Source organism: Pristiophorus japonicus, chromosome 23 (genome assembly GCF_044704955.1).
Source record: "Pristiophorus japonicus isolate sPriJap1 chromosome 23, sPriJap1.hap1, whole genome shotgun sequence".
NCBI classification, from domain to species: domain Eukaryota; kingdom Metazoa; phylum Chordata; class Chondrichthyes; family Pristiophoridae; genus Pristiophorus; species Pristiophorus japonicus.
The window spans coordinates 55,376,476-55,515,629 of NC_091999.1; the positions used below are offsets into that span (position 1 = coordinate 55,376,476).

General features: G+C 44.4%; 53 non-coding genes across 53 annotated transcripts; all 53 read left to right on the plus strand.

The window, feature by feature from the left end:
* Positions 1 to 49,381: 49,381 nt before the first annotated feature.
* Positions 49,382 to 49,462, plus strand: trnas-aga (transfer RNA serine (anticodon AGA)). Its single transcript has one exon. It is a non-coding gene; the product is annotated as a tRNA-Ser (tRNA).
* A 1,875-nt stretch (positions 49,463 to 51,337) lies between these two features.
* On the plus strand, positions 51,338 to 51,418 carry trnas-aga (transfer RNA serine (anticodon AGA)). The gene has a single exon. It is a non-coding gene; the product is annotated as a tRNA-Ser (tRNA).
* A 1,584-nt stretch (positions 51,419 to 53,002) lies between these two features.
* On the plus strand, positions 53,003 to 53,074 carry trnad-guc (transfer RNA aspartic acid (anticodon GUC)). The gene has a single exon. It is a non-coding gene; the product is annotated as a tRNA-Asp (tRNA).
* A 219-nt stretch (positions 53,075 to 53,293) lies between these two features.
* trnas-aga (transfer RNA serine (anticodon AGA)) lies at positions 53,294 to 53,374 on the plus strand. Its single transcript has one exon. It is a non-coding gene; the product is annotated as a tRNA-Ser (tRNA).
* Positions 53,375 to 54,955: 1,581 nt separating this feature from the next.
* Positions 54,956 to 55,027, plus strand: trnad-guc (transfer RNA aspartic acid (anticodon GUC)). The gene has a single exon. It is a non-coding gene; the product is annotated as a tRNA-Asp (tRNA).
* Positions 55,028 to 55,246: 219 nt separating this feature from the next.
* trnas-aga (transfer RNA serine (anticodon AGA)) lies at positions 55,247 to 55,327 on the plus strand. The gene has a single exon. It is a non-coding gene; the product is annotated as a tRNA-Ser (tRNA).
* Positions 55,328 to 56,908: 1,581 nt separating this feature from the next.
* Positions 56,909 to 56,980, plus strand: trnad-guc (transfer RNA aspartic acid (anticodon GUC)). The gene has a single exon. It is a non-coding gene; the product is annotated as a tRNA-Asp (tRNA).
* A 219-nt stretch (positions 56,981 to 57,199) lies between these two features.
* trnas-aga (transfer RNA serine (anticodon AGA)) lies at positions 57,200 to 57,280 on the plus strand. Its single transcript has one exon. It is a non-coding gene; the product is annotated as a tRNA-Ser (tRNA).
* Positions 57,281 to 58,861: 1,581 nt separating this feature from the next.
* On the plus strand, positions 58,862 to 58,933 carry trnad-guc (transfer RNA aspartic acid (anticodon GUC)). Its single transcript has one exon. It is a non-coding gene; the product is annotated as a tRNA-Asp (tRNA).
* Positions 58,934 to 60,816: 1,883 nt separating this feature from the next.
* On the plus strand, positions 60,817 to 60,888 carry trnad-guc (transfer RNA aspartic acid (anticodon GUC)). Its single transcript has one exon. It is a non-coding gene; the product is annotated as a tRNA-Asp (tRNA).
* Positions 60,889 to 62,771: 1,883 nt separating this feature from the next.
* Positions 62,772 to 62,843, plus strand: trnad-guc (transfer RNA aspartic acid (anticodon GUC)). The gene has a single exon. It is a non-coding gene; the product is annotated as a tRNA-Asp (tRNA).
* A 219-nt stretch (positions 62,844 to 63,062) lies between these two features.
* Positions 63,063 to 63,143, plus strand: trnas-aga (transfer RNA serine (anticodon AGA)). The gene has a single exon. It is a non-coding gene; the product is annotated as a tRNA-Ser (tRNA).
* Positions 63,144 to 66,682: 3,539 nt separating this feature from the next.
* On the plus strand, positions 66,683 to 66,754 carry trnad-guc (transfer RNA aspartic acid (anticodon GUC)). Its single transcript has one exon. It is a non-coding gene; the product is annotated as a tRNA-Asp (tRNA).
* Positions 66,755 to 66,973: 219 nt separating this feature from the next.
* On the plus strand, positions 66,974 to 67,054 carry trnas-aga (transfer RNA serine (anticodon AGA)). Its single transcript has one exon. It is a non-coding gene; the product is annotated as a tRNA-Ser (tRNA).
* A 1,584-nt stretch (positions 67,055 to 68,638) lies between these two features.
* trnad-guc (transfer RNA aspartic acid (anticodon GUC)) lies at positions 68,639 to 68,710 on the plus strand. Its single transcript has one exon. It is a non-coding gene; the product is annotated as a tRNA-Asp (tRNA).
* A 219-nt stretch (positions 68,711 to 68,929) lies between these two features.
* On the plus strand, positions 68,930 to 69,010 carry trnas-aga (transfer RNA serine (anticodon AGA)). Its single transcript has one exon. It is a non-coding gene; the product is annotated as a tRNA-Ser (tRNA).
* Positions 69,011 to 70,919: 1,909 nt separating this feature from the next.
* On the plus strand, positions 70,920 to 71,000 carry trnas-aga (transfer RNA serine (anticodon AGA)). The gene has a single exon. It is a non-coding gene; the product is annotated as a tRNA-Ser (tRNA).
* A 1,584-nt stretch (positions 71,001 to 72,584) lies between these two features.
* trnad-guc (transfer RNA aspartic acid (anticodon GUC)) lies at positions 72,585 to 72,656 on the plus strand. Its single transcript has one exon. It is a non-coding gene; the product is annotated as a tRNA-Asp (tRNA).
* Positions 72,657 to 72,875: 219 nt separating this feature from the next.
* Positions 72,876 to 72,956, plus strand: trnas-aga (transfer RNA serine (anticodon AGA)). The gene has a single exon. It is a non-coding gene; the product is annotated as a tRNA-Ser (tRNA).
* A 1,584-nt stretch (positions 72,957 to 74,540) lies between these two features.
* On the plus strand, positions 74,541 to 74,612 carry trnad-guc (transfer RNA aspartic acid (anticodon GUC)). Its single transcript has one exon. It is a non-coding gene; the product is annotated as a tRNA-Asp (tRNA).
* Positions 74,613 to 74,831: 219 nt separating this feature from the next.
* trnas-aga (transfer RNA serine (anticodon AGA)) lies at positions 74,832 to 74,912 on the plus strand. Its single transcript has one exon. It is a non-coding gene; the product is annotated as a tRNA-Ser (tRNA).
* Positions 74,913 to 76,821: 1,909 nt separating this feature from the next.
* trnas-aga (transfer RNA serine (anticodon AGA)) lies at positions 76,822 to 76,902 on the plus strand. The gene has a single exon. It is a non-coding gene; the product is annotated as a tRNA-Ser (tRNA).
* Positions 76,903 to 78,486: 1,584 nt separating this feature from the next.
* On the plus strand, positions 78,487 to 78,558 carry trnad-guc (transfer RNA aspartic acid (anticodon GUC)). The gene has a single exon. It is a non-coding gene; the product is annotated as a tRNA-Asp (tRNA).
* A 219-nt stretch (positions 78,559 to 78,777) lies between these two features.
* Positions 78,778 to 78,858, plus strand: trnas-aga (transfer RNA serine (anticodon AGA)). The gene has a single exon. It is a non-coding gene; the product is annotated as a tRNA-Ser (tRNA).
* Positions 78,859 to 80,442: 1,584 nt separating this feature from the next.
* Positions 80,443 to 80,514, plus strand: trnad-guc (transfer RNA aspartic acid (anticodon GUC)). Its single transcript has one exon. It is a non-coding gene; the product is annotated as a tRNA-Asp (tRNA).
* Positions 80,515 to 80,733: 219 nt separating this feature from the next.
* trnas-aga (transfer RNA serine (anticodon AGA)) lies at positions 80,734 to 80,814 on the plus strand. Its single transcript has one exon. It is a non-coding gene; the product is annotated as a tRNA-Ser (tRNA).
* A 1,584-nt stretch (positions 80,815 to 82,398) lies between these two features.
* Positions 82,399 to 82,470, plus strand: trnad-guc (transfer RNA aspartic acid (anticodon GUC)). The gene has a single exon. It is a non-coding gene; the product is annotated as a tRNA-Asp (tRNA).
* Positions 82,471 to 82,689: 219 nt separating this feature from the next.
* On the plus strand, positions 82,690 to 82,770 carry trnas-aga (transfer RNA serine (anticodon AGA)). Its single transcript has one exon. It is a non-coding gene; the product is annotated as a tRNA-Ser (tRNA).
* Positions 82,771 to 84,679: 1,909 nt separating this feature from the next.
* On the plus strand, positions 84,680 to 84,760 carry trnas-aga (transfer RNA serine (anticodon AGA)). The gene has a single exon. It is a non-coding gene; the product is annotated as a tRNA-Ser (tRNA).
* Positions 84,761 to 86,344: 1,584 nt separating this feature from the next.
* On the plus strand, positions 86,345 to 86,416 carry trnad-guc (transfer RNA aspartic acid (anticodon GUC)). Its single transcript has one exon. It is a non-coding gene; the product is annotated as a tRNA-Asp (tRNA).
* A 219-nt stretch (positions 86,417 to 86,635) lies between these two features.
* trnas-aga (transfer RNA serine (anticodon AGA)) lies at positions 86,636 to 86,716 on the plus strand. The gene has a single exon. It is a non-coding gene; the product is annotated as a tRNA-Ser (tRNA).
* Positions 86,717 to 88,300: 1,584 nt separating this feature from the next.
* Positions 88,301 to 88,372, plus strand: trnad-guc (transfer RNA aspartic acid (anticodon GUC)). Its single transcript has one exon. It is a non-coding gene; the product is annotated as a tRNA-Asp (tRNA).
* A 219-nt stretch (positions 88,373 to 88,591) lies between these two features.
* trnas-aga (transfer RNA serine (anticodon AGA)) lies at positions 88,592 to 88,672 on the plus strand. The gene has a single exon. It is a non-coding gene; the product is annotated as a tRNA-Ser (tRNA).
* Positions 88,673 to 90,256: 1,584 nt separating this feature from the next.
* On the plus strand, positions 90,257 to 90,328 carry trnad-guc (transfer RNA aspartic acid (anticodon GUC)). The gene has a single exon. It is a non-coding gene; the product is annotated as a tRNA-Asp (tRNA).
* Positions 90,329 to 90,547: 219 nt separating this feature from the next.
* On the plus strand, positions 90,548 to 90,628 carry trnas-aga (transfer RNA serine (anticodon AGA)). Its single transcript has one exon. It is a non-coding gene; the product is annotated as a tRNA-Ser (tRNA).
* Positions 90,629 to 92,537: 1,909 nt separating this feature from the next.
* Positions 92,538 to 92,618, plus strand: trnas-aga (transfer RNA serine (anticodon AGA)). Its single transcript has one exon. It is a non-coding gene; the product is annotated as a tRNA-Ser (tRNA).
* A 1,875-nt stretch (positions 92,619 to 94,493) lies between these two features.
* trnas-aga (transfer RNA serine (anticodon AGA)) lies at positions 94,494 to 94,574 on the plus strand. Its single transcript has one exon. It is a non-coding gene; the product is annotated as a tRNA-Ser (tRNA).
* Positions 94,575 to 96,147: 1,573 nt separating this feature from the next.
* Positions 96,148 to 96,219, plus strand: trnad-guc (transfer RNA aspartic acid (anticodon GUC)). Its single transcript has one exon. It is a non-coding gene; the product is annotated as a tRNA-Asp (tRNA).
* A 253-nt stretch (positions 96,220 to 96,472) lies between these two features.
* trnas-aga (transfer RNA serine (anticodon AGA)) lies at positions 96,473 to 96,553 on the plus strand. Its single transcript has one exon. It is a non-coding gene; the product is annotated as a tRNA-Ser (tRNA).
* A 3,574-nt stretch (positions 96,554 to 100,127) lies between these two features.
* trnad-guc (transfer RNA aspartic acid (anticodon GUC)) lies at positions 100,128 to 100,199 on the plus strand. Its single transcript has one exon. It is a non-coding gene; the product is annotated as a tRNA-Asp (tRNA).
* A 219-nt stretch (positions 100,200 to 100,418) lies between these two features.
* trnas-aga (transfer RNA serine (anticodon AGA)) lies at positions 100,419 to 100,499 on the plus strand. Its single transcript has one exon. It is a non-coding gene; the product is annotated as a tRNA-Ser (tRNA).
* A 1,582-nt stretch (positions 100,500 to 102,081) lies between these two features.
* Positions 102,082 to 102,153, plus strand: trnad-guc (transfer RNA aspartic acid (anticodon GUC)). The gene has a single exon. It is a non-coding gene; the product is annotated as a tRNA-Asp (tRNA).
* A 219-nt stretch (positions 102,154 to 102,372) lies between these two features.
* Positions 102,373 to 102,453, plus strand: trnas-aga (transfer RNA serine (anticodon AGA)). Its single transcript has one exon. It is a non-coding gene; the product is annotated as a tRNA-Ser (tRNA).
* A 1,582-nt stretch (positions 102,454 to 104,035) lies between these two features.
* On the plus strand, positions 104,036 to 104,107 carry trnad-guc (transfer RNA aspartic acid (anticodon GUC)). The gene has a single exon. It is a non-coding gene; the product is annotated as a tRNA-Asp (tRNA).
* Positions 104,108 to 104,326: 219 nt separating this feature from the next.
* On the plus strand, positions 104,327 to 104,407 carry trnas-aga (transfer RNA serine (anticodon AGA)). The gene has a single exon. It is a non-coding gene; the product is annotated as a tRNA-Ser (tRNA).
* Positions 104,408 to 105,982: 1,575 nt separating this feature from the next.
* On the plus strand, positions 105,983 to 106,054 carry trnad-guc (transfer RNA aspartic acid (anticodon GUC)). Its single transcript has one exon. It is a non-coding gene; the product is annotated as a tRNA-Asp (tRNA).
* A 219-nt stretch (positions 106,055 to 106,273) lies between these two features.
* Positions 106,274 to 106,354, plus strand: trnas-aga (transfer RNA serine (anticodon AGA)). The gene has a single exon. It is a non-coding gene; the product is annotated as a tRNA-Ser (tRNA).
* Positions 106,355 to 108,229: 1,875 nt separating this feature from the next.
* On the plus strand, positions 108,230 to 108,310 carry trnas-aga (transfer RNA serine (anticodon AGA)). The gene has a single exon. It is a non-coding gene; the product is annotated as a tRNA-Ser (tRNA).
* Positions 108,311 to 109,885: 1,575 nt separating this feature from the next.
* trnad-guc (transfer RNA aspartic acid (anticodon GUC)) lies at positions 109,886 to 109,957 on the plus strand. The gene has a single exon. It is a non-coding gene; the product is annotated as a tRNA-Asp (tRNA).
* A 219-nt stretch (positions 109,958 to 110,176) lies between these two features.
* Positions 110,177 to 110,257, plus strand: trnas-aga (transfer RNA serine (anticodon AGA)). The gene has a single exon. It is a non-coding gene; the product is annotated as a tRNA-Ser (tRNA).
* Positions 110,258 to 111,841: 1,584 nt separating this feature from the next.
* Positions 111,842 to 111,913, plus strand: trnad-guc (transfer RNA aspartic acid (anticodon GUC)). The gene has a single exon. It is a non-coding gene; the product is annotated as a tRNA-Asp (tRNA).
* Positions 111,914 to 113,796: 1,883 nt separating this feature from the next.
* Positions 113,797 to 113,868, plus strand: trnad-guc (transfer RNA aspartic acid (anticodon GUC)). The gene has a single exon. It is a non-coding gene; the product is annotated as a tRNA-Asp (tRNA).
* A 2,209-nt stretch (positions 113,869 to 116,077) lies between these two features.
* On the plus strand, positions 116,078 to 116,158 carry trnas-aga (transfer RNA serine (anticodon AGA)). Its single transcript has one exon. It is a non-coding gene; the product is annotated as a tRNA-Ser (tRNA).
* The last annotated feature ends 22,996 nt before the right edge of the window (positions 116,159 to 139,154 follow it).

Consider the following 139,154-nt stretch of genomic DNA (forward strand, 5'->3'; position numbering starts at 1 on the left):
TGTCATTGTGGCTTTGTTCATATGTTCCTATGTTCTATCCAATTAGTCACACATTAGGGAGGTGTTGCTACAGTTGTACAGGGCCTTGGTGAGGCCACACCTAGAGTATTGTGTACAGTTTTGGTCTCCTAACTTGAGGAAGGGCGTTCTTGCTATTGACGGAGTGCAGCGAAGATTCACCAGACTGATTCCCGGGATGGTGGGACTGACCTATCAAGAAAGACTGGATCAACTGGGCTTGTATTCACTGGAGTTCAGAAGAGTGAGAGGGGACCTCATAGAAACGTTTAAAATTCTGACTGGTTTGGACAGGTTGGATGCAGGAAGAACGTTCCCAATGTTGGGGAAGTCCAGAACCAGGGGTCACAGTCTAAGGATAAGGGGTAAGCCATTTAGGGCCGAGATGAGGAGAAACTTCTTCACCCAGAGTGTGGTGAACCTGTGGAATTCTCTACCACAGAAAGTTGTTGAGGCCAATTCACTAAATATATTCAAAAGGGAGTTAGATGAAGTCCTTACTACTCGGGGGATCAAGGGGTATGGCGAGAAAGCAGGAAGGGGGTACTGAAGTTTCATTTTCAGCCATGAACTCATTGAATGGCGGTGCAGGCTAGAAGGGCTGAATGGCCTGCTCCTGCACCGATTTTCTATGTTTTTTCTATGTTACACCCGGGCTCTTTCCCCATAAGCCTGCAAATATTTCCCCTTCTGTATTTATCCAATTCCATTTGGAAAGTTACTATTGAATCTGTTACCGCCACACTTTCATGCAGTGCATTGCAGGTCATAAAAAATCTTTGTGTAAAGGAAACGTTCCTCACATCACCTCTGGCTCTTTGCCCAATCACCTTAAATCTGTGTCCTCTGGTTACAAAAACTTCTGCCAGAGGAAACCGTTTCTCCTTTTCTCCCCATCTATTAAATCTCCTCTAAACCGTCTCTTCTCTAAGGTGAACAACCCCAGCTTCTCCAGTCTCTCAACACAACAAATGTCCCTCGTCCCTCCTACCAATCTATTAAATCTGAATCCTCTCTACGGCCTTGACATCCTTCCAAATGTGTGACGCTCAGAATTGAATACAATTCTCTAGCTGAAACTTAACCAGTGTTTTATAAATATTTTCCGGACGTCAACACCAATGTTGTTCTTGCTGTGATGGGGTTAAGAAGGGCGAGGCTAATCCAGTCAGTTGGATGTGTGAATGAGACCGATGAGCTGAAAGAAGTGCAGTTGGAGTGGACAGACAGGAACATGCAGTTTAATCGGGTGCAAACACTCCTGCACAGCCCACACACCACCTGCTGCTCACTTGGAGCAAGAGGCAAATATTAATTGCAGCAGTTCATTTGATTTGATTTTAAATAGCTTATTTTATAAACTGTATCATATTTCTGTAACTGCAGTTCCCAGCTCAAATTCTTCCTCGGAGCATTTGGGACTCACCTGGTAGCGTAATGAGTGGTGATCGATTGTCCTAGGAACCAACAGGAATATTGGTCAGAGGTCGGAGGGCCAAGGGAGTAGCGTGTTCTGAAACCAATCGTGGTGCCTGATTGGCCATTCTGGTGAGTCAGTATTAACCCCTGTTAAACTATTTATCTTTTGAAAGTTAAATCGAGGTTTCTGTTGTCAAGGTAACTGTTTAGCATCTCTCATTCTTTCATTTGCCTGGAGTTCCTATTATGAGTTTCAGTCAGCTCAATGCCAAGTGGACCGGATGTTTAAAGGCCATACATTTTCCGATTTCCATGTCACTGTTATTTAAAGGTACAGAGGTTGATTTCCCCTCGTTATGCATCTGTTGTGATATTTAGAGGGACAATGTCTCAACATGCTGCACCTTTAGGAGATAAAGTAATGTCTTTCCTGTTAGTACTAAGTCAAATTCGGCACTGGGGAAGAGGGCTGGTGGCTTCAGCATTAAACATTCTCATCCTCTTGTTCAAATCGCTCCATGGCCTCGCTCGTATGTCTTTGACCTCCTCCAGCCCCACAACCCACCTTACTGAGGAGAAACAGTTTGCAGTGAGAAGAGTCGATAAGCAGAGGCCACAGATTGAAGGTAATTGGTGAAAGACCCAGAGGTGACATGAGGGCATAAATTACACAGCGAGATGTTAAGACATGCAAGGCAGTGCCTGGAAGGCCAATGCAACTAGATTCACTAGCAATTTTTAAATGGGAATTGGGTAAAAACTTAAATTGGAAAATAAATTGCAGGCGAGACATGCAAACATAGAAACATAGAAAATAGATGCAGGAGCAGGCCATTCGAATCTCCGAGTCTGCACCACCATTCAATAAGATCATGGTTGATCATTCACCTCAGTACCCCTCTCCTGCTTTCTCTTCATACCTCTTGATCCCTTTAGCCGGAAGGGCCTTATCTAACTCTCTCTTGAATGTATCCAATGAGCTGGCATCAACAACTTTCTGCGGTCGGGAATTCCACAGATTAACAACTCTGAGTGAAGAGGTTTCTCCTCATCTCAGTCCTAAATGGCTTACCCCTTATCCTTAGACAATGCCCCCTGGTTCTGGACTTCCCCGACATCGGGAAAATTCTTCCTGCATTTAACTTGTCCAGTCTCGTCAGAATTCTATATATATTTCAATGAGATCCCCTCTCATCCTTCTAAACTCCAGTGAGTATAGGCCCACCCGATCCAATCTCTCCTCATATGTCTGTCCTACCATCCTGGGAATCAATTTGGTGAACCTTCGCTGCACTCCATCAATAGCAAAAACGTCCTTCCTCAGATTAGGAGACCAAAACTGAACAAAATATTCCAGGTGATGCCTCACCAAGGCCCTGTACAACTGCAGTAAGACCTTCCTGCTCCTATTTTCAAATACCCCAGCTATGAAGGCCAACATATCATTTGCTTTCTTCACCGCCGACTGTATCTGCAGGCCAACTTTCAATGATTGATGTACCATGACACCCAGGTCTCTTTGTACCTCCAGTTTTCCTATTCTGCCCCCATTCAGATAATATTCGGCCTTCATGTTTTGGCCACCAAAATGGATAACGTCATATTTATCCACGTTATACTGCATCTGTCATGCACTCACCTAACCTGGCCAAGTCACCCTGCTACCTCAAAGCGTCCTCCTCATAGCTCACACCGCCAGCCAGCTTCGTGTCATCTGCAAAACTGGAGATATAACATTCAATTCCTTCATCTAAATAATTAATGTATATTGTAAATAGCTTGGGTGCCAGCACTGAGCCCTGAGGCATCTCACTAGTCACTGCCTGCCATTCTGAAAAGGATCCGTTTATCCCGAGTCTGCTTCCTGTCTGTCAACCAGTTCTCTATCCATGTCAGTACATTACACCCAATACCATGTGCTTTAATTTTGCAGACCAATCTCTTGTGTGGGACCTTGTCAAAAGCCTCTTGAAAGTCCAAAAACATCACATCCACTGGTTCTCCCTTGTCCACTCTACCAGTTACATCGTCAAAAAATTCTAGAAGCTTTGATAAGCATGATTTCCCTTTCATAAATCCATGCTGACTTGGACCGTTCCTGTCACTGCTTTCCAAATGCGCTGTTATTTCATCTTTAATAATTGATTCTAACATTTTCCCCTCTACTGATGGCAGGCTAACCGGTCTATAATTACCAATTTTCTCTCTTCCCTACTTTAAAAAAAAGTGTTGTTACATTAGCTAACCTTCAGTCCACAGGAACTGATCCAGAGTCGATAGACTGTTGGAAAATGATCACCAATATATCCACTATTTCTAGGGGCACTTCCTTAAGTATTTTGGGATGCAGACTTTCAGGCTCCGGGCATTTATCGGCCTTAAATCCCATCAATGTACCTAACACAATTTCCCAACATTAAGCATTTCCTTCAGTTCTTCCTTCTCACTAGACCCTCGCACCCCTAGTATTTCTGGAAGTTTATTTGTGTCTTCCTTCGTGAAGAGAGAACCAAGGTATTTGTTCAACTGGTCTGCGATTTCTTTGTTCCCCATTCACCTGAATCTGACTGCAAGCGACCTACATTTGTCTTCACTAATCTTTTTCTTTCACATATTTATAGAAGCTTTTGCAGTCATTTTTTATGTTCCCAGCAAGCTTCCTCTCATACTCTATTTCCCCCACCTAATTAAACCCTTTGTCCTGCTCTGCTGAATTATAAAATCCCCCCAGTCCTCAGGTTTTTGCTTTTTCTGGCCAATTTATATGCCTCTTCCTTGGATTTAACACTATCCTTAATTTCCCTTGTTAGCCACGGTTTAGCCACCTTCACCGTTTTATTTTTACTCCAGAGAGTGATGTATAATTGTTGAAGTTCATCCATGTGATCGTTAAATGTTTGCCATTGCCTATCCATCATCAAGCCTTTAAATATCTTTCGCCAGCCTATTCTAGCCAATTCACGTCTCATACCATCGAAGTTACATTTCCTTAAGTTCAGTACCCTAGTCTCTGAATTAACTGTGTCACTCTCCATCTTAGTAAAGAATTCTACCACATTATGATCACTGATCTCCAAGGGGCCTTGCACAACAACATTGCTAATTTACCCTTTCTCATTTCACATCACCCAGTCTGGGATGGCCAGCCCTCTAGTTGGTTCCTTGACATACTGGTCTACAAAACCATCCATAATACACTCCAGGAAATCCTCCTCCACCGCATTGCTACCAGTTTGGTTAGCCCAATCTGTACGTAGATTAAAGTCGCCCATGATAACTGCTGTAACTTCAGGGGAAAGCGCAGTTGTTTGGCACTGAATCGAAAAGGTCTTCAAAGAGCCAGCAAAGGTTCCGTGGGCTGAATAGTCTCCTTCTGTGCTGTGTTGTTGTATGGTTCTAACTGTGGCCTCTTGTGCAAACCCCATTTCCTTCTCTCCACCATTGGCGGCCGTGCCTTCAGTTTCTGATAACCTACAATGTTTGTCCAGGGTTTGGGTCACCTGTTCCAATGTCTTCTTCCGTGGGTCAGTTTAAATTTTTGAGAGATTGCTCTCTTGTGTTGCGCATTCGATAGCTTTACTATGGAGCGGTCCTATGTAAATTCTAGTTGCTATTGCTCTGCTTTGCCAGACAGATTCAGCCGGGGACGGAGGCAGTGCTGCTACCCCTGTTAGCCCTGGGAGGTAGTATCCCCTTGCTGGAGTGTTTGAACTCGAGGGCACAGTCTCAGGATAAGGGGTAAGCTATTTAAGACTGAGGTAAGGAGAATTTCAGCACTCGGAGGCTTGTAAATCTTTGGAATTCTCTACCTCAGAGGCTGTCGATGCTGAGTCTCTGAATATATTCACAGCTGAGACAGATACATTTTTGGCCTTCAGGGGAATTAAGGAATGGAGATCGGGTGGCAAAGTGGAGTTGTGGTCGATGATCAGCCAGGATATTATTGAATGTTGGAGCAGGCTCAAAGTAGCCAATGAGCTGAGACAGTACCAGTGTCAGGCAATGTTCCAGAGGTGACAATAGGCCGTCTTAATAACGGTGCAACCTTGTGGTCGGAATTTCATTTCAGGGTTAAATCAATCATACAATCATACATTCATAGAAATTTACAGAAGGAGGTCATTTCGGCCTATCGTGTCCATTATGGCTGACAATGGGTTATCCGGCCTAATCCCAATTTCCACCTCTTGGTCCGGAGTCTTGTTGGTTAAGCACTTCAAGTGTACATCCAAACACTTTTTAAATGTGGTGAGCGTTTTTGCCTCTACCACCCTTTCAGGCAGTGAGTTCAAGACCTCCACCAGCATCTAGGTGAAAACATTTCCCCTCAAATCACCTCTAGTTTCGATCGCCTGGATGAGTCGGAGAGGAATTTTCGCAGATTTTCTTTCTTAAATGGCCTGGGATTTTACCTTGTTCTTGCCTCTCCAAGGCTTATTATTTTAAATATATGCCCGTTGGTTGCTGACACCACGGCTGAGCGAAATAAGTGCTTCCTAGCCACTCTATTTATACCCTAATTATTTTACACGCCTCATTAACGTCTCTCCTCAGCATCCTCTTTTCCAAAGAAAACAAGGCCAGTCAATCCAATCTTTCCTCATCTAAAATTAATCCGTGCGTGCAACATCCTTGTAAGTCTCCTGTCGTGAAATCACATATTTCCTGTAATGTGGTGACCAGAAATGCACGCAGTACTCTACCTTTGGCCTAACTAGTATTTTATATATTTCAAGCATAACCTCCCTGCTCTTGTATTCTATTCCTCTGCCAATAAAGGCAAGTATTCCGTTTGCCTTCTTAACAACCTTATTTTCTTCACCTGCTATCGCCATTGATCTGTTGACATGCACACCAAGGTCTCTTTGTTCCTCTACACTTCTCAATGCCGTACCATTTAATATATATTTCCTTACCTTGTTAGCCCTCCCCAAATGCATTTCCTCACATTTCTCCTGATTGAATTCCATTTGCCTCTGTTCTGCCCACCTTTGATTAGTTTATTACATCTTCGTGCATTCTGCAGCGTTCTTCTTCATTTTGAACCACACAGCCAAATTTAGAATCATCTGCTAACATTTTAATCATAATATATAGCACAAAAAGCAAAGGATCTATTACTGAGCCCTGTTGGACCCCATTCTAAACAGCCTTCCATACGCAAAAGCACCCATCAAACATTGCAATTTGCTATCTGCATCTGAGCCAATTTTGGATCCAACTTGCCACAATGCCTTGGATCCCATGGGCCTATATTGTCCTGAACATTCGGCCTTGTGGGAATCAATCAAAATCAAATTTAACACTAAGATTGCGAACAGTCTGTTTCAGCCTGATATAGATGCTTAGTAATGTTGCAGTCAATTGTTTAATTGAATAAAACAAATACACAGAAAATGGAATGAGTTAATTGTTACGCTGATCATGATAATGAGCGCACAGGGGTAAAAGCTGCAGTTAATTTTAAATCTGGAAAAAGAACATAGGCACGGGGGAAAAATTTTCAGAAAATTGTTAAATTGGACATGGCAACTCATACACAAAGTTTGAATAACTCTACAGTTAAATGCTAAATTCGATATAACTAATACACAAGGTTTGATTAAATTTACAGATAATTGTTAAATTGGACATGATATCTCATGCACAAGAGTTGACTAATCTCACCTGTAATTGTTAAACTGGATATAACTAGAGGTACAGTTCATTGGTAAGCTGGATATAACTAATACACAAGGTATACATCCAGAGTTGATTGTTGATTGTTACACAAGGTATAAAAGTACAGTTATTTGTTTAACTGGAAATTAATAATACACAGGTTATCAAGTTGCAGTTAGTTGTTATAGAAAAATAGAAACATACAAAATAGGTGCAGGAGTAGGCCATTAGGCCCTTCAAGCCTGCACCGCCATTCAATAAGATCATGGCTGATCATTCCCTCATTACCCCTTTCCTGCCTTTTCTCCATACCTCTTGATCCATTCAGCCGTAAGGGCCATATCTAACTCCCTCTTGAATATATCTAATGAACTGGCATCAACAACTCTTTACGACAGAGAACTCCATAGGTTAACAACTCTCTGAGTGAAGAAGTTTCTCCTCATCGCAGTCCTAAAGGGCCTATCCCTTATCCTTAGACTATGTCCCCTTGTTCTGGACTTTCTAACATCGAGAACATTCTTCCTGCATTTAAACTGTCCAGTCCCGTCAGAATCTTATACGTCTCTAAGAGATCCCCTCTCATCCTTCTAAACTCCAGTGAATAAAGGCCCAGTTGATCCAGTCTCTCCTCATAAGAAAGTCCGGCCATCCCTGGAATCAGTTTGGTGAAACTTCGCTGCACTCCCTCAATAGCAAGAATGTCCTTCCTCAGATTAGGAGACCAAAACTGAACACAATGTTTCTGGTGAGGCCTTACTAAGGCCCTGCACAACTGCAGTAAGACCTCCCTGTTCCTGTACTCAAATCCCCTAGCAATGAAAGCCAACATACCATTTGCCTTCTTCACCGCCTGCTGTACCTGCATGCCCACTTTCAGTGACGCATGAACCATGACACCCAAGTCTCGTTGCACCTCCCCTTTTCCCAATCTTCAGATAATATTCTGCCTTCTAGTTTTTGCCCCCAAAATGGATAACCTCACATTTATTCACATTATACGGCATCTGCCATGCATTTGCACACTCACCTAACGTGTCCAAATCAACCTGCAGCCTCTTAGCGTCCTTTTCACAGCTCACACCGCCACCCAGTTTAGTGTCATCCGCAAACTTGGAGATATTGCACTCAATTCCTTCATAGAAACATAGAAACATAGAAAATAGGTGCAGGAGCAGGCCATTCAGCCCTTCTAGCCTGCACCGCCATTCAATGAGTTCATGGCTGAACATGAAACTTCAGTACCCCCTTCCTGCTTTCTCGCCATAACCCTTGATCCCCCGAGTAGTAAGGACTTCATCTAACTCCCTTTTGAATATATTTAGTGAATTGGCCTCAACTACTTTCTGTGGTAGAGAATTCCACAGGTTCACCACTCTCTGGGTGAAGAAGTTTCTCCTCATCTCGGTCCTAAATGGCTTAACCCTTATCCTCAGACTGTGACCCCTGGTTCTGGACTTCCCCAACATTGGGAACATTCTTTCTGCATCTAACCTGTCTAAACCCGTCAGAATTTTAAACGTTTCTATGAGGTCCCCTCTCATTCTTCTGAACTCCAGTGAATACAAGCCCAGTTGATCCAATCTTTCTTGATAGGTCAGTCCCGCCATCCCGGGAATCAGTCTGGTGAACCTTCGCTGCACTCCCTCAATAGCAAGAATGTCCTTCCTCAAGTTAGGAGACCAAAACTGTACACAATACTGCAGGTGTGGCCTCACCAAGGCCCTGTACAACTGTAGCAACACCTCCCTGCCCCTGTATTCAAATCCCCTCGCTATGAAGGCCAACATGCCATTTGCTTTCTTAACCGCCTGCTGTACCTGCATGCCAACCTTCAATGACTGATGTACCATGACACCCAGGTCTCGTTGCACCTTCCCTTTTCCTAATCTGTCACCATTCAGATAATAGTCTGTCTCTCTGTTTTTACCACCAAAGTGGATAACCTCACATTTATCCACATTATACTTCATCTGCCATGCATTTGCCCACTCACCTAACCTATCCAAGTCACTCTGCAGCCTAATAGCATCCTCCTCGCAGCTCACACTGCCACCCAACTTAGTATCATCCGCAAATCTGGAGATACTGCATTTAATCCCCTCGTCTAAATCATTAATGTACAATGTAAACAGCTGGGGCCCCAGCACAGAACCTTGCGGCACTCCACTAGTCACTGCCTGCCATTCTAAAAAGGACTCGTTTATCCTGACTCTCTGCTTCCTGTCTGCGAATCAGTTCTCTATCCACGTCAGTGCATTACCCCAATAACATGCGCTTTGATTATGCACACCAATCTCTTGTGCGGGGCCTTGTCAAAAGCTTTTTGAAAGTTGAAATACACCACATCCACCTGGTCCTCCCTTGTCCACTCTGCTAGTTACATCCTCAAAAAATTCCAGAAGATTCGTCAAGCATGATTTCCCTTTCATATTTCCATGCTGACTTTGTCCGATCCAGTCACTGCTTTCCAAATGCGTTGCTATTTCATCCTTAATGATTGATTCCAAATTTTCCCCACTACTGATGTCAGGCTAACGGGTCGATAATTATCCGTTTACTTTCTCCCTCCTTTTAAAAAAAGTGGTTTTACATTCAGTCCATAGGAACTGATCGAGGTCGATACAATGTTGGAAAATAATCACCAATGCACCCACTATTTCTAGGGGCACATCCTTAAGCACTCTGGGATGCAGATTATCAGACCCGGGGGATTTATCGGCCTTCAATCCCATCAATTTCCCTAACACAATTTCCCGCCTAATAAGGATATCCTTCAGTTCCTCTTTCTCACTAGACCCACTGTCCCCTAGTACATTCAGAAGATTATTTGTGTCTTCCTTTGTGAGGACAGACCCGAAGTATTTGTTCAATTGGTCTACCATTTCTTTGTTCCCCATTATAAATTCACCTGAATCCAACTGCAAGGGACCTACATTTGTCGTTACTAATCTTTTTCTCTTCACATATTTATAGAAGCTTTTGCAGTCAGTATTTATGTTCCCTGCAAGCTTCCTCTCATACTCTATTTCCCCCCTCTTAAGTAAAGCCTTCGTCCTCCTCTGTTGAATTCTAAATTTCTCCCAGTCCTCAGGTTTGTTGCTTTTTCTAGCCAATTTATATGCCTCTTCCTTGGCTTTAACATATCCTTAAGTTCCCTTGTAGCAATGGCTAAGCCACCTTCCCCGTTTTACTTTGACTCCCGACAGGGATGTACAATTGCTGAAGTTCATGAATGTCATCTTCAAATATTTGCAATTGCTAATCCACCGTCAACCCTTTAAGTATCCTCTGCCAGTCTATTCTAGCCAATTCACATCTCATACCGACGAAGTCACCTTTCCTTAAGTTAAGGAACCTAGTTTCCGAATTAGCTTTGTCACTCTCCATCTTAATAAAGAATTCTACCATATTGTGGTCACTCTTCCCCAAGGGGCCTCGCACAAGAAGATTTGCTAATTAGACCCTTCTCATTATACATCACCCAGTCTGGGATGGCCAGCTCTCTAGTTGGTTCCTCGACATATTGGTCTAGAAAACCATCCCTAATACACTCCAAGAAATCCTGCTCCACCGCTTTGCTACCAGTTTGGTTAGCCCAAACAATATATAGATTAAAGTCGCCCATGATAACTGCTGTACCTTTATTGTACACATCCCTTATTTCTTGTTTGATGCTGTCCCCAACCTCACTACTATTGTTTGGTGGTCTGTACACTAACGTTATCTGCCGTCTAAATCCCACTAACGTTATCTGCCGTTTGGAATTCCGTAGCTGCATCCATCACGATTCCAAATCATCCAGGCTAATGTCCCTCCTTACTCTTGCATTAATTTCCCCTTTAACCAGCAACGTCACTCTGCCTTCCTTTCCTCTCTCTCCTATCCTTCCTAAATGTTGAAAACCTCTGGATGTTGAGCTCCCAGCCTTGGTCACCCTGGAGCCATGTCGCTGTAATGCCAATTACATCATATCCATTAACTGCTGTCTGCGCAGTTAATTCGTCCACCTTTTCCGAACACTCCTCGCATTGAGGGACAGAGCCTTCAGGCCTGTCTTTTTAACATCCTTTGCCCATTTTTAATTTTTTTGTAATGTGGCCCTTTTGGTTTTTTGCATTGGGTTTCTTTGCCCTCCACGTTTACTATTCTCCTTTCTATCTTTTGCTTCTGCCTCCATTTTATTTCCCTCTGTCTCCCTGCATATGTTCCCATCCCCCTGCCATGTTAGTTTAACTCCTCCCCAAAAGAACTGGCAAAAACCTCCCCTAGGATATTGGTTCCAGTCCTGCCCAAGTGCAGACCATCCAGTTTGTACTTGTCCCATCTCTCCCAGAACCGGTTCCTGTGTCCCAGGAATTTGAACCCCTCCCTCGTGTACCACTCCTCAAGCCACGTATTCATCTGAGCTATCCTGCGATTCCTACTCTGACTAGCACGTGGCAGTGGTAGCAATCCTGAGATTACTATCTTTCAGGTCCTACTTTTTAATTTAACTCCTCGCTCCCTACATTCATCTCGTAGGACCACATCCCGTTTATTACCTATATCATTGGTACCTGTATGCACCACGAAAACTGGCTTTTCACCATCCATTTTCAGAATGCTCTGAGACATGCTTGAGCAGGGTAACAACATACCATCCTGGAGTCTCGGTTGCGGCCGCAGAAACGCCAAACCCCTTAAAATCGAATCCCCTATCATTATTGCTCCTCCACTCTTTGCCCTGCCCTCCTGTACAGCAGAGCCACCCACGGTGCCATGAACTTGGCTGGTACTGCTCCCCCCTGATCAGTCATCCCCCTCAACAGTACCCAACGCAGTGTATCTGTTTTGCAGGGGGTTGACCGCAGGGGACCCCTGCAACATCTTCCTTATACTGCTATTCCTGTTGGTCACCCATTTACTATCTGGCTGTGCACCCTTTACCTGTGGTAAGACCAACTCACTAAAGCTGCTATTAACATCATTGTAAGCATCGTGGATGCTCCAGAGTTCATCCACCAGCAGTTCCAGTGCCGCAATGCAGTCCGTCAGAAGCTGGAGGTGGATGCATTTCCCGCACACGTAGTCGTCAGGGACACCAGAAGCGTCCCTGACTTCCCACATAGTACAGGAGGAGTATAACACGTGTCCGAGCTGTCCTGGCATGACAAAACCCTTAGATAAACTTAATTTGGCAACAGCAATGCTAAATGTTATTTACTGATAGAGAAAAAAAAACAGAAGCTAATTACCAATCACCAGCCAATCACTTACCCCCTTAGCTGTGACGTCACCTTTCAATTTCTTTTTACTTCGTTTTTGCCTTCTCTCCCTGCTGAAGCTGCACCGGTTGGCCTCTCGCCGACTCACCAACGCTGAGCCTTTTTATAGGCCTCCCCACGCTGCCTCATGTCGACTTACGAACTTCTAATGGTTCTCCCACTTGTTTAACTGGATACATCTAATACACAGTGTATACATCTTCTTTTAATTCTTAAATTGGATATAATTCATTGACAGGATATAAAGGTACAGTTAGTTGTTGAACTGGATATAATTAATACAGAGGGTATGAAGGTACAGGTGATTGTTAAATTGGATTTGGTTACCATTAGAAAGGGGAATAAAGTTACAGTTAATTGTTAAATTGGACATGATTACTCGTAAAATTCGTGCAAAGTTACAGTTGGTTATGGAATTGAGCTTCGTCACAATACATTGAATAATAAATTCATCACTAATTTTTAAAAGGGGCTTATTAACTGTTGCACAGGGGTATAAAATCACAGTTAATTGAGATGATAAGTAGTAAACAGAGTAAAATGTCTCAGTTACTTCTTCAACTGACTATAGCAACTACACTGGCAAATAAAATTAATTAACGTTTAATTGGTTGTGATAACATGTGCATTGGGTACAATGTTATCGTTACATTTTAAACTGGAATTTCTAACAAATAGACAGGGAAATAAGGTTACAGTTAATAGATAAATTTGTCAGTATAATCAATACACAGGGGGAAAATGCTGCAGGTAATTATTGAATTGGACATGATGAGTAATACCGCGGTGAAAAAAATTACAGTTCTTTGTTAAAGTGGGCTTAGTAACCAGTCCACGGGGGGATAACGTTATTGTTATTTGTAACATTGGTCACGAAAAAGATTACACGGGATAATGTTACTTTTAATTGAAAAATTGGACATGATAACCGTACACAGGATAAAGTTAGTGCTAATGGTAAAATTGGTGAATATAACAAGTACACAGGAGATTTTCGTAAAAGTTAATGATAAAATTGGTGATAATAATCGTTACACAGGAGGTTAACGTTAGTGTTAATGGTAAAATTGGACATGATAACCCCTATCGTTGGGAAAATGCTGGACTCCATTATTAAGGAACAGTAGCAGGACATTTGGAAAAGCATAATTCAATCAAGCAGAGTCAGCATGGTTTTATGAAAGGGAAATCATGTTTGACAAATTTGCTTGAGTTCTTCGAGGATGTAACGAGCAGGGTGAATAAGGGGGAATCAATGGATGTGGTGTATTTGGATTTCCAGAAGGCATTCGATAAAGTGCCGCATAAATGGTTAATGCACAAGATAAAAGTTCATGGGGTTGGGGTAATATATTGGCATGGATTGAGGATTGGCTAACTAACAGAAAATAGAGAGTTGGGATAAACAGGTCATTTTCCGGTTGGCAAACAGTAACTAGTTGGTTGCCACAACGATCGGTGCTGGGGCATCAACTATTTCCAATCTATATTAATGACATAGATGAAGGGACCGCGTGTAATGTAACCAAGTTTGCAAACGACACAAAGATGGGTGGGAAAGCACATTGTGAGGAGGACACTACAAATCTGAAAAGTGATATAGACAGGCTAAGTGAATGTGCAAAATTTCGGCAGATGGAATATAATGTTAGAAAATGTGAGGTTATCCACTTTAGCAGAAAAAATAGAAAAGCAGATTATAGCTTAAATGACGGGAAATTGCAAAGTGCTTCAGTACAGTGGGACCTGCGGATCGTTGTGCATGAAAGACGAAAATTATAAAGCAGGTACAGCTTGTAAATCAGGAAGGCAAATGGAATGTTTGGCTTTATTGCAAGGGGGATGGATTATAAAAGCAGCTACGTCCTGCTACAACTGTACAGGGTATTGGTGAGGCCACACCTGGAGTACTGCGTACAGTTTAGTTCTCCGTATTTAAGGAAGGATATACTTTCATTGGAGACTGTACAGAGAACGTTCAGTAGGTTGATTCCAGAGATGAGGGGTGTGACTTATGAAGATAGGTTGAGTAGGTTGGGTCCATATACATTGCAGTTCAGAAGAACGAGAGAGGATCAGATCCAAAAATCTAAGACGATGAAAGGTCTGATCATGATGGACGCAAAACATATTTTGCCACTCATAGGGGAAACTGAAACTAGTGGACATAGTCTGAGAATATGTGACCGCCCATTTAAAACTGAGATGAGGAGGAATTTATTCTTTCAGAGGGTTGTAAATCTGTGGAATTCAATGCCCCAGAGAGCTGTGGATGCTGGGTCATTGAATATATTTAAGGCGGAGATGGACAGATTTTCGCGCGATAAGGGAATAAATGTTTATGGGAAGCGTGCAGACAAGTGGAGCTGATTAAATGGTCAGATCAACAATGATCTTATGAAATGGCGGACCGGGCTTGAGGGGTCAAATGGCCTACTCCTGCTCCTAGTTCTTGTGTTCTTGTGTAAACAGGATAACGTTATTGTAAATGGTAACATTGGACACGATAACCTGTACACAGGAGGATAACGTGAATGTAAGTGGTAAAATTGACCATGATAACCAGTACACAGGGTAATGATAGTGTTAATGGTAAAAATGGACATAAGCTTAGCTCAGTGCAATAAACTTAATTAATTAGTAAATTGAATATAACGAACACACTGGCTAATACAAGTGGTTAATTGTTAAATTGGTCATGATAACGAGTGCACAAAATACAAAACTACAATTACTGTATAATTTGGAAAATGATAACGAATACAGAAGAGAATGATGTTGCAGATAATTGTGAAATTCGGGTTGAAATCCAATACACAGAGTAACAAAAATAAAGTTAATCATTCAGTTGGACACAATAACTATTACAGTGGGGAGTAAATTTACAGTTAAGATGGAGATAGACACATTTTTGAGCGTTAAGGTAATAAAGGGTTACGGGGAGCGGGTAGGGATGAGGAGCTGATTCCATGATAAGATCAGCAATGATCTTATTAAATGGCAGACCAGGCTCGAGGGGTCCAATGGTCTACTCCTGCTCTTATTTCTTGTGTTCCTGTGTACACAGGGTAACGTTCGTGTAAATGGTAAAAATGGAGATGATAACCAGTACACAGGCGGATAACATCACTGTTAATGCTAAATTTGGACATGATAACTAGTACACAGGAGGTTAACGTCATTGTTAATGGTAAAGTTGGACATGATAAACAGTTCACAGGGGGATAACGTTACTGGTAATGGTAAAATTGGACATGACAACCAGCACAAATGATAAGTAAATCTCAGGGGAATAAACCTAGATAACTATTCAATTGAATATAACGAACACATTGGCTAATAAATGTAGTTAATTATTAAATTGGTCATGATAACGAGGGCAAACGGGATAAAACTACAGTTAATTTAATGATAACGAATACACAGGAGAATAATGTTACAGATAATTGTGAAAGTTGGCATGATATCAAATACGCAGGGTAATAAAATTAATGTCAATCGTTAAATTGGACCGGTTAACTATTACACAGTGGAGTAAAGTTACAGTTAATTGTTCAATTGAATATAACGAGCACAGATCTAATTAAATTAGTCAGTTGTTAAATTGGACTTGCTAATTAATGCACAAGGGGATAAAGTTGCAGTTATTTTAAAAATTGAGTTAAAGAAGACAGATGAAGACAGCTAAAAAGACAGAGTGATTGAGGCAGAAGGAATGGGAGTGCACGTGAATCACAATGAGACATTGAGAGAAGGAGGCAGAGAGGGCGAAGATAGAGAGAGAGAGAAAGAGAGAGACAGAAAGGAAGAACGAGAAACATAGAGAAACATTGAGAGAGATATGGAGAGAGACATGGAGAGAGACATTGAGAGAAACATTGAGTGATATATTGAGTGAGATATTGAGAAGCACATCGAGTGAAACATTGAATGAGACATTGAGTGAGACATTAAGGCGACATTGAGAGATTCTTTGAGAAACACATTGAGAGACACATTGAGAGAGATATTGAGGGAGACATTGAGGGAGACATTGGGGGAAACATTGAGAGAGACATTGAAAAAGCCATTGAGGGAGGCATTGAGAGAGACACTGAGAGAAACATTGAGAGATACATTGAGAGATATATTGAGAGGTTCATTGAGGGAGGCATTAAGAGAGACATTGAAATACATTAATCGAGATTTTGAGAGAGACATTGGGAGAGGCACAGAGAGAGATATCGAGAGACACATTGAGGATGGCATTGAGGCAGGTATTGAGAGAGATATTGAGAGAGTCAGAGAGGGAACATTGAGACCGACATTGAGGGAGACATTGCGAGAAGCATTGAGAAAGACATTGAAGGACATATTCATGGAAACATTGAAGGAGACATTGAGGGAAACATTGAGAGAGACATCGAGAGAATCATTGAGAGAGACGTTGAGGGAGACAGTGAAAGATATATTGAGAAAGTCATTGAGCGAGACATTGAGGGAGACATTGACAAACACCTGAAGGGAGATATTGAGAGAGACTTTGAGAGAGAGATTGAGTGAGACATTGAGAGACACATTGAGGGAGACATTGAGCGAGTCATTGTGTGGAAAGTTGAGAGAGACATTGTTGGAGGCAGTGACAGTGACATTGAGGGCGATGTTGGGGGAAACATTTAGTGAGACATTGAGAGAGACATTGAGAGGTACATTGGGACATACATTGAGGGAGACATTCAGAGAGACATTGAGAGGTACATTGGCACATACATTGAGGGAGACTATGAGAGAGACATTGAAAGAGAGATTGAGGGAGACATTGAGAGACACTGAGGGAGATATTGAGTGATACAGATAAACGTAGAAACATAGAAACTGTGTGCAGGAGTAGGCCATTAGGCATTTCGAGCCTGCACAACCATTCAACATGATCATGGCTGATCATGCAACTTCAGTACGCCATTCCTGCTTTCTCTCCATACCCTTAATCCCTTCAGCTGTAAGGGCCACATCTAACTCCCTGTTGAATATATCTAACGAACTGGCTTCAACAACGTTCTGTGGTAGAAAATTCCACAGGTTCGCAATTCTTTGAATGAAGAAGTTTCTCTTCATCTCGGTCCTAAGTGGCTTACCCATTATCCTAAATCTGTGACCCCTGGTTCTGGACTTCCGCAGCATTTGGAGCAATATTCCTGCACCTAACTTGTGATATCCCGTCAGAATTGTATATATTTCTATGAGATTCCCTCTCATTCTTCTAATTTCCAGTGAATATAAGCCTAGTCGATTCAGTCTTTCTTCATATGTTAGTACTGCCATACCGGGAATCAGTCTGCTGAATCTTCGCTGCACTCCCTCAAAAGCAAGAATGTCCTTCATCAGATTAGGAGACAAAAACTGTACACAATATTCAGGTGTGGCCTCGCCAAAGCCCTGTACAACTACAGTAAGATCTCCTTCCTCCCATACTCAAATTATCTCGCTATGCTGACCAACATGCCATTTGCCTTGCATGCCAACTTTCAATGACTGATGTACCATGACACCCAGGTCTCCTTGCAGTTCCCATTTTACTAATCTGCCATCATTCAGATAATATTCTGCCTTCATGTTTTTGCCAACAAAATGGATAAGCTCACATTTATCCACATTATACTGCATCTGACATGCATTTGCCCACTCGCCTAACCTGTCCAAATCAAGCTGCATGCTCTAAGCTTCCTCCTCACAGCTCACTCTGCCACCCAGTTTAATGTCATCTGCAAACTTGGAGATATTACACTCAATTCCTTCATCCAAATCATTAATGTATATTGTAAAGAGCTGGGGACCCAGTATTGAGCCCTGTGGCACCCCACTAGTCATGCCTGCCATTTTGAAGAGGTCCCCTTTATCCCGACTCTCTGCTTCATGTCTGCCAACCAGTTCTCTATCCACGTCAGTACATTATCCCCAATACCATGTGCTTTAATTTTGCACACCAATCTCTTTTGTGGGACCTTTTCAAAAACCTTTTGAAAATCCATATACACCACATCCCTTGGCTCTCCCTTGCCCACTCTACTAGTTTCATCCTCAAAAAAAATCCAGATTTGTCAAGCATGATTTCCCTTTCATAAATCCATGTTGACTTGGACCAATCATCGTCGCTGCTTTCCAAATGCGCTGTCATTTCATCTTTAATAATTGATTCCTACATTTCATCCCTACTGATGTCAGACTAACCGGTCTATAATTACCCATTTTCTCTCTTCCTCCTTTTTTAAAAAGTGATGTTACATTAGCAACCCTCCAGTCCATTGGAACTGATCTAGAGTCGATAGACTGTTGGAAAATGATCACCAATGTATTCAGTATTTCTAGGGCCACTTCCTTAAGTACTCTGTGATGCAGACTATCAGGCACTGGGGATTTATCGGCCTTCAATCCCATCAATTTTCCGAACACAATTTCCCGCCTAATAAGGATATCCTTCAGTTCCTCCTACTCACTAGACACTCGGTCCCCTAGTATTTCTGGAAGGTTATTTGTGCTTTCCTTCGTGAAAACAGAACCAAAGTATTTGTTCAACTCGTCTGCCATTCTTTGTTCCTCATTATAAATTCACCTGCATCCGACTGCAAGGGAACTACGTTTGTCTTCACTAATCTTTTTCTCTTCACGTATCTATCGAAGCTTTTGCAGTCAGTTTTTATGTTCCCGGCAAGCTTCTTCTCGTATTCTATTTTCCCCCTCCGAATTAAACCCTTTGTCTTCCTCTTCTGAATTCTAAATTTCTCCCAGTCCTCAGGTTTGCTACTTTTTCTCGCCTATTTATATACCTCTTCCTTGGATTTATCAGTATCTTTAATTTCCCGAGTTAGCCACGGTTGAGCCACCTTCCCCGTTTTATTTTTACTCCAGACAGGAATGTAAAATTATTGAGGTTCATCCATGTGATCTTTAAATGTCTGCCATTGCCTATCCACCGTCAAGCCTTTAATTATCAGTCTATTCTAAACAATTCTCTTCTCATACCATCGAAGTTACCTTTCCCTAAGTTCAGGAGCCTAGTCTCTGAATTACTTGTGTCACTCTCCATCTTAATAAAGAAATCTACCATTTTATGATCATTCTTCCCTAAGGGGGCTCGCACAACAAGATTGCTAATTAGTTATTTCTCATTACACATCACCCAGTCTAGGATGAACAGCCATCTCATTGGTTTCTCGAAATATTGGTCCAGAAAATCATCCCGAATACACTCCAGGAAATCCTCCTCCATCGTCTTGGTACCAGTTTGGTTAGCGCAATCTATGTATAGATTGAAGTCTCCCATGATAACTGCTGTACCTTTATTGCATGCATCCCTAATTTCTTGTTTGATGCTGGCCCCAACCTGACTACTACGTTTGGTGGTCTGTACACAACTCCCACTAACGTTTTTGTCCTATGCTATTCCGCAGTTCGACCAATACAGATTCCACATCATCCAAGCTAATGTCCTTCCTTACTATTGCATTAATTTCCTCTTTAACCAGCAACGCTACCTTACCTCCGTTTCCTTTCTGTCTATTCTTCCTGAAGGTTGAATACCCTTTGTTTTTGAGTTCCTAGCATTGGTCATCCTGGAGCCATGTCTCTGTGATGCCAATTATATCATATTCATTATGCCTGTGCAGTTAATTCGTCCACCATATTACGAATACTCCTCTCATTGAGGCACAGAGCCTTCAGGCTTGACTTTTTAACACACTTTGCCCTTTTAGAATTTTGCTGCAATGTGTCCCTTTTTGATATTTGCCTTGGCTCTCTCTGCCCTCCACTTTTACTTTTCTTCTTACTATCTTTTGCTTCTGCCCCTGTTTAACTACCCTCTGTCTCCCTGCATAGGTTACCATCCCCCTGCCATATTAGTTTAACCGCTCCCCAACAGCACTGGCAAACACTCCCCCGAGGACATTGCTTCCGGTCCTGGCCAGGGTCAGACCGTCCGTTTTGTGGTCCCAGCTCCCCCAGAACCGGTTCCAATATCCCAGGAATTTGAATCCCGCCCTGCTGCACCACTCCTCAAGCCACGTATTAATCTGAGATATTCTTAGATTTCTACTCTGACTAGCACGTGAAACTGGTAGCAATCCTGAGATTACTACCTTTGAGGTTCTACTTTTTTCATTTAACTCCTAGCTCCCTAAATTCAACTTGTAGGGCCTCATCCCGTATTTTTTACCTATGCCGTTAGTACCTATGTGCACCACGACAACTGGCTGTTTACCCTCCCCCTTCAAAATGTCCTTCACCTGCTCCGAGACACCTTTGAGCCTTGCACCAGGCAGGCAACATACAATCCTGGAGTCCCGATTGCAGTCGCAGAAACGTCTATCTATTCCCCTTACAATAGAATTCCCTACAAGTATAGCTCTCCCACTATTTTTCCTGCCCTCCTGTGCAGCAGAGCCACCCACAGTGCCATGAACGTGGCTGCTGCTGCTCTCCCCTGATGAGTCCATCCCCCTCAACAGTACCCAAAGCGGTGTAACTGTTTTGCAGGGGACGATGACTGCAGGGGACCCCTGCATTCCCTTCCTTCCACTGCTCTTCCTGTTGTTCACCCATCCCCTATCTGGCTGTGTACCTTTTACCTGTGGCCAACTCCCTAAACCTGCAATTCACGACATCTTCAGCATCACGGATGCTCCAGAGAAAATCCACCCGCAGCTCCACTGCCACAATACGCTCTGTCCGGTGCTGCAGGCGGAAACACTTCGCGCACATGTAATCGTCAAGGACACTGTGACTTCCCACGAAGCACAGGAGAGCACAACATGTGTCCCAGTTCTCCTGCTATGACTTAACCCTTAGATTAACTTAATTTGTCAACAATAATGATAAAGGTTACCTGCTGCTAAACGAAAGAGGCAGAGGCAGAGACTGAGATACATTTCACAATTCAATTTCTTGATATTTGAGAGTGTCACAGAGAAAAATGCAGATTCAACAGTTAACAATCAGGTATCACCGAGCAGGATGGGAGAAAATCAGTGTTAAATCAAAGACTTATCTGGAGTGGGGCTCGAACCGACGTGATTACAAATTCAGTGGATCTTAAGTCCAACGCTTTAAGCACTCTGAAATCCTGGTCCTGTAAGTATGCGGATTCTGTCTCTGTGAGAAATTGGGCTTCCCCACAGACACTCATATACACATAGGGTTTCAGTGAGCATTTATGAACATTTTTAGTAATATTGACAAGGGGCCAACTCTCCTATTCTCTTTCGAGTTGGTATGAAAAAGAGTGGGAGAGCGAGAGTGATAGGGAATTCAATTGTAAGGGGAATAGATAGGCGCTTATGTGGCCGCAACCGGGACTCCAGGATGGTATGTTGCCTCCCTGGTGCAAGGGTCAAGGATATCTCGGAGAGGGTGTTGGACATTCTGAAAACGGAAGGTGAACAGCCAGTTGTCGTGGTGCATATTGGTACCAACGATATAGCTAAAACAAAACGGGATGAGGTCTTACGAGACGAATTTAAGGAGCTGGGAGATAAATTAAAAAGTAGGACCTCAAAAGTAGTAATCTCGGGATTGCTACCAGTGCCACGTGCTAGTCAGAGTAGGAATCGCAGGATAGCTCAAATGAATACGTGGCTTGAACAGTGGTGCAGCAGGGAGGGATTCAAATACCTGGGGCATTGGAACCGGTTCTGGGGGAGGTGGGACCAGTACAAACCAGACGGTCTGCACCGAGGCAGGACCGGAACCATTGTCCTAGGAGGAGTGTTTTCGAGTGCTGTTGGAGAGTAGTTAAACCAATATGGCAGGGTAATGGGAATCAATGCAGGGAGACAGAGGGAAACAAAATAGAGACAGAAGCAAAAGACTGAAAGGAGATGAGTAAAAGTCGAGGGCAGAGGAACCCAAGGCACAAAATAAAAAGGGCCAATTGCAGCAAAATTCTAAAGGGTCAAAGTACGTTAAAAAGGCAAGCTCTGTGCCTCAAGGCGAGGAGTATTCAGAATAAGGTGGATGAATTAACTGTGCAGATATCAGTAAACGGATACGATGTGGTCGTCATAACAGAGACATGGCTGCAGGGTGAGTAAGGCTGAGAATTCAACATCCAAGGGTATTCAACATTTAGGAAGGATAGACAGAAAGGAAAAGGAGGCGGATTGACGTTGCTGGTTAAAGAGGAAATTAATGCAATTGTAAGGAAAGACATTAGCTGGGATGATGTGGAATCGGTATGGGTGGAGCTACGGAATGCCAAAGGGCAGAAAACGTTGTGAGAGTTCTGTACAGACCTCCAAACAGTAGTAGCGATGTTGGGGAGGGCATCAAACAGGAAATTAGGGGTGCATGCAATAAAGTTGCAGCAGTTATCATGGGTGACTTTAATATGCATATAGATTGGGCTAACCCAACTGGAAACAATACGGTGGAGGAGGATTTAGTGGAGTGCATAAGGGATGGTTTTCTAGGCCAATATGTCGAGGAACAAACTAGGGGGGAGGCCATCTTAGATTGGGTGTGGTGTAATGAGAGACGATTAATTAGCAATCTCGTTGGGGAAGAGTGACCACGATATGATGGAATTCTACATTAGGATGGAGAATGAAACAATTAATTCAGAGACCATGGTCCAGAACTTAAAGAAGGGTAACTTTGAAGGTATGAGGCGTGAATTGGGTAGGATAGATTGGCGAATGATACTTTAGGGGGTTGTGAGTGGATGGGCAATGGCAGGCATTTAGAGACCGCATAGATGAACTTCAACAATTGTACATTCCTGTCTGGCATAAAAATAAAAAAGGGAAGGTGGCTCAACCGTGGCTATCAAGGGAAATCAGGGATGGTATTAAAGCCAAGGAAGTGGCATACAAATTGACCAGAAATAGCAGCGAACCAGGGCAACGGGAGAAATTTAGAACTCAGCAGAGAAGGACGAAATGTTTGATTAGGGCAGGGAAAATAGTGTACGAGAGGAAGCTTGCAGGAAACATTAAAATGGACTGCAAAAGCTTCTACAGATATGTAAAGAGAAAAAGGTTAGTAAAGTCAAACGTGGATTTCCTGCAGTCAGAATCAGGGGAAGTCAAAACTGGGAACAAAGATATGGCAGACCAATTGAACAACTACTTTGGTTCGGTATTCACTAAGGAGGACACAAATAACCTTGCGGATATAAAAGGCGTTGGAGAGTCGAGTAAGAAGGAGGAACTGAGGGAAATCTTTATTGGTCGGGAAATTGTGTTGGGGAAATTGATGGGATTGAAGGCCGATAAATCTCCAGGGTCTGGTGGACTGCAGAGCACTTAAGGAGGTGGCCCTGGAAATAGCGGACCCATTGACAGTCATTTTGCAACATTCCATATACTCTGGATCAGTTCCTATCGAGTGGAGGGTAGCAAATGTTACACCACTTTTTGAAAAAGGAGGAAGAGAGAAAACAGGTAATTATAGACCGGTCAGCCTGACATCGGTAGTGGAATCTATTATTAAGGATGTCATAACAGCGCATTTGGAAAGAGGTGACATGATAGGTCCAAGTCAGCATGGATTTGTGAAAGGGAAATCATGCTTGACAAATCTTAAATTTTTTGAGGATGTTTCCAGTAGAGTGGACAAGAGGGAACCATTTGATGTGGTGTATTTGGACTTTCAGAAGGCTTTCGACAAGGTACCACACAAGAGATTAATGTGCAAAGTTAAAGCACATGGGATTGGCGGTAGTGTGCTGACATGGATTGAGAACTGGTTGGCAGACAGGAAGCAAAGAGTAGGAGTAAATGGATATTTTTCAGAATGGCAGGCAGTGACTAGTGGGGTACCGTAAGGTTCTGTGCTGGGGCCCGATCTGTTTTCATTGTACATTAATGATTCAGACGAGGGGATTAAATGTAGAATGTCCAAATTTGCGGATGACACTAAGTTGGGTGGCACTGTGAGCTGCGAGTTGGATGCTATGACTTGGACAGGTTAGTTGAGTCGGCAAATGCATGGCAGATGAAGTATAATGTGGATAAATGTGAGGTTATCCACTTTAGTGGTAAAAACAGAGAGACAGACTTTTATCTGAATGATGGCAGATTAGGAAAAGGGGAGGTGCAACGAGACCTGGGTGTCATGGTACATCAGTCATTGAAGGTTGGCATGCAGGTACACCAGGCGGTTAAGAAAGCAAATGGCATGTTGGCCTTCACAGTGAGGGGATTTGATTACAGGGGCATGGATGTGTTACTACAGTTGTACAGGCCTTGGTGAGGCCACACCTGGAGTATTGTATACAGTTTTGGTCTTCCTAACTTGAGGAAGGACATTCTTGCTATTCAGGGAGTGCAGCGAAGGTTCACCAGACTGATTCCCGGGATGGCGGGATTGACATATCAAGAAAGATTGGATCAACTGGGCTTGTATTCACTGGAGTTCAGAAGAATGAGAGGGGGTCTCATCGAAACGTTTAAAATTCTGACGGGTTTAGACAGGTTGGATGCAGGAAGAATGTTCCCAATGTTGGGGAAGTCCAGAACCAGGGGTCACAGTCTAAGTATAAGGGATAAGCTATTTTGGAACGAGATGAGGAGAAACGTCTTCACCCAGGGAGTGGTGCACCTGTCGAATTCTCTACCTTAGGAAGTTGTTGAGGACAATTCACAAAATATATTCAAAAAGGAGTTAGATGTAGTCCTTACGACTAGGGGTATAAGGGGTATGGCGAGAAAGCAGGAATGCGGTACTGAAGTAGCATGTTCAGCCATGAACTCATTTAATGTGGTGCAGGCTCGAAGGGCAGAATGGCCTACTCCTGCACCTATTTTCTATTTTTCTATGTCTCTGATTAACGCTCTTCGAATTTTCACATCCACCCGAGGGTGCAGACGGAGCTTCAATTTAACATTTCATCCGAAAGTCAACAGCTTCAACAATGCAAAATTCCCAACGTACTGCATTTGCGTGTCAGCCAAGATTATATGCTCAAGTCTCAGGAGTGGGACTTGAACACACAACCTCCAGATTCAGTCGAGAATGCTGCCACTGAACCAATGCCGATAGCTCAGTTCACAACCATATTATTTTACACAATTATTTTTAAAAAGTTCCAGGACATACCAAATTCATGGTGATGATATCCATAGACAATTGCACATAGACAGTGACATACATGCAGAGAGACAGACACAGAGACACACACACACACACAAAACCAGAAATATACACGCACCGACGGACATGCACAGAGTGCCTTAGACATACAGAGTGATAGACAGCCAGAACCACTGTCGCTAATTTGGCTGATTTTTGCGTTTTTCTATCCCTATGTATCGTGAATATTGCAGATTAATGAAAATCAGAAAACAAAATGTCAGTGTTGTAATGTGTGGGACGTTATTCCACCAAACTCAGGATCAGTTTTGCAGGACCTGATTAAATTGTGAAATGGAATGAAAAATGCTGAGATACGTCGTCAACAGGATTCGCATATGTGCCAGAAAACCACAATGGATTTGCAGTCCATCACCTTATACACTCGGCCACGACCACTGGTTAGCTACCTATTTGAATGTTACTCAGATAAAACTCAGTCATCCATCTCTGTGCAGCAGACGGCCACAGAACCCTGAAACAATCTCCGTTTGCTAAAAATCTGGAAGAGGCAATCTGCTCTTGTTGTATTTTTACTGTTCTATATTACTCTGGAACTTTTCAACATGAATCTATGCCAAGAAACAAAAGTAAAACTCTGTATATTAAGATAACTGCCTTCTTGTCAGGGAATTGAACCCCGCTCCCCAGCGTGACATGTGGGGATACTCACCACTATACTACCGAGGAATTGACAGAAATGGATGCTGTCAGAGCCAGAATCGAGCTGTGATCAAAACTGGACACCATGAGAAGCCGACCAACACATTGAGAGGCAGAGACCAACCGACAAACAGGGAGAGACAGACGGCGAGATAAAGACAACGAGAGACAGAAAGTGTGAGTCTGAGAAGGAGAGGCAGACTGAGTGAGAAAAAGCCTCAAACACACACATATACACAGATATATTTGCGTGCTCTATAAAGAGAGAGAGGGAAAGAGTGAGAGAAAGACAGTAATAAATACAATGACAAGGAGAGAGACAGATAGAGAGAGAGAGAGAAAGGTAGAGAGAGAGACAGAGATATAAACAGAAAAGGCAGTCCGTCAAAATCGAGGAAGTCTTGCTTACACTCTCAAGGTGAGTTCTTACGTGACTAAACAATCCAGTACGGGAATTACAGTCGCTGTCACAGGTGGGACAGCCAGTCGTTGAACGACAGGGTGGGTGGGACTGGTTTGCCGCATGCTCCTACGCTTGGTTTCTGCATGTTCTCGGCGATGAGACTCGAGGTGCTCAGAGCCCTCCCGGATGCACTTCCTCAACTTAGGGCGGACGTTTGTCAGGGACTCCTAGGTATCGTGGGGTTGTTGAATTTCATCAAGGAGGCTTTGAGGGTGTCGTTGAAAAGGTTTCCTCTTCCCACTGTAGGCTCGCTTGCCATGTAGGAGTTCCGAGTAGAGCCTGGCTTTGGGAGTCTTTTGTCAGGCAGGTGAACAATGTGTCGAGCCAGGGTATCCCTGGAGATTGAGCATGCAGTGTCCACCGGTAGACTCGTGGCCTTCCATGAGAGGTGAGCACCAGAGAGAGTGGAGTGCATTATTCCAGAGGGAACAGAATTGTAATATTAATTCATTTGATTTGATTTGACAAAAGTTACCTTTATGTTGAATTGTTAATTTGTGTTTTTGATTCCCCCCAAAAAAACAAGGGGGCACTTTAATGAAAGTTTCTGGAGTGTGACCCCCCTCCACCCTTTAATCAGGAGGAACCTGATGATTGTTCCACTTAAAATAGTTGTGAACAATATGGCCCACCCAATGCAGCTGGTCGAGTGTGGTCAGTGCTTCGATGCTGGGGATGTTAGCCTGATCGAGGAAACACCAGGACTGGTTTGATGAGAATGACCAGGAGATGCAAGAGCTAATTAATCACAAGCACAGGGTATTTCTGAACTTAGAACAACAACCCAACTCGGGAGCAGCAAAGCAGCATTCCAGACGGCTTAAGGCTGAGGTCCAAGAAAAAAACTGTGCCCTAAAGCATAGATGGTGGGTGGAGAAATCACAGGAGTTTCAGCAGCTGGCCGACAGCCATGATGTGCGATGATTCTTCATCGCAGTCAAGGCCACCTATGGTCCAAGCACCCAAGGCACCGCCACACTGCTGGCCAAGAATGGGGAAACACTCATCAAGGACACTGAGGCAGTCAGGACCCGCTGGAAGGAGCAATTCGAAGATGTCCTTAACCGAGACTCTGCCTTTGACTCGAGTGTCCTCTACTCCATCCTGCAGCATGCTTCCCGCCAACATCTCAGCAAAACCTCAGCCCTGCACGAGATAGAAAAGGCCATCCGCCAGCTCAAGAACAACAAGGCAATGAGAGCGGATGCAATCCCCGCTGAGGCACTAAAGTATGGTGGAGATGCAATATTGGCATTAATGCATGACCTCATCTCTCTCATCTGGAAGGAGGAGTGCAGGCCTGGAGATCACAGAGATGCAGTAATCGTGACCATCTTTAACAAAGGGGACAAGTCCGACTGTGGCAATTACAGATGAGTCTCCCTGTTACCAGCCACTGGGAAAGACATCGCTAGAACCCTCCTCAACCGTCTTCCCCTGTGGCTGAGGAGCTCCTCTTGGAGTCACAATGTGGATTTCGTCCTCTACGGAGTACAACGGACATGGAGTAGATACAGATTAAAGCTCCCTCTACACTGTCCCATCAGACATTCCCAGGGCAAGTACAACATGGGTTATGTTATGTATGCAACCCTGTGTAACCAGCAATATACCGCCATCAGAGGGCATATCTGTTGGAGTCCCAAGGGATCCCAGCATCCCTTGGGAGCACTGTATATAAGCAGGCCTCCCATGCTGTACGTGCAATCTGGAGTTAGAAAAACGAGACCAAGATCACACTTACTCATGTCTACAGTAGTCAATCACGTTACTTTATTCTGGACATAACAACTGGCGACGAGATAATGAACCATCATGTGAAAATGCAGAGAACTTTTGGTATCCTGGAGACATTCTCAGAAGGGGACGATTGGGAGGTCTTCATGCAGCGACTCGACTAATACTTCATGGCCAACGAGCTGGCAGGGAATGTGAATGCTGCCAAACAAAGGGTGATCCTCCTCACTCTCTGCGGGGCAACAACCTATGGCCTCATGAAGAATTTTCTTGCACCGGTGAAACCAACAACCAAATCGTATGAAGAACTGTGTACACTGGTCCAGGAGCACCTAAATCCGAAGGAGAGCATTCTGATGGCAAGGTATCCATTTTACACATGTCAACGGTCTGAAGGCCAGGAAGTGGCGAGCTACGTCGACGAAATAAGGCACCTTGCAGGATATTGCGAATTTGAAGGATGCCTGGAGTAAATGCTGAGAGATTTTTTGTGCTTGGCATTGGCCATGAGGATATCCTTCGCAAACTATTGACTGTTGAAGCACTACACCTGAGCAAAACCATAACGATAGGTTCGGCATTTGTGTCCACCAGCGATAACACCAAACAGACTTCGCAGCGTACAGATGTTTCGGCAAGTACTGTACACAAAGTAACATCGTTTTCAGGCAGGAATGCATATGGCACAATGTGCACACCTGCAGCTGCATGATCTCAGATGACTCAGAGTCTGCCATCAAGCGTTAATGCGAGGCAGTTAACAGTTCGTTGGCACTGCGGAGCTGATCATCGAGCCCATTAATGCAGCTTCAAACACTGTGCGTGCAAAGGCTGTGGAACACGGGGACACCTCCAGCAAATGGGCAGATGAGCTGCAAACACTGAAAAGCACCACATTGCAGTGGAAGACCGATCCATTGTGGATCAAACTGAATTAGAGACTCAAACCGAGGAGGCAGAAGTGTATGGTGTACACACCTTCATCAGGAAATGTCCACCGATCATGTTAAATGTTGAACTGAGCGGAATTCCAGTATCCATGGAATTGGACATGGGTGCGAGTCAGTCCATCATGGGAAAAGGGCCTTCGACAGACCCAAGCTGAGCCCCATTCACAGCAAACTGAAAACTTACACTAAAGTGCTGATCCCTGTAATTGTCAGCACAGTATTAAAACTCTCTTATGATGGAACCGTGCACGAACTACCAATAAGGATAGATTCAGTAGATGGCCCCACACTATTCGGCAGAAGCTGGCTGAGAAATATACGCTGGAAGTGGGAGGGCATCTGAGCGCTTTCATCCATCGATGATGCCTCATGTGCCCAACATCTGAGCAAGTTTCCTTCGTTGTTTGAGCCAGAGATCGGAAGTTTCTTGATGGCGAAGGTGCAGATCCACTTGATTCCCGGTACATGACCCATCCATCACAAGGCACGGCCAGTGACATCTATGATGCGAGAGAAAGTGGAGATCGAGTTAGACAGGCTGCAACGAGAGGGCATCATCGCACTGGTGGAGTTCAACGAGTGGGCCAGTCAGATTGTTCTGGTTCTCAAGGGCGATGTCATGGTCAGAATTTGCGGGGACTATAAAGTAATGATGAACCATTTTTCGCTGCAGTACCAGTACCCTCAACCAAAGGCAGACGAACTATTTCTGACACTGGCAGCAGAAAAGACATTCACCAAGTTGGACCTGACCTCGGCCCACATGATGCAGGAGCTGGCGGAATCTTAAAAAAGTCACACCTGCATCAACACGCAAAGGTCTGTTCATCGACATTAGATGCACGTTTGGAATTCGATCGACCGTGGCTATTTTTAAAAGGGACATGGAGAGTCTGCTAAAGTCGGTTCTGCACATCGTGGTTTTCCAGGATGATATACTGGTCACAGGTCGGGACACCATCGAGCACGTGCAGAACGTGGAAGAGGTTTTAAGTCGGCTCGATCTTGTGAGACTCAGGTTGAAACGATCGAAGTGTGTTTTCCTGTCGCCAAAGGTCGAGTTTTTAGGGAGAAGAATCGTGGCAAATGGCATCAGACGCACTGACACCAAGATGGAAGCCATCAAGAACGCGCCGAGACCACAGAACGTGACGGAGCTGCGGTCGTTCCTGGGTCTCCTCAATTATTTTGGTAATCTCCTACCCGGGTTAAGCACCTTGCTAGAACCTCTACATATATGGCTGCGCAAGTGAGATTATTAGGCATGGGGGAGATCAACAGAGACTGCTTTTGAGAATGCCCAAAACCTGTTATGTTCCAACAAACTGCTTGTCCTTTATGATTCCTGAAAATGTTTAGTGCTAGCTTGCGATGCATCTTTGTACGAGCTCGGGCGTGTGTTACAATATGCAAACGAATTGGGAACATTGCAACCGGTCGCCTATGCATCCAGGAGATCGTCCAAGGCCGAAAGCACCTACAGCATGATTGAAAAAGAAGCTCTGGCATGCGTTACGGGGAGAAAAAACGCACCAGTATCATTTTGGGCTTTAGTTCGAGTTAGAAACTCACCATAAGCCGCTCATATCGCTATTCACAGAGAGCAAAGGTATTAATACAAATGCTTCTGCTCGCATCCAAAGATGGGTGCTCACGCTGTATGCATATAAGTATGTAATTCACCACTGGCCAGGCACAGAGAACTGCGCTGATGCCCTCAGTCGTCTACTTTTCCCACCACCGGGGTGGAAATGGCACAACCTGCAGAATTGCTCTTGGTGATGGATGCATTTGAAAATGAAAATTCACCCGTTACGGCCGCCAGATGAGGACCTCGACCAGCCAGGATCCTTTACTGTCCTTTGTAAAAACGGTGTCCTCCATGAGAGTTGGTCCAGCTCCCCAGCGGAGATGTATGAAGAGATCAAGCTGTTCCAGCAGCCTAAAGACGAAATGTCCATACAGAGGGACTGTCTTTTCAGGGGTAATCATATAGTTTTGCCCACGAAAGGCAGGGAAATGTTCAAACGCGACCTACACTGTGCCCACCCAGGCATAGTAATGATGAAAGCTATAGCCAGACCACATGTGCGGTGGCCCGATATCAGATTTGGAGTCTTGTGTGCGCCAATGCACCACTTGCTTGTAACTGAGCAATGCACCCAGGGCACCCAAGTTTGTGGTCATGGCCCTCCAAACCGTGGTCTAGGATCCACGTTGACTTTGCTGGACCATTTCTAGGCAAAATGTTCTTCGTTCTTGTGGATGTTTATGCTAACTGGATTGAGTGTGTAATAATGTATGTAAGCACGTCCACTGCCACCCTCGAAAATCTACGAGCCACGCACGGCCTGCCTGATATCCTTGTCAGCGACAATGGGCCATGCTTCACCAGCGCTGAATTCAAGGAATTCATGACACGTAATGGGATCAAGCACATCACATCTGCACCGTTCAAGCCCGCATCCAATGGCCAGAGAGAACGTGCAGTCCAAACCATCAAGCAAAGCTTGAAACACATGTAAAAAGGCTCCCTGCAGACCCACCTGTCCCGAGTCCTGCTCAGCCACTGCAACAGACACCATTCTCTCACCGGGGTTCGCCAGCTGAGCTGCTCCAGATAAGGGTACTCAAAACAAGGCTTTCTCTTGTTCATCCTGATCTCCATGATCAAGTCGAGGGCAGGTGGTATCAACAAAGCATGTACCGTGATCGCACAAATTAGTCACACAATATTGAAGTCAATGACCCTGTATTTGTACTTAACTATGGACCTGGTCCCAAATAGCTTGCTGGCACTGTCGTAGCAAAAGAAGGGAAGAGGATGTTTCAGGTCAAACTCGCAAATAGAATAACTTGCAGAAAGCATTTGGACCAAACCAAACTGCGTTTCACAGACAGCCACAAGCAACCAAATTCGACCATCCGACACACACACAAGTGGCAACCAACATCATGGTTGACCACGAAGCTGAACTCATCATCCCCAGCAGCCCAGCAAGGTCAGCTGCACAGCAGACCAGCGAAGAACCAACCAACTCACCTGCACCTGCATTTGTATCGAGACGATCGACTCGGGAGCGAAAAGCCCCAGATCGACTCAACTTGCAAATAAGTGTACGATTGACTTTGGGAGGGAGTGATGTTATGTATACAACCCGATGTAACCAGAATTCTACCACCACCACAGGGCGTATCTGTTGGAGTCCCAATGGATCCCAGCGTCCCCTGTGAGCACTGTATATAAGCAGACATTACATGTTGTACGTGCACTCTGAAGTTAGAATAAAGAGACAGGTCACACTTACTCACGTCTACAGTACTCAATCACATTACGTTTTCTGGACTTAACAGGTTAAATATAGATAAAGCTCCCTCTATACTGTTCCATCAAACGTTTCCAGTGCAAGTACAGCACAGGTTAGACACAGACTACATCTCCCTCTAACTTGTCCCAGCCATTCCAGGGCAGATACAGCATCTGTTAGATGTCGAGAAAATCTCCCTCTATACTGTTCCAGCGGATATTCGTGGGGCAATTGTAGCACGCGTGAGATACAGAGTAAATCTCCCTCTACACTGTCCCATCAAACACTCCCAGGACAGACACAGCATGGGTTAGAGACAGAGTAAAGTTTCCTCTACACCGTCTCAGTAACCATTCCCTGGGCAGGTACAACCAAGCTCATGGGCTACCGGGCTGTAGTAATACCCGCCCTCCTGTATGGCTCAGAGGCATGGATACTGTGCAGTAGACAATTTTTCTCGCTGGAGAAATATCACCAATGATATCTCCGCAAAATCCTACAAATCACCTGGCAGTACAGGCACACCAACATCAGCGTCCTCGTCCAGGCTAACGTCCCCAGCATTGAAGCACTGACCACACTCGATTAACTCCGCTACGCAGACCACATAGTTCGCATGCCAGACACGAGACTCCCAAAGCAAGTGCTCTATGCGGAGCTTCCTCACGGAAAATGAGCCAAAGGTGGGCAGCGGAAACGTTGCAAGGACACCCTCAAAGCCTCCCTGATAAAGTGCGATATCCCCACTGACATCTGGGATTCCCTGGCCAAAGACCACCCTAAGTGGAGGAAATGCATCCGGGAGTCTCATCGCCAAGAGCATGCAGAAAACAAGTGCAGCAGTGGAAAGAGCGTGCTGCAAAGCAGTCCCACCCATCCCTTCCTTCAACGACCATCTGTCCCACCTGTGACAGAGTCTGTGGCTTTCGAATTAGACTGTTCAGCCACCAAATAATTCACTTCAGGTGTGGAAGCAAGTCTTCCTCGATTCCGAGGGACTGCCTATGATGATGATGATGACAACACAGATTGGATGCAGAGTAAATCTCCCTCTACAATGTCTCACCAGACATTCCCATGCAGAGACAGCTTTGGTTTTTGAAGGTTAAATCTCCCTCTATCCTGTCCCAAACACTCCCAGGGTTGGTACAGCATTGGTTAGATACACAGTTAATCTCCCTCTACACTGTCCCATCAAACACTCGCACAATAGGCACAGCATGGGTTAGTCAGAGAGTAAAGCTCTCCATAGACTTATCCATCAAACACTCCCATCGCAGTTACGGCATGGGTTAGATATAGATTACAACTCCTGCGACATTGTCCCATCAAACACTGCCAGCGCAGGTACAGCACAGGTTACATACACTGTAAAGCTCCCCCGACACAGTCCATCAAACACTTCCAGGACAGGTAAAGCACGGGTTAGATACAGAGTAAATCTCCCTCTACACAGTCCCATTAGACATACCCAGGTGAGGAACAAAACGGGTTGGATACTGAGTAAAGCTCACCCTACACTCTCCTATCAAACACTCCATGGAAAGATACAGCACGGATTAGATAAGAGAGAAAAGCTTGCTTTCCACTATCGCGTCAAGAATTGCCAGAGCAGGTACAGCATGGGTGAGACAGAAAGGTTTTGGCTGGGTTTTCCAGAACTTGGGGCCTGGGCAACAGAAGGCACAGCCACCAATTATAATCAGGGATGCTCAGGAAGACAGATATTTCATAGGCGGTGTGGTGGGTGGGGGGGTGGTGGCTGGTGGCGGTGTGGTGCTGGTTGGGGCTGGAGGAGTTTACACAGCCAGGGAGGGGTGAGGCCATAGAGAGTTTTGAAAATAAGTATTAGAATTTTGAAATCAAAGCGTTGCTGAACCAGAAGCCAATGATGTTCAGCGAGCACAGGGCTGATGGGTGAGCTGGACTTGGTGAGAGTTAGGGCACGGGCAACCTAATTTTGGATCAACTCCAGTTTATGCAGGTGAGAATGTGTCAGGATTGCGTTGGAATAGTCAAGTCCATAAGTAACAAAGGCAGGGATGAGGGGTCAGCAGCGGATGAGCTGAGGCAAGGGCGATGTTACAGAGGTGCAAATATGCATTCTTAATTATGGTGTGGATATGTGGTCAAAAACATACTTCAGGGTTAAGTATGGCACGATTGTTGTAAACAGTCCGGTTCAGGCACAGACATAAGTTGGGGAGAGGGATTGAGTCGGTGGCCAGGGAACTGAGTTTGTGGCAATGAAAATTACAAATTCAGAAGATTTCACAGACTATCACGTGCAAAATGTGTGGATGCTTTTTAAAATTCAATCGGTTACAAAACCAGGTTACAGAAAGTAACGGATTTCAAATCTTATGCAAGGCAGTTCAATAAAGGGGCGGTCCAAAGGTTTTCAGCTGAGTTTAAAGTAAGACACTGCAGTTAAGTCTACTACAACTACAACTCGTGTACTCAAACGGAACTAGTTTGGGGTTTGATATAATAGAAGGTGAACGAGGTGAGAAGTGATGTAAGTGAGATTAAGAAAAAGCCCTAAAATGGAACAGTCGGTAACAGAACATCAATTAGTCTCCTCTGATCATGGAGGAATCAAATATTCGACACACTGTGTTTGAAACGAAGACAATTTGTTCAACATTTATACAAGATATTAATCTCCAGCCCATATATAGGGGTTATTAAGATAATCAGAAATAAACAAGAGCTGCCACAATGAACATGGCTCAGTGCCCAAAGCAATCCAAGTAAATCCTGTTCTAGTTACAAATGCTGCTTTTCTCCTCACACTATTTAAAACTGAGATGAGGAGGAATTTCTTCTCTCAGAGGGTTGTAATCTGTGGAATTCTCTGCCCCAGAGAGCTGTGGAGGCTTGGTCATTGAATATATTTAAAGCTGAGGTAGACAGGTTTAACAGAGGTGCTCACACTTAGGAAGGCTTTAGATTGAGTCAGGGAACAGAGTGGTTCTGCTCACACAATCAGAGGATGGTTACAGCACGGAAGGCCATTCGGCCCATCGAGCCCTTGCCGGCTCCCAGCTAGTCCCATTGTACCGCCCTATCCCCCCGGTCCTGCAAATGTTTTCTTTCGGATACTTATCCAATTCCCTTTTGAAAGCTGTGATTGAGTCTGCCTCCACCAACCTTTCAGGCCGTGCATTCCAGATCCGAACGACTCACTGCAGAAAATAGATTTTTCTTACACTGTCTTTGGTTCTTCTGCTCATCCACCTTAAATCCGTCTCCTCTGGTTCTCGACCCTCCACCAATGCGAACAGTATCTCTCTATATACTCTGTCCGGACCCCTCATGATTTTGAACACCTCTATCAATTCTCCTCTCAACCTTCTCTGCTTCAAGGAGAACAACCCCAGCTTCTCCAGTCAATCCACGTAACTGAAGTCCCTCATCTCGTGAATCATTTTGTCAATCTTTTCTGCACCCTTTCTCAGGCCATCACATCCTAATCTGCGGTGCCCAGAATTGGACACAACGCTCCAGTTGAGACCGAACCAGTGTTTTATAAAGGTTCATCATAACCTACTTGCTTTTGTACTCTGTGATGACCAGGATCCTGTAAGCTTTTTTGACTGTTTTCCCAACCTGTCCTGCCACCTTCAGCGATTTGTCCACACATACCCGCAGATCTCACTGTTCATGCATCCCCTTTAGGATTGTACCCTTTAGTTTATATTGTCTCTCCTCGTTCATTTAATCATGCTTTTCTAATTGTATTTTTCAACTCAAATTCACGGCCTCATTTTATTTCTTCCTCCGAGCCGCTCAACTTAATCTGGCAGTGTAATGTTGGCGAGTGGTGATTGATTGCCCTGGGAACCAACAGGAAGAGAGGTCAGAGGCCGGAGGGCCCAGGGTGCAGCGTGTTCTGCAACCAATCGCGGTGCTTGAGGGGTGGATCCTGAGACGGCCGATCAGGTGAATCTGTGTGAATCCCTGTTAAACTATTCATCTTTTTAAGTTAAATCGAGATTTCTTTTGTCAACAAAACAGTTTAACATCTGTCAGTATTTTATTTCCATTTATGAGTTCCTATTATGAGTTTCAGACACTTCCGTGCCAAGTGGACCAGATATTTAAAGGTCATTCATTTCCCTCCTTCCATGTCGCTGTTAGTTAAAGGGACAGAGATTGATTTCCTCTCATTATGCATGCGTAGTAGTAAACGTAACATCCTTCCGCTTGGTATTGAGTTACATTCTGTGCTGGGCGAGATGGCTGCTGGCATCAGCCTTTAAAATACAAATTCTCTTGTTCAAATCTATCCAGGGTCTCACCCTTCCCTATCTCTGTAACCTCCTCCAGCCCACCAACCCTCTTAATAGTTTGAGAGGAGGCTGAGGGCAGACGTTAATGAGGTGTATAAAATTATGAGAGGCCTAGATAGAGTGGAGAGGAAGGACCTATTTCCCTTCGCAGAGGGGTCAGCAACCAGCTGAACCTTTCAGCCAGTACGTAGCAAGCCCAACAAGAGAGGGGGAAGTTCTGGACTTAGTATTAGAGATGGAAGCTGGGCAGGTGGATGGGGTATCATTGGGAGAGCATTGGTGCTAGTGATCGTAATTCAGTTAGCTTTAGGGTAGTTATGGAAAAGGACAAAGATAGACCAGGAATAAAAGTTCTCAATTGGGGAAAAGCCAATTTAAATAAACTGAGATGTGGTTTAGCCAAAGTGGACTGGAAACAGCTACTTGAAATGGTGAGAGATTTGGAAATGTTGGTGTTCAGAGGGACCTTTGTGTCGTTGTACACAAATCACTGAAAGTTAAAATGCAGGCACAGCAAACCATTAAGAAAACAAATAGTATGTCGGCCTTTATTACAAGAGGAGTTGAGGATAATAGTAAACATAAGAAAAGGAACATGAGAAATAGGAACTGGGGCAGGCCATACCCCTCGAGCCTGCTCCGCCATTCAATCAGATCATGGCTGATCTGATCATAGACTCAGCTCCACTTACCCGCCCGGTCTCCATAAACCCTTATCCCCTTATCATTTAAGAAACTATTTCTGTCTTAAATTTATTCAATGTCCCAGCTTCCACAGCTCTCTGAGGCAGCGAGTTCGACAGATTTACAACCCTCTGAGAGAAGAAATTCCTCCTCAACTGTTTTAATTGGGCGGCCCCTACTTCGAAGATCATGCCCTCGAGTTCGAGTCTCCCCCCATCAGTGGAAACATCAGCTCTGCATCCACCTTGTTTCGATAAGATCACCTCTCATTCTTCTTAAATCCAATGAGTCGAGGCCCAAACTACTCAACCTTTCCTCATAAGTCAACCTGCTCATCCCTTATATCAACCTAGTGAACCTTATCTGAACTGCCTTCAAAGCAATTATATCCTTTCGTAAATATGGAAAACAAAACTGCATGCAGTATTCCAGGTGTGGCCTCACCAAAACCTTATATAGCTGTAGCAAGACTTCCCCACTTTTATACTCCATCCCCTTTGCAAAAAAGGTCAAGATACCATTGGCCTTCCTGATCAATTGCTGTACCTGCATACTATCCTTTTGTGTTTCATGCACAAGTAACCCCAGGGCCTGCTGTACTGCGGCACTTTGCAATCTTTAACAATTTAAATAATAGCTTGCTCCTAGACATCTTACTGCAATTATATAGGACCCTGGTGAGAATACACCTGGAGTATTGTGTACAGTTTTGATTGCTTACCTAAGGAAGGATGTACTTACTATTGAGGATGGCAACGAAGGTTCACCAAACTGATTCCTGGGATGGGGCATTATCCTTTGAGGAGAGATTGAGTAGACTAAGCCTATATTCTGTACAGGATAGAAGAATGAGAGGTGATCTCATTTTAAAATATACAAAATTCTTACGGGGCTTGACAGTGTAGATCAGAGGTGTCAAACATACGGCCCGCGGGCCGGACACGATCCCGCAAGTCCCTTCCACCGGCCGCCACGTGTTTTAATTTATGTGACCCCCGCCCCCAGCCCCGACATTTTGCTTGCTGACTGGAACACAACCTGAATTTGTCGGCCGTCACGGAACAGGAGGAGGGTGGCGGAGGCACGGGGAAGGTCAGTCGGTGTCCACGGGGAGCAATTCTGGGACAACGACGGCACTCACATGGATTGTCAATGGGAGATAAGTTTTGAGTGAGGCAGTGAGTAGATAAATACCGAGAGAGAAGGGGAGGAGTGTCGCTGGAACTCCAGGTGATGTAACAGATGATGGGGGTTAGTGCAGCATCGGTAGTGAGGGGCTTGTGTTCCTGAAATTCTCCGCCATCCTCAGCCCCAGTGAGGCGCTGATTTTGAAATTCTCAGCATCTTGTTCACACCTCTCGATGGCCCCGCCCCTCCCTATCTCTGTAACCTCCTCCAGCCCCTACACCCCTTCCTCTCTCTGTAACCTTCTCCAGCCACTACACCCCTCCGTTTCTCTGTAACCTCCTCCAGTTCCTACACCCCTACCTATCTCTGTAACCTCCTCCAGTCCCTACACCTCCCCCTATCTCCGTAACCTCCTCCAGCCCTACACCCCTCCCTATCTCTCTAACCTCTTCGAGCCCCGACACCCCTCCCTGTCTCTCTAACCTTGTTAGGGTTAACTTCAAACCACCACTAGGATTCTGTTAGCCTTAAAGTAAATGCAGGTTTTATTAATACAAGCCGGCAGGGGAGCTATCCTTGAAGGAATGCTCGAAGATACTGCCAGAGACATCTTAATTTATACAGTTTCAGATTATAGCATTAAGTAATTACGCAAGTTACAATTATTTCATGCTGATTGATTAATACATGATTGATTGGTACAGCGCTTCCTCCAATCTGGCAACGACATGCCTTAATTGGCAATTCCAAATACATGTTGTTATGATTATTTTATTTAACTCTTATTTTGTTATACAATTCCAATTCTATGCTATCTGTGTCCATGCCCAGCTCCCAAGGCCTTTGGTCTATGAATTGGAGCATCTGCTCCTCTGTGGAAGGCATCCCACACATGCTTCCCACAAAAAACAGGCTGTGGGTTCCATTTTAAAAACCTGTTAACTCCATTTTAAAACATCACAATTATTATTATTCTTTGTAATTACAATTTGTAATCTGCCCTTTCAGTCCCTCCTGTTGGTCCCTGATTATTTCTAAATAATCAACTGACCACATATATGTTCTCAGCCATCTGCTGGAAGTGGTGATATCAAGTCCATATCCCTGGGATCACTTGTAGTTCCATCTTTTGCGGAGTGTTTACATACTACACCTGACCATTTCCCTGGGATATTGGCACATCACTTATATTTCTTTTTGTACATAAAGTGCATAAGCTTGGGGTCTTGGTTGTTTCCCTAACGCGTTCCAAAGTCACTCGCCTCCCTATCATGCCTACATTACATAATTAACAAGGCATTTTGCTGTTCGGCAATAACCATGTGGTTGTATATCTCTCTGATCTTACACATCAGATATAGTTGGATCACGATACATGTCCCTTCCACTACCATTATTACCACAATTGAATGCCACATCAATTTGAGGACTGCGTAGGCTTTAGGTGATCAGCCCTTAAAAAAACCACCATGAACAACAAGTTTCCATTCCCTGCCTTATCCTTACCTGATTCCTATTTCTCCCGCCTCCGTTTCGTTGGTCAGGCGACAGGATTGGGACACTCATGACTCAGATCAGGTATTCATGCCGTCTTTTTGTTTGATTAACCTTCTTTGGATCTAGCAAAGGCTTTCTGCGTTCTTGGTTACGGGTCTTGGCCAATCTCTTCTTTCTGCGCCTCTTGTATCTGCCTGTACAGTCTCCCAGGAGCATCAACACCACTATCAGATGCAATAGGACTAACACATGGGATATAATTCTAATCCCTATCTTGTAACTTTGCTCGGGTAAGCCTCACCTGTCTTTGCACTTGTTACATAACATCACCAACCAACTCAAGGCTATTACTATCTGTATTGTCACTAGGGTATGGGAAAGGATCCTTATCCAGGGATGTATAATCTCAAGTACCAAGGCGGGTTTTTCAGGTTATCCTTTATTTCACTGTCCAGTTCTTCAGATTTCTCCTTCAGCTCTTAATATCTTTTAATGTTATTTCTTGAGCTAGTTAAATCTTCAAGTAACAGGGGAATTGATTGTGCTTGCTCTTCCATGTAAACATCAATATCTTGCTTAATCTCATCGCTTACATTGTCTTCCTGGTATGTCATGCGTGCTCTTCCCCCTGCCACCAACAGTCTTGGAGTAACGTAAGTTCCCAGGCTAGTTACCACACAATATTGTCCTCGCCCTTGATACGTGTAATGTAGGTTCGGGCAGGTTTTATTCCAATGACGCACCATTCCGTAGTGTTTTCAAACCCGCATCTATCCTTGCTCCCGTCTCCCACTGGATGAGGACCTATAGTTAGGCTTCCTCCTCTCCGGAACATGGATAAAGATATTCCCCTTATATTTCCATTCTTTTTGATCTCATACTGGTCCATCGCGGATGTACTCTTCCCCTCGTATTATGTTTGTTTCCCCTCACATCCTCCTGTAACCGCATACACCCTTGTCATTCCTTTCAAAAAGGGCCACATTACAGCAAAGTCTAAAGGGACAAAGTGTGTTAAAAAGACAAGCCTGAAGGCTCTGTGCCTCAATGCGAGGAGTATTCGTAATAAGGTGGATGAATTAACTGCACAGGTAGCAATTAATGAATATGATATAATTGGCACCACGGAGACATGGCTGTCCTGAGGCTGTGTCCCCTGGTTCTGGACTTCCCCAACATCGGGAACAAGCTACCTGCATCTAACCTGTCCCTTCCCGCCAGAATCTTTATGTTTCTACGAAATCCCCTCTCATCCGTCTAAACTCCAAAGTATAAAAACCAAGTTGATCCAGTCTCTCCTCATATGACAGTCCAGCCATCCCGAGAATCAATCTGGTGAACTTTCGCTTCACTCACTCAATAGCAAGAACGTCCTTCCTCAGATTAGGAGACCAAAACTAAATACAATATTCCAGGTGAGGCCTCACCAAGGCCCTGTACAACTGCAGTAAGAATCTGTTGAATCTGCATTTTACTGCAATTCTCTGACATTCTGAACCGATAAAGAAATGGAATCGTGTCTCTCAGTCTCTGCCTCACTCTCTACCTCTGTCTCTTTAGAGATCTGTGCATGTGTTTGCGTGTTTGAGTCTTTGTCTCCCTCACTCTGAATCACTCTGTCTCTCCCTGTTTCTCTGTTTGTCTCGGTCTCTCAATCAGCCCGTGTCTTTCTCACAGTGTCCAGTTCTGTTGCAATGGGATTCTCTCAGTCTCTCTGTCTGACTGTCTCTCTCTTTCCCATCATTACTGTCTGTCTATGTCTCTGCCTGCCTGTCTCTCTTTGCCTGTCTTTGTTCGATCCTGTCTCTAACCTGTTGAGTATTTCCATCATTTTTTGTTTTTATCTCTGTCTCTCTCTCTCTATCTTCTCTCTCTCTATCTCTCCCTCTCTTTGTCGCTTTCTTTGTCCATGTCTTTTTCTTTGTCTCTGGTTTTCCATTACTATTTGCCTCTCTCTCTTTATGGAGCACACACACACACACATCTCTGTGTATGTGTGTGTTTGAGTCTTTGTCTCACTCAGTCTCCCTATCCCTCTCAGTCTCACACTTGATCTCTCTCTATTTCTCTAGCTCGCTGTCTGTCTCTCCCTGTTTCACTGTTTGTGTCTGTCTCTCAAAGTGTATGTCTCTTTCTCATGATGTCCACTTATTTTCCCAGCTCGATTCCTGCTGTCTCAAAATCTACACCCGTCAGTCCCTCATTGGTATAGTCGTGAGTATCCCCGCCTGTCACGCGAAAGGAATAATTTTCGAAATGTAGAATTGTACCTCTGTTATTCGGTTTCGATTCATATTAACAGTTCCAGAGCAACATAGAAGAGTAAAAAGACAGCAAGAGGAGATTGGCTCTTCCAGAATTTTAGGAAACGGAGACTTTTTCAGGACTCTGCGGCGTTCTGATGCAGAGAGGTGGATGATTGAGTTTTATGTGAGTAACATTTAAAGAGATAGAAACCCAGTAGTCGTGCCTGGGTGATTAAGGCGATGGACCAAAAAACCGATTGGGGTTTCACCGTGCAGGTTCGGTCCTGTCCACTACCGATTTCAGCATTTTTCATTCCATTTCACAATTTAACCAGATCCCTGCAAAACGGATCCTGAGTTCGGTGGAATAACGTCCCACACCTTGCAACACTGAAATTTTTTTCTCATGTTCATTAATTTGCAATATTCACGATACATACGGATAGAAAAACGCAAAAATCAGCCAAATTAGCGACAGTGATTCAGCCTGTCTAACCTTCTTTATGTCTAAGGCACTCTGTGTATGCCCATTGGTGCGTGTATATATTTGGTTGTGTGTGTGTGTGTCTCTGTGTCTGTCTATCTGTATGTATGTCACTGTGTATGTGCAACTGTCTGTGGATATCATCACCATGCATTTGGTATGCCCTGGAACTTTTTAAAAAGACTTGGGGAAAATAAGATAGTTGTGACATTTGATATCGGCTTTGGTTCAGCGGCAGCATTTTCGACTTCAAGTCCCACTCCTGAGACTTGAGCATATAATCTTGGCTGACACTCAAGTGCAGTACTTGCGGAATTTTGCATTGTTGAAGCTGTTGACTTTTGGATGAAATGTTAAATTGAAGCTCCGTCTGCTCTCTCCGGTGAATGCGAAAGTTCCCACAGCATTATTCGAAAAAGAGTAGTGAGTTGTCCCCGTGACACTTTTATATAAATATTCTGAAATGCTCACTGAAAACCTGTGTGAATGCGTGTGTCTGTGAGGGTGGAGCTCAAGCCCAGATTCTCATCGAGACAGAATGTGAATTTTCGCAAGTCCAGAATGGCTGAGTGTATATGTCGTTGCATTTAGGCTCTAATGGGTTTATATCCGCGTGGGTTCGAACCCCACTCCGCGTAGCTCTTGAATTTTGCACTGATTTTCTCCCATCTTGCTCAGTGTGACCCGAATACCTTCTGTTGAATCTGTAACTCTGTCACACTCTCAACTGACAAAGAAATGGGATTGTGAAATGTATCTGTGCCTCTCACTCTCTGTCTTTCGAGAGCCCTGTATATCTTTATGTGTTTGAGTCTCTGTCACTCTCTGACTCACTCTGTCTGAGGACCTGCAAGCTGAATTCATGGAGCTCGGAGTTAAATTAAAAAGTAGGACCTCAAAGTTCGCAAACTCAGGATTGCTACCAATGCGACCTGCTAGTCGGAGCACGAATCGCAGGATAGCTCAGATGAATACGTGGCTTGAAATGTGGTGCAGATGCGAGGGATTCAAGTTCATGGGACTTTGGAACCGGTTCTGGGGGAGGTGGGACCAGAACTAAACCGGAAGGTCTGCACCTGGTCAGGACCCGAAACAATGTCCAAGGGGGAGTGTTTGCTAGTGTTATTGGGGAGGGTTTAAAGTAATATGGCAGGGCGACGGGAGACAGAGGGAAGTCGAATGGGCACAGAACGAAAGATTAAAAGTAAAGGTGGAGGGCAGAGAATCCCACAGCAAAAATCAAATAGGGCCACTTTACAGCCAAATTCTAAAGGTTCAAAATGTGCTACAATAAAAAGCCTGAAGGCTCTGTGCCTCATTGTGAGGTGTGTTCGTAATAAAGCGGATGAATTAACTGCACAAGCAGCAATTACTGAATATGATATAATTGGCATGACGGAGACATAGCTCCAGGGTGACCAAGGCTGGGAATTCAACATTCAGGAAGCATAGACAGAAATGAAAAGGTGTTGGGGTAGCGTTCCTGGTTAAAGAGGAAATTAAGGCAATAGTAAGGAACGGCATTAGCTTGGATGATGTGCAACATGTATGGGTGGTGCTGCGGAATACCAAAGGGAAGAAAACGCGAGAGGAGTTGTGTACAGATCAGCAAACAGTATTAGTGAGGTTGGGGACAGCATCAAACAAGAAATTTAGGGATGCGTGCCATAAAGATACAGCAGTTATCAAGGACGACCTTGCTCTAAATATAGATTGGGCTAATGAAACAGGAAGCAATACGGTGGAGGAGGATTTCCTCGAGCGTATTAGGGATGGTTTTCTCGACCAATATGTCAAGGGACCATCTAGAGGGCTGGCCATCCTAGACTGGGTGGTGTGTAATGAGAAAGGACAAATTAGCAACCTTGTTGTGCGAGGCCCCTTGGGATGAGTGGCCATAATAAGGTAGAATTCTTTATTAAGGTGGCGAGTGCCACAGTTAATTCAGAGACTTGGGTCCTGAACTTAAGGAAAGGTAACTTCGATGATATGAGACGTGAATTGGCTAGAACAGACTGGCGAATGGTACTGAAAGGGTTGACGGTGGATAGGCAATGGCATACATTTAAAGATCACATAGACGAACTTCAACAATTGTATTTCCCTGTCTGGAGTAAAAATAAAACTGGGAAGGTGGCTCAACCGCAGTTAACAAGGGAAATTAAGGATAGTGCAAGGAAGAGGCATATAAATTGGCCAGAAAAAGCCGCAACCTGAGGACTGGGAGACATTTAGAATTCAGCAGAGGAGGACAAAGGGTTTAATTAGGAGGGGGAAATTGGATTATGAGAGGAAGCTTGTTGGAAACATAATAAAGTTCTATAGATATGTGAAGACAAAAAGATTGCAGTCAGATTCAGGTGAATTTATAATGGGGAACAAAGAAATGGTAGATCAGTTGAACAATTACTTTGGTTCTGTCTTCACGAAGGAAGACACGCATAACCTTCCAAAAATACTAGGGCACAAAGGATCTAGCGAGAAGGAGGAACTGAAGGAAATCCTTATCAGTCAGGTAATTGTGTTAGGGAAATTGATGGGATTGAAGACCGATAAATCCCCGGGGCCTGATAGTCTGCATTGGAAAGTACTTGAGGAAGTGGCCCTAGAAATAGCGGATTCATTGGTGATCATTTTCCAACAGTCTATGGACTCTAAATCAGTTCGTATGGACTGGAGATTAGCTAATGTAACACCACATTTTAAAAAAGGAGGGAGATAGAAAATGGATAATTAGAGACCGGTTAGCCTGACATCAGTAGAGGGGAAAATGTAAGGATCAATTATTAAAGATGAAATAGCAGTGCATTTGGAAAGCAGTGAGAGGATCGGTCCAAGCCGCATGAATTTATGAAAGGGAAATCAAGCTTGACAAATCTTCTGGAATTTATTGAGGATATAACTAGTATAGTGGACAAGGGGAACCAGTGCATGTGGTGTAATTACTTTCAAAAGGCTTTCAACAAATTCCCACACACGTATTGGTGTGCATAGTATTGGGGGTAATGTACTGACGTGGATAGAGAACTGGTTGGCAGACAGGAAGCAGAGTTTCGGGATAAACGGGTCCTTTTCAGAAAAGCAGGCAGTGACTAGTGGGGTGCCGCAGGGCTCAGTGCTCGGACCCCAGCTATTTACAATATACATGGATGATTTAGATGAAGGAATTGAGTGTAATATCTTCCAGTTTGCAGATGATACTAATCGGGTGGCGGCATGAGCTGTGAGGAGGACGCTAAGAGGCTGCAGGTTGACTTGGACAGGTTAGGTTAGTGGACAAATGCATGGCAGATGCAGTATAATGTGGATAAATGAGAGGTTATCCACTTTGGTGGCAAAAACACGAAGGCAGAATATTATCTGTATGGCGGCAGATTAGGAAAAGGGGAGGTGCAATGGGAGCTGCGTGTCGTGGTACACCAGTCATTGAAAGTTGACATGCAGTTGCAGCAGGCGGTGAAGAAGGCAAATGGTATGTTGACCTTTATAGCTAGGGGTTTTACTGCAGTTGTACAGGGCCTTTGTGAGACCTCATCCGGAATATTGTGTTCAGTTTTGGTCTCGTAATCTGAGGAAGAACATTCTTGCTATTGAGGGAGTGCAGCGAAGTTTCACCATACTGATTCCCGGGATTACAGGACTGACATATGAGGAGAGACTGGATCGACTGGGCTTGTAGTCACTGGAGTTTAGAAGTAAGAGAGGGGATCTCATAGAAACAGTAAAAATTCTGACGGGACTTTACAGGTTAGATGCAGCAAGAACGTTCCCGATGTTGGGGAAGTCCAGAATTAGGGGACACAGTCTAAGGATAAGGGGCAGGCCATTTAGGATCGAAGTGACGAGAAACTTCTTCACTCAGAGAGTTGTTAACCTGTGGAATTCCCTATCGCAGAGAGTTGTTGATGCCAGTTCATTGGCTATATTCAAGAGGGAGTTAGATATGGCCATGAAGGCTAAAGGCATCAAGAGGTATGGAGAGAAAGCAGGAAAGGGGTAGTGAGCTGAATGATCAGCCATGATCTGATTGAATGGTGGTGCAGACTCGAAAGCCCGAATGGCCTACTCCTGCACATATTTTCTATGTTTCTCAGTTTATCCCTATCTCTCAATCTGTCTCTTACTTTCTCACGGTGTCAAAGTTCTGCTCCAATGGGATTCTCTCAGTCTCCCTGTCTATTTGGCTCTCTCTTTCCCATCATCCCTCTCTGTCTGACTGTCTCTCTCCATCTGTCTATGTCTCTGCCTGCTGTCTTTTTTTGCTCTGTCTCTAACCTGCTGAATATTTCCATCATTTTCTCTATTAGTCTCTATCTCTCTTTCTCGATCAGTCTCTCTCCTTGTCACAGTCTTTATCATTGTCTTTCTCTCACTCTTTCCCTCTCTCTCTTAATAGATCACACACACACATCTCTGTATATGTATGTATTTGCGTCTGTTTCTCACTCAGTCTGCCACTCCTTCATTGTCTCACACTTTCTGTCTCCCGTTGTCTCGATGTCGCTCTCTGTCTCTCCCTGCTGTCGGACTAGAAATCCATTGAAATTTTCCCGCGCAGATTCGAATCCTGCCGACTACGATTCTCAGCATTTTTCATTCCATTTCACAATTTAACCAGTTCTCTGCCAAACTGATCATGAGATAAATGGAATAATGTCCCACACCTTTCAACACAGATATTTGTTTCTCATTTTTATTAATCTGCAATATTCACGATACATCCGTTTAAAACATCGCAAAAATCAGTCAAAGTTGCGACAGTGATTCAGCCTGTCTATACCTCGAGATGTCTCAGGCATCTGTGCACGCCCGTTGGTGCGTGTAAATTTTTGGTTATGTGTGTGTGTGTCTCTGTGTCTGTCTATCTCTATTTTTGTCTCTCCATATGTGCAACTGTCTGTGGAAATCATCACCATGAATTTGATATGTCCTGGAACTTATAAAAAAGACTTGGGGAAAATAATACGGTTGTGAACTTTTGTATTGGCTTTGGTTCAGTGGCAGCATTCTCGACTGAATCAGGAGTTTGTGTATTCAATTCGCACTACTTGGACTTGAGCATATCATCTTGGCTAACACTCAAGTGCAGCACTTGGGGAATTTTGCAATGTTGAAGCTGTTGACTTTCGGATGAAATGTTAAATTGAAACTCCGTCTGCAACCTCGGGTGGATATGAAAGGTCCCAGAGCATTACTCGAATAGGAGTAGGAGAGTTGCCCCCGTATCAATATTCCTAAAAATGTTCGTAAATGCTCACTAAAAGACTATGTGCATGTGTTTGTATGTGGGGTTGGGGTTGAAGCCCAGTTTGTCACAGAGACAGAATCCAAGCTCTCACACGGCCAGGATAACCGAGTGGTTAAGTCGTTGGCCTTAAACTTCAAAGGGTTTTTCCACCGTGGGTTCTTCCCCACTCCTGGTTTCTATTTATTTTAACACAGATTTCCTCCCATTCTGATCAGTGATGTCCGACTTTCATCGGTTGAATCAACCATTTTCTGTAACTATGTGACACTCTGAACCGATAATGAAATGAAATTGTGAAATGTATCTGCGTCGCTCGGTCTCTGCCTCTCTCTCTCTTCACAGAGCTGTGTATGTGTTTGTATGTTGAGTCTTTGTCTCTCTCAGTCTGACTCACTCTGTCTGTCTCTGTTTCTCCGTTTGTCTCAGTCTCTCAATCTGTCTCTTTCTCACGGTGCCCACGTCTGTTCCAATGGGATTCTCTCAGATTCTTTGTCTGACTGGCTCTCTCTTTTCCATCATTTCGGTCTGTCCATTTCTTTGCCTGTCTCTGTTAGTCCCTGCCTCTGACCTGAGAAGTATTTCCATCATTTTCTGTTTTAGTCTCTATCGCTCTCTCTCTATCTGTCTCTCTCCTTGTCACTGTCTTTATCATTGTCTTTCTCTCACTCTTTCCCTTTCTCTCTTAATAGATCACACACACACATCTCTTTCTCTGTATGTGTTTGAGTCTTTTTCTCACCCAATCTGCCTCTCCTTCTCAGTCTCACACTTTCTGTCTCTCGTTGTCTCTATCTCGGTGTCTGTCTCTCCCTGTTTGTCGGTTTGTCTCTGTCTCTCAATGTGTCCGTCAACTTCTCATGGTGTCTAGTTCTGTTCACAGCTCGATTCCGGCTCCGACAGGGCAGCTATCCGTCAGTTCCTCGTTAGTATAGTGGTGAGTATCCCCGCCTGTCACGCGCGAGACCGGGGTTCAATTCCCCGACTGGGAGGCAGTTGTTTCAAGATGTTGAATTTTACTTCTGTTTCTTGGAAGAGATGCATATTAAAAAGGTCCAGAGCAATATGGAACTGTAAAAATACAGGTAGAGCAGATTGCCTCGTCCAGATTTTTAGCAAACGGAGACTTTTTCAGGATTCTTTGGCCATCTGCTGCACAGAGATGGATGACTGAATTTTTTTCTGAGTAACGTTTGAAAAGCCAGCGAAACAGTAGTCGTGGCCGAGTGGTTAAGGCGATGGACTAGAAATCCATTGGGTTATACCGCGCAGGTTCGAATCCTGCCGACTGCGATTCTCAGCATTTTTCATTCCATTTCACAATTTAACCAGTTCTCTGCCAAACTGATCATGTGATAAATGGAATAACGTCCCACACCTTTCAACTTTGACATTTTTTTCTCATTTTTATTAATCTGCAATATTCACGATACATCCGTTTCAAAAATCGCAAACATCAGTCAAAGTTGCGACAGTGATTCAGCCTGTCTATTCCTCGAGATGTCTGAGGCATCTGTGCATTGTCGTTGGTGCGTGCAAATTTCTGGATATGTGCGTGTGGGTCTCTGTGTCTGTCTATCTATTTATATGTCTCTGTGTATGTGCAACTGTCACTGGAAATCATCACCATGAATTTGATATGTCCTGGAACTTATAAAAACGACTTGGGGAAAATAATACGGTTGTGAACTTTTGTATCGGCTTTGGTTCAGTGGCCGCATTCTCGACTGAATCGGGAGTTTGTCTGTTCAAGTCGCACTTCTGAGACTTGAGCATATCATCTTGGCTAACACTCAAGTGCAGCACTTGGGGAATTTTGCAATGTTGAAGCTGTTGACTTTCGGATGAAATGTTAAATTGAAGCTCCGTCTGCACCCTCGGGTGGATATGAAAGTTCCCAGTGCATTATTCGAAAAAGAACAGGAGAGTTGCCCCCGTGTCAATATTACTAAAAATGTTCGTAAATGCTCACTGAAAGCCGATGTGCATGTGTTTGTATGTGGGGTTGGGGTTGAAGCCCAGATTCTCACAGAGACAGAATCCAGGTTCCCACAGGACCAGAATAGCCGAGTGGTTGAGGCGTTGGCCTTAAAACTCAATGGGTTTGTCCCGCGTGGGTTTGTCCCCCACTCCTGGTATCTCTTTAATTTAACACGGATTTCCTCCCATTCTGATCAGTGAGACCGGATTTTCATCGGTTGAATCAGCAATTTTCTGTAACAATGTGACACTCTGAACCGATAATGAAATGAAATTGTGAAATGTATCTGTGTCGCTCGGTTTCTGCCTCTCTCTCTCTCTCTTCAGAGAGTTTTGTATGTTTGAGTCTTTGTCTCTCTCAGTCTGACTCACTCTGTCTGTCCCTGTTTCTCTGTTTGTCTCTGTCTCTCAATCTGTCTCTTTCTCACGGTGCCACGTTTGTTCCAATGAGATTCTCTCAGACTCTTTGTCTGACTGGCTCTCTCTTTCCCATCATTTCGGTCTGTCCTTGTCTTTGCCTGTCTCTGTTAGTCCCTGCCTGTAAGCTGAGAAGTATTTTCATCATTTTCTGTTTTAGTCTCTATCCCTCTCTCTCTTTCTGTCTCTCTCCTTGTCACTGTCTTTATCGTTGTCTTTCTCTCACTCTTTCCCTCTCTCTCTGAATAGATCACTCACACACATCTCTGTATATGTATATATTTGAGTCTTTTTCTCACTGAGTCTGCCTCTCCTTCTCAGTCTCACACTTTCTGTCTCTCGTTGTCTCTATCTCGCTGTCTGTCTCTCCCTGTTTGTCGGTTTGTCTCTGTATCTCAATGTGTCTGTCGACTTCTCCTGGTGTCCAGTTCTGTTCACAGTGACTCGATTCCTGCTCTGACAGAACTGGTACCCGTCAGTTCCTCGTTAGTATAGTGGTGAGTATCCCCGCCAGTCACACGCGAGACCGGGGTTCAATTCCCCGACGGGGAGGCAGTTGTTTCAAGATGTTGAATTTTACTTCTGTTTCTTGGAAGAGATGCATATTAAAAAGTTCCAGAGCAATATGGAACTGTAAAAATACAGGTGGATGAGATTGCCTCGTCCAGATTTTTAGCAAACGGTGAATTTTTCAGGATTCTTTGGCCGTCTGCTACACAGAGATGGATGACTGAGTTTTTTCTGAGTAAAGTTTAAAAAGGAAGCGACACAGTAGTCGTGGCCGAGTGGTTAAGGCGATGGACTAGAAATCCATTGGGTTATCCCGCGCAGGTTCGAATCCTGCCGACTACGATTCTCAGCATTTTTCATTCCATTTCACAATTTAACCGGTTCTCTGCCAAACTGATCCTGAGATGGATGGAATAACGTCCCACACCTTTCAACTTTGACATTTTTTTCTCATTTCTATTAATCTGCAATATTCACGATACATCCGTTTCAAAAATCGCAATCATCAGTCAAAGTTGCGACAGTGATTCAGCCTGTCTATTCCTCGAGATGTCTGAGGCATCTGTGCATTGTCGTTGGTGCGTGCAAATTTCTGGATATGTGTGTGCGGGTCTCTGTGTCTGTCTATCTATTTATATGTCTCTGTCTATGTGCAACTGTCACTGGAAATCATCACCATGAATTTGATATGTCCTGGAACGTATAAAAACGACTTGGGGAAAATAATACGGTTGTGAACTTTTGTATCGGCTTTGGTTCAGTGGCCGCATTCTCTACTGAATCGGGAGTTTGTCTGTTCAAGTCGCACTTCTGAGACTTGAGCATATCATCTTGGCTAACACTCAAGTGCAGCACTTGGTGAATTTTGCAATGTTGAAGCTGTTGACTTTCGGATGAAATGTTAAATTGAAGCTCCGTCTGCACCCTCGGGTGAATACGAAAGTTCCCAGTGCATTATTCGAAAAAGAATAGGAGAGTTGCCCCCGTGTCAATATTACTAAAAATGTTCGTAAATGCTCACTGAAAGCCGATGTGCATGTGTTTGTATGTGGGGTTGGGGTTGAAGCCCAGATTCTCACAGAGACAGAATCCAGGTTCTCACAGGACCAGAATAGCCGAGTGGTTGAGGCGTTGGCCTTAAACCTCAATGGGTTTGTCCCGCGTGCGTTTGTCCCCCACTCCTGGTATCTCTTTAATTTAACACGGATATCCTCCCATTCTGATCAGTGAGACCGGATTTTCATCGGTTGAATCAGCAATTTTCTGTAACAATGTGACACTCTGAACCGATAATGAAATGAAATTGTGAAATGTATCTGTGTCGCTCGGTTTCTGCCTCTCTCTCTCTCTTCAGAGAGTTTTGTATGTTTGAGTCTTTGTCTCTCTCAGTCTGACTCACACTGTCTGTCCCTGTTTCTCTGTTTGTCTCTGTCTCTCAATCTGTCTCTTTCTCACGGTGCCACGTCTGTTCCAATGGGATTCTCTCAGACTCTTTGTCTGACTGGCTCTCTCTTTCCCATCATTTCGGTCTGTCCATATCTTTGCCTGTCTCTGTTAGTCCCTGCCTGTAAGCTGAGAAATATTTCCATCATTTTCTGTTTTAGTCTCTATCGCTCTCTCTCGATCTGTCTCTCTCCTTGTCACTGTCTTTATCATTGTCTTTCTCTCACTCTTTCCATCTCTCTCTTTTAATAGATCACACACACACATCTTTGTATATGTATATATTTGAGTCTTTTTCTCACTCAGTCTGTCTCTCCTTCTCAGTCTCACACTTTCTGTCTCTCGTTGTCTCTATCTCGCTGTCTGTCTCTCCCTGTTTGTCGATTTGTCTCTGTCTCTCAATGTGTCTGTCGACTTCTCCTGGTGTCCAGTTCTGTTCACAGTGACTCGATTACTGCTCTGACAGAATTGGTACACGTCAGTTCCTCGTTAGTATAGTGGTGAGTATCCCCGCCTGTCACGCGGGAGACCGGGGTTCAATTCCCCGACGAGGAGGCAGTAGTTTTAAAATGTCGAATTTTACTTCTGTTTCTTGGAAGAGATGCACATTAAAAAGTTCCAGAGTAATATGGAACTGTAAAAATACAGGTGGATGAGATTGCCTCGTCCAGATTTTTAGCAAACGGAGAATTTTTCAGGAGTCTTTGGCCGTCTGCAACACAGAGATGGATGACTGAGTTTTTTCTGAGTAAAGTTTTAAAAGGCAGCGACACAGTAGTCGTGGCCGAGTGGTTAAGGCGATGGACTAGAAATCCATTGGGTTATCCTGCGCAGGTTCGAATCCTGCCGACTACGATTCTCAGCATTTTTCATTCCATTTCACAATTTAACCGGTTCTCTGCCAAACTGATCCTGAGATGGATGGATAACGTCCCACACCTTTCAAATTTGACATTTTTTTCTCATTTTTATTAACCTGCAATATTCACGATACATCCGTTTCAAAAATCGCAAACATCAGTCAAAGTTGCGACAGTGATTCAGCCGGTCAATTCACGAGATGTCTGAGGCATCTGTGCATTGTCGTTGGTGCGTGCAAATTTTTGGATATGTGTGTGTGGGTCTCTGTGTCTGTCTATCTATTTATATGTCTCTGTGTATGTGCAACTGTCACTGGAAATCATCACCATGAATTTGATATGTCCTGGAACGTATAAAAACGACTTGGGGAAAATAATACGGTTGCGAACTTTTGTATCGGCTTTGGTTCAGTTGCAGCATTCTCGACTTAATCGGGAGTTTGTCTGTTCAAGTCGCACTTCTGAGACTTGAGCATATCATCTTGGCTAACACTCAAGTGCAGCACTTGGGGAATTTTGCAATGTTGAAGCTGTTGACTTTCGGATGAAATGTTAAATTGAAGCTCCGTCTGCACCCTCGGGTGAATATGAAAGTTCCCAGTGCATTATTCGAAAAAGAATAGGAGAGTTGCCCCCGTGTCAATATTACTAAAAATGTTCGTAAATGCTCACTGAAAGCCGATGTGCATGTGTTTGTATGTGGGGTTGGGGTTGAAGCCCAGATTCTCACAGAGACAGAATCCAGGTTCTCACAGGACCAGAATAGCCGAGTGGTTGAGGCGTTGGCCTTAAAACTCAATGGTTTGTCCCGCGTGCGTTTGTCCCCCACTCCTGGTATCTCTTTAATTTAACACGGATATCCTCCCATTCTGATCAGTGAGACCGGATTTTCATCGGTTGAATCAGCAATTTTCTGTAACAATGTGACACTCTGAACCGATAATGAAATGAAATTGTGAAATGTATCTGTGTCGCTCGGTTTCTGCCTCTCTCTCTCTCTTCAGAGAGTTTTGTATGTTTGAATCTTTGTCTCTCTCAGTCTGACTCACTCTGTCTGTCCCTGTTTCTCTGTTTGTCTCTGTCTCTCAATCTGTCTCTTTCTCACGGTGCCACGTCTGTTCCAATGGGATTCTCTCAGACTCTTTGTCTGACTGGCTCTCTCTTTCCCATCATTTCGGTCTGTCCATGTCTTTGCCTGTCTCTGTTAGTCCCTGCCTGTAAGCTGAGAAGTATTTCCATCATTTTCTGTTTTAGTCTCTATCGCTCTCTCTCTATCTGTCTCTCTCCTTGTCACTGTCTTTATCATTGTCTTTCTCTCACTCTTTCCATCTCTCTCTTTTAATAGATCACACACACACATATCTGTATATGTATATATTTGAGTCTTTTTCTCACTCAGTCTGTCTCTCCTTCTCAGTCTCACACTTTCTGTCTCTCGTTGTCTCTATCTCGCTGTCTGTCTCTCCCTGTTTGTCGGTTTGTCTCTGTCTCTCAATGTGTCTATCGACTTCTCCTGGTGTCCAGTTCTGTTCACAGTGACTCGATTACTGCTCTGACAGAATTGGTACACGTCAGTTCCTCGTTAGTATAGTGGTGAGTATCCCCGCCTGTCACGCGGGAGACCGGGGTTCAATTCCCCGACGGGGAGGCAGTTGTTTCAAAACGTCGAATTTTACTTCTGTTTCTTGGAAGAGATGCACATTAAAAAGTTCCAGAGTAATATGGAACTGTAAAAATACAGGTGGATGAGATTGCCTCGTCCAGATTTTTAGCAAACGGAGAATTTTTCAGGAGTCTTTGGCCGTCTGCAACACAGAGATGGATGACTGAGTTTTTTCTGAGTAAAGTTTTAAAAGGCAGCGACACAGTAGTCGTGGCCGAGTGGTTAAGGCGATGGACTAGAAATCCATTGGGTTATCCCGCGCAGGTTCGAATCCTGCCGACTACGATTCTCAGCATTTTTCATTCCATTTCACAATTTAACCGGTTCTCTGCCAAACTGATCCTGAGATGGATGGATAACGTCCCACACCTTTCAAATTTGACATTTTTTTCTCATTTTTATTAACCTGCAATATTCACGATACATCCGTTTCAAAAATCGCAAACATCAGTCAAAGTTGCGACAGTGATTCAGCCGGTCAATTCACGAGATGTCTGAGGCATCTGTGCATTGTCGTTGGTGCGTGCAAATTTTTGGATATGTGTGTGTGGGTCTCTGTGTCTGTCTATCTATTTATATGTCTCTGTGTATGTGCAACTGTCACTGGAAATCATCACCATGAATTTGATATGTCCTGGAACGTATAAAAACGACTTGGGGAAAATAATACGGTTGCGAACTTTTGTATCGGCTTTGGTTCAGTTGCAGCATTCTCGACTTAATCGGGAGTTTGTCTGTTCAAGTCGCACTTCTGAGACTTGAGCATATCATCTTGGCTAACACTCAAGTGCAGCACTTGGGGAATTTTGCAATGTTGAAGCTGTTGACTTTCGGATGAAATGTTAAATTGAAGCTCCGTCTGCACCCTCGGGTGAATATGAAAGTTCCCAGTGCATTATTCGAAAAAGAATAGGAGAGTTGCCCCCGTGTCAATATTACTAAAAATGTTCGTAAATGCTCACTGAAAGCCGATGTGCATGTGTTTGTATGTGGGGTTGGGGTTGAAGCCCAGATTCTCACAGAGACAGAATCCAGGTTCTCACAGGACCAGAATAGCCGAGTGGTTGAGGCGTTGGCCTTAAAACTCAATGGTTTGTCCCGCGTGCGTTTGTCCCCCACTCCTGGTATCTCTTTAATTTAACACGGATATCCTCCCATTCTGATCAGTGAGACCGGATTTTCATCGGTTGAATCAGCAATTTTCTGTAACAATGTGACACTCTGAACCGATAATGAAATGAAATTGTGAAATGTATCTGTGTCGCTCGGTTTCTGCCTCTCTCTCTCTCTTCAGAGAGTTTTGTATGTTTGAATCTTTGTCTCTCTCAGTCTGACTCACTCTGTCTGTCCCTGTTTCTCTGTTTGTCTCTGTCTCTCAATCTGTCTCTTTCTCACGGTGCCACGTCTGTTCCAATGGGATTCTCTCAGACTCTTTGTCTGACTGGCTCTCTCTTTCCCATCATTTCGGTCTGTCCATGTCTTTGCCTGTCTCTGTTAGTCCCTGCCTGTAAGCTGAGAAGTATTTCCATCATTTTCTGTTTTAGTCTCTATCGCTCTCTCTCTATCTGTCTCTCTCCTTGTCACTGTCTTTATCATTGTCTTTCTCTCACTCTTTCCATCTCTCTCTTTTAATAGATCACACACACACATATCTGTATATGTATATATTTGAGTCTTTTTCTCACTCAGTCTGTCTCTCCTTCTCAGTCTCACACTTTCTGTCTCTCGTTGTCTCTATCTCGCTGTCTGTCTCTCCCTGTTTGTCGGTTTGTCTCTGTCTCTCAATGTGTCTATCGACTTCTCCTGGTGTCCAGTTCTGTTCACAGTGACTCGATTACTGCTCTGACAGAATTGGTACACGTCAGTTCCTCGTTAGTATAGTGGTGAGTATCCCCGCCTGTCACGCGGGAGACCGGGGTTCAATTCCCCGACGGGGAGGCAGTTGTTTCAAAACGTCGAATTTTACTTCTGTTTCTTGGAAGAGATGCACATTAAAAAGTTCCAGAGTAATATGGAACTGTAAAAATACAGGTGGATGAGATTGCCTCGTCCAGATTTTTAGCAAACGGAGAATTTTTCAGGAGTCTTTGGCCGTCTGCAACACAGAGCTGGATGACTGAGTTTTTTCTGAGTAAAGTTTTAAAAGGCAGCGACACAGTAGTCGTGGCCGAGTGGTTAAGGCGATGGACTAGAAATCCATTGGGTTATCCCGCGCAGGTTCGAATCCTGCCGACTACGATTCTCAGCATTTTTCATTCCATTTCACAATTTAACCGGTTCTCTGCCAAACTGATCCTGAGATGGATGGATAACGTCCCACACCTTTCAAATTTGACATTTTTTTCTCATTTTTATTAACCTGCAATATTCACGATACATCCGTTTCAAAAATCGCAAACATCAGTCAAAGTTGCGACAGTGATTCAGCCGGTCAATTCACGAGATGTCTGAGGCATCTGTGCATTGTCGTTGGTGCGTGCAAATTTTTGGATATGTGTGTGTGGGTCTCTGTGTCTGTCTATCTATTTATATGTCTCTGTGTATGTGCAACTGTCACTGGAAATCATCACCATGAATTTGATATGTCCTGGAACGTATAAAAACGACTTGGGGAAAATAATACGGTTGCGAACTTTTGTATCGGCTTTGGTTCAGTTGCAGCATTCTCGACTTAATCGGGAGTTTGTCTGTTCAAGTCGCACTTCTGAGACTTGAGCATATCATCTTGGCTAACACTCAAGTGCAGCACTTGGGGAATTTTGCAATGTTGAAGCTGTTGACTTTCGGATGAAATGTTAAATTGAAGCTCCGTCTGCACCCTCGGGTGAATATGAAAGTTCCCAGTGCATTATTCGAAAAAGAATAGGAGAGTTGCCCCCGTGTCAATATTACTAAAAATGTTCGTAAATGCTCACTGAAAGCCGATGTGCATGTGTTTGTATGTGGGGTTGGGGTTGAAGCCCAGATTCTCACAGAGACAGAATCCAGGTTCTCACAGGACCAGAATAGCCGAGTGGTTGAGGCGTTGGCCTTAAAACTCAATGGTTTGTCCCGCGTGCGTTTGTCCCCCACTCCTGGTATCTCTTTAATTTAACACGGATATCCTCCCATTCTGATCAGTGAGACCGGATTTTCATCGGTTGAATCAGCAATTTTCTGTAACAATGTGACACTCTGAACCGATAATGAAATGAAATTGTGAAATGTATCTGTGTCGCTCGGTTTCTGCCTCTCTCTCTCTCTTCAGAGAGTTTTGTATGTTTGAATCTTTGTCTCTCTCAGTCTGACTCACTCTGTCTGTCCCTGTTTCTCTGTTTGTCTCTGTCTCTCAATCTGTCTCTTTCTCACGGTGCCACGTCTGTTCCAATGGGATTCTCTCAGACTCTTTGTCTGACTGGCTCTCTCTTTCCCATCATTTCGGTCTGTCCATGTCTTTGCCTGTCTCTGTTAGTCCCTGCCTGTAAGCTGAGAAGTATTTCCATCATTTTCTGTTTTAGTCTCTATCGCTCTCTCTCTATCTGTCTCTCTCCTTGTCACTGTCTTTATCATTGTCTTTCTCTCACTCTTTCCATCTCTCTCTTTTAATAGATCACACACACACATATCTGTATATGTATATATTTGAGTCTTTTTCTCACTCAGTCTGTCTCTCCTTCTCAGTCTCACACTTTCTGTCTCTCGTTGTCTCTATCTCGCTGTCTGTCTCTCCCTGTTTGTCGGTTTGTCTCTGTCTCTCAATGTGTCTATCGACTTCTCCTGGTGTCCAGTTCTGTTCACAGTGACTCGATTACTGCTCTGACAGAATTGGTACACGTCAGTTCCTCGTTAGTATAGTGGTGAGTATCACCGCCTGTCACGCGGGAGACCGGGGTTCAATTCCCCGACGGGGAGGCAGTTGTTTCAAAACGTCGAATTTTACTTCTGTTTCTTGGAAGAGATGCATGTTAAAAAGTTCCAGAGTAATATGGAACTGTAAAAATACAGGTGGATGAGATTGCCTCGTCCAGATTTTTAGCAAACGGAGAATTTTTCAGGAGTCTTTGGCCGTCTGCAACACAGAGATGGATGACTGAGTTTTTTCTGAGTAAAGTTTAAAAAGTCAGCGACACAGTAGTCGTGGCCGAGTGGTTAAGGCGATGGAATAGAAATCCATTGGGTTATCCCGCGCAAGTTCGAATCCTGCCGACTACGATTCTCAGCATTTTTCATTCCATTTCACAATTTAACCGGTTCTCTGCCAAACTGATCCTGAGATGGATGGAATAACGTCCCACACCTTTCAACTTTGACATTTTTTTCTCATTTTTATTAATCTGCAATATTCACGATACATCCGTTTCAAAAATCGCAATCATCAGTCAAAGTTGCGAAGTGATACAGCCTGTCTATTCCTCGAGATGGCTGAGGCATCTGTGCATTGTTGTTGGTGCGTGCAAATTTCTGGATATGTGTGTGTGGGTCTCTGTGTCTGTCTATCTATTTATATGTCTCTGTGTATGTGCAACTGTCACTGGAAATCATCACCATGAATTTGATATGTCCTGGAACGTATAAAAACGACTTGGGGAAAATAATACGGTTGCGAACTTTTGTATCGGCTTTGGTTCAGTGGCCGCATTCTCGACTGAATCGGGAGTTTGTCTGTTCAAGTCGCACTTCTGAGACTTGAGCATATCATCTTGGCTAACACTCAAGTGCAGCACTTGGGGAATTTTGCAATGTTGAAGCTGTTGACTTTCGGATGAAATGTTAACTTGAAGCTCCGTCTGCACCCTCGGGTGGATATGAAAGTTCCCAGTGCATTATTCGAAAAAGAATAGGAGAGTTGCCCCCGTGTCAATATTACTAAAAATGTTCGTAAATGCTCACTGAAAGCCGATGTGCATGTGTTTGTATGTGGGGTTGGGGTTGAAGCCCAGATTCTCACAGAAACAGAATCCAGGTTCTCACAGGACCAGAATAGCCGAGTGGTTAAGGCGTTGGCCTTAAAACTCAATGGGGTTGTCCCGCGTGCGTTTGTCCCCCACTCCTGGTATCTCTTTAACTTAACACGGATATCCTCCCATTCTGATCAGTGAGACCGGATTTTCATCGGTTGAATCAGCAATTTTCTGTAACAATGTGACACTCTGAACCGATAATGAAATGAAATTGTGAAATGTATCTGTGTCGCTCGGTTTCTGCCTCTCTCTCTCTCTCTTCAGAGAGTTTTGTATGGTTGAGTCTTTGTCTCTCTCAGTCTGACTCACTCTGTCTGTCCCTGTTTCTCTGTTTGTCTCTGTCTCTCAATCTGTCTCTTTCTCACGGTGCCACGTCTGTTCCAATGGGATTCTCTCAGACTCTTTGTCTGACTGGCTCTCTCTTTCCCATCATTTCGGTCTGTCCATGTCTTTGCCTGTCTCTGTTAGTCCCTGCCTGTAAGCTGAGAAGTATTTCCATCATTTTCTGTTTTAGTCTCTATCGCTCTCTCTCTATCTGACTCTCTCCTTGTCACTGTCTTTATCGTTGTCTTTCTCTCACTCTTTCCCTCTCTCTCTGAATAGATCACTCACACACATCTCTGTATATGTATATATTTGAGTCTTTTTCTCACTCAGTCTTCCTCTCCTTCTCAGTCTCACACTTTCTGTCTCTCGTTGTCTCTATCTCGCTGTCTGTCTCTCCCTGTTTGTCGATTTGTCTCTGTCTCTCAATGTGTCTGTCGACTTCTCCTGGTGTCCAGTTCTGTTCACAATGACTCGATTCCTGCTCTGACAGAATTGGTACCCGTCAGTTCCTCGTTAGTATAGTGGTGAGTATCACCGCCTGTCACGCGGGAGACCGGGGTTCAATTCCCCGACGGGGAGGCAGTTGTTTCAAAACGTCGAATTTTACTTCTGTTTCTTGGAAGAGATGCATGTTAAAAAGTTCCAGAGTAATATGGAACTGTAAAAATACAGGTGGATGAGATTGCCTCGTCCAGATTTTTAGCAAACGGAGAATTTTTCAGGAGTCTTTGGCCGTCTGCAACACAGAGATGGATGACTGAGTTTTTTCTGAGTAAAGTTTAAAAAGTCAGCGACACAGTAGTCGTGGCCGAGTGGTTAAGGCGATGGAATAGAAATCCATTGGGTTATCCCGCGCAAGTTCGAATCCTGCCGACTACGATTCTCAGCATTTTTCATTCCATTTCACAATTTAACCGGTTCTCTGCCAAACTGATCCTGAGATGGATGGAATAACGTCCCACACCTTTCAACTTTGACATTTTTTTCTCATTTTTATTAATCTGCAATATTCACGATACATCCGTTTCAAAAATCGCAATCATCAGTCAAAGTTGCGAAGTGATACAGCCTGTCTATTCCTCGAGATGGCTGAGGCATCTGTGCATTGTTGTTGGTGCGTGCAAATTTCTGGATATGTGTGTGTGGGTCTCTGTGTCTGTCTATCTATTTATATGTCTCTGTGTATGTGCAACTGTCACTGGAAATCATCACCATGAATTTGATATGTCCTGGAACGTATAAAAACGACTTGGGGAAAATAATACGGTTGCGAACTTTTGTATCGGCTTTGGTTCAGTGGCCGCATTCTCGACTGAATCGGGAGTTTGTCTGTTCAAGTCGCACTTCTGAGACTTGAGCATATCATCTTGGCTAACACTCAAGTGCAGCACTTGGGGAATTTTGCAATGTTGAAGCTGTTGACTTTCGGATGAAATGTTAACTTGAAGCTCCGTCTGCACCCTCGGGTGGATATGAAAGTTCCCAGTGCATTATTCGAAAAAGAATAGGAGAGTTGCCCCCGTGTCAATATTACTAAAAATGTTCGTAAATGCTCACTGAAAGCCGATGTGCATGTGTTTGTATGTGGGGTTGGGGTTGAAGCCCAGATTCTCACAGAAACAGAATCCAGGTTCTCACAGGACCAGAATAGCCGAGTGGTTAAGGCGTTGGCCTTAAAACTCAATGGGGTTGTCCCGCGTGCGTTTGTCCCCCACTCCTGGTATCTCTTTAACTTAACACGGATATCCTCCCATTCTGATCAGTGAGACCGGATTTTCATCGGTTGAATCAGCAATTTTCTGTAACAATGTGACACTCTGAACCGATAATGAAATGAAATTGTGAAATGTATCTGTGTCGCTCGGTTTCTGCCTCTCTCTCTCTCTCTTCAGAGAGTTTTGTATGGTTGAGTCTTTGTCTCTCTCAGTCTGACTCACTCTGTCTGTCCCTGTTTCTCTGTTTGTCTCTGTCTCTCAATCTGTCTCTTTCTCACGGTGCCACGTCTGTTCCAATGGGATTCTCTCAGACTCTTTGTCTGACTGGCTCTCTCTTTCCCATCATTTCGGTCTGTCCATGTCTTTGCCTGTCTCTGTTAGTCCCTGCCTGTAAGCTGAGAAGTATTTCCATCATTTTCTGTTTTAGTCTCTATCGCTCTCTCTCTATCTGACTCTCTCCTTGTCACTGTCTTTATCGTTGTCTTTCTCTCACTCTTTCCCTCTCTCTCTGAATAGATCACTCACACACATCTCTGTATATGTATATATTTGAGTCTTTTTCTCACTCAGTCTTCCTCTCCTTCTCAGTCTCACACTTTCTGTCTCTCGTTGTCTCTATCTCGCTGTCTGTCTCTCCCTGTTTGTCGATTTGTCTCTGTCTCTCAATGTGTCTGTCGACTTCTCCTGGTGTCCAGTTCTGTTCACAATGACTCGATTCCTGCTCTGACAGAACTGGTACCCGTCAGTTCCTCGTTAGTATAGTGGTGAGTATCCCCGCCTGTCACGCGGGAGACCGGGGTTCAATTCCCCGACGGGGAGGCAGTTGTTTCAAGATGTCGAATTTTACTTCTGTTTCTTGGAAGAGATGCATGTTAAAAAGTTCCAGAGTAAGATGGAACTGTAAAAATACAGGTGGATGAGATTGCCTCGTCCAGATTTTTAGCAAACGGAGAATTTTTCAGGAGTCTTTGGCCGTCTGCTGCACAGAGATGGATGACTGAGTTTTTTCTGAGTAAAGTTTAAAAAGGCAGCGACACAGTAGTCGTGGCCGAGTGGTTAAGGCGATGGACTAGAAATCCATTGGGTTATCCCGCGCAAGTTCGAATCCTGCCGACTACGATTCTCAGCATTTTTCATTCCATTTCACAATTTAACCGGTTCTCTGCCAAACTGATCCTGAGATGGATGGAATAACGTCCCACACCTTTCAACTTTGACATTTTTTTCTCATTTTTATTAATCTGCAATATTCACGATACATCCGTTTCAAAACTCGCAATCATCAGTCAAAGTTGCGACAGTGATTCAGCCTGTCTATTCCTCGAGATGTCTGAGGCATCTGTGCATTGTCGTTAGTGCGTGCAAATTTCTGGATATGTGTGTGTGGGTCTCTGTGTCTGTCTATCTATTTATATGTCTCTGTGTATGTGCAACTGTCACTGGAAATCATCACCATGAATTTGATATGTCCTGGAACTTATAAAAACGACTTGGGGAAAATAATACGGTTGTGAACTTTTGTATCGGCTTTGGTTCAGTGGCCGCATTCTCGACTGAATCGGGAGTTTGTCTGTTCAAGTCGCACTTCTGAGACTTGAGCATATCATCTTGGCTAACACTCAAGTGCAGCACTTGGGGAATTTTGCAATGTTGAAGCTGTTGACTTTCGGATGAAATGTTAAATTGAAGCTCCGTCTGCACCCTCGGGTGGATATGAAAGTTCCCAGTGCATTATTCGAAAAAGAATAGGAGAGTTGCCCCCGTGTCAATATTACTAAAAATGTTCGCAAATGCTCACTGAAAGCCGAAGTGCATGTGTTTGTATGTGGGGTTGGGGTTGAAGCCCAGATTCTCACAGAGACAGAATCCAGGTTCTCACAGGACCAGAATAGCCGAGTGGTTAAGGCGTTGGCCTTAAAACTCAATGGGGTTGTCCCGCGTGCGTTTGTCCCCCACTCCTGGTATCTCTTTAATTTAACACGGATATCCTCCCATTCTGATCAGTGAGACCGGATTTTCATCGATTGAATCAGCAATTTTCTGTAACAATGTGACACTCTGAACCGATAATGAAATGAAATTGTGAAATGTATCTGTGTCGCTCGGTTTCTGCCTCTCTCTCTCTCTCTTCAGAGAGTTTTGTATGTTTGAGTCTTTGTCTCTCTCAGTCTGACTCACTCTGTCTGTCCCTGTTTCTCTGTTTGTCTCTGTCTCTCAATCTGTCTCTTTCTCACGGTGCCACGTCTGTTCCAATGGGATTCTCTCGGACTCTTTGTCTGACTGGCTCTCTCTTTCCCATCATTTCGGTCTGTCCATGTCTTTGCCTGTCTCTGTTAGTCCCTGCCTGTAAGCTGAGAAGTATTTCCATCATTTTCTGTTTTAGTCTCTATCGCTCTCTCTCTATCTGTCTCTCTCCTTGTCACTGTCTTTATCGTTGTCTTTCTCTCACTCTTTCCCTCTCTCTCTTAATAGATCACACACACACATCTCTGTATATGTATATATTTGAATCTTTTTCTCACTCAGTCTTCCTCTCCTTCTCAGTCTCACACTTTCTGTCTCTCGTTGTCTCTATCTCGCTGTCTGTCTCTCCCTGTTTGTCGATTTGTCTCTGTCTCTTAATGTGTCTGTCGACTTCTCCTGGTGTCCAGTTCTGTTCACAATGACTCGATTCCTGCTCTGACAGAACTGGTACCCGTCAGTTCCTCGTTAGTATAGTGGTGCGTATCCCCGTCTGTCACGCGGGAGACCGGGGTTCAATTCCCCGACGGGGAGGCAGTTGTTTCAAAACGTCGAATTTTACTTCTGTTTCTTGGAAGAGATGCATGTTAAAAAGTTCCAGAGTAATATGGAACTGTAAAAATACAGGTGGATGAGATTGCCTCGTCCAGATTTTTAGCAAACGGAGAATTTTTCAGGAGTCTTTGGCCGTCTGCAACACAGAGATGGATGACTGAGTTTTTTCTGAGTAAAGTTTAAAAAGTCAGCGACACAGTAGTCGTGGCCGAGTGGTTAAGGCGATGGAATAGAAATCCATTGGGTTATCCCGCGCAAGTTCGAATCCTGCCGACTACGATTCTCAGCATTTTTCATTCCATTTCACAATTTAACCGGTTCTCTGCCAAACTGATCCTGAGATGGATGGAATAACGTCCCACACCTTTCAACTTTGACATTTTTTTCTCATTTTTATTAATCTGCAATATTCACGATACATCCGTTTCAAAAATCGCAATCATCAGTCAAAGTTGCGAAGTGATTCAGCCTGTCTATTCCTCGAGATGGCTGAGGCATCTGTGCATTGTTGTTGGTGCGTGCAAATTTCTGGATATGTGTGTGTGGGTCTCTGTGTCTGTCTATCTATTTATATGTCTCTGTGTATGTGCAACTGTCACTGGAAATCATCACCATGAATTTGATATGTCCTGGAACGTATAAAAACGACTTGGGGAAAATAATACGGTTGCGAACTTTTGTATCGGCTTTGGTTCAGTGGCCGCATTCTCGACTGAATCGGGAGTTTGTCTGTTCAAGTCGCACTTCTGAGACTTGAGCATATCATCTTGGCTAACACTCAAGTGCAGCACTTGGGGAATTTTGCAATGTTGAAGCTGTTGACTTTCGGATGAAATGTTAACTTGAAGCTCCGTCTGCACCCTCGGGTGGATATGAAAGTTCCCAGTGCATTATTCGAAAAAGAATAGGAGAGTTTCCCCCGTGTCAATATTACTAAAAATGTTCGTAAATGCTCACTGAAAGCCGATGTGCATGTGTTTGTATGTGGGGTTGGGGTTGAAGCCCAGATTCTCACAGAAACAGAATCCAGGTTCTCACAGGACCAGAATAGCCGAGTGGTTAAGGCGTTGGCCTTAAAACTCAATGGGGTTGTCCCGCGTGCGTTTGTCCCCCACTCCTGGTATCTCTTTAACTTAACACGGATATCCTCCCATTCTGATCAGTGAGACCGGATTTTCATCGGTTGAATCAGCAATTTTCTGTAACAATGTGACACTCTGAACCGATAATGAATTGAAATTGTGAAATGTATCTGTGTCGCTCGGTTTCTGCCTCTCTCTCTCTCTCTTCAGAGAGTTTTGTATGTTTGAGTCTTTGTCTCTCTCAGTCTGACTCACTCTGTCTGTCCCTGTTTCTCTGTTTGTCTCTGTCTCTCAATCTGTCTCTTTCTCACGGTGCCACGTCTGTTCCAATGGGATTCTCTCAGACTCTTTGTCTGACTGGCTCTCTCTTTCCCATCATTTCGGTCTGTCCATGTCTTTGCCTGTCTCTGTTAGTCCCTGCCTGTAAGCTGAGAAGTATTTCCATCATTTTCTGTTTTAGTCTCTATCGCTCTCTCTCTATCTGTCTCTCTCCTTGTCACTGTCTTTATCGTTGTCTTTCTCTCACTCTTTCCCTCTCTCTCTGAATAGATCACTCACACACATCTCTGTATATGTATATATTTGAGTCTTTTTCTCACTCAGTCTTCCTCTCCTTCTCAGTCTCACACTTTCTGTCTCTCGTTGTCTCTATCTCGCTGTCTGTCTCTCCCTGTTTGTCGATTTGTCTCTGTCTCTCAATGTGTCTGTCGACTTCTCCTGGTGTCCAGTTCTGTTCACAATGACTCGATTCCTGCTCTGACAGAACTGGTACCCGTCAGTTCCTCGTTTGTATAGTGGTGAGTATCCCCGCCTGTCACGCGGGAGACCGGGGTTCAATTCCCCGACGGGGAGGCAGTTGTTTCAAGATGTCGAATTTTACTTCTGTTTCTTGGAAGAGATGCATGTTAAAAAGTTCCAGAGTAAGATGGAACTGTAAAAATACAGGTGGATGAGATTGCCTCGTCCAGATTTTTAGCAAACGGAGAATTTTTCAGGAGTCTTTGGCCGTCTGCTGCACAGAGATGGATGACTGAGTTGTTTCTGAGTAAAGTTTAAAAAGGCAGCGACACAGTAGTCGTGGCCGAGTGGTTAAGGCGATGGACTAGAAATCCATTGGGTTATCCCGCGCAGGTTCGAATCCTGCCGACTACGATTCTCAGCATTTTTCATTCCATTTCACAATTTAACCGGTTCTCTGCCAAACTGATCCTGAGATGGATGGAATAACGTCCCACACCTTTCAACTTTGACATTTTTTTCTCATTTTTATTAATCTGCAATATTCACGATACATCCGTTTCAAAACTCGCAATCATCAGTCAAAGTTGCGACAGTGATTCAGCCTGTCTATTCCTCGAGATGTCTGAGGCATCTGTGCATTGTCGTTGGTGCGTGCAAATTTCTGGATATGTGTGTGTGGGTCTCTGTGTCTGTCTATCTATTTATATGTCTCTGTGTATGTGCAACTGTCACTGGAAATCATCACCATGAATTTGATATGTCCTGGAACTTATAAAAACGACTTGGGGAAAATAATACGGTTGTGAACTTTTGTATCGGCTTTGGTTCAGTGGCCGCATTCTCGACTGAATCGGGAGTTTGTCTGTTCAAGTCGCACTTCTGAGACTTGAGCATATCATCTTGGCTAACACTCAAGTGCAGCACTTGGGGAATTTTGCAATGTTGAAGCTGTTGACTTTCGGATGAAATGTTAAATTGAAGCTCCGTCTGCACCCTCGGGTGGATATGAAAGTTCCCAGTGCATTATTCGAAAAAGAATAGGAGAGTTGCCCCCGTGTCAATATTACTAAAAATGTTCGTAAATGCTCACTGAAAGCCGAAGTGCATGTGTTTGTATGTGGGGTTGGGGTTGAAGCCCAGATTCTCACAGAGACAGAATCCAGGTTCTCACAGGACCAGAATAGCCGAGTGGTTAAGGTGTTGGCCTTAAAACTCAATGGGGTTGTCCCACGTGCGTTTGTCCCCCACTCCTGGTATCTCTTTAATTTAACACGGATATCCTCCCATTCTGATCAGTGAGACCGGATTTTCATCGATTGAATCAGCAATTTTCTGTAACAATGTGACACTCTGAACCGATAATGAAATGAAATTGTGAAATGTATCTGTGTCGCTCGGTTTCTGCCTCTCTCTCTCTCTCTTCAGAGAGTTTTGTATGTTTGAGTCTTTGTCTCTCTCAGTCTGACTCACTCTGTCTGTCCCTGTTTCTCTGTTTGTCTCTGTCTCTCAATCTGTCTCTTTCTCACGGTGCCACGTCTGTTCCAATGGGATTCTCTCAGACTCTTTGTCTGACTGGCTCTCTCTTTCCCATCATTTCGGTCTGTCCATGTCCTTACCTGTCTCTGTTAGTCCCTGCCTGTAAGCTGAGAAGTATTTCCATCATTTTCTGTTTTAGTCTCTATCGCTCTCTCTCTATCTGTCTCTCTCCTTGTCACTGTCTTTATCATTGTCTTTCTCTCACTCTTTCCCTCTCTCTCTTAATAGATCACACACACACATCTCTGTATATGTATATATTTGAGTCTTTTTCTCACTCAGTCTTCCTCTCCTTCTCAGTCTCACACTTTCTGTCTCTCGTTGTCTCTATCTCGCTGTCTGTCTCTCCCTGTTTGTCGATTTGTCTCTGTCTCTCAATGTGTCTGTCGACTTCTCCTGGTGTCCAGTTCTGTTCACAATGACTCGATTCCTGCTCTGACAGAACTGGTACCCGTCAGTTCCTCGTTAGTATAGTGGTGAGTATCCCCGCCTGTCACGCGGGAGACCGGGGTTCAATTCCCCGTCGGGGAGGCAGTTGTTTCAAGATGTCGAATTTTACTTCTGTTTCTTGGAAGAGATGCATGTTAAAAAGTTCCAGAGTAATATGGAACTGTAAAAATACAGGTGGATGAGATTGCCTCGTCCAGATTTTTAGCAAACGGAGAATTTTTCAGGAGTCTTTGGCCGTCTGCTACACAGAGATGGATGACTGAGTTTTTTCTGAGTAAAGTTTAAAAAGGCAGCGACACAGTAGTCGTGGCCGAGTGGTTAAGGCGATGAACTAGAAATCCATTGGGTTATCCCGCGCAGGTTCGAATCCTGCCGACTACGATTCTCAGCATTTTTCATTCCATTTCACAATTTAACCGGTTCTCTGCCAAACTGATCCTGAGATGGATGGAATAACGTCCCACACCTTTCAACTTTGACATTTTTTTCTCATTTTTATTAATCTGCAATATTCACGATACATCCGTTTCAAAAATCGCAATCATCAGTCAAAGTTGCGACAGTGATTCAGCCTGTCTATTCCTCGAGATGTCTGAGGCATCTGTGCATTGTCGTTGGTGCGTGCAAATTTCTGGATATGTGTGTGTGGGTCTCTGTGTCTGTCTATCTATTTATATGTCTCTGTGTATGTGCAAATGTCACTGGAAATCATCACCATGAATTTGATATGTCCTGGAACTTATAAAAACGACTTGGGGAAAATAATACGGTTGTGAACTTTTGTATCGGCTTTGGTTCAGTGGCCGCATTCTCGACTGAATCGGGAGTTTGTCTGTTCAAGTCGCACTTCTGAGACTTGAGCATATCATCTTGGCTAACACTCAAGTGCAGCACTTGGGGAATTTTGCAATGTTGAAGCTGTTGACTTTCGGATGAAATGTTAAATTGAAGCTCCGTCTGCACCCTCGTGTGGATATGAAAGTTCCCAGTGCATTATTCGAAAAAGAATAGGAGAGTTGCCCCCGTGTCAATATTACTAAAAATGTTCGTAAATGCTCACTGAAAGCCGATGTGCATGTGTTTGTATGTGGGGTTGGGGTTGAAGCCCAGATTCTCACAGAGACAGAATCCAGGTTCTCACAGGACCAGAATAGCCGAGTGGTTAAGGCGTTGGCCTTAAAACTCAATGGGGTTGTCCCGCGTGCGTTTGTCCCCCACTCCTGGTATCTCTTTAACTTAACACGGATATCCTCCCATTCTGATCAGTGAGACCGGATTTTCATCGGTTGAATCAGCAATTTTCTGTAACAATGTGACACTCTGAACCGATAATGAAATGAAATTGTGAAATGTATCTGTGTCGCTCGGTTTCTGCCTCTCTCTCTCTCTCTTCAGAGAGTTTTGTATGTTTGAGTCTTTGTCTCTCTCAGTCTGACTCACTCTGTCTGTCCCTGTTTCTCTGTTTGTCTCTGTCTCTCAATCTGTCTCTTTCTCACGGTGCCACGTCTGTTCCAATGGGATTCTCTCAGACTCTTTGTCTGACTGGCTCTCTCTTTCCCATCATTTCGGTCTGTCCATGTCTTTGCCTGTCTCTGTTAGTCCCTGCCTGTAAGCTGAGAAGTATTTCCATCATTTTCTGTTTTAGTCTCTATCGCTCTCTCTCTATCTGTCTCTCTCCTTGTCACTGTCTTTATCATTGTCTTTCTCTCACTCTTTCCCTCTCTCTCTTAATAGATCACACACACACATCTCTGTATATGTATATATTTGAATCTTTTTCTCACTCAGTCTTCCTCTCCTTCTCAGTCTCACACTTTCTGTCTCTCGTTGTCTCTATCTCGCTGTCTGTCTCTCCCTGTTTATCGATTTGTCTCTGTGTCTTAATGTGTCTGTCGACTTCTCCTGGTGTCCAGTTCTGTTCACAATGACTCGATTCCTGCTCTGACTGAACTGGTACACGTCAGTTTCTCGTTAGTATAGTGGTGCGTATCCCCGCCTGTCACGCGGGAGACCGGGGTTCAATTTCTCGACGGGGAGGCAGTTGTTTCAAAATGTCGAATTTTACTTCTGTTTCTTGGAAGAGATGCATGTTAAAAAGTTCCAGAGTAATATGGAACTGTAAAAATACAGGTGGATGAGATTGCCTCGTCCAGATTTTTAGCAAACGGAGAATTTTTCAGGAGTCTTTGGCCGTCTGCAACACAGAGATGGATGACTGAGTAAGCCGTCTGCAACACAGAGATGGATGACTGAGTTTTTTCTGAGTAAAGTTTAAATAGGAAGCGACACAGTAGTCATGGCCGAGTGGTTAAGGCGATGGACTAGAAATCCATTGGGTTATCCTTCGCAGGTTCGAATCCTGCCGACTACGATTCTCAGCATTTTTCATTCCATTTCACAATTTAACCGGTTCTCTGCCAAACTGATCCTGAGATGGATGGAATAACGTCCCACACCTTTCAACTTTGACATTTTTTTCTCATTTTTATTAATCTGCAATATTCACGATACATCCGTTTCAAAAATCGCAATCGTCAGTCAAAGTTGCGACAGTGATTCAGCCTGTCTATTCCTCGAGATGTCTGAGGCATCTGTGCATTGTCGTTGGTGCGTGCAAATTTCTGGATATGTGTGTGTGGGTCTCTGTGTCTGTCTATCTATTTATTTGTCTCTGTGTATGTGCAACTGTCACTGGAAATCATCACCATGAATTTGATATGTCCTGGAACTTAGAAAAACGACTTGGGGAAAATAATACGGTTGTGAACTTTTGTATCGGCTTTGGTTCAGTGGCCGCATTCTCGACTGAATCGGGAGTTTGTCTGTTCAAGTCGCACTTCTGAGACTTGAGCATATCATCTTGGCTAACACTCAAGTGCAGCACTTGGGGAATTTTGCAATGTTGAAGCTGTTGACTTTCGGATGAAATGTTAAATTGAAGCTCCGTCTGCACCCTCGGGTGGATATGAAAGTTCCCAGTGCATTATTCGAAAAAGAATAGGAGAGTTGCCCCCGTGTCAATATTACTAAAAATGTTCGTAAATGCTCACTGAAAGCCGATGTGCATGTGTTTGTATGTGGGGTTGGGGTTGAAGCCCAGATTCTCACAGAGACAGAATCCAGGTTCTCACAGGACCAGAATAGCCGAGTGGTTAAGGCGTTCGCCTTAAAACTCAATGGGTTTGTCCCGCGTGCGTTTGTCCCCCACTCCTGGTATCTCTTTAATTTAACACGGATATCCTCCCATTCTGATCAGTGAGACCGGATTTTCATCGGTTGAATCAGCAATTTTCTGTAACAATGTGACACTCTGAACCGATAATGAAATGAAATTGTGAAATGTATCTGTGTCGCTCGGTTTCTGCCTCTCTCTCTCTCTCTTCAGAGAGTTTTGTATGTTTGAGTCTTTGTCTCTCTCAGTCTGACTCACTCTGTCTGTCCCTGTTTCTCTGTTTGTCTCTGTCTCTCAATCTGTCTCTTTCTCACGGTGCCACGTCTGTTCCAATGGGATTCTCTCAGACTCTTTGTCTGACTGGCTCTCTCTTTCCCATCATTTCGGTCTGTCCATGTCTTTGCCTGTCTCTGTTAGTCCCTGCCTGTAAGCTGAGAAGTATTTCCATCATTTTCTGTTTTAGTCTCTATCGCTCTCTCTCTATCTGTCTCTCTCCTTGTCACTGTCTTTATCGTTGTCTTTCTCTCACTCTTTCCCTCTCTCTCTGAATAGATCACTCACACACATCTCTGTATATGTATATATGTGAGTCTTTTTCTCACTCAGTCTTCCTCTCCTTCTCAGTCTCACACTTTCTGTCTCTCGTTGTCTCTATCTCGCTGTCTGTCTCTCCCTGTTTGTCGATTTGTCTCTGTCTCTCAATGTGTCTGTCGACTTCTCCTGGTGTCCAGTTCTGTTCACAATGACTCGATTCCTGCTCTGACAGAACTGGTACCCGTCAGTTCCTCGTTTGTATAGTGGTGAGTATCCCCGCCTGTCACGCGGGAGACCGGGGTTCAATTCCCCGACGGGGAGGCAGTTGTTTCAAGATGTCGAATTTTACTTCTGTTTCTTGGAAGAGATGCATGTTAAAAAGTTCCAGAGTAAGATGGAACTGTAAAAATACAGGTGGATGAGATTGCCTCGTCCAGATTTTTAGCAAACGGAGAATTTTTCAGGAGTCTTTGGCCGTCTGCTGCACAGAGATGGATGACTGAGTTGTTTCTGAGTAAAGTTTAAAAAGGCAGCGACACAGTAGTCGTGGCCGAGTGGTTAAGGCGATGGACTAGAAATCCATTGGGTTATCCCGCGCAGGTTCGAATCCTGCCGACTACGATTCTCAGCATTTTTCATTCCATTTCACAATTTAACCGGTTCTCTGCCAAACTGATCCTGAGATGGATGGAATAACGTCCCACACCTTTCAACTTTGACATTTTTTTCTCATTTTTATTAATCTGCAATATTCACGATACATCCGTTTCAAAACTCGCAATCATCAGTCAAAGTTGCGACAGTGATTCAGCCTGTCTATTCCTCGAGATGTCTGAGGCATCTGTGCATTGTCGTTGGTGCGTGCAAATTTCTGGATATGTGTGTGCGGGTCTCTGTGTCTGTCTATCTATTTATATGTCTCTGTCTATGTGCAACTGTCACTGGAAATCATCACCATGAATTTGATATGTCCTGGAACTTATAAAAACGACTTGGGGAAAATAATACGGTTGTGAACTTTTGTATCGGCTTTGGTTCAGTGGCCGCATTCTCGACTGAATCGGGAGTTTGTCTGTTCAAGTCGCACTTCTGAGACTTGAGCATATCATCTTGGCTAACACTCAAGTGCAGCACTTGGGGAATTTTGCAATGTTGAAGCTGTTGACTTTCGGATGAAATGTTAAATTGAAGCTCCGTCTGCACCCTCGGGTGGATATGAAAGTTCCCAGTGCATTATTCGAAAAAGAATAGGAGAGTTGCCCCCGTGTCAATATTACTAAAAATGTTCGTAAATGCTCACTGAAAGCCGAAGTGCATGTGTTTGTATGTGGGGTTGGGGTTGAAGCCCAGATTCTCACAGAGACAGAATCCAGGTTCTCACAGGACCAGAATAGCCGAGTGGTTAAGGTGTTGGCCTTAAAACTCAATGGGGTTGTCCCACGTGCGTTTGTCCCCCACTCCTGGTATCTCTTTAATTTAACACGGATATCCTCCCATTCTGATCAGTGAGACCGGATTTTCATCGATTGAATCAGCAATTTTCTGTAACAATGTGACACTCTGAACCGATAATGAAATGAAATTGTGAAATGTATCTGTGTCGCTCGGTTTCTGCCTCTCTCTCTCTCTCTTCAGAGAGTTTTGTATGTTTGAGTCTTTGTCTCTCTCAGTCTGACTCACTCTGTCTGTCCCTGTTTCTCTGTTTGTCTCTGTCTCTCAATCTGTCTCTTTCTCACGGTGCCACGTCTGTTCCAATGGGATTCTCTCAGACTCTTTGTCTGACTGGCTCTCTCTTTCCCATCATTTCGGTCTGTCCATGTCCTTACCTGTCTCTGTTAGTCCCTGCCTGTAAGCTGAGAAGTATTTCCATCATTTTCTGTTTTAGTCTCTATCGCTCTCTCTCTATCTGTCTCTCTCCTTGTCACTGTCTTTATCATTGTCTTTCTCTCACTCTTTCCCTCTCTCTCTTAATAGATCACACACACACATCTCTGTATATGTATATATTTGAGTCTTTTTCTCACTCAGTCTTCCTCTCCTTCTCAGTCTCACACTTTCTGTCTCTCGTTGTCTCTATCTCGCTGTCTGTCTCTCCCTGTTTGTCGATTTGTCTCTGTCTCTCAATGTGTCTGTCGACTTCTCCTGGTGTCCAGTTCTGTTCACAATGACTCGATTCCTGCTCTGACAGAACTGGTACCCGTCAGTTCCTCGTTAGTATAGTGGTGAGTATCCCCGCCTGTCACGCGGGAGACCGGGGTTCAATTCCCCGTCGGGGAGGCAGTTGTTTCAAGATGTCGAATTTTACTTCTGTTTCTTGGAAGAGATGCATGTTAAAAAGTTCCAGAGTAATATGGAACTGTAAAAATACAGGTGGATGAGATTGCCTCGTCCAGATTTTTAGCAAACGGAGAATTTTTCAGGAGTCTTTGGCCGTCTGCTACACAGAGATGGATGACTGAGTTTTTTCTGAGTAAAGTTTAAAAAGGCAGCGACACAGTAGTCGTGGCCGAGTGGTTAAGGCGATGAACTAGAAATCCATTGGGTTATCCCGCGCAGGTTCGAATCCTGCCGACTACGATTCTCAGCATTTTTCATTCCATTTCACAATTTAACCGGTTCTCTGCCAAACTGATCCTGAGATGGATGGAATAACGTCCCACACCTTTCAACTTTGACATTTTTTTCTCATTTTTATTAATCTGCAATATTCACGATACATCCGTTTCAAAAATCGCAATCATCAGTCAAAGTTGCGACAGTGATTCAGCCTGTCTATTCCTCGAGATGTCTGAGGCATCTGTGCATTGTCGTTGGTGCGTGCAAATTTCTGGATATGTGTGTGTGGGTCTCTGTGTCTGTCTATCTATTTATATGTCTCTGTGTATGTGCAAATGTCACTGGAAATCATCACCATGAATTTGATATGTCCTGGAACTTATAAAAACGACTTGGGGAAAATAATACGGTTGTGAACTTTTGTATCGGCTTTGGTTCAGTGGCCGCATTCTCGACTGAATCGGGAGTTTGTCTGTTCAAGTCGCACTTCTGAGACTTGAGCATATCATCTTGGCTAACACTCAAGTGCAGCACTTGGGGAATTTTGCAATGTTGAAGCTGTTGACTTTCGGATGAAATGTTAAATTGAAGCTCCGTCTGCACCCTCGTGTGGATATGAAAGTTCCCAGTGCATTATTCGAAAAAGAATAGGAGAGTTGCCCCCGTGTCAATATTACTAAAAATGTTCGTAAATGCTCACTGAAAGCCGATGTGCATGTGTTTGTATGTGGGGTTGGGGTTGAAGCCCAGATTCTCACAGAGACAGAATCCAGGTTCTCACAGGACCAGAATAGCCGAGTGGTTAAGGCGTTGGCCTTAAAACTCAATGGGGTTGTCCCGCGTGCGTTTGTCCCCCACTCCTGGTATCTCTTTAACTTAACACGGATATCCTCCCATTCTGATCAGTGAGACCGGATTTTCATCGGTTGAATCAGCAATTTTCTGTAACAATGTGACACTCTGAACCGATAATGAAATGAAATTGTGAAATGTATCTGTGTCGCTCGGTTTCTGCCTCTCTCTCTCTCTCTTCAGAGAGTTTTGTATGTTTGAGTCTTTGTCTCTCTCAGTCTGACTCACTCTGTCTGTCCCTGTTTCTCTGTTTGTCTCTGTCTCTCAATCTGTCTCTTTCTCACGGTGCCACGTCTGTTCCAATGGGATTCTCTCAGACTCTTTGTCTGACTGGCTCTCTCTTTCCCATCATTTCGGTCTGTCCATGTCTTTGCCTGTCTCTGTTAGTCCCTGCCTGTAAGCTGAGAAGTATTTCCATCATTTTCTGTTTTAGTCTCTATCGCTCTCTCTCTATCTGTCTCTCTCCTTGTCACTGTCTTTATCATTGTCTTTCTCTCACTCTTTCCCTCTCTCTCTTAATAGATCACACACACACATCTCTGTATATGTATATATTTGAATCTTTTTCTCACTCAGTCTTCCTCTCCTTCTCAGTCTCACACTTTCTGTCTCTCGTTGTCTCTATCTCGCTGTCTGTCTCTCCCTGTTTATCGATTTGTCTCTGTGTCTTAATGTGTCTGTCGACTTCTCCTGGTGTCCAGTTCTGTTCACAATGACTCGATTCCTGCTCTGACTGAACTGGTACACGTCAGTTTCTCGTTAGTATAGTGGTGCGTATCCCCGCCTGTCACGCGGGAGACCGGGGTTCAATTTCTCGACGGGGAGGCAGTTGTTTCAAAATGTCGAATTTTACTTCTGTTTCTTGGAAGAGATGCATGTTAAAAAGTTCCAGAGTAATATGGAACTGTAAAAATACAGGTGGATGAGATTGCCTCGTCCAGATTTTTAGCAAACGGAGAATTTTTCAGGAGTCTTTGGCCGTCTGCAACACAGAGATGGATGACTGAGTAAGCCGTCTGCAACACAGAGATGGATGACTGAGTTTTTTCTGAGTAAAGTTTAAATAGGAAGCGACACAGTAGTCATGGCCGAGTGGTTAAGGCGATGGACTAGAAATCCATTGGGTTATCCTTCGCAGGTTCGAATCCTGCCGACTACGATTCTCAGCATTTTTCATTCCATTTCACAATTTAACCGGTTCTCTGCCAAACTGATCCTGAGATGGATGGAATAACGTCCCACACCTTTCAACTTTGACATTTTTTTCTCATTTTTATTAATCTGCAATATTCACGATACATCCGTTTCAAAAATCGCAATCATCAGTCAAAGTTGCGACAGTGATTCAGCCTGTCTATTCCTCGAGATGTCTGAGGCATCTGTGCATTGTCGTTGGTGCGTGCAAATTTCTGGATATGTGTGTGTGGGTCTCTGTGTCTGTCTATCTATTTATTTGTCTCTGTGTATGTGCAACTGTCACTGGAAATCATCACCATGAATTTGATATGTCCTGGAACTTAGAAAAACGACTTGGGGAAAATAATACGGTTGTGAACTTTTGTATCGGCTTTGGTTCAGTGGCCGCATTCTCGACTGAATCGGGAGTTTGTCTGTTCAAGTCGCACTTCTGAGACTTGAGCATATCATCTTGGCTAACACTCAAGTGCAGCACTTGGGGAATTTTGCAATGTTGAAGCTGTTGACTTTCGGATGAAATGTTAAATTGAAGCTCCGTCTGCACCCTCGGGTGGATATGAAAGTTCCCAGTGCATTATTCGAAAAAGAATAGGAGAGTTGCCCCCGTGTCAATATTACTAAAAATGTTCGTAAATGCTCACTGAAAGCCGATGTGCATGTGTTTGTATGTGGGGTTGGGGTTGAAGCCCAGATTCTCACAGAGACAGAATCCAGGTTCTCACAGGACCAGAATAGCCGAGTGGTTAAGGCGTTCGCCTTAAAACTCAATGGGTTTGTCCCGCGTGCGTTTGTCCCCCACTCCTGGTATCTCTTTAATTTAACACGGATATCCTCCCATTCTGATCAGTGAGACCGGATTTTCATCGGTTGAATCAGCAATTTTCTGTAACAATGTGACACTCTGAACCGATAATGAAATGAAATTGTGAAATGTATCTGTGTCGCTCGGTTTCTGCCTCTCTCTCTCTCTCTTCAGAGAGTTTTGTATGTTTGAGTCTTTGTCTCTCTCAGTCTGACTCACTCTGTCTGTCCCTGTTTCTCTGTTTGTCTCTGTCTCTCAATCTGTCTCTTTCTCACGGTGCCACGTCTGTTCCAATGGGATTCTCTCAGACTCTTTGTCTGACTGGCTCTCTCTTTCCCATCATTTCGGTCTGTCCATGTCTTTGCCTGTCTCTGTTAGTCCCTGCCTGTAAGCTGAGAAGTATTTCCATCATTTTCTGTTTTAGTCTCTATCGCTCTCTCTCTATCTGTCTCTCTCCTTGTCACTGTCTTTATCGTTGTCTTTCTCTCACTCTTTCCCTCTCTCTCTGAATAGATCACTCACACACATCTCTGTATATGTATATATGTGAGTCTTTTTCTCACTCAGTCTTCCTCTCCTTCTCAGTCTCACACTTTCTGTCTCTCGTTGTCTCTATCTCGCTGTCTGTCTCTCCCTGTTTGTCGATTTGTCTCTGTCTCTCAATGTGTCTGTCGACTTCTCCTGGTGTCCAGTTCTGTTCACAATGACTCGATTCCTGCTCTGACAGAACTGGTACCCGTCAGTTCCTCGTTTGTATAGTGGTGAGTATCCCCGCCTGTCACGCGGGAGACCGGGGTTCAATTCCCCGACGGGGAGGCAGTTGTTTCAAGATGTCGAATTTTACTTCTGTTTCTTGGAAGAGATGCATGTTAAAAAGTTCCAGAGTAAGATGGAACTGTAAAAATACAGGTGGATGAGATTGCCTCGTCCAGATTTTTAGCAAACGGAGAATTTTTCAGGAGTCTTTGGCCGTCTGCTGCACAGAGATGGATGACTGAGTTGTTTCTGAGTAAAGTTTAAAAAGGCAGCGACACAGTAGTCGTGGCCGAGTGGTTAAGGCGATGGACTAGAAATCCATTGGGTTATCCCGCGCAGGTTCGAATCCTGCCGACTACGATTCTCAGCATTTTTCATTCCATTTCACAATTTAACCGGTTCTCTGCCAAACTGATCCTGAGATGGATGGAATAACGTCCCACACCTTTCAACTTTGACATTTTTTTCTCATTTTTATTAATCTGCAATATTCACGATACATCCGTTTCAAAACTCGCAATCATCAGTCAAAGTTGCGACAGTGATTCAGCCTGTCTATTCCTCGAGATGTCTGAGGCATCTGTGCATTGTCGTTGGTGCGTGCAAATTTCTGGATATGTGTGTGTGGGTCTCTGTGTCTGTCTATCTATTTATATGTCTCTGTGTATGTGCAACTGTCACTGGAAATCATCACCATGAATTTGATATGTCCTGGAACTTATAAAAACGACTTGGGGAAAATAATACGGTTGTGAACTTTTGTATCGGCTTTGGTTCAGTGGCCGCATTCTCGACTGAATCGGGAGTTTGTCTGTTCAAGTCGCACTTCTGAGACTTGAGCATATCATCTTGGCTAACACTCAAGTGCAGCACTTGGGGAATTTTGCAATGTTGAAGCTGTTGACTTTCGGATGAAATGTTAAATTGAAGCTCCGTCTGCACCCTCGGGTGGATATGAAAGTTCCCAGTGCATTATTCGAAAAAGAATAGGAGAGTTGCCCCCGTGTCAATATTACTAAAAATGTTCGTAAATGCTCACTGAAAGCCGAAGTGCATGTGTTTGTATGTGGGGTTGGGGTTGAAGCCCAGATTCTCACAGAGACAGAATCCAGGTTCTCACAGGACCAGAATAGCCGAGTGGTTAAGGTGTTGGCCTTAAAACTCAATGGGGTTGTCCCACGTGCGTTTGTCCCCCACTCCTGGTATCTCTTTAATTTAACACGGATATCCTCCCATTCTGATCAGTGAGACCGGATTTTCATCGATTGAATCAGCAATTTTCTGTAACAATGTGACACTCTGAACCGATAATGAAATGAAATTGTGAAATGTATCTGTGTCGCTCGGTTTCTGCCTCTCTCTCTCTCTCTTCAGAGAGTTTTGTATGTTTGAGTCTTTGTCTCTCTCAGTCTGACTCACTCTGTCTGTCCCTGTTTCTCTGTTTGTCTCTGTCTCTCAATCTGTCTCTTTCTCACGGTGCCACGTCTGTTCCAATGGGATTCTCTCAGACTCTTTGTCTGACTGGCTCTCTCTTTCCCATCATTTCGGTCTGTCCATGTCCTTACCTGTCTCTGTTAGTCCCTGCCTGTAAGCTGAGAAGTATTTCCATCATTTTCTGTTTTAGTCTCTATCGCTCTCTCTCTATCTGTCTCTCTCCTTGTCACTGTCTTTATCATTGTCTTTCTCTCACTCTTTCCCTCTCTCTCTTAATAGATCACACACACACATCTCTGTATATGTATATATTTGAGTCTTTTTCTCACTCAGTCTTCCTCTCCTTCTCAGTCTCACACTTTCTGTCTCTCGTTGTCTCTATCTCGCTGTCTGTCTCTCCCTGTTTGTCGATTTGTCTCTGTCTCTCAATGTGTCTGTCGACTTCTCCTGGTGTCCAGTTCTGTTCACAATGACTCGATTCCTGCTCTGACAGAACTGGTACCCGTCAGTTCCTCGTTAGTATAGTGGTGAGTATCCCCGCCTGTCACGCGGGAGACCGGGGTTCAATTCCCCGTCGGGGAGGCAGTTGTTTCAAGATGTCGAATTTTACTTCTGTTTCTTGGAAGAGATGCATGTTAAAAAGTTCCAGAGTAATATGGAACTGTAAAAATACAGGTGGATGAGATTGCCTCGTCCAGATTTTTAGCAAACGGAGAATTTTTCAGGAGTCTTTGGCCGTCTGCTACACAGAGATGGATGACTGAGTTTTTTCTGAGTAAAGTTTAAAAAGGCAGCGACACAGTAGTCGTGGCCGAGTGGTTAAGGCGATGAACTAGAAATCCATTGGGTTATCCCGCGCAGGTTCGAATCCTGCCGACTACGATTCTCAGCATTTTTCATTCCATTTCACAATTTAACCGGTTCTCTGCCAAACTGATCCTGAGATGGATGGAATAACGTCCCACACCTTTCAACTTTGACATTTTTTTCTCATTTTTATTAATCTGCAATATTCACGATACATCCGTTTCAAAAATCGCAATCATCAGTCAAAGTTGCGACAGTGATTCAGCCTGTCTATTCCTCGAGATGTCTGAGGCATCTGTGCATTGTCGTTGGTGCGTGCAAATTTCTGGATATGTGTGTGTGGGTCTCTGTGTCTGTCTATCTATTTATATGTCTCTGTGTATGTGCAACTGTCACTGGAAATCATCACCATGAATTTGATATGTCCTGGAACTTATAAAAACGACTTGGGGAAAATAATACGGTTGTGAACTTTTGTATCGGCTTTGGTTCAGTGGCCGCATTCTCGACTGAATCGGGAGTTTGTCTGTTCAAGTCGCACTTCTGAGACTTGAGCATATCATCTTGGCTAACACTCAAGTGCAGCACTTGGGGAATTTTGCAATGTTGAAGCTGTTGACTTTCGGATGAAATGTTAAATTGAAGCTCCGTCTGCACCCTCGGGTGGATATGAAAGTTCCCAGTGCATTATTCGAAAAAGAATAGGAGAGTTGCCCCCGTGTCAATATTACTAAAAATGTTCGTAAATGCTCACTGAAAGCCGAAGTGCATGTGTTTGTATGTGGGGTTGGGGTTGAAGCCCAGATTCTCACAGAGACAGAATCCAGGTTCTCACAGGACCAGAATAGCCGAGTGGTTAAGGTGTTGGCCTTAAAACTCAATGGGGTTGTCCCACGTGCGTTTGTCCCCCACTCCTGGTATCTCTTTAATTTAACACGGATATCCTCCCATTCTGATCAGTGAGACCGGATTTTCATCGATTGAATCAGCAATTTTCTGTAACAATGTGACACTCTGAACCGATAATGAAATGAAATTGTGAAATGTATCTGTGTCGCTCGGTTTCTGCCTCTCTCTCTCTCTCTTCAGAGAGTTTTGTATGTTTGAGTCTTTGTCTCTCTCAGTCTGACTCACTCTGTCTGTCCCTGTTTCTCTGTTTGTCTCTGTCTCTCAATCTGTCTCTTTCTCACGGTGCCACGTCTGTTCCAATGGGATTCTCTCAGACTCTTTGTCTGACTGGCTCTCTCTTTCCCATCATTTCGGTCTGTCCATGTCCTTACCTGTCTCTGTTAGTCCCTGCCTGTAAGCTGAGAAGTATTTCCATCATTTTCTGTTTTAGTCTCTATCGCTCTCTCTCTATCTGTCTCTCTCCTTGTCACTGTCTTTATCATTGTCTTTCTCTCACTCTTTCCCTCTCTCTCTTAATAGATCACACACACACATCTCTGTATATGTATATATTTGAGTCTTTTTCTCACTCAGTCTTCCTCTCCTTCTCAGTCTCACACTTTCTGTCTCTCGTTGTCTCTATCTCGCTGTCTGTCTCTCCCTGTTTGTCGATTTGTCTCTGTCTCTCAATGTGTCTGTCGACTTCTCCTGGTGTCCAGTTCTGTTCACAATGACTCGATTCCTGCTCTGACAGAACTGGTACCCGTCAGTTCCTCGTTAGTATAGTGGTGAGTATCCCCGCCTGTCACGCGGGAGACCGGGGTTCAATTCCCCGTCGGGGAGGCAGTTGTTTCAAGATGTCGAATTTTACTTCTGTTTCTTGGAAGAGATGCATGTTAAAAAGTTCCAGAGTAATATGGAACTGTAAAAATACAGGTGGATGAGATTGCCTCGTCCAGATTTTTAGCAAACGGAGAATTTTTCAGGAGTCTTTGGCCGTCTGCTACACAGAGATGGATGACTGAGTTTTTTCTGAGTAAAGTTTAAAAAGGCAGCGACACAGTAGTCGTGGCCGAGTGGTTAAGGCGATGAACTAGAAATCCATTGGGTTATCCCGCGCAGGTTCGAATCCTGCCGACTACGATTCTCAGCATTTTTCATTCCATTTCACAATTTAACCGGTTCTCTGCCAAACTGATCCTGAGATGGATGGAATAACGTCCCACACCTTTCAACTTTGACATTTTTTTCTCATTTTTATTAATCTGCAATATTCACGATACATCCGTTTCAAAAATCGCAATCATCAGTCAAAGTTGCGACAGTGATTCAGCCTGTCTATTCCTCGAGATGTCTGAGGCATCTGTGCATTGTCGTTGGTGCGTGCAAATTTCTGGATATGTGTGTGTGGGTCTCTGTGTCTGTCTATCTATTTATATGTCTCTGTGTATGTGCAAATGTCACTGGAAATCATCACCATGAATTTGATATGTCCTGGAACTTATAAAAACGACTTGGGGAAAATAATACGGTTGTGAACTTTTGTATCGGCTTTGGTTCAGTGGCCGCATTCTCGACTGAATCGGGAGTTTGTCTGTTCAAGTCGCACTTCTGAGACTTGAGCATATCATCTTGGCTAACACTCAAGTGCAGCACTTGGGGAATTTTGCAATGTTGAAGCTGTTGACTTTCGGATGAAATGTTAAATTGAAGCTCCGTCTGCACCCTCGTGTGGATATGAAAGTTCCCAGTGCATTATTCGAAAAAGAATAGGAGAGTTGCCCCCGTGTCAATATTACTAAAAATGTTCGTAAATGCTCACTGAAAGCCGATGTGCATGTGTTTGTATGTGGGGTTGGGGTTGAAGCCCAGATTCTCACAGAGACAGAATCCAGGTTCTCACAGGACCAGAATAGCCGAGTGGTTAAGGCGTTGGCCTTAAAACTCAATGGGGTTGTCCCGCGTGCGTTTGTCCCCCACTCCTGGTATCTCTTTAACTTAACACGGATATCCTCCCATTCTGATCAGTGAGACCGGATTTTCATCGGTTGAATCAGCAATTTTCTGTAACAATGTGACACTCTGAACCGATAATGAAATGAAATTGTGAAATGTATCTGTGTCGCTCGGTTTCTGCCTCTCTCTCTCTCTCTTCAGAGAGTTTTGTATGTTTGAGTCTTTGTCTCTCTCAGTCTGACTCACTCTGTCTGTCCCTGTTTCTCTGTTTGTCTCTGTCTCTCAATCTGTCTCTTTCTCACGGTGCCACGTCTGTTCCAATGGGATTCTCTCAGACTCTTTGTCTGACTGGCTCTCTCTTTCCCATCATTTCGGTCTGTCCATGTCTTTGCCTGTCTCTGTTAGTCCCTGCCTGTAAGCTGAGAAGTATTTCCATCATTTTCTGTTTTAGTCTCTATCGCTCTCTCTCTATCTGTCTCTCTCCTTGTCACTGTCTTTATCATTGTCTTTCTCTCACTCTTTCCCTCTCTCTCTTAATAGATCACACACACACATCTCTGTATATGTATATATTTGAATCTTTTTCTCACTCAGTCTTCCTCTCCTTCTCAGTCTCACACTTTCTGTCTCTCGTTGTCTCTATCTCGCTGTCTGTCTCTCCCTGTTTGTCGATTTGTCTCTGTGTCTTAATGTGTCTGTCGACTTCTCCTGGTGTCCAGTTCTGTTCACAATGACTCGATTCCTGCTCTGACTGAACTGGTACACGTCAGTTTCTCGTTAGTATAGTGGTGCGTATCCCCGCCTGTCACGCGGGAGACCGGGGTTCAATTTCTCGACGGGGAGGCAGTTGTTTCAAAATGTCGAATTTTACTTCTGTTTCTTGGAAGAGATGCATGTTAAAAAGTTCCAGAGTAATATGGAACTGTAAAAATACAGGTGGATGAGATTGCCTCGTCCAGATTTTTAGCAAACGGAGAATTTTTCAGGAGTCTTTGGCCGTCTGCAACACAGAGATGGATGACTGAGTAAGCCGTCTGCAACACAGAGATGGATGACTGAGTTTTTTCTGAGTAAAGTTTAAATAGGAAGCGACACAGTAGTCATGGCCGAGTGGTTAAGGCGATGGACTAGAAATCCATTGGGTTATCCTTCGCAGGTTCGAATCCTGCCGACTACGATTCTCAGCATTTTTCATTCCATTTCACAATTTAACCGGTTCTCTGCCAAACTGATCCTGAGATGGATGGAATAACGTCCCACACCTTTCAACTTTGACATTTTTTTCTCATTTTTATTAATCTGCAATATTCACGATACATCCGTTTCAAAAATCGCAATCATCAGTCAAAGTTGCGACAGTGATTCAGCCTGTCTATTCCTCGAGATGTCTGAGGCATCTGTGCATTGTCGTTGGTGCGTGCAAATTTCTGGATATGTGTGTGTGGGTCTCTGTGTCTGTCTATCTATTTATTTGTCTCTGTGTATGTGCAACTGTCACTGGAAATCATCACCATGAATTTGATATGTCCTGGAACTTAGAAAAACGACTTGGGGAAAATAATACGGTTGTGAACTTTTGTATCGGCTTTGGTTCAGTGGCCGCATTCTCGACTGAATCGGGAGTTTGTCTGTTCAAGTCGCACTTCTGAGACTTGAGCATATCATCTTGGCTAACACTCAAGTGCAGCACTTGGGGAATTTTGCAATGTTGAAGCTGTTGACTTTCGGATGAAATGTTAAATTGAAGCTCCGTCTGCACCCTCGGGTGGATATGAAAGTTCCCAGTGCATTATTCGAAAAAGAATAGGAGAGTTGCCCCCGTGTCAATATTACTAAAAATGTTCGTAAATGCTCACTGAAAGCCGATGTGCATGTGTTTGTATGTGGGGTTGGGGTTGAAGCCCAGATTCTCACAGAGACAGAATCCAGGTTCTCACAGGACCAGAATAGCCGAGTGGTTAAGGCGTTCGCCTTAAAACTCAATGGGTTTGTCCCGCGTGCGTTTGTCCCCCACTCCTGGTATCTCTTTAATTTAACACGGATATCCTCCCATTCTGATCAGTGAGACCGGATTTTCATCGGTTGAATCAGCAATTTTCTGTAACAATGTGACACTCTGAACCGATAATGAAATGAAATTGTGAAATGTATCTGTGTCGCTCGGTTTCTGCCTCTCTCTCTCTCTCTTCAGAGAGTTTTGTATGTTTGAGTCTTTGTCTCTCTCAGTCTGACTCACTCTGTCTGTCCCTGTTTCTCTGTTTGTCTCTGTCTCTCAATCTGTCTCTTTCTCACGGTGCCACGTCTGTTCCAATGGGATTCTCTCAGACTCTTTGTCTGACTGGCTCTCTCTTTCCCATCATTTCGGTCTGTCCATGTCTTTGCCTGTCTCTGTTAGTCCCTGCCTGTAAGCTGAGAAGTATTTCCATCATTTTCTGTTTTAGTCTCTATCGCTCTCTCTCTATCTGTCTCTCTCCTTGTCACTGTCTTTATCGTTGTCTTTCTCTCACTCTTTCCCTCTCTCTCTGAATAGATCACTCACACACATCTCTGTATATGTATATATGTGAGTCTTTTTCTCACTCAGTCTTCCTCTCCTTCTCAGTCTCACACTTTCTGTCTCTCGTTGTCTCTATCTCGCTGTCTGTCTCTCCCTGTTTGTCGATTTGTCTCTGTCTCTCAATGTGTCTGTCGACTTCTCCTGGTGTCCAGTTCTGTTCACAATGACTCGATTCCTGCTCTGACAGAACTGGTACCCGTCAGTTCCTCGTTTGTATAGTGGTGAGTATCCCCGCCTGTCACGCGGGAGACCGGGGTTCAATTCCCCGACGGGGAGGCAGTTGTTTCAAGATGTCGAATTTTACTTCTGTTTCTTGGAAGAGATGCATGTTAAAAAGTTCCAGAGTAAGATGGAACTGTAAAAATACAGGTGGATGAGATTGCCTCGTCCAGATTTTTAGCAAACGGAGAATTTTTCAGGAGTCTTTGGCCGTCTGCTGCACAGAGATGGATGACTGAGTTGTTTCTGAGTAAAGTTTAAAAAGGCAGCGACACAGTAGTCGTGGCCGAGTGGTTAAGGCGATGGACTAGAAATCCATTGGGTTATCCCGCGCAGGTTCGAATCCTGCCGACTACGATTCTCAGCATTTTTCATTCCATTTCACAATTTAACCGGTTCTCTGCCAAACTGATCCTGAGATGGATGGAATAACGTCCCACACCTTTCAACTTTGACATTTTTTTCTCATTTTTATTAATCTGCAATATTCACGATACATCCGTTTCAAAACTCGCAATCATCAGTCAAAGTTGCGACAGTGATTCAGCCTGTCTATTCCTCGAGATGTCTGAGGCATCTGTGCATTGTCGTTGGTGCGTGCAAATTTCTGGATATGTGTGTGTGGGTCTCTGTGTCTGTCTATCTATTTATATGTCTCTGTGTATGTGCAACTGTCACTGGAAATCATCACCATGAATTTGATATGTCCTGGAACTTATAAAAACGACTTGGGGAAAATAATACGGTTGTGAACTTTTGTATCGGCTTTGGTTCAGTGGCCGCATTCTCGACTGAATCGGGAGTTTGTCTGTTCAAGTCGCACTTCTGAGACTTGAGCATATCATCTTGGCTAACACTCAAGTGCAGCACTTGGGGAATTTTGCAATGTTGAAGCTGTTGACTTTCGGATGAAATGTTAAATTGAAGCTCCGTCTGCACCCTCGGGTGGATATGAAAGTTCCCAGTGCATTATTCGAAAAAGAATAGGAGAGTTGCCCCCGTGTCAATATTACTAAAAATGTTCGTAAATGCTCACTGAAAGCCGAAGTGCATGTGTTTGTATGTGGGGTTGGGGTTGAAGCCCAGATTCTCACAGAGACAGAATCCAGGTTCTCACAGGACCAGAATAGCCGAGTGGTTAAGGTGTTGGCCTTAAAACTCAATGGGGTTGTCCCACGTGCGTTTGTCCCCCACTCCTGGTATCTCTTTAATTTAACACGGATATCCTCCCATTCTGATCAGTGAGACCGGATTTTCATCGATTGAATCAGCAATTTTCTGTAACAATGTGACACTCTGAACCGATAATGAAATGAAATTGTGAAATGTATCTGTGTCGCTCGGTTTCTGCCTCTCTCTCTCTCTCTTCAGAGAGTTTTGTATGTTTGAGTCTTTGTCTCTCTCAGTCTGACTCACTCTGTCTGTCCCTGTTTCTCTGTTTGTCTCTGTCTCTCAATCTGTCTCTTTCTCACGGTGCCACGTCTGTTCCAATGGGATTCTCTCAGACTCTTTGTCTGACTGGCTCTCTCTTTCCCATCATTTCGGTCTGTCCATGTCCTTACCTGTCTCTGTTAGTCCCTGCCTGTAAGCTGAGAAGTATTTCCATCATTTTCTGTTTTAGTCTCTATCGCTCTCTCTCTATCTGTCTCTCTCCTTGTCACTGTCTTTATCATTGTCTTTCTCTCACTCTTTCCCTCTCTCTCTTAATAGATCACACACACACATCTCTGTATATGTATATATTTGAGTCTTTTTCTCACTCAGTCTTCCTCTCCTTCTCAGTCTCACACTTTCTGTCTCTCGTTGTCTCTATCTCGCTGTCTGTCTCTCCCTGTTTGTCGATTTGTCTCTGTCTCTCAATGTGTCTGTCGACTTCTCCTGGTGTCCAGTTCTGTTCACAATGACTCGATTCCTGCTCTGACAGAACTGGTACCCGTCAGTTCCTCGTTAGTATAGTGGTGAGTATCCCCGCCTGTCACGCGGGAGACCGGGGTTCAATTCCCCGTCGGGGAGGCAGTTGTTTCAAGATGTCGAATTTTACTTCTGTTTCTTGGAAGAGATGCATGTTAAAAAGTTCCAGAGTAATATGGAACTGTAAAAATACAGGTGGATGAGATTGCCTCGTCCAGATTTTTAGCAAACGGAGAATTTTTCAGGAGTCTTTGGCCGTCTGCTACACAGAGATGGATGACTGAGTTTTTTCTGAGTAAAGTTTAAAAAGGCAGCGACACAGTAGTCGTGGCCGAGTGGTTAAGGCGATGAACTAGAAATCCATTGGGTTATCCCGCGCAGGTTCGAATCCTGCCGACTACGATTCTCAGCATTTTTCATTCCATTTCACAATTTAACCGGTTCTCTGCCAAACTGATCCTGAGATGGATGGAATAACGTCCCACACCTTTCAACTTTGACATTTTTTTCTCATTTTTATTAATCTGCAATATTCACGATACATCCGTTTCAAAAATCGCAATCATCAGTCAAAGTTGCGACAGTGATTCAGCCTGTCTATTCCTCGAGATGTCTGAGGCATCTGTGCATTGTCGTTGGTGCGTGCAAATTTCTGGATATGTGTGTGTGGGTCTCTGTGTCTGTCTATCTATTTATATGTCTCTGTGTATGTGCAACTGTCACTGGAAATCATCACCATGAATTTGATATGTCCTGGAACTTATAAAAACGACTTGGGGAAAATAATACGGTTGTGAACTTTTGTATCGGCTTTGGTTCAGTGGCCGCATTCTCGACTGAATCGGGAGTTTGTCTGTTCAAGTCGCACTTCTGAGACTTGAGCATATCATCTTGGCTAACACTCAAGTGCAGCACTTGGGGAATTTTGCAATGTTGAAGCTGTTGACTTTCGGATGAAATGTTAAATTGAAGCTCCGTCTGCACCCTCGGGTGGATATGAAAGTTCCCAGTGCATTATTCGAAAAAGAATAGGAGAGTTGCCCCCGTGTCAATATTACTAAAAATGTTCGTAAATGCTCACTGAAAGCCGAAGTGCATGTGTTTGTATGTGGGGTTGGGGTTGAAGCCCAGATTCTCACAGAGACAGAATCCAGGTTCTCACAGGACCAGAATAGCCGAGTGGTTAAGGTGTTGGCCTTAAAACTCAATGGGGTTGTCCCACGTGCGTTTGTCCCCCACTCCTGGTATCTCTTTAATTTAACACGGATATCCTCCCATTCTGATCAGTGAGACCGGATTTTCATCGATTGAATCAGCAATTTTCTGTAACAATGTGACACTCTGAACCGATAATGAAATGAAATTGTGAAATGTATCTGTGTCGCTCGGTTTCTGCCTCTCTCTCTCTCTCTTCAGAGAGTTTTGTATGTTTGAGTCTTTGTCTCTCTCAGTCTGACTCACTCTGTCTGTCCCTGTTTCTCTGTTTGTCTCTGTCTCTCAATCTGTCTCTTTCTCACGGTGCCACGTCTGTTCCAATGGGATTCTCTCAGACTCTTTGTCTGACTGGCTCTCTCTTTCCCATCATTTCGGTCTGTCCATGTCCTTACCTGTCTCTGTTAGTCCCTGCCTGTAAGCTGAGAAGTATTTCCATCATTTTCTGTTTTAGTCTCTATCGCTCTCTCTCTATCTGTCTCTCTCCTTGTCACTGTCTTTATCATTGTCTTTCTCTCACTCTTTCCCTCTCTCTCTTAATAGATCACACACACACATCTCTGTATATGTATATATTTGAGTCTTTTTCTCACTCAGTCTTCCTCTCCTTCTCAGTCTCACACTTTCTGTCTCTCGTTGTCTCTATCTCGCTGTCTGTCTCTCCCTGTTTGTCGATTTGTCTCTGTCTCTCAATGTGTCTGTCGACTTCTCCTGGTGTCCAGTTCTGTTCACAATGACTCGATTCCTGCTCTGACAGAACTGGTACCCGTCAGTTCCTCGTTAGTATAGTGGTGAGTATCCCCGCCTGTCACGCGGGAGACCGGGGTTCAATTCCCCGTCGGGGAGGCAGTTGTTTCAAGATGTCGAATTTTACTTCTGTTTCTTGGAAGAGATGCATGTTAAAAAGTTCCAGAGTAATATGGAACTGTAAAAATACAGGTGGATGAGATTGCCTCGTCCAGATTTTTAGCAAACGGAGAATTTTTCAGGAGTCTTTGGCCGTCTGCTACACAGAGATGGATGACTGAGTTTTTTCTGAGTAAAGTTTAAAAAGGCAGCGACACAGTAGTCGTGGCCGAGTGGTTAAGGCGATGAACTAGAAATCCATTGGGTTATCCCGCGCAGGTTCGAATCCTGCCGACTACGATTCTCAGCATTTTTCATTCCATTTCACAATTTAACCGGTTCTCTGCCAAACTGATCCTGAGATGGATGGAATAACGTCCCACACCTTTCAACTTTGACATTTTTTTCTCATTTTTATTAATCTGCAATATTCACGATACATCCGTTTCAAAAATCGCAATCATCAGTCAAAGTTGCGACAGTGATTCAGCCTGTCTATTCCTCGAGATGTCTGAGGCATCTGTGCATTGTCGTTGGTGCGTGCAAATTTCTGGATATGTGTGTGTGGGTCTCTGTGTCTGTCTATCTATTTATATGTCTCTGTGTATGTGCAAATGTCACTGGAAATCATCACCATGAATTTGATATGTCCTGGAACTTATAAAAACGACTTGGGGAAAATAATACGGTTGTGAACTTTTGTATCGGCTTTGGTTCAGTGGCCGCATTCTCGACTGAATCGGGAGTTTGTCTGTTCAAGTCGCACTTCTGAGACTTGAGCATATCATCTTGGCTAACACTCAAGTGCAGCACTTGGGGAATTTTGCAATGTTGAAGCTGTTGACTTTCGGATGAAATGTTAAATTGAAGCTCCGTCTGCACCCTCGTGTGGATATGAAAGTTCCCAGTGCATTATTCGAAAAAGAATAGGAGAGTTGCCCCCGTGTCAATATTACTAAAAATGTTCGTAAATGCTCACTGAAAGCCGATGTGCATGTGTTTGTATGTGGGGTTGGGGTTGAAGCCCAGATTCTCACAGAGACAGAATCCAGGTTCTCACAGGACCAGAATAGCCGAGTGGTTAAGGCGTTGGCCTTAAAACTCAATGGGGTTGTCCCGCGTGCGTTTGTCCCCCACTCCTGGTATCTCTTTAACTTAACACGGATATCCTCCCATTCTGATCAGTGAGACCGGATTTTCATCGGTTGAATCAGCAATTTTCTGTAACAATGTGACACTCTGAACCGATAATGAAATGAAATTGTGAAATGTATCTGTGTCGCTCGGTTTCTGCCTCTCTCTCTCTCTCTTCAGAGAGTTTTGTATGTTTGAGTCTTTGTCTCTCTCAGTCTGACTCACTCTGTCTGTCCCTGTTTCTCTGTTTGTCTCTGTCTCTCAATCTGTCTCTTTCTCACGGTGCCACGTCTGTTCCAATGGGATTCTCTCAGACTCTTTGTCTGACTGGCTCTCTCTTTCCCATCATTTCGGTCTGTCCATGTCTTTGCCTGTCTCTGTTAGTCCCTGCCTGTAAGCTGAGAAGTATTTCCATCATTTTCTGTTTTAGTCTCTATCGCTCTCTCTCTATCTGTCTCTCTCCTTGTCACTGTCTTTATCATTGTCTTTCTCTCACTCTTTCCCTCTCTCTCTTAATAGATCACACACACACATCTCTGTATATGTATATATTTGAATCTTTTTCTCACTCAGTCTTCCTCTCCTTCTCAGTCTCACACTTTCTGTCTCTCGTTGTCTCTATCTCGCTGTCTGTCTCTCCCTGTTTGTCGATTTGTCTCTGTGTCTTAATGTGTCTGTCGACTTCTCCTGGTGTCCAGTTCTGTTCACAATGACTCGATTCCTGCTCTGACTGAACTGGTACACGTCAGTTTCTCGTTAGTATAGTGGTGCGTATCCCCGCCTGTCACGCGGGAGACCGGGGTTCAATTTCTCGACGGGGAGGCAGTTGTTTCAAAATGTCGAATTTTACTTCTGTTTCTTGGAAGAGATGCATGTTAAAAAGTTCCAGAGTAATATGGAACTGTAAAAATACAGGTGGATGAGATTGCCTCGTCCAGATTTTTAGCAAACGGAGAATTTTTCAGGAGTCTTTGGCCGTCTGCAACACAGAGATGGATGACTGAGTAAGCCGTCTGCAACACAGAGATGGATGACTGAGTTTTTTCTGAGTAAAGTTTAAATAGGAAGCGACACAGTAGTCATGGCCGAGTGGTTAAGGCGATGGACTAGAAATCCATTGGGTTATCCTTCGCAGGTTCGAATCCTGCCGACTACGATTCTCAGCATTTTTCATTCCATTTCACAATTTAACCGGTTCTCTGCCAAACTGATCCTGAGATGGATGGAATAACGTCCCACACCTTTCAACTTTGACATTTTTTTCTCATTTTTATTAATCTGCAATATTCACGATACATCCGTTTCAAAAATCGCAATCATCAGTCAAAGTTGCGACAGTGATTCAGCCTGTCTATTCCTCGAGATGTCTGAGGCATCTGTGCATTGTCGTTGGTGCGTGCAAATTTCTGGATATGTGTGTGTGGGTCTCTGTGTCTGTCTATCTATTTATTTGTCTCTGTGTATGTGCAACTGTCACTGGAAATCATCACCATGAATTTGATATGTCCTGGAACTTAGAAAAACGACTTGGGGAAAATAATACGGTTGTGAACTTTTGTATCGGCTTTGGTTCAGTGGCCGCATTCTCGACTGAATCGGGAGTTTGTCTGTTCAAGTCGCACTTCTGAGACTTGAGCATATCATCTTGGCTAACACTCAAGTGCAGCACTTGGGGAATTTTGCAATGTTGAAGCTGTTGACTTTCGGATGAAATGTTAAATTGAAGCTCCGTCTGCACCCTCGGGTGGATATGAAAGTTCCCAGTGCATTATTCGAAAAAGAATAGGAGAGTTGCCCCCGTGTCAATATTACTAAAAATGTTCGTAAATGCTCACTGAAAGCCGATGTGCATGTGTTTGTATGTGGGGTTGGGGTTGAAGCCCAGATTCTCACAGAGACAGAATCCAGGTTCTCACAGGACCAGAATAGCCGAGTGGTTAAGGCGTTCGCCTTAAAACTCAATGGGTTTGTCCCGCGTGCGTTTGTCCCCCACTCCTGGTATCTCTTTAATTTAACACGGATATCCTCCCATTCTGATCAGTGAGACCGGATTTTCATCGGTTGAATCAGCAATTTTCTGTAACAATGTGACACTCTGAACCGATAATGAAATGAAATTGTGAAATGTATCTGTGTCGCTCGGTTTCTGCCTCTCTCTCTCTCTCTTCAGAGAGTTTTGTATGTTTGAGTCTTTGTCTCTCTCAGTCTGACTCACTCTGTCTGTCCCTGTTTCTCTGTTTGTCTCTGTCTCTCAATCTGTCTCTTTCTCACGGTGCCACGTCTGTTCCAATGGGATTCTCTCAGACTCTTTGTCTGACTGGCTCTCTCTTTCCCATCATTTCGGTCTGTCCATGTCTTTGCCTGTCTCTGTTAGTCCCTGCCTGTAAGCTGAGAAGTATTTCCATCATTTTCTGTTTTAGTCTCTATCGCTCTCTCTCTATCTGTCTCTCTCCTTGTCACTGTCTTTATCGTTGTCTTTCTCTCACTCTTTCCCTCTCTCTCTGAATAGATCACTCACACACATCTCTGTATATGTATATATGTGAGTCTTTTTCTCACTCAGTCTTCCTCTCCTTCTCAGTCTCACACTTTCTGTCTCTCGTTGTCTCTATCTCGCTGTCTGTCTCTCCCTGTTTGTCGGTTTGTCTCTGTCTCTCAATGTGTCTATCGACTTCTCCTGGTGTCCAGTTCTGTTCACAGTGACTCGATTACTGCTCTGACAGAATTGGTATACGTCAGTTCCTCGTTGGTATAGTGGTGCGTATCCCCGTCTGTCACGCGGGAGACCGGGGTTCAATTCCCCGACCGAGAGGCAGTTGTTTCAAAATGTCGAATTTTACTTCTGTTTCTTGGAAGAGATGCATGTTAAAAAGTTCCAGAGTAATATGGAACTGTAAAAATACAGGTGGATGAGATTGCCTCGTCCAGATTTTTAGCAAACGGAGAATTTTTCAGGAGTCTTTGGCCGTCTGCTGCACAGAGATGGATGACTGAGTTTTTTCTGAGTAAAGTTTAAAAAGGAAGCGACACAGTAGTCGTGGCCGAGTGGTTAAGGCGATGGACTAGAAATCCATTGGGTTATCCCGCGCAGGTTCGAATCCTGCCGACTACGATTCTCAGCATTTTTCATTCCATTTCACAATTTAACCGGTTCTCTGCCAAACTGATCCTGAGATGGATGGAATAACGTCCCACACCTTTCAATTTGACATTTTTTTCTCATTTTTATTAATCTGCAATATTCACGATACATCCGTTTCAAAAATCGCAATCATCAGTCAAAGTTGCGACAGTGATTCAGCCTGTCTATTCCTCGAGATGTCTGAGGCATCTGTGCATTGTCGTTGGTGCGTGCAAATTTCTGGATGTGTGTGTGTGGGTCTCTGTGTCTGTCTATCTATTTATATGTCTCTGTGTATGTGCAACTGTCACTGGAAATCATCACCATGAATTTGATATGTCCTGGAACTTATAAAAACGACTTGGGGAAAATAATACGGTTGTGAACTTTTGTATCGGCTTTGGTTCAGTGGCCGCATTCTCGACTGAATCGGGAGTTTGTCTGTTCAAGTCGCACTTCTGAGACTTGAGAATATCATCTTGGCTAACACTCAAGTGCAGCACTTGGGGAATTTTGCAATGTTGAAGCTGTTGACTTTCGGATGAAATGTTAAATTGAAGCTCCGTCTGCACCCTCGGGTGGATATGAAAGTTCCCAGTGCATTATTCGAAAAAGAATAGGAGAGTTGCCCCCGTGTCAATATTACTAAAAATGTTCGTAAATGCTCACTGAAAGCCGATGTGCATGTGTTTGTATGTGGGGTTGGGGTTGAAGCCCAGATTCTCACAGAGACAGAATCCAGGTTCTCACAGGACCAGAATAGCCGAGTGGTTAAGGCGTTGGCCTTAAACCTCAATGGGTTTGTCCCGCGTGCGTTTGTCCCCCACTCCTGGTATCTCTTTAATTTAACACGGATATCCTCCCATTCTGATCAGTGAGACCGGATTTTCATCGATTGAATCAGCAATTTTCTGTAACAATGTGACACTCTGAACCGATAATGAAATGAAATTGTGAAATGTATCTGTGTCGCTCGGTTTCTGCCTCTCTCTCTCTCTCTTCAGAGATTTTTGTATGTTTGAGTCTTTGTCTCTCTCAGTCTGACTCACTCTGTCTGTCCCTGTTTCTCTTTTTGTCTGTCTCTCAATCTGTCTCTTTCTCACGGTGCCACGTCTGTTCCAATGGGATTCTCTCAGACTCTTTGTCTGACTGGCTCTCTCTTTCCCATCATTTCGGTCTGTCCATGTCTTTGCCTGTCTCTGTTAGTCCCTGCCTGTAAGCTGAGAAGTATTTCCATCATTTTCTGTTTTAGTCTCTATCGCTCTCTCTCTATCTGTCTCTCTCCTTGTCACTGTCTTTATCATTGTCTTTCTCTCACTCTTTCCCTCTCTCTCTTAATAGATCACACACACACATCTCTGTATATGTATATATTTGAGTCTTTTTCTCACTCAGTCTGCCTCTCCTTCTCAGTCTCACACTTTCTGTCTCTCGTTGTCTCTATCTCGCTGTCTGTCTCTCCCGGTTTGTCTCTGTCTCTCAATGTGTCTATCGACTTCTCCTGGTGTCCAGTTCTGTTCACAGTGACTCGATTACTGCTCTGACAGAATTGGTATACGTCAGTTCCTCGTTAGTATAGTGGTGAGTATCCCCGCCTGTCACGCGGGAGACCGGGGTTCAATTCCCCGACGGGGAGGCAGTTGTTTCAAAATGTCGAATTTTACTTCTGTTTCTTGGAAGAGATGCATGTTAAAAAGTTCCAGAGTAATATGGAACTGTAAAAATACAGGTGGATGAGATTGCCTCGTCCAGATTTTTAGCAAACGGAGAATTTTTCAGGAGTCTTTGGCCGTCTGCAACACAGAGATGGATGACTGAGTAAGCCGTCTGCAACACAGAGATGGATGACTGAGTTTTTTCTGAGTAAAATTTAAAAAGGAAGCGACACAGTAGTCGTGGCCGAGTGGTTAAGGCGATGGACTAGAAATCCATTGGGTTATCCCGCGCAGGTTCGAATACTGCCGACTACGATTCTCAGCATTTTTCATTCCATTTCACAATTTAACCGGTTCTCTGCCAAACTGATCCTGAGATGGATGGAATAACGTCCCACACCTTTCAACTTTGACATTTTTTTCTCATTTTTATTAATCTGCAATATTCACGATACATCCGTTTCAAAAATCGCAATCATCAGTCAAAGTTGCGACAGTGATTCAGCCTGTCTATTCCTCGAGATGTCTGAGGCATCTGTGCATTGTCGTTGGTGCGTGCAAATTTCTGGATATGTGTGTGTGGGTCTCTGTGTCTGTCTATCTATTTATGTGTCTCTGTGTATGTGCAACTGTCACTGGAAATCATCACCATGAATTTGATATGTCCTGGAACTTATAAAAACGACTTGGGTAAAATAATATGGTTGTGAACTTTTGTATCGGCTTTGGTTCAGTGGCCGCATTCTCGACTGAATCGGGAGTTTGTCTGTTCAAGTCGCACTTCTGAGACTTGAGCATATCATCTTGGCTAACACTCAAGTGCAGCACTTGGGGAATTTTGCAATGTTGAAGCTGTTGACTTTCGGATGAAATGTTAAATTGAAGCTCCGTCTGCACCCTCGGGTGGATATGAAAGTTCCCAGTGCATTATTCGAAAAAGAATAGGAGAGTTGCCACCGTGTCAATATTACTAAAAATGTTCGTAAATGCTCACTGAAAGCCGATGTGCATGTGTTTGTATGTGGGGTTGGGGTTGAAGCCCAGATTCTCACAGAGACAGAATCCAGGTTCTCACAGGACCAGAATAGCCGAGTGGTTAAGGCGTTGGCCTTAAAACTCAATGGGTTTGTCCCGCGTGCGTTTGTCCCCCACTCCTGGTATCTCTTTAATTTAACACGGATATCCTCCCATTCTGATCAGTGAGACCGGATTTTCATCGGTTGAATCAGCAATTTTCTGTAACAATGTGACACTCTGAACCGATAATGAAATGAAATTGTGAAATGTATCTGTGTCGCTCGGTTTCTGCCTCTCTCTCTCTCTCTTCAGAGAGTTTTGTATGTTTGAGTCTTTGTCTCTCTCAGTCTGACTCACTCTGTCTGTCCCTGTTTCTCTGTTTGTCTCTGTCTCTCAATCTGTCTCTTTCTCACGGTGCCACGTCTGTTCCAATGGGATTCTCTCAGACTCTTTGTCTGACTGGCTCTCTCTTTCCCATCATTTCGGTCTGTCCATGTCTTTGCCTGTCTCTGTTAGTCCCTGCCTGTAAGCTGAGAAGTATTTCCATCATTTTCTGTTTTAGTCTCTATCGCTCTCTCTCTATCTGTCTCTCTTCTTGTCACTGTCTTTATCGTTGTCTTTCTCTCACTCTTTCCCTCTCTCTCTGAATAGATCACTCACACACATCTCTGTATATGTATATATTTGAGTCTTTTTCTCACTCAGTCTTCCTCTCCTTCTCAGTCTCACACTTTCTGTCTCTCGTTGTCTCTATCTCGCTGTCTGTCTCTCCCTGTTTGTCGGTTTGTCTCTGTCTCTCAACATGTCTATCGACTTCTCCTGGTGTCCAGTTCTGTTCACAGTGACTCGATTACTGCTCTGACAGAATTGGTATACGTCAGTTCCTCGTTAGTATAGTGGTGCGTATCCCCGTCTGTCACGCGGGAGACCGGGGTTCAATTCCCCGACCGAGAGGCAGTTGTTTCAAAATGTCGAATTTTACTTCTGTTTCTTGGAAGAGATGCATGTTAAAAAGTTCCAGAGTAATATGGAACTGTAAAAATACAGGTGGAAGAGATTGCCTCGTCCAGATTTTTAGCAAACGGAGAATTTTTCAGGAGTCTTTGGCCGTCTGCAACACAGAGATGGATGACTGAGTAAGCCGTCTGCAACACAGAGATGGATGACTGAGTTTTTTCTGAGTAAAGTTTAAAAAGGAAGCGACACAGTAGTCGTGGCCGAGTGGTTAAGGCGATGGACTAGAAATCCATTGGGTTATCCCGCGCAGGTTAGAATACTGCCGACTACGATTCTCAGCATTTTTCATTCCATTTCACAATTTAACCGGTTCTCTGCCAAACTGATCCTGAGATGGATGGAATAACGTCCCACACCTTTCAACTTTGACATTTTTTTCTCATTTTTATTAATCTGCAATATTCACGATACATCCGTTTCAAAAATCGCAATCATCAGTCAAAGTTGCGACAGTGATTCAGCCTGTCTATTCCTCGAGATGTCTGAGGCATCTGTGCATTGTCGTTGGTGCGTGCAAATTTCTGGATATGTGTGTGTGGGTCTCTGTGTCTGTCTATCTATTTATATGTCTCTGTGTATGTGCAACTGTCACTGGAAATCATCACCATGAATTTGATATGTCCTGGAACTTATAAAAACGACTTGGGGAAAATAATACGGTTGTGAACTTTTGTATCGGCTTTGGTTCAGTGGCCGCATTCTCGACTGAATCGGGAGTTTGTCTGTTCAAGTCGCACTTCTGAGACTTGAGCATATCATCTTGGCTAACACTCAAGTGCAGCACTTGGGGAATTTTGCAATGTTGAAGCTGTTGACTTTCGGATGAAATGTTAAATTGAAGCTCCGTCTGCACCCTCGGGTGGATATGAAAGTTCCCAGTGCATTATTCGAAAAAGAATAGGAGAGTTGCCCCCGTGTCAATATTACTAAAAATGTTCGTAAATGCTCACTGAAAGCCGATGTGCATGTGTTTGTATGTGGGGTTGGGGTTGAAGCCCAGATTCTCACAGAGACAGAATCCAGGTTCTCACAGGACCAGAATAGCCGAGTGGTTAAGGCGTTGGCCTTAAAACTCAATGGGTTTGTCCCGCGTGCGTTTGTCCCCCACTCCTGGTATCTCTTTAATTTAACTCGGATATCCTCCCATTCTGATCAGTGAGACCGGATTTTCATCGGTTGAATCAGCAATTTTCTGTAACAATGTGACACTCTGAACCGATAATGAAATGAAATTGTGAAATGTATCTGTGTCGCTCGGTTTCTGCCTCTCTCTCTCTCTCTTCAGAGAGTTTTGTATGTTTGAGTCTTTGTCTCTCTCAGTCTGACTCACTCTGTCTGTCCCTGTTTCTCTGTTTGTCTCTGTCTCTCAATCTGTCTCTTTCTCACGGTGCCACGTCTGTTCCAATGGGATTCTCTCAGACTCTTTGTCTGACTGGCTCTCTCTTTCCCATCATTTCGGTCTGTCCATGTCTTTGCCTGTCTCTGTTAGTCCCTGCCTGTAAGCTGAGAAGTATTTCCAACATTTTCTGTTTTAGTCTCTATCGCTCTCTCTCTATCTGTCTCTCTCCTTGTCACTGTCTTTATCATTGTCTTTCTCTCACTCTTTCCCTCTCTCTCTTAATAGATCACACACACACATCTCTGTATATGTATATATTTGAGTCTTTTTCTCACTCAGTCTGCCTCTCCTTCTCAGTCTCACACTTTCTGTCTCTCGTTGTCTCTATCTCGCTGTCTGTCTCTCCCTGTTTGTCGATTTGTCTCTGTCTCTCAATGTGTCTGTCGACTTCTCCTGGTGTCCAGTTCTGTTCACAATGACTCGATTCCTGCTCTGACAGATTTGGTATACGTCAGTTCCTCGTTAGTGTAGTGGTGAGTATCCCCGTCTGTCACGCGGGAGACCGGGGTTCAATTCCCCGACGGGGAGGCAGTTGTTTCAAGATGTCGAATTTTACTTCTGTTTCTTGGAAGAGATGCATCTTAAAAAGTTCCAGAGTGAGATGGAACTGTAAAAATACAGGTGGATGAGATTGCCTCGTCCAGATTTTTAGCAAACGGAGAATTTTTCAGGAGTCTTTGGCCGTCTGCTACACAGAGATGGATGAGTGAGTTTTTTCTGAGTAAAGTTTAAAAAGGCAGCGACACAGTAGTCGTGGCCGAGTGGTTAAGGCGATGGACTAGAAATCCATTGGGTTATCCCGCGCAGGTTCGAATCCTGCCGACTACGATTCTCAGCATTTTTCATTCCATTTCACAATTTAACCGGTTCTCTGCCAAACTGATTCTGAGATGGATGGAATAACGTCCCACACCTTTCAACTTTGACATTTTTTTCTCATTTTTATTAATCTGCAATATTCACGATACATCCGTTTCAAAAATCGCAATCATCAGTCAAAGTTGCGACAGTGATTCAGCCTGTCTATTCCTCGAGATGTCTGAGGCATCTGTGCATTGTCGTTGGTGCGTGCAAATTTCTGGATATGTGTGTGTGGGTCTCTGTGTCTGTCTATCTATTTATATGTCTCTGTGTATGTGCAACTGTCACTGGAAATCATCACCATGAATTTGATATGTCCTGGGACTTATAAAAACGACTTGGGGAAAATAATACGGTTGTGAACTTTTGTATCGGCTTTGGTTCAGTGGCCGCATTCTCGACTGAATCGGGAGTTTGTCTGTTCAAGTCGCACTTCTGAGACTTGAGCATATCATCTTGGCTAACACTCAAGTGCAGCACTTGGGGAATTTTGCAATGTTGAAGCTGTTGACTTTCGGATGAAATGTTAAATTGAAGCTCCGTCTGCACCCTCGGGTGGATATGAAAGTTCCCAGTGCATTATTCGAAAAAGAATAGGAGAGTTGCCCCCGTGTCAATATTACTAAAAATGTTCGTAAATGCTCACTGAAAGCCGATGTGCATGTGTTTGTATGTGGGGTTGGGGTTGAAGCCCAGATTCTCACAGAGACAGAATCCAGGTTCTCACAGGACCAGAATAGCCGAGTGGTTAAGGCGTTGGCCTTAAAACTCAATGGGTTTGTCCCGCGTGCGTTTGTCCCCCACTCCTGGTATCTCTTTAATTTAACACGGATATCCTCCCATTCTGATCAGTGAGACCGGATTTTCATCGATTGAATCAGCAATTTTCTGTAACAATGTGACACTCTGAACCGATAATGAAATGAAATTGTGAAATGTATCTGTGTCGCTCGGTTTGTGCCTCTCTCTCTCTCTTCAGAGAGTTTTGTATGTTTGAGTCTTTGTCTCTCTCAGTCTGACTCACTCTGTCTGTCCCTGTTTCTCTGTTTGTCTCTGTCTCTCAATCTGTCTCTTTCTCACGGTGCCACGTCTGTTCCAATGGGATTCTCTCAGACTCTTTGTCTGACTGGCTCTCTCTTTCCCATCATTTCGGTCTGTCCATGTCTTTGCCTGTCTCTGTTAGTCCCTGCCTGTAAGCTGAGAAGTATTTCCATCATTTTCTGTTTTAGTCTCTATCGCTCTCTCTCTATCTGTCTCTCTCCTTGTCACTGTCTTTATCATTGTCTTTCTCTCACTCTTTCCCTCTCTCTCTTAATAGATCACACACACACATCTCTGTATATGTATATATTTGAGTCTTTTTCTCACTCAGTCTGCCTCTCCTTCTCAGTCTCACACTTTCTGTCTCTCGTTGTCTCTATCTCGCTGTCTGTCTCTCCCTGTTTGTCGGTTTGTCTCTGTCTCTCAATGTGTCTATCGACTTCTCCTAGTGTCCAGTTCTGTTCACAGTGACTCGAGTACTGCTCTGACAGAATTGGTACCCGTCAGTTCCTCGTTAGTATAGTGGTGAGTATCCCTGCCTGTCACGCGGGAGACCGGGGTTCAATTCCCCGACGGGGAGGCAGTTGTTTCAAGATGTCGAATTTTACTTCTGTTTCTTGGAAGAGATGCATCTTAAAAAGTTCCAGAGTGAGATGGAACTGTAAAAATACAGGTGGATGAGATTGCCTCGTCCAGATTTTTAGCAAACGGAGAATTTTTCAGGAGTCTTTGGCCGTCTGCTACACAGAGATGGATGAGTGAGTTTTTTCTGAGTAAAGTTTAAAAAGGCAGCGACACAGTAGTCGTGGCCGAGTGGTTAAGGCGATGGACTAGAAATCCATTGGGTTATCCCGCGCAGGTTCGAATCCTGCCGACTACGATTCTCAGCATTTTTCATTCCATTTCACAATTTAACCGGTTCTCTGCCAAACTGATTCTGAGATGGATGGAATAACGTCCCACACCTTTCAACTTTGACATTTTTTTCTCATTTTTATTAATCTGCAATATTCACGATACATCCGTTTCAAAAATCGCAATCATCAGTCAAAGTTGCGACAGTGATTCAGCCTGTCTATTCCTCGAGATGTCTGAGGCATCTGTGCATTGTCGTTGGTGCGTGCAAATTTCTGGATATGTGTGTGTGGGTCTCTGTGTCTGTCTATCTATTTATATGTCTCTGTGTATGTGCAACTGTCACTGGAAATCATCACCATGAATTTGATATGTCCTGGGACTTATAAAAACGACTTGGGGAAAATAATACGGTTGTGAACTTTTGTATCGGCTTTGGTTCAGTGGCCGCATTCTCGACTGAATCGGGAGTTTGTCTGTTCAAGTCGCACTTCTGAGACTTGAGCATATCATCTTGGCTAACACTCAAGTGCAGCACTTGGGGAATTTTGCAATGTTGAAGCTGTTGACTTTCGGATGAAATGTTAAATTGAAGCTCCGTCTGCACCCTCGGGTGGATATGAAAGTTCCCAGTGCATTATTCGAAAAAGAATAGGAGAGTTGCCCCCGTGTCAATATTACTAAAAATGTTCGTAAATGCTCACTGAAAGCCGATGTGCATGTGTTTGTATGTGGGGTTGGGGTTGAAGCCCAGATTCTCACAGAGACAGAATCCAGGTTCTCACAGGACCAGAATAGCCGAGTGGTTAAGGCGTTGGCCTTAAAACTCAATGGGTTTGTCCCGCGTGCGTTTGTCCCCCACTCCTGGTATCTCTTTAATTTAACACGGATATCCTCCCATTCTGATCAGTGAGACCGGATTTTCATCGATTGAATCAGCAATTTTCTGTAACAATGTGACACTCTGAACCGATAATGAAATGAAATTGTGAAATGTATCTGTGTCGCTCGGTTTGTGCCTCTCTCTCTCTCTTCAGAGAGTTTTGTATGTTTGAGTCTTTGTCTCTCTCAGTCTGACTCACTCTGTCTGTCCCTGTTTCTCTGTTTGTCTCTGTCTCTCAATCTGTCTCTTTCTCACGGTGCCACGTCTGTTCCAATGGGATTCTCTCAGACTCTTTGTCTGACTGGCTCTCTCTTTCCCATCATTTCGGTCTGTCCATGTCTTTGCCTGTCTCTGTTAGTCCCTGCCTGTAAGCTGAGAAGTATTTCCATCATTTTCTGTTTTAGTCTCTATCGCTCTCTCTCTATCTGTCTCTCTCCTTGTCACTGTCTTTATCATTGTCTTTCTCTCACTCTTTCCCTCTCTCTCTTAATAGATCACACACACACATCTCTGTATATGTATATATTTGAGTCTTTTTCTCACTCAGTCTGCCTCTCCTTCTCAGTCTCACACTTTCTGTCTCTCGTTGTCGCTATCTCGCTGTCTGTCTCTCCCTGTTTGTCGGTTTGTCTCTGTCTCTCAATGTGTCTATCGACTTCTCCTAGTGTCCAGTTCTGTTCACAGTGACTCGAGTACTGCTCTGACAGAATTGGTACCCGTCAGTTCCTCGTTAGTATAGTGGTGAGTATCCCTGCCTGTCACGCGGGAGACCGGGGTTCAATTCCCCGACGGGGAGGCAGTTGTTTCAAGATGTCGAATTTTACTTCTGTTTCTTGGAAGAGATGCATGTTAAAAAGTTCCAGAGTAATATGGAACTGTAAAAATACAGGTGGATGAGATTGCCTCGTCCAGATTTTTAGCAAACGGAGAATTTTTCAGGAGTCTTTGGCCGTCTGCTACACAGAGATGGATGACTGAGTTTTTTCTGAGTAAAGTTTAAAAAGGCAGCGACACAGTAGTCGTGGCCGAGTGGTTAAGGCGATGGACTAGAAATCCATTGGGTTATCCCGCGCAGGTTCGAATCCTGCCGACTACGATTCTCAGCATTTTTCATTCCATTTCACAATTTAACCAGTTCTCTGCCAAACTGATCCTGAGATGGATGGAATAACGTCCCACACCTTTCAACTTTGACATTTTTTTCTCATTTTTATTAATCTGCAATATTCAGGATACATCCGTTTCAAAAATCGCAATCATCAGTCAAAGTTGCGACAGTGATTCAGCCTGTCCAATCCTCGAGATATCTGAGGCATCTGTGCATTGTCGTTGGTGCGTGCAAATTTCTGGATATGTGTGTGTGGGTCTCTGTGTCTGTCTATCTATTTATATGTCTCTGTGTATGTGCAACTGTCACTGGAAATCATCACCATGAATTTGATATGTCCTGGAACTTATAAAAACGACTTGGGGAAAATAATACGGTTGTGAACTTTTGTATCGGCTTTGGTTCAGTCGCCGCATTCTCGACTGAATCGGGAGTTTGTCTGTTCAAGTCGCACTTCTGAGACTTGAGCATATCATCTTGGCTAACACTCAAGTGCAGCACTTGGGGAATTTTGCAATGTTGAAGCTGTTGACTTTCGGATGAAATGTTAAATTGAAGCTCCGTCTGCACCCTCGGGTGGATATGAAAGTTCCCAGTGCATTATTCGAAAAAGAATAGGAGAGTTGCCCCCGTGTCAATATTACTAAAAATGTTCGTAAATGTTCACTGAAAGCCGATGTGCATGTGTTTGTATGTGGGGTTGGGGTTGAAGCCCAGATTCTCACAGAGACAGAATCCAGGTTCTCACAGGACCAGAATAGCCGAGTGGTTAAGGCGTTGGCCTTGAAACTCAATGGGTTTGTCCCGCGTGCGTTTGTCCCCCACTCCTGGTATCTCTTTAATTTAACACGGATATCCTCCCATTCTGATCAGTGAGACCGGATTTTCATCGGTTGAATCAGCAATTTTCTGTAACAATGTGACACTCTGAACCGATAATGAAATGAAATTGTGAAATGTATCTGTGTCGCTCGGTTTCTGCCTCTCTCTTCAGAGAGTTTTATATGTTTGAGTCTTTGTCTCTCTCAGTCTGACTCACTCTGTCTGTCCCTGTTTCTCTGTTTGTCTCTGTCTCTCAATCTGTCTCTTTCTCACGGTGCCACGTCTGTTCCAATGGGATTCTCTCAGACTTTTGTCTGACTGGCTCTCTCTTTCCCATCATTTCGGTCTGTCCATGTCTTTGCCTGTCTCTGTTAGTCCCTGCCTGTAAGCTGAGAAGTATTTCCATCATTTTCTGTTTTAGTCTCTATCGCTCTCTCTCTATCTGTCTCTCTCCTTGTCACTGTCTTTATCGTTGTCTTTCTCTCACTCTTTCCCTCTCTCTCTGAATAGATCACTCACACACATCACTGTATATGTATTTATTTGAGTCTTTTTCTCACTCAGTCTTCCTCTCCTTCTCAGTCTCACACTTTCTGTCTCTCGTTGTCTCTATCTCGCTGTCTGTCACTCCCTGTTTGTAGGTTTGTCTCTGTCTCTCAATGTGTCTATCGACTTCTCCTGGTGTCCAGTTCTGTTCACAGTGACTCGATTACTGCTCTGACAGAATTGATGCACGTCAGTTCCTCGTTAGTATAGTGGTGAGTATCCCCGCCTGTCACGCGGGAGACCGGGGTTCAATTCCCCGACGGGGAGGCAGTTGTTTCAAAATGTCGAATTTTACTTCTGTTTCTTGGAAGAGATGCATGTTAAAAAGTTCCAGAGTAATATGGAACTGTAAAAATACAGGTGGATGAGATTGCCTCGTCCAGATTTTTAGCAAATGGAGAATTTTTCAGGAGTCTTTGGCCGTCTGCTACACAGAGATGGATGACTGAGTTTTTTCTGAGTAAAGTTTAAAAAGGCAGCGACACAGTAGTCGTGGCCGAGTGGTTAAGGCGATGGAATAGAAATCCATTGGGTTATCCCACGCAGGTTCGAATCCTGCCGACTACGATTCTCAGCATTTTTCATTCCATTTCACAATTTAACCGGTTCTCTGCCAAACTGATCCTGAGATGGATGGAATAACGTCCCACACCTTTCAACTTTGACATTTTTTTCTCATTTTTATTAATCTGCAATATTCATGATACATCCGTTTCAAAAATCGCAATCATCAGTCATAGTTGCGACAGTGATTCAGCCTGTCTATTCCTCGAGATGTCTGAGGCATCTGTGCATTGTCGTTGGTGCGTGCAAATTTCTGGATATGTGTGTGTGGGTCTCTGTGTCTGTATATCTATTTATATGTCTCTGTGTATGTGCAACTGTCACTGGAAATCATCACCATGAATTTGATATGTCCTGGAACGTATAAAAACGACTTGGGGAAAATAATACGGTTGTGAACTTTTGTATCGGCTTTGGTTCAGTGGCCGCATTCTCGACTGAATCGGGAGTTTGTCTGTTCAAGTCGCACTTCTGAGACTTGAGCATATCATCTTGGCTAACACTCAAGTGCAGCACTTGTGGAATTTTGCAATGTTGAAGCTGTTGACTTTCGGATGAAATGTTAAATTGAAGCTCCGTCTGCACCCTCGGGTGGATATGAAAGGTCCCAGAGCATTATGCTGAAAAGAATAGGAGAGTTGCCCCCGTGTCAATATTACTAAAAATGTTCGTAAATGCTCACTGAAAGCCGATGTGCATGTGTTTGTATGTGGGGTTGGGGTTGAAGCCCAGATTCTCACAGAGACAGAATCCAGGTTCTCACAGGACCAGAATAGCCGAGTGGTTAAGGCGTTGGCCTTAAAACTCAATGGGTTTGTCCCGCGTGCGTTTGTCCCCCACTCCTGGTATCTCTTTAATTTAACACGGATATCCTCCCATTCTGATCAGTGAGACCGGATTTTCATCGGTTGATTCAGCAATTTTCTGTAACAATGTGACACTCTGAACCGATAATGAAATGAAATTGTGAAATGTATCTGTGTCGCTCGGTTTCTGCCTCTCTCTCTCTCTCTTCAGAGAGTTTTGTATGTTTGAGTCTTTGTCTCTCTCAGGCTGACTCACTCTGTCTGTCCCTGTTTCTCTGTTTGTCTCTGTCTCTCAATCTGTCTCTTTCTCACGGTGCCACGTCTGTTCCAATGGGATTCTCTCAGACTCTTTGTCTGACTGGCTCTCTCTTTCCCATCATTTCGGTCTGTCCATGACTTTGCCTGTCTCTGTTAGTCCCTGCCTGTAAGCTGAGAAGTATTTCCATCATTTTCTGTTTTAGTCTCTATCGCTCTCTCTCTATCTGTCTCTCTCCTTGTCACTGTCTTTATCATTGTCTTTCTCTCACTCTTTCCCTCTCTCTCTGAATAGATCACTCACACACATCTCTGTATATGTATTTATTTGAGTCTTTTTCTCACTCAGTCTTCCTCTCCTTCTCAGTCTCACACTTTCTGTCTCTCCTTGTCTCTATCTCGCTGTCTGTCTCTCCTTGTTTGTCGATTTGTCTCTGTCTCTCAATGTGTCTATCGACTTCTCCTGCTGTCCAGTTCTGTTCACAGTGACTCGATTACTGCTCTGACAGAATTGGTACACGTCAGTTCCTCGTTAGTATAGTGGTGAGTATCCCCGCCTGTCATGTGGGAGATCGGGCTTCAATTCCCCGACGGGGAGGCAGTTGTTTCAAAATGTCGAATTTTACTTCTGTTTCTTGGAAGAGATGCATGTTAAAAAGTTCCAGAGTAATATGGAACTGTAAAAATACAGGTGGATGAGATTGCCTCGTCCAGATTTTTAGCAAACGGAGAATTTTTCAGGAGTCTTTGGCCGTCTGCAACACAGAGATGGATGACTGAGTTTTTTCTGAGTAAAGTTTAAAAAGGAAGCGACGCAGTAGTCGTGGCCGAGTGGTTAAGGCGATGGACTAGAAATCCATTGGGTTATCCCGCGCAGGTTCGAATCCTGCCGACTACGATTCTCAGCATTTTTCATTCCATTTCACAATTTAACCGGTTCTCTGCCAAACTGATCCTGAGATGGATGGAATAACGTCCCACACCTTTCAACTTTGACATTTTTTTCTCATTTTTATTAATCTGCAATATTCAGGATACATCCGTTTCAAAAATCGCAATCATCAGTCAAAGTTGCGACAGTGATTCAGCCTGTCCAATCCTCGAGATATCTGAGGCATCTGTGCATTGTCGTTGGTGCGTGCAAATTTCTGGATATGTGTGTGTGGGTCTCTGTGTCTGTCTATCTATTTATATGTCTCTGTGTATGTGCAACTGTCACTGGAAATCATCACCATGAATTTGATATGTCCTGGAACTTATAAAAACGACTTGGGGAAAATAATACGGTTGTGAACTTTTGTATCGGCTTTGGTTCAGTGGCCGCATTCTCGACTGAATCGGGAGTTTGTCTGTTCAAGTCGCACTTCTGAGACTTGAGCATATCATCTTGGCTAACACTCAAGTGCAGCACTTGGGGAATTTTGCAATGTTGAAGCTGTTGACTTTCGGATGAAATGTTAAATTGAAGCTCCGTCTGCACCCTCGGGTGGATATGAAAGTTCCCAGTGCATTATTCGAAAAAGAATAGGAGAGTTGCCCCCGTGTCAATATTACTAAAAATGTTCGTAAATGCTCACTGAAAGCCGATGTGCATGTGTTTGTATGTGGGGTTGGGGTTGAAGCCCAGATTCTCACAGAGACAGAATCCAGGTTCTCACAGGACCAGAATAGCCGAGTGGTTAAGGCGTTGGCCTTAAAACTCAATGGGTTTGTCCCGCGTGCGTTTGTCCCCCACTCCTGGTATCTCTTTAATTTAACACGGATATCCTCCCATTCTGATCAGTGAGACCGGATTTTCATCGGTTGAATCAGCAATTTTCTGTAACAATGTGACACTCTGAACCGATAATGAAATGAAATTGTGAAATGTATCTGTGTCGCTCGGTTTCTGCCTCTCTCTTCAGAGAGTTTTGTATGTTTGAGTCTTTGTCTCTCTCAGTCTGACTCACTCTGTCTGTCCCTGTTTCTCTGTTTGTCTCTGTCTCTCAATCTGTCTCTTTCTCACGGTGCCACGTCTGTTCCAATGGGATTCTCTCAGACTTTTGTCTGACTGGCTCTCTCTTTCCCATCATTTCGGTCTGTCCATGTCTTTGCCTGTCTCTGTTAGTCCCTGCCTGTAAGCTGAGAAGTATTTCCATCATTTTCTGTTTTAGTCTCTATCGCTCTCTCTCTATCTGTCTCTCTCCTTGTCACTGTCTTTATCGTTGTCTTTCTCTCACTCTTTCCCTCTCTCTCTGAATAGATCACTCACACACATCTCTGTATATGTATTTATTTGAGTCTTTTTCTCACTCAGTCTTCCTCTCCTTCTCAGTCTCATACTTTTTGTCTCTCGTTGTCTCTATCTCGCTGTCTGTCACTCCCTGTTTGTAGGTTTGTCTCTGTCTCTCAATGTGTCTATCGACTTCTCCTGGTGTCCAGTTCTGTTCACAGTGACTCGATTACTGCTCTGACAGAATTGATGCACGTCAGTTCCTCGTTAGTATAGTGGTGAGTATCCCCGCCTGTCACGCGGGAGACCGGGGTTCAATTCCCCGACGGGGAGGCAGTTGTTTCAAAATGTCGAATTTTACTTCTGTTTCTTGGAAGAGATGCATGTTAAAAAGTTCCAGAGTAATATGGAACTGTAAAAATACAGGTGGATGAGATTGCCTCGTCCAGATTTTTAGCAAACGGAGAATTTTTCAGGAGTCTTTGGCCGTCTGCTACACAGAGATGGATGACTGAGTTTTTTCTGAGTAAAGTTTAAAAAGGCAGCGACACAGTAGTCGTGGCCGAGTGGTTAAGGCGATGGAATAGAAATCCATTGGGTTATCCCGCGCAGGTTCGAATCCTGCCGACTACGATTCTCAGCATTTTTCATTCCATTTCACAATTTAACCGGTTCTCTGCCAAACTGATCCTGAGATGGATGGAATAACGTCCCACACCTTTCAACTTTGACATTTTTTTCTCATTTTTATTAATCTGCAATATTCATGATACATCCGTTTCAAAAATCGCAATCATCAGTCAAAGTTGCGACAGTGATTCAGCCTGTCTATTCCTCGAGATGTCTGAGGCATCTGTGCATTGTCGTTGGTGCGTGCAAATTTCTGGATATGTGTGTGTGGGTCTCTGTGTCTGTATATCTATTTATATGTCTCTGTGTATGTGCAACTGTCACTGGAAATCATCACCATGAATTTGATATGTCCTGGAACGTATAAAAACGACTTGGGGAAAATAATACGGTTGTGAACTTTTGTATCGGCTTTGGTTCAGTGGCCGCATTCTCGACTGAATCGGGAGTTTGTCTGTTCAAGTCGCACTTCTGAGACTTGAGCATATCATCTTGGCTAACACTCAAGTGCAGCACTTGGGGAATTTTGCAATGTTGAAGCTGTTGACTTTCGGATGAAATGTTAAATTGAAGCTCCGTCTGCACCCTCGGGTGGATATGAAAGTTCCCAGTGCATTATTCGAAAAAGAATAGGAGAGTTGCCCCCGTGTCAATATTACTAAAAATGTTCGTAAATGCTCACTGAAAGCCGATGTGCATGTGTTTGTATGTGGGGTTGGGGTTGAAGCCCAGATTCTCACAGAGACAGAATCCAGGTTCTCACAGGACCAGAATAGCCGAGTGGTTAAGGCGTTGGCCTTAAAACTCAATGGGTTTGTCCCGCGTGCGTTTGTCCCCCACTCCTGGTATCTCTTTAATTTAACACGGATATCCTCCCATTCTGATCAGTGAGACCGGATTTTCATCGGTTGAATCAGCAATTTTCTGTAACAATGTGACACTCTGAACCGATAATGAAATGAAATAGTGAAATGTATCTGTGTCGCTCGGTTTCTGCCTCTCTCTCTCTCTCTTCAGAGAGTTTTGTATGTTTGAGTCTTTGTCTCTTTCAGGCTGACTCACTCTGTCTGTCCCTGTTTCTCTGTTTGTCTCTGTCTCTCAATCTGTCTCTTTCTCACGGTGCCACGTCTGTTCCAATGGGATTCTCTCAGACTCTTTGTGTGACTGGCTCTCTCTTTCCCATCATTTCGGTCTGTCCATGTCTTTGCCTGTCTCTGTTAGTCCCTGCCTGTAAGCTGAGAAGTATTTCCATCATTTTCTGTTTTAGTCTCTATCGCTCTCTCTCTATCTGTCTCTCTCCTTGTCACTGTCTTTATCATTGTCTTTCTCTCACTCTTTCCCTCTCTCTCTGAATAGATCACACACACACATCTCTGTATATGTATATATTTGAGTCTTTTTCTCACTCAGTCTGCCTCTCCTTCACAGTCTCACACTTTCTGTCTCTCGTTGTCTCTATCTCGCTGTCTGTCTCTCCCTGTTTGTCGATTTGTCTCTGTCTCTCAATGTGTCTATCGACTTCTCCTGGTGTCCAGTTCTGTTCATTGTGACTCCATTACTGCTCTGACAGAATTGGTACACGTCAGTTCCTCGTTAGTATAGTGGTGAGTATCCCCGCCTGTCACGCGGGAGACCGGGGTTCAATTCCCCGATGGGGAGGCAGTTGTTTCAAAATGTCGAATTTTACTTCTGTTTCTTGGAAGAGATGCATGTTAAAAAGATCCAGAGCAATATGGAACTGTAAAAATACAGGTGGATGAGATTGCCTAGTCCAGATTTTTAGCAAACGGAGAATTTTTCAGGAGTCTTTGGCCGTCTGCAACACAGAGATGGATGACTGAGTTTTTTCTGAGTAAAGTTTAAAAAGGCAGCGACGCAGTAGTCGTGGCCGAGTGGTTAAGGCGATGGACTAGAAATCCATTGGGTTATCCCGCGCAGTTCGAATCCTGCCGATGACGATTCTCAGCATTTTTCATTCCATTTCACAATTTAACCGGTTCTCTGCCAAACTGATCCTGAGAAGGATGGAATAACGTCCCACACCTTTCAACTTTGACATTTTTTTCTCATTTTTATTAATCTGCAATATTCACGATACATCCGTTTCAAAAATCGCAATCATCAGTCAAAGTTGCCACAGTGATTCAGCCTGTCTATTCCTCGAGATGTCTGAGGCATCTGTGCATGCCCGTTGGTGCGTGCAAATTTCTGGATATGTGTGTGTGGGTCTCTGTGTCTGTCTATCTATTTATATGTCTCTGTGTATGTGCAACTGTCACTGGAAATCATCACCATGAATTTGATATGTCCTGGAACTTATAAAAACGTCTTGGGGAAAATAATACGGTTGTGAACTTTTGTATCGGCTTTGGTTCAGTGGCCGCATTCTCGACTGAATCGGGAGTTTGTCTGTTCAAGTCGCACTTCTGAGACTTGAGCATATCATCTTGGCTAACACTCAAGTGCAGCACTTGGGGAATTTTGCAATGTTGAAGCTGTTGACTATCGGATGAAATGTTAAATTGAAGCTCCGTCTGCACCCTCGGGTGGATATGAAAGATCACAGTGCATTATTCGAAAAAGAACAGGAGAGTTGCCCCCGTGTCAATATTACTAAAAATGTTCGTAAATGCTCACTGAAAGTCGATGTGCATGTGTTTGTATGTGGGGTTGGGGTTGAAGCCCAGATTCTCACAGAGACAGAATCCAGGTTCTCACAGGACCAGAATAGCCGAGTGGTTAAGGCGTTGGCCTTAAAACTCAATGGGTTTGTCCCGCGTGCGTTTGTCCCCCACTCCTGGTATCTCTTTAATTTAACACGGATATCCTCCCATTCTGATCAGTGAGACCGGATTTTCATCGGTTGAATCAGCAATTTTCTGTAACAATGTGACACTCTGAACCGATAATGAAATGAAATTGTGAAATGTATCTGTGTCGCTCGGTTTCTGCCTCTCTCTCTCTCTCTTCAGAGAGTTTTGTATGTTTGAGTCTTTGTCTCTCTCAGTCTGACTCACTCTGCCTGTCCCTGTTTCTCTGTTTGTCTCTGTCTCTCAATCTGTCTCTTTCTCACGGTGCCACGTCTGTTCCAATGGGATTCTCTCAGACTCTTTGTCTGACTGGCTCTCTCTTTCCCATCATTTCGGTCTGTCCATGTCTTTGCCTGTCTCTGTTAGTCCCTGCCTGTAAGCTGAGAAGTATTTCCATCATTTTCTGTTTTAGTCTCTATCGCTCTCTCTCTATCTGTCTCTCTCCTTGTCACTGTCTTTATCATTGTCTTTCTCTCACTCTTTCCCTCTCTCTCTTAATAGATCACACACACACATCTCTGTATATGTATATATTTGAGTCTTTTTCTCACTCAGTCTGCCTCTCCTTCTCAGTCTCACACTTTCTGTCTCTCGTTGTCTCTATCTCGCTGTCTGTCTCTCCCTGTTTGTCGATTTGTCTCTGTCTCTCAATGTGTCTGTCGACTTCTCCTGGTGTCCAGTTCTGTTCACAATGACTCGATTCCTGCTCTGACAGAACTGGTACCCGTCAGTTCCTCGTTAGTATAGTGGTGAGTATCCCCGCCTGTCACGCTGGAGACCGGGGTTCAATTCCCCGACGGGGAAGCAGTTGTTTCAAGATGTCGAATTTTACTTCTGTTTCTTGGAAGAGATGCATATTAAAAAGTTCCAGAGTAAGATGGAACTGTAAAAATACAGGTGGATGAGATTGCCTCGTCCAGATTTTTAGCAAACGGAGAATTTTTCAGGAGTCTTTGGCCGTCTGCCACACAGAGATGGATGACTGAGTTTTTTCTGAGTAAAGTTTAAAAAGGCAGCGACATAGTAGTCGTGGCCGAGTGGTTAAGGCGATGGAATAGAAATCCATTGGGTTATCCCGAGCAGGTTCGAATCCTTCCGACTACGATTCTCAGCATTTTTCATTCCATTTCACAATTTAACCGGTTCTCTGCCAAACTGATCCTGAGATGGATGGAATAACGTCCCACACCTTTCAACTTTGACATTTTTTTCTCATTTTTATTAATCTGCAATATTCACGATACATCCGTTTCAAAAATCGCAATCATCAGTCAAAGTTGCCACAGTGATTCAGCCTGTCTATTCCTCGAGATGTCTGAGGCATCTGTGCATGCCCGTTGGTGCGTGCAAATTTCTGGATATGTGTGTGTGGGTCTCTGTGTCTGTCTATCTATTTATATGTCTCTGTGTATGTGCAACTGTCACTGGAAATCATCACCATGAATTTGATATGTCCAGGAACTTATAAAAACGACTTGGGGAAAATAATACGGTTGTGAACTTTTGTATCGGCTTTGGTTCATTGGCCGCATTCTCGACTGAATCGGGAGTTTGTCTGTTCAAGTCGCACTTCTGAGACTTGAGCATATCATCTTGGCTAACACTCAAGTGCAGCACTTGGGGAATTTTGCAATGTTGAAGCTGTTGTCTATCGGATGAAATGTTAAATTGAAGCTCCGTCTGCACCCTCGGGTGGATATGAAAGTTCCCATTGCATTATTCGAAAAAGAACAGGAGAGTTGCCCCCGTGTCAATATTACTAAAAATGTTCGTAAATGCTCACTGAAAGTCGATGTGCATCTGTTTGTATGTGGGGTTGGGGTTGAAGGCCAGATTCTCACAGAGACAGAATCCAGGTTCTCACAGGACCAGAATAGCCGAGTGGTTTAGGCGTTGGCCTTAAATCTCAATGGGTTTGTCCCGCGTGCGTTTGTCCCCCACTCCTGGTATCTCTTTAATTTAACACGGATATCCTCCCATTCTGATCAGTGAGACCGGATTTTCATCGGTTGAATCAGCAATTTTCTGTAACAATGTGACACTCTGAACCGATAATGAAATGAAATTGTGAAATGTATCTGTGTCGCTCGGTTTCTGCCTCTCTCTCTCTCTCTTCAGAGAGTTTTGTATGTTTGAATCTTTGTCTCTCTCAGTCTGACTCACTCTGTCTGTCCCTGTTTCTCTGTTTGTCTCTGTCTCTCAATCTGTCTCTTTCTCACGGTGCCACGTCTGTTCCAATGGGATTCTCTCAGACTCTTTGTCTGACTGGCTCTCTCTTTCCCATCATTTCGGTCTGTCCATGTCTTTGCCTGTCTCTGTTAGTCTCTGCCTGTAAGCTGAGAAGTATTTCCATCATTTTCTGTTTTAGTCTATATCGCTCTCTCTCTATCTGTCTCTCTCCTTGTCACTGTCTTTATCGTTGTCTTTCTCTCACTCTTTCCCTCTCTCTCTGAATAGATCACTCACACACATCTCTGTATATGTATATATTTGAGTCTTTTTCTCACTCAGTCTTCCTCTCCTTCTCAGTCTCACACTTTCTGTCTCTCGTTGTCTCTATCTCGCTGTCTGTCTCTCCCTGTTTGTCGGTTTGTCTCTGTCTCTCAATGTGTCTATCGACTTCTCCTGGTGTCCAGTTCTGTTCACAGTGACTCGATTACTGCTCTGACAGAATTGGTACACGTCAGTTCCACGTTAGTATAGTGGTGAGTATCCCCGCCTGTCACGCGGGAGACCGGGGTACAATTCCCCGACGGGGAGGCAGTTGTTTCTAAATGTCGAATTTTACTTCTGTTTCTTGGAAGAGATGCATGTTAAAAAGTTCCAGAGTAATATGGAACTGTAAAAATACAGGTGGATGAGATTGCCTCGTCCAGATTTTTAGCAAACGGAGAATTTTTCAGGAGTCTTTGGCCGTCTGCAACACAGAGATGGATGACTGAGTAAGCCGTCTGCAACACAGAGATGGATGACTGAGTTTTTTCTGAGTCAAGTTTAAAAAGGAAGCGACACAGTAGTCGTGGCAGAGTGGTTAAGGCGATGGACTAGAAATCCATTTGGTTTTCCCGCGCAGGTTCGAATCCTGCCGACTACGATTCTCAGCATTTTTCATTCCATTTCAAAATTTAACCGGTTCTCTGCCAAACTGATCCTGAGATGGATGGAATAACGTCCCACACCTTTCAACACTGACATTTTTTTCTCATTTTTACTAATCTGCAATATTCACGATACATCCGCTTCAAAAATCGCAAACATCAGTCAAAGTTGCGACAGTGATTCAGCCTGTCTATCCCTCGAGATGACGAAGGCATCTGTGCATGCCCGTTGGTGCGTGCAAATTTTTGGTTATGTGTGTGCGTGTCTCTGTGTCTGTCTATCTCTATATATGTCTCTGTGTATGTGCAACTGTCTGTGGAAATCATCACCATGAATTTGGTATGTCGTGGAACTTATAAAAAAGACTTGGGGGAAATAATAAGGTTGTGAACTTTTGTATCGGCTTTGGTTCAGTGGCAGCATTCTCGACTGAATCGGGAGTTTGTGTGTTCAAGTCACACTTCTGAGACTTGAGCATTATCATCTTGGCTAACACTCAAGTGCAGCTCTTGGGGAATTTTGCAATGTTGAAGCTGTTGACTTTCGGATGAAATGTTAAATTGAAGCTCCGTCTGCACCCTCGGGTGGATATGAAAGTTCCAGTACATTACTCGAAAAAGAATAGGAGAGTTGCTCCCGTCTCAATATTACTAAAAATGTTCGTAAATGCTCACTGAAAGCCGATGTGCATGTGTTTGTATGTGAGGTTGGGGTTGAAGCCCAGATTCTCACAGAGACAGAATGCAGGTTCTCACAGGACCAGGATAGCCGAGTGGTTGAGGCGTTGGCCTTAAATTTTAATGTTTTTTTCCCGCGTGGGTTCGTACCCCACTCCTGGTATCTCTTTAATTGAACACGGATTTCCTCCCATTCTGATCAGTGAGACGGGACTTTCATCGGTTGAATCAGCAATTTTCTGTAACAATGTGACACTCTGAACCGATAAAGAAATGAAATTGTGAAATGTATCTGCGTCGCTCGGTCTCTACCTCTCTCTCTCTCTTCTGAGAGTTGTGTATGTGCTTGTATGTTTGAGTCTTTGTCTCTCTCAGTCTGACTCACTCTATCTGTCCCTGTTTCTCTGTTTGTCTCTGTCTCTCAATCTGTCTCTTTCTCACGGTGCCACGTCTGTTCCAATTGGATTCTCTCAGACTCTTTGTCTGACTGGCTCTGTCTTTCCCATCATTTCGGTCAGTCCATGTCTTTGCCTGTCTCTGTTGGTCCCTGCCTGTAAGCTGAGAAGTATTTCCATCATTTTCTGTTTTAGTCTCTATCGCTCTCTCTCCATCTGTCTTCTTGTCACTGTCTTTATCATTATCTTTATATCACTCTTTCCCTCTCTCTCTTAATAGATCACACACACACATCTCTGTTTATGTATATGTTTGAGTCTTTTTCTCACTCAGTCTGCCTCTCCTTCTCAGTCTCACACTTTCTGTCTCTCGTTGTATCTATCTCGCTGTCTGTCTCTTCCTGTTTGTCAGTTTGTCTCTGTCTCTCAATGTGTCTGTCGAATTCTCATGGTGTCCAGTTCTGTTCACAGTGAATCTATTCCTGCTCTGACAGAACTGGTACATGTTAGTTCCTCGTTTGTAAAGTGGTGAGTATCCCCACCTGTCACGCGGGAGTCCGGGATTCAATTTCCCGACGGGGAGGCAGTTGTTTCAAAATGTAGAATTTTACATCTGTTTCTTGGAAGAGATTCATATTTAAAAGTTCCAGAGCAATATCGAACTGTAAAAATACAGGTAGAGGCGATAGCCTCGTCAAGATTTTTAGCAAACGGAGAATTTTTCAGGAGTCTTTGGCCGTCTGCTGCACAGAGATGGATGATTAAGTTTCTTCTGAGTAACGTTTAAAAAAGCAGCGACACAGTAGTCGTGGCCGAGTGGTTAAGGCGATGGACTAGAAATGCATTGGGTTATCCCGCGCATGTTCGAATCCTGCCGACTACGATTCGCAGCATTTTTCATTCCATTTCACAATTTAACCGGTTCTCTGCCAAACTGATCCTGAGATGGATAGAATAACGTCCCACACCTTTCAACACTGACATTTTGTTCTCATTTTTACTAATCTGCAATATTCACGATACATCCGTTTCAAAAATCGCAAACATCAGTCAAGGTTGCGACAGTGATTCAGCCTGTCTGTCCCTCGAAATGACGAAGGCATCTGTGTATTCCCGTTGGTACATGCAAATTTTTGGTTATGTGTGTGCGTGTCTCTGTGTCTGTCTATATCGATATATGTCTCTATGTGTATGTGCAACGTCTGTGGAAATCATCACCATGAATTTGGTATGTCCTGGAAATTATAAAAAAGACTTAGGGGAAATAATAAGGTTGTGAACTTTTGTATCGGCTTTGGTTCAGTGGCAGCATTCTCGACTGAATCGGGAGTTTGTGTGTTCAAGTCGCACTTCTGAGACTTGAGCATTATCATCTTGGCTAACACTCAAGTGCAGCTCTTGGGGAATTTTGCAATGTTGAATCTGTTGACTTTCGGATGAAATGTGAAATTGAAGCTCCGTCTGCACTCTCGGGTGGATATGAAAGTTCCAGTACATTACTCGAAAAAGAATAGGAGAGTTGCCCCTGTCTCAATATTACTAAAAATGTTCGTAAATGCTCACTGAAAGCCGATGTGCATGAGTTTGTATGTGGGGTTGGGGTTGAAGCCCAGATTCTCACAGAGACAGAATGCAGGTTCTCACAGGACCAGGATAGCCGAGTGGTTGAGGCATTGGCCTTAAATTTTAATGGTTTTTTCCCTCGTGGGTTCGTACCCCACTCCTGGTATCTCTTTAATTGAACACGGATTTCCTCCCATTCTGATCAGTGAGACCAGATTTTCATCGGTTGAATCAGCAATTTTCTATAACAATGTGACACTCTGAACCGATAATGAAATGAAATTGTGAAATGTATCTGCGTCGCTCGGTCTCTACCTCTCTCTCTCTCTTCAGAGAGTTGTGTATGTGTTTGTATGTTTGTGTCTTTGTCTCTCTCAGTCTGACTCACTCTATCTTTCCCTGTTTCTCTGTTTGTCTCTGTCTCTCAATCTGTCTCTTTCTCACGGTGCCACGTCTGTTCCAATTGGATTCTCTCAGACTCTTTGTCTGACTGGCTCTCTCTTTCCCATCATTTCGGTCTGTCCATGTCTTTGCCTGTCTCTGTTAGTCCCTCCCTGTAAGCTGAGATGTATTTCCATCATTTTATGTTTTAGTCTCTATTGCTCTCTCTCCATCTGTCTCCTTGTCACTGTCTTTATCATTGTCTTTCTATCACTCTTTCCCTCTCTCTCTTAATAGATCACATACACACATCTCTGTATATGTATATATTTGATTCTTTTTCGCACTCAGACTGCCTGTCCTTCTCAGTCTCACACAAACTGTCTCTCGTTGTCTCTATCTCGCTGTCTGTCTCTCCCTGTTTGTCGGTTTGTCTCTGTCTCTCAATGTGTCTGTCGACTTCTCCTGGTGTCCAGTTCTGTTTACAGGGACTCGATTCCTGCCCTGACCGAACTGGTACTCGTTAGTATAGTGGTGAGTATCCCTGTCTGTCACGCGGGAGACCGGGGTTCAATTTCCCGATGGGGAGGCAGTTGTTTCAAGATGTCGAATTTTACTACTGTTTCTTGGAAGAGATGCATATTAAAAAGTTCCAGAGCAATATCTTGTGTTGGGGGACTTTACGAACAGAGCTGCCATTACCAGTCGCTCTCTTCTGTACTGTGCAATGATTGTAAATCTAATTCAGTGACTTAAGCCATTCTAAAATGTCTCACTGTTTTTGATGATGCATTTCACTTGTTTGTCTAATTTGGAAAGAGTTCAGAATTGTGCATTGTGACGAAGTTTTCCTTCACAGGTGGAGTCAAATTTGTTTCAAAATATTCTGTTCCCACCCTTCACCAACCACCCCCCCACGCACCCCCAACCCCCAATTTTTAGAACACTGCAGTGCTGACTGGGACGGTCACAAGTTCGATCCTTGATCTGGGCTGTTAGTTGAGCTCAGCCAAGGCAGCAGTTCACAGGTTATAATTGTCCTCTGTACAACTGGGAAGTGTGTGGATGTCATTTGAGGACAGGAGTTGGGGCTGTGATGCCTACCGCAGTGGACATCCTGCTGGCACTCACTGAATAGACTGACCGTGAGGCACTAGAGGTTAACTAATGTCTGTGTAATTGCACCGAGCCAGATTCAGCACTTTCTGGAGATAATAAAGCTCTGGCGATGAAATGAATTTGATTTTAGACAGTAAATGTCTAGAATAAGGAATTTAGGAGGGACAGGAGGGGACAGAATGTTCCATAGAATCTAGAATTGTCTATTCTTAATTTATATCCTGTACTTAAAGTAACAATGTTTGTAACCACCATTTATTTGCAGGGTATTAGAAGGGGAGGATCTGCAATTGGGAAACGCAATCCAGACATTGCGTCAAGATTTGACAGATTCCCAAGATTGATCAGGATCATCTTATCATCAGCCTTTGTGAAAACACCAATCACAGCGGGGAGAAACAGGACACCTGTTCTGTGGGTGGATGCTCCCCCAACCAATCGTTCAGCCTGTGAGACTCGTGCACCCACCTGACTCAACACTGTAAATGTGGGGACAGCGGGAATGGATGCTGTTGTGCGTGGAAAGAGATTCAGTCACTCATCTCACCAACTGTCATTCGAGCAGATAGATAACAAACTTTCTCCTGTGAATATAGAGCTGGGTTATTAGTCCGTGATGTGTTCACTTATTCATCTTGGTGACTCTAAACCTTTGCCAATTATTTCATGTGATCAGTTTACATGTACATAATTTTAAAAATGCATTTGCTGAGTGGATTCGAATTTAAATTGAACCCAGGTTTGCAGGCGGGGTGCTCCATTCACACATCGAAGGTGAGAGAGATGCTGTGGGGCACACGCTAAGTCCAGTATCTGAAAGTGATTACCAGACTGGGAACTTGTCCCGGAGAGTAACTGATGGCATGATAACTGTAATAATCCAGAATTAGAAAGGAGAAAAGGCCCAAATTGGTGCAGTCAGTAAGGGCATCAGTTAGTCCCCTCTGGTCTTGGATATATCAAATATCGACACACTGTGTTATTTGAAAAATGAAAACATTAAGCTCTAGCCCAGTTATAGGTTATTCACATCAACAGAAACAAACCCCAAGTGATACAACGCACATGATTCAATCAGGATGCGATTAACAGCAGCAAAATCAATAGAATCCAACCCCTGCAGTCACTTGTGAACTCGCTGGTGTCTCAGCAGGTGGGATGACTGAGTGAATCCCTTCCCACACTCAGAACAGGAGAACGGCCTCTCCCCAGTGGGAATTCGCTGATGTGTCAGCAGGTGGGATGACTGAGTGAATCCATTCCCACACTCAGAGCAGCTGAACGGGATCTCCCCAGTGTGACTGTGACTATGCATTTTCAGCTTACAAGGTAGGGTTCAGTTCTGCAACCGCTGTGCGCAGAGTGAGAATAAAATCAATGAGCTGCCGATTCTCTCCGCTGGACAATGGGTCTTTTGTGCTGGCCCAATAGGGTGAGACGGGCTGGCCGAATAGGGTGAGCCCAGGCTGGCCCAATAGGTGAGTCCATGCTGGCCCAATAGTGTGAGCCGGGCGGGCCCAATAGTGTGAGCCGGGCTGGCCTAGTAGGGCGTGGCCAGGCTGGCCCAATAGGTGAGCCCGGGCTGGCCCAATAGGGTGAGCCAGTTTGGCCCAGTGTCACCAGAAAACAATCACCAGAACAACAAGGTTCCCTTTCAGGGGCCACTGATCTGGGCACAAACATGATGTCCAATAAAACTGACAGACACCCTGAAGCCCCGCCCACCCAATGTCCCTGCCGTGTCGAAACTCCGAATGGAACACTTGCTTTAGGAGGCTTGTATTGGGAATATGGACAGCAGAAATTTTAGAGTACACTCCCTAACGCCTCATGGTTGACCTTGTCAAAGGCCTTCGTCATGTCAAAGAATGTTGAACCAAAGCCTCAGTCACTGACACCAAGTTCCTCCCATGTGATATAAACCAACCCTTGTCACTGACAACAAGTGGACTGGGAAAATATGTTAGAGGATAAGACTGTAGAAATGCAATGGCAAACATTTAAGGAGATATTTCATAACTCTCAACAAAGGTTTATTCAAGTGAGAAATAAAGATGCTAAGAGAAGGATGAACCATCCCTGCCTAACTAAGGAAGTAAAGGATGGTATCAAATTGAAAAAAGGCATATAATGTTGCGAACGACAGTGGAAGGCCTGAGGATTGGGAAATTTTTAGAAACCAGCAAAGGACGACGAAAAAATGATAAAGACAGTGAAGATAGCAGATGGAAGCAAATTAGCAAGGAATATGGAAACAGAAAATAAGAGCTTCCACAGGGATATAAAACGGAAACGAGCAGCTGAGGTCCCTGAGAAGGTGAAACTGGACAATTAATAATGGGAAACACGGAAATGGCAGAGACTTTAAAAAATAATTTTGAATCGGTCTTCATGGTAGAGGGCACCTAAAAACGTCCTAATAGTTGATAACCAAGGAGCTATTGCGGGGGGCGGGGGAGCTGGGGAGCAATCACTATCAGTAGAGATCAAGTACTAATCAAACTAATGGGACTAAAGACGGACATGTCCCCTGGACTTGGTTACATGCATTCTAGGTTCTGAAAAAAGTGGCTGCAGAGATAGAGGGTGCATCGGTTGTAATCTAACAAAATTCCCTAAATTCTGGCGAGGTACCAGTGGACAGGAATACCGCAAATGTAACACCCCTAATTAAAAAAGGAGTGAGACAGAGAGCAGGAACCTATAGACCAGTTAGCCTACCATCTGTCAGTGGGAAAATACTGGAGTCCATCATTAAGGAAAAGTAGCAAGACATTTAGAAAATCATTTTGCAGTCAAGCAGAGTCAGCATGATTTTATGAAAGAGAAATCATGTTGACAAATTTCCTGGAGTTGTTCGAGGATGTAACGAGCGAAGTGGATACAGGAGATCCAGTTGATGCTGTATATTTGGATTTCCATAAAGCATTCCATATGTTGCTACACAAAAGGCTAATGCACAAGCTAAAAGCTCATGGGGTTGGGGTTAATGTATCACCGTGGATGGAGGATTGGCAAACTAACAGAAAACAGAGAGTCGGGATAAATGGATCATTTTCAGGTTGGCAAACTGTAACTAGTGGAGTGCCACAGGGATCAGTGCTGGGGCCTCAACTATTTACCATTTATATTAATGACTTGGATGAAAGGACCGAGTGTAACATAATCAAATTTGCTGATGATACAAAGATAGTTGGGAAAACAAGCTGTGAGGAGGACGCAAATAATCTACGAAAGGATATAGCAAGGCTCAGTGAGTGGGCAAAATCTGGCAGATGGACTGTAATGTGTTAAAATGTCAGCTTATCCCCTTTGGTAGTACAAATAAAAAAGCTAATTAATTTTTAAATGGGGACGATTACAAAATGCTGCAGCACGGAGGGATCTGGCGGTTCTTGTACATGAAATGCAAATATTTAGCATGCAGGTACAGCAATAATCAGGAAAGCAAATGGTATGCTGGCCATTATTGCAAGGGAGATGGAGTATAAAAGTAGGGAAGTCCTGCTATAAATGTACAGGGCGTTGGTAAGACCACACCTGGAGCACTGCACACTGTTTTGGTTTGGACTTGACTCCATTGCCGTGCCAGGGGTTTTGCTACACCAGATGGGGCACATCATTTGGGGATACTGATTCCCCACCAATTCCCATTCCCCTTCTTTCTGGTGGATAATGGAGGGGCCGCTGTGTGTAATGTGCAAGTCAGTAAGAATTGTCAGCAAGCTCTATCTAATTGGAGATTATATTCAGTACAAACGTTTACATTATTGCAGATTGTGTACCAAAGATCAAAGTAGGATTAAAGTAAAAGTTCATAATTTTATTTTTGAGAATTGCTGAATTAAGGGGAAAGATAACACACAGAGTTTTTAAATGGACACTGCAGCCCCGAGAACACAATCAGCAATATATCCAGAATATTAAGGTCCAGCCCATTTTCAGGGTTATTATCACCAGAAACAAACCACAACTGTGAGAATGAACATGGTTCAGTCGGGATGTGATTAACAGCAGCAATAACCGCAGATTCTAACCCCTTGTGTTACTTGTGAACTCGCTGGTGTGGCAGCAAGTCGGATGACTGAGTGAATCCCTTCCCACACTCGGAGCAGGTGAACAACCTCTCCCCAGTGTGAACTCACTGGTGTGTCAGCAGGTGGGATGACCGAGTGAATCGCTTCCCACACTCAGAGCAGGTGAACATGTTCTCCCATGTGTGAACTCGCTGGTATTTCAGCTGGTGGGATGATGCAGTGAATCCCTTTCCACACAGAGAGCAAGTGAATGGCCTCTCCCCAATGTGACTACGTCGATGAATTTCCAGTTCTGACGGCGATCTGAGTCCATTCCCACAGTCACCACATTTCCACGGTTTCTCCGTGGTGTGGGTGTCCTTGTGAATCTCCACGGTTGGTCGATCAGTTGAAGCCTAACCCATGTGCACAAAACGTTTACAGTTTCTCGGTGATTTGTATGCTGCGATGTTTTCTTCAGGCTGTGTAACTGGTTAAAGCTCTTTCCACAGTCCGTGCACTGGAACACTCACTCGGGAGTGTGTGTCTCGGTGCCTTTCCAGTCAAACTGATGTTTGAAATCTTTTCCCACAGGCAAGACAGACAAACATTTCTCCTTTCACTTTCAAAGGCCGATGATATTCAGGTCCTGATGCATCGAGTGACTCTGTCAGATCTTGACATGATGTTTGGTTTGTGTTTCCTGTCTGAAAATCTCCCCTTCTAATACGCTGTAAAATGGGATAACAAAACTCATCGCTGTCAGGACAGGACAGAAATTCAGGATATACTCATCTAGTTTCCATGGAACATGCTTATCTCCCTTGTCCTTCCAAAGCTATAAATCCCTCTCCCACACGTTGGCCCACCTGCTGTGCTGAAATCCAAATCAACACAAATTTCGAGACAGTTTCTCCTCCGCTCCCAGTTTTCACTACCAATTTTGGTTGGGTTCAGGTTTACACTCACTGGTACCCCTCCTTCTCCTTCCCAGAATGTGCTGACACTGGCTGGGTTCAGTTCTACACTCACAGGTACACTTCCTTCTCCTAAAGGTGCTGACTCTGGCTGGGTTCAGTTCTACACTCACTGGTTCCCCTCCCCTGAATGTGTTGAATGTGGCTGGGTTCAGTTCTACAATCACTGGTTCCCCTCCCCTGAAGTTTCTGACTCGAGCTGGGTTCAGTTCCAGACACTGATATCATTCACTTTGTACCTGCACCAAGATGGCCGCACATTGCACTGTGAGACTGACTGAATCAAGATGGCGGAGCGCTGAACCTGCCTTCCTGCACCAAGATGCCCGCTGTTAGCCTGGGCCTGTGATTGGGAAAAAGACCCGAAGCTGCAATCGCCGATATTCCGGTTACTATTCCGGGCTTGCGGCGGGTACCGGTTGTTAATGAAGCCTCCCTTACTCCCTGGTGGTCCATTATTCCCCTTCGTCCCACTGAAAAGGATACTTCTGTGGAGCTTGCCCGAAATGTGTCTCCTCCACTATTACACGAACCGCGCATACTCCAAACACAGCCAGGACCAGCACCGGCGCACTGAGGTCCTGGACTCTGCGTGCGGCACATTCTCCCCCACGGGGCATGCTCGGTACATAAGACCATGAGAAATAAGAGCAGGAGGGGGCCAGCCGGCCTCCGGAGCCTGCTCCCTATTCAATAACATTGGACGGGACAGTCTAGGGGGGGCTTTCCTCCATATCTAACCCGTGCTGTACTTGCTGTGGGAGTATTTGACGCGACATTATCGAGGGAGCTTTACTCTGTATCTAACCCGTGCTGTAGCTGCCCTGGGAGTGTTTAATGGGACAGTGTAGAAGAAGCTCTAATCTGTATCTAACCAATGCAGTATCTGCTCTGGAATGCTTGGGGCAGGGTTGAGGAAGATATACTCTGTATCTAACCTGCTTTGTACCTGCCCTTGCAATGTCTGGTGGGAGAGTGTTGAGGGAGTTTTACTCTGTTATTAAGCAAGGCAAATATATCCTTCCTTAGATAAGGCGACCAAAACTGTGCACAATTCTAGAGAGATAAAAGAGAGAATTACACTGTATCTACATTGTGCTGTAGCTGTCCTTGGATTGTTTATTTCGACAGTGTAGAGGGAGCTTTACTTAGTGTATAACCAATGCAGTACCTGCTCTGTGAGTGTTTGATCGAACAGTGTAGAGGGAGATTTACTTTATATGTAACAAATGCTGTATCTGCAACGGAATGGCTGGGTCAGGGTGGAAGGAGATGTACTCCGTGTAACCTGTGCTCTACCAGTCCTGGGAGTGTTTGATGGGGCAGTGTAGAGTGAGTTCTACTCCGTATCTGACGCTGCTGTACCTGCCCTGCGAGTGTTTGATGGGACAGTGTAGAGGGAGCTTTACTCTGTATCTAAACACGTGCTGTACCTGCACTGGGAGTGTTTGATGGGACAGTGTTGAGGGAGCTTTACTCTGTATCTAACCCGTGCTGTACCTGCCCTGAGAATGTTTTTTGGCAGGGTTGAGGAAAATATACTCCATGTCTAACCTATACTGCACCTGCCCTGGGACTGGTTAATGGCAAAGTGTAGAGGGAGCTTTACGCTGTATCTAAACCATGTTGTACGTGCCTTGGGAGTATTTGGGGTATTGTAGTCTGAGATTTACTCTGTATCAATCCTGATAGTGTTTGGGACAGGATGGAGTGAGATTTACTCTGTATCTAACCCGTGCAATACTGGTAGTTCTGATATCAGTAGCAGTTAAAATGCTAAAATCTATTATTAAGCACGTAGTAAGTAATAACACGATTGGGCAGAATGAACACGGATTTATGAGAGGGAAATTGTACTTGACAAATCTGTTAGCATTTCTTGAGTTTGTCACTGGCAGGATAGACAAGGGCGAACCACTTGACGTGGTTTATTTAGATTTACAAAAGGCATTCAATGAGGTGCCACAAAAGGGATTATTAAACAAAATTATCGCTCGTGAGATTAGGGGTAATATATGAACAAGGATTGGTTAACGGTCAGAAAACAGAGAGTAGGAATAAACGGGTAATTTTCGGGTTGGCAGGCTGTAACTGGTGGGTGCTGCAAGGATCGGTGCTTGGGCCCCAGCTATTCACAATCTATATCAATAATTTGGATGAGGGGACCAAATGTAATATATCGAAGTTTGCTGAGGCTACAAAGCTAGTTGGGAATGTACGTCTGAGGAGGATGAAAAGAGGTTTCAAAGGGATAGAAACAGGCTCAGTGAGTGGGCAAGAACATGATAAATGGAATATAATGTGAAGAAATGTTAAGTTAGATACTGACAGTAAAAATAGAAAGGCAGAGTATTTATTTTAAATGGTGAGTAATTGGGAAATGTTGGTGTTCAGAGGGTCCTGGTGTTCTTGTCCACAAATCGCTAAAAGATTATATGCAAGCAATTAAGAAAGCAAATGGTATATCGGCCTTTATTACAAAAAAGATTTGAGTATAAGAGTAAAGACATCTTACTGCAATTATAAAGGGCTCTGGTGAGACCACACCTGGAGTATTGTGTGCAGTTTTGGTCTCCTTACGTAAGGAAAGATAAACTTGCTATAGAGGGAGTGCAATGAAAGTTCGCCAGACTGATTTCTGGGATGGGGGGATTGTCCTATGAGAGATTGAGTAGACTAGGCCTATATTCGCTCTCGTACAGAAGAATGAGAGATGAGAGGCGAAGCCCACATCCCATGAACGAATTTTTAAAAAGAGATGTGAGGTGTTGAAATTTGATCAAGGATACCAGCCAAATTATTAGAGACACTCCCTGTCCTTCAGGACCTGTGTCCAGGGGTGAAGCTGATGGGTTTATCTGATCATCTTTGGATTAAATATTGTGATTATTAAATATTTGGATTAAACCTCGTGCTAGCATCAAACACTCCCCAGTCGGGCACAGCGCGGGTTAGATACAGAGTGAACCCATCGGTCGCTCCCCGACATAGATACTGAGGGACAGGTAGTGTCTGGGACAATGACATTTCGCACTCAATAAGGTATAAATTGATCCTGTACCTCTCCCCATTGATCCTGAGCTTCACAAGGGTCAAATACTGCTCCTGCTTCCCTTCCTGTAACAACACTGAGCTCAACACAGACCAAAATGATCAGGGCTCAGGGAGGTTGGTTGTTAGGCACTTTAGTGATGCCATAACGCAGGGCCATCAGCCCAGCTAGTCCTCTCCATGTTCCTTTAAAGGAGGAGAACTGGGACATCCTGTCTCAACACACATCCCTCTGTTCATACTGAGAATCCCCAGGAAAGACCCAAGGCCCATAGTGTGGAACACAACCAAGGGGGAAAGAGGTGGAGAGCTGGGATATACTGTCTCAACACATATCCCCTGTTCATACTGAGAATCCCCGGGGAAGGCCCAAGGCCCAGAGTGTGGAACACAACCAAGGGGGAAAGAGGAGGAGAAAAGGGGACGTAAATCAAGGAGTGGGGACTGAGGGCCACCAAGCTTCAGTTTTAGAGCCTGTAGACTTTAGGAGGGATCAGCGAGTTCTGTAGTTTCAGGATCCAGGAAGAGAACAAGGAGCAGATGGGGAGACTGGTGTGGATTCCAGCACAGTGAGGATGCAGGGCGAGAGAGATTGTGTCGGGCCGTGTATTAGGGATGGAGGAGGGACAAGAGAGGAAAGGTCAGAGGAGCAATTACTGCAGCAGTGTCCATCAATAGTGAGAGAGAGAGAAGGTGGGGGTCAGAGTGGGCCCTGGACAGGCCGGTAAACTGTTTCTTTGCTGTGACCAGCTTTCCTTCTGTCACAAATAGCCTCCTGTAGCCCACTGACAAAAACAGCCCATTAAACGCCCAATGTCCTTTGGTCTGGTGAGGTCTCCCTTTGTGAAACATGGGTTGTTGTTAAAGCTTCTCATTCTGACTCGCTCAAAGTGAGACAGTATCCGCTGTCCCTTTTATTACATGGACTTCATCTTTGCCGGTATTGGTAACACGCCCGGGATCACTAAACACAAAACCCAGTCTGTTCATCACTTTCAGCTACTTGACTTATTGTGTGCTCCACAGCATCTCTCTCACCTTCAATGTGTGAATACAGCATCACGCCCGCAAAGCTGGTTTAAGTTTATTTCCACGCAGCAAATCTATTTAAGAAAAGCCTGTCGGCCGATGAGACACTGTTCAGGTGCCAGTGTGCTGCTGGTTTGTCCGGCATTTGCCTGTAATGGAAAATAACTGAACATTTCTCCCAGTGTAACCATTGCTGTAATGAAATGTGCCTTTTAATCAGCCTCACGTCCTTGCTCATGTCTGTTGCAATTGTGCAGAAAGGGGATGTGTGAAGAGATGGTGTTTGTATTGAGATGTGAAACAAGGAAACGGTATCTGTGTGTGGCAGTGACACAGCTTTGTGGTCAGAGGCAGAACCATGCGCCAATATCCTTGTGATTATGGTTTGAGCAGGGTCAGTTCATGAATGCTCAAGCTAAGAGGTGCCAGGCATTGGGAGCAGCGGCAGTAAATAAAATCTAAATGCAAATTCCGATGTAGTTTATCTTCATTTATTCCTATTTTAATGGCTTTTGCTGAATGTGTCCCATGCCAAGTGCCAGGATATTGGATCAGGCCCACCCGAGAAAATGAGTTTGACATCCTGAGGTAGACAATGTCAACCGGATTCCCCCATCCACATCCTGACAACTTCTTTACAAACTCAAGCTAGTTTGTAAGACATGACCTTGTTTTCCGGAATCCATGTTCAGTATCTCTAATGGCCCCTTCACTTTCCCCATGATGGAAAACAGCATCTCTCAGGATCCGTTCAAGTACCTTCCCAGTGATGGAGGTCACGTTGATGGGCCTTCAGTTCCCGAGCTCTGACTTGTGCGCAATTGAAAAATGGGATCTACATCGGCTGCCTTCCAATCTCAGGCAACAACCCATGAATCTACTGAGCTGTTGGCGATATGGGCAAGTGGCTGGCAGAGCACCCATCCCATCTCTTTTAGCACCCTTGCGTGGATATCATCCACACCTTACACTGTCAAGATTAACCCGCACGGGTTGCTGTCAGTGAAGAGAGATGAGAAAGTCCAAAGTGCCATTTGCCCCTCTCAGTATGACCCTGAAGAGCTGTGTCCATGCTGAAGTTCTTCCCCCATATGATCCTCCCCCCAGCTTGTCCTCTCTGAGCTCCAGCCAGGTGATGCTAAACACTCGGGTAGGAAAGAGAAAAATCTACAACAATGTGTTGAAAGCAACACGAATGTATTTGTCTCCATCCCTAATATTAAACTGCAGTCCAGTTACAGGAGTTTTCATCAGCGGAAACAAACCCCAACTGTCAGAATGAGCATGGTTCAGTCGGATTGTGATTAACAGCAGCAATAACAGCATAATCCAACCCGGACAATCATTTGTGAATTCGCTGGTGCCTCAACACATGGGATGACCGAGTGAATCCCTTCCCACACTCAGAGCAGGTGAATGGCCTCTCCCCAGTGTGAGCTCGCTCGTGCCTCAACAGGTGGGATGACTGAATGAATCACTTCCCGCAATCAGAGCAGGTGAACGGCCTCCCCCGGTGTGAATTCGCTGGTGTGTCAGCAGGGTGGATGACTGAGTGAATCGCTTCCCACACACGGAACAGGTGAACGGCCTCTCCCCAGTGTGAATTTGCTGATGTATCAGCGGGTTGGATGACTGAGTGTATCCCTCCTGACACTCGGAGTGGGTGAACGGCCTCTCCCCACTGTGAACTCGCTGGTGTGTTTCCAGCTGGGACGGGTAGTTGAAACGTTTCCCACAGTCCTCACATTTACACAGTTTCTCCCCAGTGTTACTGCACTTGTGTCTCTCCAGGTTGGATGATCGGCTGAAGCCTTGTCCACACACACAGCACGTGTACACTTTCTCCCCGCTATGAACAGTGCTTTTTGTATCCATAGTTGCTGGATGATAATCCATTCCCGATGAATCGAGTGATTTCGTCAGATGTTAATGTGATGTTTGGTTTGAGCCTCCGGTCGATAAATCCTCCCATTTTAATACCCTGAAAAGTGAATTTCAGTCAAGAAAAAGGGTGGATGAGAGAGAATCCACAAAAACACAAAGGCACTTTGAGAAATTCAGCTTAATGAACTTGGTAATTTGTGGGGCCAGCACTCGAAATAGTAACCATGAAAATTGCCAGTTTGTGGTAAAACCCAACTGGTTTATCAATGTCCTTCAGGAAATGGAACACACCTCCATTGACAGCCCCACATGGGGAATTGTTGGTCCCACTGGGCCCGCAAATACTGGGGGTGAAACCCAGCAGCTTCTCCTCCATCTCCACTCCAGCTCAAACAGATGCAACAAACAGACCCACACAGGAGGCCAGGTATCCAAAGCGTCTTTCTAACATTTGCAGCATAGTTGAGAGGCGATTTATTCTAATTTGTCCGAGATTTGTAGAATTCAGATTCTAGATTTTACATAAGAACATAAGAACAGAAGAATTAGGAAAAGGAGTCGGCTATCTAGCCCCTCGAGCCTGCTCCGCCATTCAATAAGATCATGGCTGATCCGGCCGTGGACTCAGTTCCACTTACCCACCCTCTCACCGTAACCCTTAATTCCCTTATTGGTTAAAAATCTATCTATCTGTGACTTGAATACATTCAATGAGCTAGCCTCAACTGCTTCTTTGGGCAGAGAATTCCATAGATTCACAACCCTCTGGGAGAAGAAATTCCTTCTCAACTCAGTTTTAAATTGGCTCCCACGTATTTTGAAGCCTTGCCCCCGAGTTCTAGCCTCCCCTACCAGTGGAAACAACCCCTCTGCCTCTATGTTGTCTATCCCTTCCTTGATTTTAAATGTTTCTATAAGATCACCCCTCATCATTCTGAACTCCAACGAGTAAAGACCCAGTCTACTCAATCTATCATCACAAGGTAACCTCCTCTTCTCCGGAATCAGCCGAGTGAATCGTCTCTGTACCCCCTTCAAAGCCAGTATATCCTTCCTTAAGTAAGGTGACCAAAACTGCAAGCAGTACTCCGGGTGCAGCCTTACCAATACCCTATACAGTTGCAGCAGGACCTCCCAGCTTTTGTACTCTATCCCTCTCGCAATGAAGGCCAGCATTCCATTCGCCTTCCTGATTACCTGCTGCACCTGCAAACTAACTTTTTGGGATTCATGCACAAGGACCCCCAGGACCCTCTGCACCTCAGCATGTTGTTATTGCTCGCCATTCAAATAATATTCCCCTCTGCTGTTTTTTTTCCCAAGGTGGATGACCTCACACTTTCCGACATTGTATTCCATCTGCCAAACCTTAGCCCATTTGCTTAACCTATCCAAATTTCTTTGCAGCCTCTCTGAGTCCTCTACAAAACCCGCTTTCCCACTAATCTTAGTGTCATCTGCAAATTTTGTTACACTACACTCTGTCCCCTCTTCCAGGTCATCTATGTATACTGTAAACAGTTGTGGTCCCAGCACCGATCCCTGTGGTACACCACTAACCACCGATTTCCAACCCGAAAAGGACCCATTTATCCCGACTCTCTGCGTTCTGTTCGCCAGCCAATTCTCTATTCATGCTAATACATTTCCTTTGACGCCACATACCTCTACCTTGTGCAGTAACCTTTTGTGTGGCACCTTATCGAATGCCATTTGGAAATCTAAATACACCACATCCATCGGTACACCTCTATCCACCATGCTCGTTATATCCTCAAAGAATTCCAGTAAATTAGTTAAACATGATTTCCCCTTCATGAATCCATGCTGCGTCTGCTTGATTGCACTATTCCTGCCTAGATATCCCGCTTATTTCTTCCTCAATGATTTTGCTTTGTACTGGAATCCAGGTCAGCGATTGGAGCATGGGCAGGACCATCGGAACGGCCCAGGTACAGCAGGCGATGCGGCAAGCAGCAGAGGAGTGGTGAAGTCGGGGTGGAGTAGCGCCGGGAGATCGGGCCTGAGAGATTGCGGCCTACAAGATGCGAGAGTTCGGGGCTGAGAGTTTGGGGCCAAGGAGAGGCAAGAGTTCGGGGAGGAGAGATTGGGGCCAAGGAGAGGCGAGAATTTGGGGAGGAGAGATTGGAGTCAAGGAGAGGCGACAGTTCGGGGAGGAGAGATTGGGGCCAAGGAGAGGCTAGAGTTCAGGGCATAGAGATTGGGGCCCACAAGCGGCGAGAGTTCTGGGTGGCGACATTGGGCCCCATGAGAGGCGAGACTTCGGGCCGAGAGATTGGGGCCCACGAAAGGCGAGAGTTCGGGGCGGAGAGATTGGGCCCCACGAGAGATGAGAGTTTGGGGCGGAGAGATTGGGGCCACAAGAGGTGGGAGTTCGGGGCCCGGAATCGGCAAGGGTCCAGGGACAGCATGGGCCAGACCGCACTGCGATCTATGGGCATTGCAAATATGTGCACCAGGTCTGTGCAACAGAGCTTGGTCTCCAATCGTCTTGGTTAACCTTTGCCACTGGACCAAGACCTCACTCTGTTCAGCCCGTGTGGTGGCTGGAGTGCAACGGTTACCCACGTTAAAAGAATCCACACACAAGCTTCTTCCACACTTTAATATGTTGTTCGGGACCTGGAATATCAGGTCTCATCGTGAAACATCTGTGAACTCATCCGTTTTGGTGTGGAAGTGGGTCATCATCGATTCAAGGGACTGCCTAATTCTATACTGTACAGGAGGCCAGGGAGTGACTTCCGCATTCAGTGCCCACCCTGATACGGAGCAGCTGGGAATTGCTGGACATGCTGTATAAACGCAAGTATTTGTTTTCGTTGTGTGGGGGAGGCACTGCCCCCGGGATTTGCTGGTGCCAGGCCCGGAGTCTTTGACACGCAGGCTGAGAGCCGCATTCGGTGTTGCCCGGGACCTGAGAGACACACTCGGTGTTGCCCGGGGCCTGAGAGCCGCACTCGGTGTTGCCCGGGGCCTGAGAGCCACTCTCGGTGTAGACCGGGGCCTGAGAGCCGCACTCAGTGATGCATGGGGCCTGGTGCATGGGGCCTGGGAGCCACACTCAGTGCTGCCCGGGACTGAGAGTCACACTTGGTGTTGCCTGGCGCCTAAGAGCCACACTTGGTGATGCTAATGCCGTGCTCGCTCCAATCAGTTCCCGGGAGCCTCTCCGAACAGGGGCGTGCTCTCCAGGGACCAGCTCTACCCAAGTTGCCCCCCTGCTGATGGAGATAGGGCGTATTCCGACGGGCGGAGCACTCTGGGTAAGATCATCCGCCATTGTCCCCGAGAGGACGGCACAGGAGGCCATGCAGCCCATCCTTTTGTACCGGCTCTTTGGTGGGCTGTTCAATGAGTCTCACTCCTCTGCTCTTTACCCATTGCTAGATATATTTTTCCCAGCAAGTATTTATACAATTCCCTTTTAAAAGTTACAATTCAATCTGCTTCCACCACCATTTCAGACAGTGCAATCTGGATCATAACAATTCGCTGAGTAACAAATGATCCCACATCTCACCTCTCGTTATTTTGCCAATCATCGGAAGTCTGACTCCTTTGGTTACCTACCCTAATGCCACTGGAAACACCTTCTCCATATTTACTCTATCTAAATCGTTCATAATTTTGTACATCTCCATCAAATCTCCTTTTACCATTTACTGCTCTCTGTAGAAAACGTCACCAGGCTCTGCACATCACGGAAGTCTCATCTCCCTGGCACCATTCCTTCTGCACCTTCTCTAAAAGCTTGCCATCATTACGAAAGTTTGGAGCCCAAACTTGAACACAATTCTCCAGCTGAGGCTTAACCAGTGTTTTATAAAGGTTGAGCAAATTAAACATCAAATGCTGATATTTCTCTGATGGGGTATAAAGGGCGAGGTCCATCTCGTCACTTGGATGTGTCAATGAGACTGTGAACCTAAAGAAGTGCATTTAGAGTGGAGAGCCAGGACATGCTGTGTAACCGGGCGCAAACACTCCTGCACAGCCCACACATCACTTGTTTCCCATTTGGCATGAAAGTAATGTGTTAATTGCAACAATTCATTTGATTTGATTTCAAATAGTTTAGGATAGAAATTAAATCATGTTTCTATGATTTTTCCCCAACTCAGATTCAAGGCCTCAATCTCAAAACCTGAGACTGTACATTGGGATTCCAATCCTGGGACTGTACATGGGGATTCTAACCCTGGGAGAGTACTTGGGCATTCTAACACTGGGAGAGTACATGGGGATTCTAACCCCGGGACCATACATGGGGGTTCTAACCTAGGCACTGTAAATGGGGATTCTAACCCTGGGACTGTACATGGGGATTTTATCCCTGGGTGAGTATGTGGGCATTCTAACCCTGGGAGAGTATATGGGGAATCTAAACCTGGGACTGTAAATGGGGATTCTAATGCTGGCATTGTACATGCGGATTCTGACACTGCGAATGTACAGAGGGATTCTAACCCTTGGATTGTACATGGGGATTCTGACCCTGGGAATATACATGGCGTCCAGGCATTCGGGCCCCTTTCAGAGATGACTGAGCCTCTACTTCCCCGCAGTGCTCCAGGTGTGGTCTAGCCAGGGCTTTGTGCAGCTGCAGTGGGATGGCAGCACCCATGGAACAGTACGAAGTCAGGTAGGTTACTACTGACTTTCATTTTAAACTTTTAATCAACTTGGGAAAACTTTTAAAACTTCAAGAGAAACTTTTAAACAACTTGGGGAAACTTTTAAAAACTCTGGAGAAAATTTTAAATAATTTGGGAAACCTTTTTTAAAACTCCTGGAGAAACTTTTAAAACTTCTGAAGAAACTTTTAAACAACGTGGAGGAACTTTTAAGAATAATTTTCTTTTAAAAATGTTTTATTAAGCAATTGAATACTGTACCCCAATCTAAATAGAAAATAGTTTGGTGTGTTTTATTAGCATCATTTTCAGCCGTTTGAAAGCAGGTTACTCACGACGACGCCCAGCAAGCAGGTGTGCCTCCGACCCGGCGACTGCGACATCACCGGGCCCCTCCTGCGGCGGGCCTACATCCCTCGAGCGGCGGGTTTTCGTCCCTTCAGCAGCGGGCCTATATTTCTCTCCTCGTCGATGGCTGGACGTCCCCTTCCCCACTGGTGGCCTGGCTATGATTCTTTCACCCTCCTACTCCTTGCTGACCTCCCACTTGGAACTCCAGCAGATAACTGACTTCCTAATGCCTGCCCCCAACGAAGCCTCGAACCACTTACCAACAAGGGTGCTCCTCAACGCCGAGCTTGCAGCCAACATTTCGCCTTAGGCAATTCGGCTCATACAGAAGTGTCTGGTCTCCAGTCGTCTTGGATCCCTTGCCACTGGACCAAGACCTTGCTCAGCTATGACGCCCCACGTTAAAAGAACTCACACACAGGCATCTTCCATTTCGTTAACATGAAGTTCGGGACCTGGAACGACAGGACTCCCATTGGACAGGCCAGAATTCCGCACCACCATAGTTGCCCAGGAACTTAGAAGCTTTGACATCGACATCGCCACCCTAAGCGAGATCCGGCAGGCAGGGGAAGGCTAGCTCAAGGAACAAGATGGAGGTTACACCTTTTTCTGGAAAAGAAAACCAGAGGAAGAACGCCACCTTCATAAAGTCGGCTTCGCCATCAAAATGAGCTGGTCGACAGCCGCAAATACATCCCTGTGAGGTTAACGAACGCCTCTTGATGCTTCAACTCACCATATCCCGGAACCAATGCGCCACAGTCATCGGTGCGTATGCCCCAACACTGGAGGCAATGGATGAGACCAAAGAGGGTTTTTATTCCAACCTCGAAACATCCCTGTCCTGTGTCCCCGCAGGTGACAAACTGATCCTCCTCGGTGACTTCAATGCCAGGGTCGGCAAAGATACAGTCCTCTGGGGAGGTATGATTGGCAGTGAGGAGGTAGGGAAAACAACTCCAGCAGTATCCTACTCCTGACAAAAAATCTAGAACATGAACTTCTCATCACCAACACCTTGTTCCGCCAGAAGGAAAAATACAAGGCATCGTGGCAACACCCTTGCTCCAAATGCTGGCACCTGCTCGACTATGTCATCGTCCGAGCCAGGGATCGCAAGGGTGTGCACATCACCAACGTCATGACAGGAGCTGACGACTGTTGGCCGGACGACCGCCTGACTCATCATCGACATTAGCCCAAAATGGAGGGGACAGCAGAAGCAGTGCCACAAGAAAGTCAATGCCGGGGCACTTAAAGATCCAGCTAAGATAGCCCTATACAGCCAACGCTACACAGCTAACCTGACGTGCCTTGATGACGCTGAGATGCTGAATGCCCACAGTTCTTGGTCTGCCCTCCAGGCCTCATAACCAGTGCCTGTGAAGAGACACTTGGTCAGTCAACCAGAACACACGAGAACTGGTTTGATAAGAATGATCAGAGATCCAAGAATTTATATTTCTGAGGCTCAAGCAAAAACCCAACTCAGGAGCAGCAAAGCAACACTACAGGCGGCTCAAAGCTGAGGTCCAACAAAAAACCTGGCACCTAAAGAACATGTAGTGGATGGAGAAAGCACAGGAGATACAATAACTGGCCAACAGCCATGATGTGCGAGGATTCTTCATATCAGTCAAGGCCACCTACGGTCCAAACGCCCAAGGCCCCACCCGACTGCTGGCCAAGAATGGGGAAACACTCATCAAGGACACCGAGGTTGTCAAGGCCCGCAGCAGGAGCACTTCGAAGATCTCCTCAATCGACATTCTGACTTTGACTTGAGTGTTCTTGACTCCATCCCACAGCATGCGTCCCGCCCCCACTTCAGTGAAACACCAACGGTGCATGAGGTAGGAAAAGCCATAAGACAGCTCAAGAACAACAAGACAACGGGAGCGGATGGAATCCCTACTGAGGCGCTAAAGCATGGCGGAGATGTGCTGTTGGCATGGATACATGACCTCATCGCTCTCATCTGGAGGGAGGAGAGCATGACGGGAGATCACAGAGATGCAGTGTTCGTGACCATCATTAAAAAAAGGGGGGCAATTCCAACTGCAGCAACTACAGAGGGATCTCACTGCTAATCAGGCACTGGGAAAGTTTTTGCTCGAGCCCTCTCCCTGTGGCCGAGGAGCTCCTCCTGGAATCACAGTGCCCCACGGGGCACTTCGGACATGATCTTTGCAGCGCGATAGCTGCAGGAAAAATGCAGGGACCAGCGCCAGACGTAATACATGGGCTTTTTCAACCGTACAAAGGAATTTGATACTGTGAAACATGAGGCTCTATGGAGCGTCCTCCTCCATTTTGGATGCCCTCAAAAATGTGTCAACATCCTTCACCTGCTCCATGATGACATGCAGGTGATAATCCTTACCAACGGATCCATTACAGATCCAATCCACGTCGGGACCAGTGTCAAACAGGGCTGCGTCATTGCTCCCACCCTCTTCTCAATGTTCCTCGTTACCATGCTCTACCTCACAGTCAACAAATTCCCTGCTGGAGTGGAACCAAACTACAGAACCAGCAGGAAGCTGTTTAATCTTCGCTGCCTCCGGGACAAAGTCCAAGATAACCCCAACCTCTGTCGTTGAGCTACAGTACGTGGACAACGCCTTTTCTGCGTACATTCTGAGGCTGAACTCCAGGATATAGTCGATGTATTTACTGAGGAACACGAAAGCATGGGCCTTACGCTAAATATCCGTAAGACAAAGATCCTCCACCAGCCAGTACTCAACGTACACCACTGCCAGCCAGTCATCAAGATCCACGGCGCAGCCCTCGACAACATGGACCATTTCCCATACCGCGGGAGCGTCTTATCAACAAAAGCAGACATTGATGAGGAGATTCAACACCACCTCCAGTGCGGCAG